Genomic DNA, 144,179 nt, shown 5'->3' with positions numbered 1-144,179 from the left:
GAACCACTCTACAAGTAAATCCAGTTCTACTTACATGCCTGAATAAAAACTAGCTGTATTCAGATCCCAGCCAAAGAACTGAAACATCAAGTTAAGCCAAAGATGTAATGTTTCCTCACCACTCCACTGTTACTATACCAAATTATAGTAAAATTATGTAGACAAACACCAACTCCAATTTATACATCTTTCTCATCAGACTAAAGAAACTGCACACAAAGCAGCTTGTTAAGAAGTAAGTAATATTTTTTAAAGGCATTTAACAATTTGCTCCTGCTGCTACAACTCCTTTCCAGCCACTTTGCACCTGTAAGTCATAATACAACTGCTTTGGAATCCAGAAAACATGAGTTGCATATTTTTATTACACAGGAGATGTATAACAATACCATTAGTGCATATATACATAGTTTTTCTTCACTGCCTTTCATGAACACTTCAGCAAAGACTTCTTACATGTATACCATATAAAATTACTTAGAAATCCAGTATGACAAATGGTAGGCAATTGGCAGTAACAGAAGAAATAATTTTGTTCATCTTCTTTTCATTGCCCTTTGCACGAAAAATGGATTTCTGAAGGTCCTTGTGATGTTTCTGCCTTCAGATAAAAACTTTGCCTAAAGTACTTTTAAAGCAGACTCTACTTACCCAGAGGGAAAAGACCCCAAGACTTGCCACAATCAATAGTTCTTACAGTAAATCCCTTGTCAATGCATACAACACCAAGGCAATCTGTGCCTGGGATTTTCATTTCCCCATGGGCAACACTGAGATGCCCATTTACATCACTTTGTGCTCAGATATTAACATTAAATATTGCTGGCTCTTTCTTCCATAAACAGCCACTGGTATCAGTGGTAGAGACAATTTTTGTCTCATAAATAATCAATCAAAAATCTGTTCAGCCTTTCTGAAGGCATGTATTTGTCAGATGTCACGTGGGTAGTTGGAGAAAAAAACATGGAACAGATCGTAGAATGGGCCTTAAAGATCACCTAGTTCCAACCTCCTGTGCACAGGAACATTTTTTTCCTATATCAGCTTGCTCAGAGCTCCATCCATCCTAGCCTTGAACTCTCTCAGGGATGGAACATCCACAATTTCTCTGAGCAGCCCATGCCAGTGCCTCACACCTCACAGTGAAGATTTTTTTCTTAGTATTTCATCTAAACCTACTTTTTCAGTTTGAAGACATTCCCCCCTTGTCCTGTCTCAACATGTCACTATAAAAACCCCTTTTCTATCTTTCTTGTAGTCTCCCTTCAGGTACCAGAAGGCCACAATTAAGTCACCCTGAAGCCTTCTCTTTTCTAGTCTGAACACACCCAATTTGCTCAGCCTTTCCTCAAAGAAGAGGTGCTCTCTCCCTCCAGTCACCTTGGCGTCCCTTCTCTAGACTCAGTCCAACAGGTCCATGTCCTTCCTGTGCTGGAACCCCAGAGCTGGATGTAGCACTGCAGGTGGGCTCTCACCAGAGCAGAGGGACAGAATCCCCTCCTTCCCCTACTGCTCACGGGGCTCTGAATAACCTCAGGACACATTTGCCTCTCTGGGCTGTGAGTGCTCATGGCCAGGGCATGTCCAGCCACTCCTCCCCCAGCCCCCCCAAGTCCTTCTGGGCAGGGCTGCTCTCCATCTGCTCATCCCCAGCCTGGTACTGGGGGTTGCTCCAACCCAGGTGCAGCAGCAGCATCTGGTCTTGTTAAACCTCCTAAGATTTCCCTGGGCCAGCTTCCTGAGGTTGTCCAGGTCCCACTGGATGACATCCAATCCTTCAGGTATGTCAACTGCACCACTTAGCCTGGTGATATGGGCAAGTGGGCTGACGGTGCACTAGATCCCTCTGCCTGTGTCATTAATGGCACTGGCTCAATACAGACCTGAGGGATGCCACTTGTTACTTGTCTGCTGGGACTCTGAGCCATTGACCACAGCCCTCTGGATGTGACTGTCCAACCACTTTTTTTATCCATGTAACAGATGTAACAGACCATTCACCAGACTATTTAAAGAAAAATTATATTTGGATTATCAGAGCTTGTTGTCATTCACATCTTTTCCAGTATACTTTATGAATTGCCATTCTGAAGCATCAGGTCACTGTTCTTATGTGCTCCCAAGATGGCCTCAGATGACATGAAGACATCAGACATGGTTTCCTACAATGCCTTTGTCATTCCCTGTCACCCAGTATGTGACAGGACAGTTGCTTTCAAAAGTTATGCTGAAGGAACACCAAGATGCATGGTCAGAAGCACAGGTACTGTCTTCCTGGACAGGTGTAATTTATGCTGTATTTCTTGCTTTTGTAACAGAAACAGAGAGGGCACCTAAAATCAAAGGACTCAAAGTACTATGGAAATACATGAGTAAGAATGAACATCAATCCTTTTAATTGAAAATTCAGATCTAATCTATAGGAAAAAAAAGAACAAAAAAACAAAACAAAAAACCAAAAAAAAAAAAAAAAAAAAAAACCCCAAAAAAAAAAAAAAAAAAAAAAACCCCAAAAAAAAAAAAAAAAAAAAAAAGCTTAGGGAATTACAGAATATTTAGGATCACAAAATAATTGTATTTCTGCTCTTCACTGAATTAAGTCATTACTCAGTCTCCCTCAATTTAGGCATGACATGCCTGAAAGGTGCTTCAGGCAGGAATATATCTAGCTCCTAAGGACAGAAACAGATATTCAGCTCTGTTAGTGAATTCAGTCAGGTCAAATTTGGTTTTCTGGAGATGTTGGAGGCATAACTTAATAAATGTAGTTCAGAAATTGAATGGTATATGAGAAAAGGTCTGGAATTTTTACTTTTTGCAAAATACTTTTTCTTCTCTCTGTCTGAAAGATAGTTTATACTTTTTCAATCTTTTGACTTGTCAGTTTAAACACAATTATCCTAATATTAATTAATCCTAATTAGCAACACTCATCCTACTGCAGTGTCTGTTGAATTATAAACATTATTCATCTCACTGCTACCAAGAAAATTTAAATTAAAATGGTTATAGCAGAGGTCTGAGCACCAGAATTTCACTGTTCCTCCCTCAGTCTCTGACAGCTCATTACAAAATCTCACATGGGTCAGTTTTCCCCAGACTCCTTTTTTAAAACAGTTCAAGGAAGAGGATGCAACACTAAGCTCAGATATTTCTGCATAATTTTGGGGCACTCTGCTAGAGTTTCACATCTATCAAATGGTAACCACAGTAAATGCCATTCAGTATCACTAGACATTTGATTTAGAGTAGCAACCAGTCATGCACACAAAAAGTGAATTTCTAAGTAGGCAGAAAGATAAGATTGCAATTCATACATTTTTTTAGTAATAAAATCGCTAACCTAGCTGTCTGTAGTTTAGGATAGGCAATGTCTTCTGGGCCAGCCTACCACGCAAGAAGCTAGAATTTGGAAAGAGTTCCATAGGAGCACAGTTAACATTTTGACCTGTGCTGACACTATTATCAATGAGGAAGAAATGCAGAGAAATAGAAGTAAAAGGAAAGATACAGTGAGTTTGTTAAAAATCTTATAAATCTTTGACATTTATCAATGATACCAGTTAATATTTTTCCAAAGATATTTTATTTCCAATTCATGTGCATACTATAATAATTACTCTTTGTCATCAATATTTTAAGGTTTATGAATAAAACTCAATATTTGATTTCTCAGTTGAAAGCAGAAGCTAAGCTGTACTAGATATGGGTGTGCAAAGAGAATTATTTGACAAGAAGCAATGTAAAACTAAAGGAGACAAACATATCATACAAAAAAAAAGAAAAAAAAACAGGCTGGAGAAAAAGAATGTGCTGCTTTGGCCCCTGGCAAAAAAAAAAAAAAAAAAAAAATTGCCTGGAAATGGCTTTGTGTGTGTGTGTGTGTGTGTGGCTAAGAAGAGAGTGAAAGACCTTCAATCTCAAACAGATACTTCTCTAAGACACAATAAGCTTTTCCAACAAAACTTCTCCACTGGGATTCCTGTTTCAGGTTCCTTTTTCCTGAGTGCATGTCCTATAACATCCACACATATAATTTAAAACTTAAACACTGCGAAGGACTCTCCAACTGTACCTGGAAGCAATACAGATGCCAGTTTTGTTCTTTGAAGATGAAACCTCAATATTGTAATATGCTTGAACAGAATTCTTATAGCTGTCACCTATAACCTCACAGTAGCATCTTCCAAACACTGCCATTTTTCATTGTCCAAAAGAGCCCTATCCTGATACTCCAAAAGATTTTTAAAAAGACAAATGTCATATACAGATTAATTAACACAGTTGCCTGAAGGTCTGCATTAAGCCAAGACATGGACCGTTCAACAGAACACAACTACTTAAGTGATCACTGCTTTTGTTTCAAATCAATACTCAATTAAAAATTTCCTACAGTCTTAGCCGTTAATTGCTTCACAGTAGAACAAATAACATTTTAACTGCCTATAGGCTCGTAACAAGCCCATTTCTTTCTGTTGTAATTGCTTCTCTTCTTGGCACCCTCACATTTCTTCCTTGATCCTGTCGAAAGAAATTGAAAGAATGAATGGATGATAGGAGAATGTACACATAGAGAGATAGACTGTACACATTTTGATTACAAAAAATGTATTGGGATAAATAGGAGAAACTAGAAAAAGCATGTAAAGTGATAATTTTGATGAAAATATGCTTCTGGTGTTTTTTGTTCTTAATTTGTAAAAGCATTACAAAATTTCTGATCAAAAGTCACTTTTATAAATATATCTTATATTCTTTCTTTGATTGTTTAAAAAAAACTTGGAACTTTTTCAAATTTAGAAAGTATTCAGACTTCAAAAGCAGAAGATATTTTAGAATATTAAAGTTTCTTTATATATATAGTTTGCAATTAAACAAGGATCATGTCAGTAATATTACTGCAAAATCTTACAAAGAGAGAGTAGCAAGCATCTATCATTAGCCAGAAAGTATTTTGTATCCAAAGCTTCCAATGCCCAAATCATGAAAGAAGTTGCTTGTTGGCATCTTATTCCTCCAGCTTACAGAAGAGTGGAAGTCAATACACAATGCTGGACTTCATTCTCACCGTAAGATAAGCAGTAAAACATCTCCTCTGCCTAAAAGGAAAGGACCTTATTTTCATTTGCAGACTTCATGCATTCTCTAGGTCATTGCATCACCTGCACAGACCTCTGTTATGACTTCCTTTCTGCAGAAGAATTCATATGGTGCTTTAATTTCCTCTTTTCCAGAGTCGTCAAATACCCTTCTGTATGTTTTCTTCTGTTCCAGGAAGTTGCTCAGACCTCAGAAACACAGGGACTTGAAGGAGTACATCTCTCTCACACAGCTCCACTGCTCCTTATTTGTCAAGATTAGTTTTCTAGCAGGTTGTAAAATCTCAATAGATTTGTTTGCAAGGGTATCTGTTTTTTCCTTGATCGCTTGCCTAGCCATCCCTGTCGCTGAAAATCTGCATTCAGGGGCTTCTGGAATGGGCTTATCTAGAATAGCTTTTCCACAACTTCTTCTCTTGACTTAATTACATCAATAAAAGAATTGCAAAACACCTTTAAAAGTAATGAGCTCTACACCCACACTACTGCTGTTTCTTCTCTTCTGTAGTCCATAAAAGGTACTGATTAGAGCTGATGATTCTACTTTATAAAGAGTAACTAACTCTGGCAATCCAGTGCACTCTGTTTAGATCTTGTTTATTAATAGCAATAATAAACAGTATAACGAATTCATACAACAAATTAGGGACTTTAATCTGATGCTCAAGATCAAGACTTCAACAGGTAAACTGTAACTGATATTCTCAGAGTATCAGTGAAGATTAAGAACACTGAAAACACAGCTTATCTGATTTTATCAATTAAAAATAGACTACACCTTGTCACAATGTTTCTCAAGTACAAGTTGCAACCCATGTGAAATAATTATGTCTTCAAACACTCCTAACAGGAATTTTCAAGATTTCCCTGCAGCTCACATTCTTAGAAATAAAAAGTTCTACATGTCTACAAAACAATCTTCTGTTAGTAACCATCAAGAAATTTTCACACAAACATCTAATGAGAAGACATAAAGATATAATCTCAGTGGGATGAACTAACATAACTTTCGCTAGACTAAACTAACTCGATTTGTTTAAACCCATTTTTATGGAACTATGCACTTGTGTTCTCTGCCCCATTGTGGCCCAATCACATCCACAATAAGAAATGAAAATTTCCGATCAAAAAATCACCTTTATAAATATATTCTATGTTCTTTATTTGATTATTGTTTAAAAAAACCTGAAACTAACAATGAATTATTATATAGCCAGCTGGCTATCCTACTGAAATATTAAAGAGGAAAAAGATCAAGTCACTGTATGCCAATGAGCTTACAGGAATGCTTCTGCCATAGCAAATGCAACTGTCTAACAGTGCTGACGGAAAAACTAAATACTGGGGGGGTTGTTTCCTTTGATTTTTCACATGAAATATAATCTAGGAATCCTGAAATCACTGCTTCTAGAGAGGACACAGGAATCACCAATTTAGTTTAATTGCACTATGAATCTTACCACTGGTGGAAAAACTTAAGTGTCTCAAGTGAGCCATGTTCCTGTTTTCAAAATATTAAAATTCAACCAGAGGAGTTAAAACACAAAATCACTACATTGTTGTTCATTCACACCTCCAAGAAGTCCTGATCAAAAACTTGCAGGAAACCAGTGTTTAGCCTTCAGCTTATCCTTGTGTAATAGATAGGTGTGATTCATGCTGATAAATTGAAACAGAAATCAATATTGATACAGTAATTAATATTCAGAAATAATAAAATTAATATTCAGAAATAATAAAATATTCAGAAATAAAATAATTAATATTCAGAAATAATAAAAAATAATAGTTAAAGGTGTAATGCCAAGAAAGAAGGGGAGAGGAGGGGCTCCCCCCCCCCCACACTTTTCCTGCAGATCTTCAAAGCAGGAAGAAGCAAGAGATAACTACTGCTAAGTTTGGTTGGAAGAGTGGAAAATTTGGTTGGACATCTAGGAAAATGTTAATTATATGAGATTTATTGCTTTAATGTTAGAACATAATATTGGTTTGTATGATATTAGCTTTGGCTTACATTATACCAGCTTGCTGCGCATGTGTAATCCAAAAGGTGAATCAAAGGACACCGAGGAAGAAGAGAGGCCTTCATCAGAGACAACCCCCAAAAAATGGTGCCACCACCTAAAAAATGGTGGAGCATGCGTGGTAAAAGAGATAATGAAGGTGGAGATACAAGTGTGACGAATCGAAAATGGGAGGAGATGGTGATGATGTACAGTATAAAAAGGGGAATTTCGGGCTTGGCAATTTGTACGTGAGGGGACAGGCGTTAAGCCCTGCACTCCGTACCCCGTGCTACCTCGCACGGTTATTTTTGCTTATGCGCTACCATTAGAACCAAATTTTGCCTTATCATAACCAAATTATATTGTCAATATTTTGAGTGTATTCAATTTTATGTACTGTTAAGCTACTTCACTAAAATTGCTGCTACATTTAATTTCGTTTGGATTTCTTTTATGATGGGATATTTGGGCAAATATAACACTTGGAAGGGAGACACAGAGGAAGTGATGCCCCAGACTGCCTTTGCAGTCATTACCTCTTAAAGCTCACAAGTTTCTAAATGTATTATCTCTCCTTTTGGAATGACAGACAAGCACTGGCAGGCTGTTGACACCTTAGTGTTGCCCACAAAGACCCCAGATTATGGCTGTCAGTGGGTTTTTAAAGCTGGCAGTCTTCCTGCAGTTATGTGACTATGATGCTCTTCTAAGTAGTTTTTCACTGGTATGTTCACAATTACTCCTTAAGAAGAAGGACTGACATCTGTTCCTCACAGAAACAAAGGGTACACTGAGCAATGCTGTCAACCCTCAGCAATTTTTTCTTGTCCAGTGGCTAAAACAAAGTTCTACATGAGAATTTAGCACTAAGAGGATCACGAATAACTCTTAAAGTTGTGTGCACAACAACAATTTGGAAATTTTGCCTTTTCTCTATTCTTTCTTACACAACTTTAGCTTGCATTAATTCCACAATGATACAGGAAGTCAAATCAGGAAACATATCCCAGTGTTTTATTCCCACAGTCCCAATGTATTCTACATTCTAGTTCTTGTAAACTGTGTCACCAAAAGTAACTAAAATTGAGAAAAAAGGATAAGAAAAGAGGGGGGAAAGTACAGCTCTTTCTACCCTCACTAAGTATATACTTAAGTGTTTTTAAAATATTTGTACAATGTTTTTCAAAATTCAACTTTTCCACCAATATGGATTACTTATATAATTATATTTTGGGTTACATAAATAAGGATCGTAACATATCATCAGTGGCTTCCTGTTGGCTGGTGAATGCAGCAATTTCTAGACTTCTTTTGTTTTTGAAATATTGATAAACCATACATTCTTTTCACATAATCTGGGAAAATCCATCTTCATTTTATAGGTATGGTGAAGAGAAGTAAGACCTTTTCCTTTCCAGATAATTTGTGTAACAGTAAGAAGCAGCATCCAATTTTTTTTTTTCCATGAAAAATCTACTGAGGATGTTATATAGTTTTTCTTCTAAATGCCCTATTTGTTCTAGCTATTCATCAGAGCAGCACTCGAGGTCCAGCTGTCACTGAACTTTATCCATCCATAAAAGTAGGAGAATAAATCATATATAAATAAATCCAAACTGCATGGTGACAAAGAGCACTCGGTATGCCTTGGTTAATAGGAAGTGTGTCCTGATAAAGGATAATGATCTTTTGTGATTTTTAGGTGATCTTTTCCTTATGAAGGAGCTATAGACAGCAAACAACAAATGCATGTGTTAGGCTAAAATAAAAATGGAAGATGACAGGAAGGAAGGTTTCCTATGTGCAAACTGAGAAAATATAGCATCAATAAATAGTAACATATTTCCATTCTGTAATATTTATTAATATTAATATTCCTCCAGAAAGTTCAGCACAATAAATTAACATTCCTCCTTTCTAGAAAATTCTGAAAGGAATTGGTGAAATCAGATCATCTGAATCCAGTGTCCTGGATTCAAGAGAGTACCTTTTTGAATTAAGATAAAAAACATGCCTAAGTCTTTTATTAGATGGATTAAAACTTTCTTTAGGGGATTATATCACATAAAGGATAATGGCTGAGAAATTTAACCTATACAAAAAGACATTAAAAAAATCTAAAATTATGGTGTTCTACAGTAAAAAGGTTGGTTTAACCAACCCAAAACTCAATTTTTACAATATAATAAAAATATAATAAACAAAACAAAAACAAAAATAAATACCAAACAAACACACAAGACAAAAACAAAACCAAAGTTTTATCATTCTTCATAATGAAAAACAGAAAAAGAGTGTCTCTAGAATAAAATGGGACTCTGACTTGTTTGACCACATATTACTTGGGATAATTACATAGTGCCTTACTCCAGCCCACAGAATCTATCTTTACTTCATGGTCCTTTACTTTTGCATTGAAAAGTTGTCACATTTTACCCTGCAAAAGGTCACATTTCAATAGGGAGGAACAGCACTTGTATATTGCTTGCAAACAATTTCAAGCTTTTGAAGCTTCACAGGGCTACTTGGTAAATTGTTCCTTACAAAAGATACAAGGAACATATATAAAGATGTACCTTTTTTTCTTAGAGGTCATGTGGAAAAGTTCTCCACCACAATGACAATTTCTCTATAATGATAAAATAACTTATTACCCACTCATTCTTATGAAGAGGTGCTGTTAAATCTTCCAGTTAACCTTAAAACCCCCAAATGAGAAAGATTTTGAAACTATCCAATGTTCTTTGGGTTTCTTTAACAATTTCCTCAATAACCTTTCTAATACAGCTCGTGGTCAATTAATACAGATAATATAGCCTTATGACTCCAAGAGTTTCGTAACAGCCACATGGGATCACCTGCAGCAAGAACAAACACATCACCACAGTTTTCTTTTTTTAAATAAGCCCTTACTACTTAACAACAAAAACAGCAATGTTTTGCTATCCTGTATTTTGCAGAAAGACTAGATTCTGATGCTCCGGCTCCTGCCAAGAACTCCTTCCTGCATAAACATTTACTCTGACTTCAACAGGGTTATGCAAGTCCTTGAACCAGGAGGCAAACTTGAACTCTGGCATGTAAAGAAACCCCAAGTTAACTGCATTCTTAAATGTAATCAGAGGCATAAATTCCTTGCTGAATTTTGCTTAAAATGATAGTCAAAACCGAAAAAAAATTAATTAGAATTTTATTTGAAAGACTCTATCTAGAAGGAAAAAAAATTACTACTGTTTAACTGTATTGAAGTTGAGTAATTTGATATCCAAAGAAAATTTCTCCACATCTAGTTCTGACAAAATACCGTAACATAGATCTAAACCTAATTTAACTTCTCTTAATTGTCCTTGGAAAATATTGTCATTCCAAATTTAAGTCTTTTCACAAAATTCTGCAGCCATTCTTCTCCTAAGGATATAACTCTGGAGAGGAAAACAGTAAAATAAAAAATGGGGAGGGATTTCCAAAGACTGTTAGTGTAATCCAAGATGAAGAATGCATAATAAATAATTATGCAAAACTCAGAAAAAGTATATGAAAGTAGACAGCATTCGTGTCAAAGGCTATTGAACAGATGAGATAAAACCCATATAATTTGGTAGTAGCAGGATTTCCTTATGCCCCAAATTTCTCTTACAAATGCAACAGTTGATTAATAACTAGTATTTTCATGGAAAGTGGGATGAAGCAAGTGCATCCTTCCTTTCAGAGAAGTGCAATGAGAGGTTCCCCCACCTTCAGAAGGTGGCTTTGGAGCATGTTCTCTCGATTGACTTCAGGAGAAAGAAGCCAGTCACAAAAAGGGTTCAGAATGGGTCTCTACTTGTAAAAACCAAAACCAATAATGCAACAGACAACACCAGTAGTCAGTATTTTATAAGCCAATGTTCTTTTGGTAATGTGGTATTTTTTTTGAGGAAAACACCTGCCTGTTTGCTACAGAAGAAGAGGTAACAAATCTAGTTACCTCTCAACAAAGCAAGAGCTCGACAAGCCCAGTGGACTATTCTGCTCAGTGTAGGTTAGTCTGTACCTCTGCCAAACGCTGCCACAAGAGATGTTCTAGGGAAATCACAGGCTTGGTGGCCACTTGCAATGTCCCAAGGCACAGACACGAAGCAGGAGGAAATCAGCCCCTGAATCTCTGCACAAGTCCAAAAAGAGGCACTTATAGTTCCTGCAATTTTTAATGAAGCTATCCCAGCTCCTGAAGAAAAAAAACAGTGGTTTTCCCTTCTCTGCAGTAAAAGCATCCTGCTCCTATTCTCCTTATTGACTTAAATGCTCTCCCAGCAGCAGCACATGGAAAATGATCCTTTCATTCCCACAGTGCCTGTGCTGGCAGCAATACCAGAACCAAGAATGACAGCATATGCCTTTCTGAGTCAAACACTGTTTCTTTCTCTGAATTCTGACCTTCAGGCTCCCCATTAAAAATGCTGCTCTTGGCAGAAGCAAAAGCTCTTAACCACAAAATCAGGTGAAGATGGAGGAAGAGGAGGGAACAGTGATGAAATGGAAAAAGCCAAGCATCTGACCAGAAATTACACTATTGTAAGAATAATATTTCCAACCTATTTGTCCCACCAGAAATAAGGGCATGAATTGTTACCATTCCCATTGTTTAGGATCCTGAGGGGATGAAGTGATACCATGAAACAAGTCTGCCAGCTGACTTACTTTCAGGCCTTTCCCTTTCTCTCCTCACTCTGAGTCTCACCACATCCAGTCCTTGTCGTACCCAAGTGAGAACCTGCAGCTGGCAGAGACAGAGCGAGTCCAGGTTGTATGGATTGTGTTTTACCTCACACAGCTCAAATAGGAAGGGGCATCTCATTCAGAGCCTCCTTGCTGTAGAGAGATGTGTTTGTACCTCTCAGAGGAAAAAATCAGGAAAGAGAAAGAAAGAGAGAGAATTTATACCTGATTTAAAAGTATGTCTGGTTTACTGTAAGTCATTAGCCTGTTTTGCTAACCTCTTTCAACTACTGCTGCTAGGAGCCTACAGCCATTTCTCTGCTGATGCCCCACAGTGGGATGAGATGTGTGCAAATGTATATATATTTGTCTGTATGTGTGTATGTGCATATGTTGCTTTGCGCCTTTTGCACCACCGAGGCAAAGCACCGCAGAAGAAATCTATTCTCTCATCTTCAAGGGGTATGGGGCTGGGATACTCAACAAAATTAAAACCCACCAGAAAAACAGCTTTGGAAAGGAACAGGCCATGCACTTTGAGTCTGAAACTGCCTCAAGTTAACAACACACATAAAAAGAATAAACTGGTGGTGCTGTAATTGAATTTTTATGGAAATAAACAGGTGGCAGATTTACTATGGCTGCAGGGATAGCAGAGGGTGAAATGCTGTAGCTACATTAACCTGCTTAATTTAATAGCCTTTCTACTCCAAGAGGAAAAAAAAAAAAAAAAAAAAAAAGAAAAAAAAAGATACCGTGCTGTTAGTTCAGTCAGCTGGATGCCAAATGTAAATAACTGCAATTACCTTACTATGCCCATGTGCTGGCCACGGGGAAGGGCTTTGTGCCAAGTCTCACTTTTGTTATCATGTTTATTAATTAAGCTCCAGGAAGTTTAAAAACACAACTGTTTTCATGAAAAATTAAGGCAAGAGGAGCCTGCATATGGCAGCAAGTGCAGGGTGTACCTGAGTCCTCTCTGTAGCGTCTCCTACATAAACCCAGCACTGCAGCCCCACTGTCAGAGAGATGTGGCCAAGTCACTACCTTCATTGGCAGACTTTTAATGCCTGCTGGGGTATTTAAAACTGGTCAACATTTAAGAGCAACTTTTAATGCTCACAGGGAACCTGCAGCAATTTAGCGCAGGGAATCCAAAATCATTATGTATTTATAATCAAGGAAATTGTATGGGGAGGGATGGAAATATTAGATTTAGCTTTTTTACCTTAACTGCTGATGCAAAACAAAAATAGGTTGAGGCATTAGAAGAAATATATTTGCATCCTGGCATGAGGTAGGTATATGAAAGAAATGCTGCAACACCACTTGAAGAGGGCTCTAGAGCATCCCCATAAAATTACACATTAATGGAGTGGGGAAACTGCACATTTAGGCAGCTGCCAGCCAAAAACGGGTTCCAGGGCTCTGCCCCTTGTCCATATGGATGATGATACAGGTTTTTAAGTATATGAACAGTCTTTAGTGATATAATATAAAAACAACATTTCCTGGCGTACTGCCATTAATAAGCTTATGCAGCCCCCTACACCTGTGGGCAAGTAGACCAGATTAAAATATTCTATACAGATTCTTTTAATTCAAGTAAATGAAGGTTCTTCTCTGGAAAATTACTCTGTTCAAGAAAAGGAATTACATTCTCTGTTAGTGTACACTGGCATGGACTCTGAGGGAGCTACAGTCATTTATATGCATTGTGGGTCTGATCCAAGCAATCATGTAATTAAAGATTGCAATGCAATTGCATTTCATTACTATGGCTGAGATAAAGCTTCTATTTAGTCACTACCTGCCTTATAAGCAAAATATCTGGGGTTTTAACATACTGTCACTGTTAGTTTTTATGTGATTTTCTATCTTAAAAGAGTATGATTGAATAAAAGAAGATCTCATAATTTAAAACACTTTAGAAAGACATGACTGGAAGAATGCATATTGATCCCGGTCTCATTTACTATGTCCTGTGCAATATACTGACTGCACACACAAGAATCCTTCCTTATTCTTCATTAATCTTCAATAAATTTTTGTCTTTACTTGTTTACTCATGGACCAAAAAATCCCTCCATCTTCCTTTTTAAAAGTTTCTGCTCAACTTTCCAAACATCTTCAAAACCCTCATCATTAAAATACTTTGCTATACCTGCCACTCTAACTGACCTAAGAAGGTCAGGAGAACAGTGAAAATGGAAAGGAGAAATTAAAGAAAACTGTCTTTTAAAGCAAAACAGGTAACATTTAGCTTGGGAAACTGAAGTCCATTTTTCTATCATTCTAGATATTCTCTGAATCTCAAGAAGAAAAGCAGGACCTTGTATTCCTGGCTCTGTACTTTCTGTAAGAATACTGATTTTGAATAGTTACAGTAAGAAAAGTATAGAACACATGCAGAACAAGGGCCAGGATTTCTGACCCAAATGATGTGTCTGAAGGAAAGATAAATTTAAACAGCAGTAAGGACTTTATGTTGTAAAATACAACTGCTAAAATATAGCTCATTCTGAGACATTATTAATGACCCTCCTCTTGGCAGCTATCTATGTTAAACACTGCAATGAAAAATTAGAGTATGCAAAAAAGATAATAAATCTGAGGGTAAAAACCCAAAACTGTTAGAGAGATGATTCTTATTTCCTTTACTTCTCTCAACAGTCTTCAGTGTGAGCTGCATGAAGCTACCATGTGCACATCCTTAGTCCTAAGCACAGAATCGTAGTATAGTTTGGCTTAGAATGCACCTTTAAAGGTCACTTACTCCAACCCTCGTGCCATGAGCAGGGACATCTTCAATTAGGTGAGGAGCATCTAATTGATCTATCCAACCTGACCTTGAATGTTTCCAGGGATGGGACATCTACCACCTCCCTGGGCAACGTGTTCCTGTGAATCACAACCATCATAGTAAAAACTTCCTCCTTATATCTAAACTAAATCGAACCTCTTTTACTCTAAACCCTTTCCCTTGTTCTATCACAATGGGCTCTGGTAAGAAGTCTGTCTGCACCCTTATTCTAAGCCCCCATTAAGTATCAAAAGGCAGCAAGAGTACTCTCCAGTCTGAGCAAATCTGTCTCCAGCAGAGGTGCTCCATCCCTCCAAACATCTTTGTGGCCTCCTCTGGACTCACTCCAACAAGTCCATGTCCTTCCTGTGCTGGGACCCCAGGGCTGGATGCAGCACTGCAGATGGATTCTCATGAGAGGAGAGCAGAGAGACAGGATCCCCTGCCTCCTCAGCTGCCCATGGTGCTCTGGATAAGCCCAGGATATATTTGGCTCTCTGGGCTGAGTGCACATTGCTGGGTCACCAGCCTCTCCTCCACCAGCACCTCCAAGTCCTTCTGGGCAGGGCTGCTCTCCATCTGCTCATCCCCAGCCTGGACTGACACCGGGGCTTGCACCGACCCCGTACAATAAACACCGGTGTCACCTTTCGCGCGGAGACACCACCCCAGAAGCAGCACGAAGCACCTCGGAACAGCAAGAAGAGAGAATCCTTCCACAAAAAAAAAAAAAAAAAAAAAAAAAAACCCCCCCAAAAAAAAAAAAAAAAAAAACCCCCCCAAAAAAAAAAAAAAAAAAAACCCCCCCAAAAAAAAAAAAAAAAAAAACCCCCCCAAAAAAAAAAAAAAAAAAAAAAAAAAAGGCAAATCCCCATCACAGCGATATTTTATAGGTGCACCGGGGAATAGCCGGAGGAGCTGCTGGAATTCGGAGCTGGGCTGACACTACCATCTAGTGGGGATCGCTGGGAGAACCAAAGCAGGGAGGCAGCAAAAAGCAGCTGGGGCGAATCCAGCATCTTCCCATATTCCCTGCAACTCGACTGGAACCACAATAAAAGGCTAAAAAGTAACTTTTAACCCTATTAACCCTTCTCCTGTGGCAAACAGGCAGCTGTTTTCCTCAAAAAAATACCACACCACCAAAAGAACACTGGCTTATAAAATACTGACCACTAGTGTTGCCTGTTGCATTATTGGTTTTGATTTTTACAAGTAAGTAGGTTACAAATTAGCAGTCTCACAGTGTCTGCCGCTTTCAGAGAGGTGCCTAACTTATAAGGAAGACTTTCTGGAAAATATTTTATTTGAGGAAAAAAAAAATGTCAGGACTCTTTAAAAGCAGTCAGGAGTCTGTCATGCACAGGGAGCAAAGGGTGATCCATGCACTGTTTCTGGGCTATGAGAAACAGCCCCAGATTCGGAAACAAAACTCAGTATTTCTTATTATTGAGTGTCCCACTGAAATATTATCACTAAAACTGCAAACGAAATCAGGAGAGAATCACTTCATTGGTATTTCTAAATGGGCTTTTTTTTCTTTTTTTTTTTCCCCCCCTTTTTCTTCTGAGTTCAGGGTTTTTGTGGGGATTTTTTGCTTGCTTTTTTTGTTGTGGAGTTTTGGAGTTTTTTTTTTCCAATTGAATTTTTTTAATATAAATAAATAAAACCAGCATTTCTTTTTTTCTTTCTCCTGACGTTCTGTTAAACTTCTGGAGAATTTCTGTTCTAGAAGGAATATCTTCAGGCTTCCTGGTCCCTCCCAGTATTAGGACTTAGCACACAAGGAAAAGACATTTTTACAGACAAAATACACAAAATACTACACTGATGGGGACCTTTTAGTCAGAAGCCTGTGTATCTGTGGCTGCTACAAGCCATAAATGTAGGAAAATTATGTTGTTCCTCATGGTGGTATTGGATAATGAAAGTGTTCAAACTAGAGAAACATGATATAGGTGTATAAGTATCCTTGGAGTCTGAAGACATCATGAATTACTCATGTTTTTCTCTTTTTACTACCAAAACCCCATTATGCCTACATAGTGGTTTCCCATCAGTTTTTCCTCAGCTGGCTTTTTATTTGTAATGGATTAAAAAAAACCTCTCATAGCTATGGCTGTAATATTCATTTATGTAGTACCAATAACCAAGAAAGTCTGATTTTATTTCTTCTTCAGGGAAACTGGTGGGTTTTAATCCTTGTTACTCTTTGGCACGCATAACAAGTTAATATTCTTTTCAACAAATAAAAACATTTAAGGTAAACCAAATAGCTACTAAAATAAATCTTGAAGGATTTCCCCCTGACAGGATGATGAATATTCCAAAGAACCCAGTTCTATATGAGTACAGGAATTCTACAGCCATTCAACACTGTAAGTGTAAAACCACTGCAAAAATGAAGGCCAAAGAAACTTTGTATATATCTGCTCATCAGACTACCAAATATTTTTGCCTTCTTTATGCTGTTGTCTTCTTTTTCTTGTTATTATTTTCTTGTTGTTTCTATATTTGGCTACTGCCACTAAAGCATCTCCTGTTTGTTCTCTAGAACATATTTTTAGTCTGGACTAACATATGCAACTTATATTTAGGTCTTCCAATAATGAGTCTTGCTATGCTTTTGGGGTTTTATTTTCTTACTTCTTCAATGGCTTCTTTACAGCATTATACTTCAAAACATGCCATAATCTGACTTTTACAAATAGATTGTCTTGTTTGCAATTATATGGGTGCATGATACAGTACTCTTCACCTTCCATTCCAGGAGAATTAAAAAGCCTGTGCTTTTGGTTTCATGGAGTTTTGGTTTGCATTCTCAGAGGATTATGTAAAACATTTCTCCAAGTCTAATCTGAATGTCCTGGAATTTTCTTGTTCACAAGCACATAAAAGGTCTGACTATAGCAAAAGTCTATCTGAACTTGAGTTTATTCTGAAGTCACATCACCTCCATGATGTGATTTTTTATTTTCCCAGATACAGAATTTTAAATCAAGTGAAATTGAACTCACATTCAACGTGTTATCAGTGCAGTCACCTGACATGTTTGGGAAGCTTAGAATGGTGGAACAAGCACTTATATGTGTGCGCTTTAAGGTAACTTGAATACCATGCAAAAATAAGTCCCATGGCTCTGGAACATGTCACATTCCAAAAGTCTGAACCACCACAGATGAAGCATGACTTCAATTTACATGCAACCATTTGTCTGCAAACAGATCACACTGCTATTCTGTTAAACCCACTCAGAAGTGGGAATATGGACACATTAAGGGCTTCCAATTCCAGCTTATGAAAATCACCAGATGTCAGTGGAACTGGTTACTTACACTGTTTCAAAATCTGGCCCTCTGGCACTTTCTATCAAATAGAGCTAGAGTAACAGCTGAGTAGCTAAGCATAAACTAACAGATAGTGAGCATATGTAAAACAGTTGTTCGTTTCGTAATTGGGAAAGTAAGAAATACACTTTTCAGATAAGACTTAGTTCTTCATCTTCCACAAAAGTGTATTCATCTGAAATTTAAATGCTGAAAATACTGGACTATAACTTGCCTTAACACACAGACCTCCCCAGCACTTATGCCATGACAAACTCCCTGGAATGTTCACCAGCAAGTGTTTCCCTCATCACTCGGGGGTATGTGGAACTTCTCCTGCTGAAGTGGCTCTGCTTGCAAAAAGGTATTCAATATTAAATCAGTGAGGAACCAGCTCAGGGAGATAACGTCTCTCTCTCTTTCTCAGTAGTAGCAGAAACCAAAATCCCCTCAAGTCCTCAGAAAGCTTGGCCTGACACGGATAACCTCTCCAAGTGAGTCTAGAGGAGGCCCAGGATTACGATCATACACCTGGAAATATCTCTACTGTGAAGAAAGCTGGGGAGAGCTGGGGGTGCTCTCCCTAGAGGAAAAAGGCACAGCAGGGGGACCTTAAATTACCTTCCAGTACCTAAAGTGACCTACAAAAGATCTGGAGAGGGATATTTTACAAGGGTAGGTAGTGATTTGAAAAAGGGGAAAGGCTTCAAACTGAAACAGGGCAGGCTTATATAATGTACTAATATATATTGTGTAATATATAATACATTACAAAGAAATTTTTTGCAAGGATGATTAGGCACTGGAATAGTTTGCCCAGAGAAATTGTGGGTGCCCCAGAGCATGGAGGGATTGGCCAGCTTTAACAGCTGTGCATCCTGAACACACACAGAGACCTTTCCCTCTCATTTCTGAGTAAGGCATCTGAACATTTCTCTTGCTTTCTGCTGGGCAGGCTAAACAGCTTCCTACCCAATATGCTGTTTTTTATAAGCCCCAGTCTTAGCCTTTTAAGAGATATTTCCAAATCCAGGTGGTGCTACTCAAGGCAACACGGGTACCAGAAGAGCTCTGGCTGTGTCAGCAGGGTTCGCTGCTAACTGGGCTGCCTCTGTGTGGCCAGGGAGGCTGTTGATCCAACATAGCCATGCTCCACCCAGTGCTCTACCCAGCCATCTGAGCAACGCAAACTGGCTCTCCTGCATCATCTCCCTGCACTGCAGTACTAAGTCAACTGGAGAATCTAATCTTATTTTTTTTCTATGGCTAGAAAAGTTAATTTGCCTCCTGATGAGGCAGAGAATTAACTGGATTTTTTTTTTTCCTTTTGGGGGGATCTGAATCCAGACATAAAAATCTTTCTCATGCTCTATCACCCCCTAAAATTTGTTCTATGTGTCTTCTGAAGCTGTTTGTCTCTGCTACAATCACCACACCAAAATAATATGGTCATTTCCCAAGTGCCAGCCGCTGCCATCTTCTCAGCAGGAAAAGAGGGATCTTTGATCTGGGCTAATTATTCGTCTTGCCCCACACCTACTGCTACTGTTAAAACATATAACACATCAGAAATAGATTGTGCTATATTTCATGAACATTCACTGCTGGTGCTAAGGGACATACCCATCTGTTATTTGCTCTCAGCTTCGCTTACTGATAAAACAGGAAAGACAGAATGCTGATGGGCTCTTTGAAGCAAAAGTCTTCGCTCATTTACAATTAAAGTATATAAATTATTTTTTTCAGTAGATAGCATGCAGCCTAGCTCAAATTGAAATTACTTCTACTAAATTAAAACTAAGTACCCTGTACTTTTTTTTTTTGGTATCATGTAACTTTGAGTGATGGAAGCTTACATCAGTGTGACTTTCTTCAAATTGTATTGGACTTTCTCCCAGCACAATCTGCCTTTCTGTTATCTGGATTTCAAACATATGCTCTAGTCTGTGTTTCAGCTGTGTCATTGCAGAAAAATCTGTGAGGGGGTTAGTGCATTCTGGCTCAGGGACCCAAGGAGGGAATCAAGGCCAGAAGGCAGAGAGCAGATAGGCAGTGCAACTGTCTGTAGAATGGAGGCTTTGATATAGAGTGTCCTTTCAGGGTTCTCGCTGCTAATTTTTATGGCCATCACAGATCCCAAGAACTTCCCAGTACAGAAGACAGACAGCCTGTAACACACCAGGAGGGAGTCACAACCCACTGGTAGGAGACATGGTGTTTGTTATAAATTTTCACCAGGCTGAACAAAGACACCAGACATGTGTCAGGTCTCTTCTGTTTCCTTGTACATCACACTTCAGTAAGTTTTCAACTCCCACCACAAACTCCTCAAATGTGCTGACTCACAAGCCACAACACACCTCCAGCATCTTAATAGGGATGGTTTTCACCTCCAGGAACATAGAGCATGGGTTTTGTATAGGTGAACTCTGTTTTCGGAGTGTGAGTCGTTCCCTCCTTTTTGTCACACAGGCACCACACTCCCAACCCCCATCCATTAGTGCATCAGCTCAGATTTAATCCTGAAAGTATTAGAAGTCACCCTGGAAGATCTCCAGTTTTTCCAGACATGTAAGCTGGCAGCAGCTCATCTAATAGATGTTACCTCTGTCACCCCTCATGTCCTACCAGTGGATCTCCAGCCAGCACTGGAGTCCTCCTCATTCAGCACGGGAATACTTGGCAGTGACCTCCCTGAAGAACAGACATACTCAATGTCACATCAGTGACAGGTGACATACAGTTTATCTTGATATACATCTCAAAGCAACATTTAAAGCTTTTTGGAGGAAAATTTATTTCCTGGTAACAATTAAAATTTCTGCATGCTGGTATTCTACAGGCACGAAGTACAGGAAGATCCATCCTCTGTGCTTCACAGTCGATCAGTTCTGAGCTTTCAGGATTCAGATGCACTATCCAATAAAGTGCAACAGTTAACAGCATCTTCTGTGTGCTTCTCATGATATCTGGAAAAAAGGTCATTGTTCTGGCAAGGTCATTTCTACTGCTTGAACCAATTAAACTTCTTAAGGATAAAAAAGTAGCCTGCTAAGCACAGAAAATTCAACTCTGGGTTCAAAGTCCCTGAATAGTTCAGAGTAAATAACCTTGTAACTTTGGGATAAATTTGTTAACACAAACATCTCTGCACAACCACTGCCATTTTACTCAATGGGATCAACATATAGAATACCCTTACTCTAGCCTTATGGGTATGCACCCTCCATATGACATACCCAAATAACCAGAACAACAAACTTTTGCTGTTCTTCTTCCCCACATATTGCCCTATTGTTCACAGCAATCTACAACAGGAGCAACATCTGAGGAGGTCTGTTGATGGGTAAATTCTTACTGCTTTGGGAGGTTGGAGGTCTTCAAGAACTCAGTCATTGTGCCAAAGACATAATCCTAAAATATCCTAGGAAAAGACTTCAGAGAAGAACATCAATTCTCCCTGATTATATTATTATTCTATCTTTCCCACACCAATGAGACGTCAGAGAAGGCTGAGTTCTACCTTACTGTTACGACTTAATTCCATCCAGCAAACTAAGTACCATGCAGATGCTCACTCACTCCCTCTTCCCCACCGTGGGATGGGGAGGGGAATCAGAAAAAGAGAAAAAAACTGCATGGATTAAGCGAAGAAGAGGTTAATAATAGAAACAAAATTAAATAATAATAATAAATAATAATAAAATAAAATAATAATAAAATAATAAAATAATAATAACATAAACAACTATAGTAATGAGGGGAGAAATAAAGAGAAAGAAATAAGATCTGTGACAGAAAAATTGCACACAATAAAATCGCTTACCACCCACTGACCAATACACAGGTCATTACCAAACAGTGACTGCCCTTTTTTTGGGTAACCCTCCCCAGTTTATACTGACCATGACATTCTAAGACATGGAATTGTGTTTTGGCCAGTTCAATTCACCTGTCTCAGCCATGGTCCCTCCCAGATTCTTGTGCACCTTCTCACTGCAGAACCTGGGACACGGAAAAGTATAAGATCTGTGACAGAAAAATTGCACACAATAAAATCGCTTGCCACCCACTGACCAATACACAGCTCATTACCAAACAGTGATTGCCCCTTTTTTGGGTAACCCTCCCCAGTTTATACTGACCATGACATTCTAAGACATGGAATTGTGTTTTGGCCAGTTCAATTCACCTGTCTCAGCCATGGTCCCTCCCAGATTCTTGTGCACCTTCTCACTGCAGAACCTGGGACACGGAAAAGTGCTTTATTTAGGTTTATTTAGGGTAAGCACTACTGAGCAACAGCCAAAACATCAGCGTGTTATCATGTTACTCTCCTACTAAATCCAAATCACAGCACTGTACCAGCTGCTAAGATGAACACAAACTCTACCCCAGCCTGAACCAGGACACTTACTAGCACCAGGGGAGTGTTTTGAGATCCTTGAAGAAAAGCATGGCTGAAGCGCAAGCAGCAAGATGTTTGGGCCAGCAGAGGAGCTCAGGAAGCACAGCCCAGGCAGCTGGAGTCTGCCAAGGAGCTTTGCTGTTCTTCTTGCAGGGACAAGACTCATAGCTGCAGTATGCAGCTTCATCTGGTTGATCCCTGAAAAGTTAAATTTAAGTTGGAAAGCAGCTGAAGGCAAACGCCATGCCAAGTGCAAGCAGCTCCTTATGCGCCTGTGGCTGCAGGACTTGGTCTGCCTGAATACACCACTGATGGGTCAGCTGGGCTTATCTGGACTTTGGGGGGGTACATTGATATGTACAAAGTCAGGGTAACCTCACAGAGCAAAAACCTCAACTACATTACTGCTTTTGCTTGCAGCAATCATTGTTATCGCCTCTCTAAGTATATCTGTCATTGGTGCAGCTGGACATAATTACATAGCAATTTGTCTGCACTTCGGAAAACAATGTGTAGTTTGCAATAGCGTGACCTCACTCTCACAGAGTGCTCTGACTCCACTGTTCTCCTCCACAGCATGCTTGTCACAGGTTTGGGTTTTTTCCTTCCTCTTGGGCAGAATAAACAAAAGAACACACAACAAAACCTTTCCTCCCCCAGGCAATGGGTAGCCTCCTCTGGGCACTGTGCTCATGGTGCAGAGTTCCTATCCCTGGAGGCAGAAAGGGCCACTTCTCTCTGCCAGTCCTGCAGCATTTCCAAGCCACTAGAACAGAAAAAGAGATTTGGTAGCATCAGGTCATGAACTTTGTGTCATATGGAAAGGGCAACCTCCTCTGCCCCTTCCCTTGCGTAAGGAAATTAACAAAGGGAAACAAGGGAAGTCACGCACAACAGAAGTAAAAAAATGTTGGTAAAAAGTAGGCAGGAATACCTGTGTTTGTGCATTATTTACAATAGGTTAACAAATGGTTTTCATCTCTGGTCATCTAATACATCCTGCCTTGAAAAACCCCTATATGCGTGTCTGTGTACATATATGTATATAACCTGGTACAATTAGTTATGTTTTTAGCCCGTTTTCATGCCAAAAGCCAGCTGACAGAAATATTAGGGACTTTATGGGTAGTCTGAATTTTTCCTTTCTTTCTTTCAAACAAGGTCTATGGATTATTTATCCATTCCCTTCAAGTGTGAACACATTCTGTCATTCATTATTGTACGAACATCCTTAAGGATAACATCATTCAATTAGAACCTCTTCTGTCACCTTCCTTCTAGGCCTGGACATAATGTACTATCCAAATATCACCTCATACATAACTCATTCATTTAATTCCCTGCAGTACACTCATTCCTCACACTTCTTTGCACTTCCTAAAGCATTTAAATACCATCTTCAAACTACTGTTATGAGACTAGCCCACAAAACAGCACACAGGAATTAGACCAGTTTTTGGAGATGCTGCAAAGACAACTTTTCTTTTGACCCACAACTATGTTTTTCATGGTCTTCTGGCAGCTCAGTCCTTTGAGAAAAGGAGGCTCAACAACAAGCCCTTCCTGAAAGAGAGCTGCAGCTTATTGCTTTCTCTGCTGCATTTCAGTTGTTTTCAGGGCCTTACTGAGCATCCTGGGTCATATGATTTCCTTTTGCTCAAGTGTGTCAACAGCATATCAACTCTGTTCTGGTGGTGTTTCACACAGCATACAAACAGTGCAGGCAATGAATTTCAAAACTGAAATGCTGGGAGCTACAGAGAATATTCTTCGTTTTTGAAGCATTGTCACAATGCTCAAACCTTGAACACCTACAATGAAACATCTGCTTAGAAAATAAAAAGAAAGATTACAATTTTTAACAGGAAGAGTTTCTACTGTAAAACAAACAAAACAAAAAAAAACACCACAAAAAAAATCAAACACCTGTGAGAGCAAAATATCAACAAAATATCAATTCCTCCTCAAGCAATCCTCTGGAGAAATCAGCTATTTCCTTACAAGAAATACCATTTAGGAGGGAAGCATTCTCTACTTTTTTTTCTCGAATGAATTTGTGTTCAATAAAAGCATGAACATGCGATTACATTATGCTTCTTACATTTGTCAGTGCCTAATTATAGTTAGTATGCTTCCCAATCCTGTCAGTTTACCTATTTTCTCTGATGTTAAATAGACTATTTTGCGCAGTTTCTTCCCTCTGCACAATAATGAGTAGACTGGTGTGTGTCACTCCAGTACTGTCATTAACAGCAGGCTGGAATGAGGCCATGCTTTGCTGGAGCAAAGCCAGACCAGCGAAGTGTCTCAATAAATGCCAACACTCTTCTGAAAGAATATCCCAAACAAAGCAAGTCAGGAAAATTCCAGAAGAACATGTTTTCATTGAAACATATGGGATTTTCCAAGTATCAAATATAGGGTTTTATTAATTTTTTAACCAAAAAACAAAATCTTGATTTTGGTGAGAGAGGCTTGGAGAAGTATGACTAGCTTTTTGTCAGATGAAGCAACCCTCAGGAACCTAGGGTCTGTTCTGAAAATGTCATTGCTGTTGAAAGCCCAGCAATTGTTCTATGATTCACAGCCCAGGAGCAGGTCCCACTTGCTGGCTACCACATGCAAGAGGCTATACAAGTTTCTCAAAAAGTTTTTTTCCTCTTACTTTTCCTTAGGAGTTTTATTTTTTTTTTAGTCACAAGTTTATCGCACATACTTTCCCCCCCATTCCCCCAAAAATTAAAAAAAAAAAAAAAACAAAAGAAATATCTCCAAAGCCCCAGGGCTTCTGCATTCCTCAGAACGGCAAAAAGAAATCTCTGTTTTCTGCTCACTCTGTTCTCCAATACTGACTTCTCCAGAGAATTCACAGCAAGTGTGAAATGCAGGTCTACACAATGCAACATCCACAGTGACCATGTGGTTTTAAATGGAATTTCTTTGGTGTCCCTAAAAGCAGAAGAAAACCCCAATAACAATTGTGTAATGTTGTCTGCTCTCATGTATTTCTCTCGTTTGTTTCTCTTTTAGCAGAATACACTATATTTTAAATATTTCAGTGGAGTCATCAGCAGCACTGTACCACTTCATATAAAGTGAGCTAAGCTCCTTAGAGAGTTAGTTTAGATTCAATGCTGGGTTTAATGGTCTAGCTAGCATGGTTCTCTGAATAAGCTGAGTGTCATTTAAACTCACTCTCTGTGAAAAGATATGAAGATCCAAACCAGATGAATCAGTGCTACATCTGCAAAATTCGTGTAGTGTTGAATTCTGGTCCTCAAATAGCACAATGCAGAGCAACTACAGAGATGACTTATGAGACAAATTTTCTGTATCAATTTAAATGACATACTCTACCCCACAAACATAACTCAGGCATTCTTCTGTCCATGTCACAAGTACAATCTGCTGAGACAGCTTTTAGCTGGCTCCTGATTTCAAATCTATAAATTTCAGCAGCTGGTGATAAAATACTTGTTCTTGCTGAGCAGCACCAGAATTCAGTTACACATTTCTCTGAACCTGGAGCCGAGCTTGGTATTACGGTGGTGGCTGGAAGCAAAAGTAATTAATTGCTCCTGACCAAAACTTTTCCATTGGGACAATTCACCTTTCATATTCATAAATTTACATATACCTATGTTGAAGAAAAAAAAAAAAAAAAAAAAAAAAACCAAACTAGGATATTTTAGACAAACTGACAATTCAATAAAAGCTGCCTTATAGCTGAGGTGGGTGAGCTATACTGACAGGCCTATTTAAAAAAACCATGGTTTCTTGTTTTAAATCCCAGTCTTGCCTTAAATGTTCCTTCAGCAGTAGCATCTACATAATACAATCACAGAATCACTTTGGTTGAAGAAGTTCTCTGAAACTTTAAGTCCCACTGCCTACCCAGCACTGCCGTTACAAAACCTTGTCCTTAAGTACCACATCTACTCATCTTTAAATACCTCTAGGGACAGGAGTTTAATGATTTTCCTGGGCAGTCTATTCCAATGCTTGGTAACCATTTCCATTAAGAACTTCTTTCCTAATATCCAATCTGTATCACTGTGTCCTCTTTGGTCCACTTTGACGCTCCCGACCAGATCCACGGCAGATGGCGGGGGACACTCTCCCGTGCCCTGGGGCACAGGAGGGTGGCTAGGGTTGCTAGCCCTAATGCAGAGAAGGCGCTGGCAGACAATGGTGAAGGAGAAAGGAGTCCACTCTTTGCAGGAGTTTAATCCAAGGTTTATTTGGGAACTCCCAGGGCAGCCCAGCACCTCAGGGCGATCAGCTCTGAGGAGCCCAAACTGAGCTCTTATGACAAATTTTAAAGGGGGGTGGAAACAAGGAAGGGATTCATACAACAACCAATGGGGAAAACTGGGAGTGTGGGAACTGGGGAGATAGACAGGAGGAAACACAAATTGGGAAGCACTTTGAGGGAGGGCTCTGACCTCTGGCCAATCACTAGATGTCCCTGATGGAAGGTTCTGGAAAGAGGGGATGGGAGGCCGAGTGACTGACAGAGGCTCAGGGAGGAGACTGGGGAATGAATCAGCAGAAAATTGGGGGTGGTAGCTGGAGGGTAGAGAGGATTGATATGGGGGAGTAGGGAAGTAATTTAGGGTAAACCATTTATGGAAAGGAAATAGGGGTACATAGATGAAACCATTACAGAATGGAACAAAGGTAATAAAAAACAAAATACAACAAATCTAAACCTGCCGTGTTGCAACTTGAAGACATTTCATCTTGTCCTATTTGTTGTTACTTGGGAGAAGGTACTAATGTCACTTATACACGTCAAATTCTAAAAGTAAAATTTTATTTTATTGTTGTCCTCAGTTTAATAGGAGCTTTGGTTGCTCTTTTTGCCATTTTAATGCTTTTATTTGCTGGCACTTTGTGTGCTGTCACGCCATGCCGTGAAAGAAGTTTGCTTTCTCTTTGAGAAACCACAAACACTGCCTAAAGATTCACAGACCTTTAATGGCAATAATATCCAACATCCCCAGTTTCCTCTGTCCGACTCACACACTTAGTATCAGCGTGTAAGCCAGACTCCAGGATGGACTGGAGTACATCCAGTCCGTCCATCCCAAATAATCAGTTGAGATCTTTCCAACCCAGTTTTTCTCATTTGATTGTTGTATGCAAATATAAAAGTCCTACAAAGTAATGAAGCAACATACAAAACAACAGGTAGTGGTATAAAGAAAGAGAAGAAACCAGGGCAGTTTTAATCCTGATATTAATTCCTCTACCGTTTAAGATGGTTAAGTGCTTCACAAATATCACTAGGAAAATGTCCAGTTCCTAAGGCTCAATTATAAAATGCACTGAGAGAGGTCTTCCCGAATGACATTCTTCCTCTCCTCAAAAAATGTGCTCAGATTTTTGATGATTTTTCACAGAGGGACAGCCACCCCTGGAAGAACTGATTAATTGCACTCCCTGTTCAATGGGGGTAGGTGAAAAGTTGGAATGCAGGCATCTGGCCTAGCAATACCAATTAGGATTGCAAGATGCCTAATGAGATGAGTAATGGCTTAAAATTTCACCTTTCCCAGAAATGAAAAGTGGAGGGAGTTAGTGGCATTTATGTGCTGATTCCTCCTGTATAGAGACCAGATGGCTTTTAGAACTTGTTCCATTGATTTTCTCTAATTTTTTCAAGTTTTATTTATTGACATTCCAGCAAGAGAATTCTTTCATAGCAGCCACATAACTTATCTTTGCAGAGTTTTACATGTCTTTCTTCCCTCTCCTTTTTCCTGACCTTTTTTTTCATAACTCGGAAGCCAATTTGGCAAAGTTTAACTGTAACAGCAGTGCAAGACAGAAGCGTTGTTCTTTTCATTAACTTGTTGTGTCACTTATACTAAACAAAACTTTGGCCCTCAGAACAGAGGTTGCATGCAGGAGATAAATGATGGCTCTGTACAGCAAGTTGAAAATTTTGCCTTCTACTAGACTCTTGTTCTGCCCAATATTATATGTCTAAGTCACATCTGAAAAAAGCACTTAAGCACATACCTGTTTATAGAAGGCAAAAGTGGTTTGCTAACTAGGAATGCTCTACTCAGCTGGGGACTGCATTTGCAAATTGCACATTTATCAGTAAATCTGAGTAAGTATTTTCAGAGGAACTGTCTGAATAGCACACATGTGGTGCAGAAATTGCCATAACACCAGAAAGAAAAGATACATCAGGGTGATGATAATCACTATTATTAGTATTTTTGTCAATGGAAATGATGAGTAAGTAGTAATAATGTATCCCAGTGTTTTGATTTTAAAGGGTGTGTTTTTTCTGGAATTGAGTGTTTCACAAAAGTTTGCATTATATTTTAATATATATAAGGCAATACTTCAAGAAGGAAGGCAGGCATAATGCATGTTTCACAGAGCTCTGAACATCAAGATATTTCAATACTTCAGGCTTATACCAGTGAAAATTTGCAGAGTGTTCCAAGGTGGCATTGGTAGATACTGTACACCTCCTGTTTCCTGCTGAATCCATGAGCAATCCTTGCAGCAGTACTGACCATGCTCAGTATGCCACTAGGAGCTTTTCCAGGTGGAATTAGAGTATTGGAAGAGCAAGATATTTTGCGCCCTGCTTTCGATTTGTCATCCATCGTCAGTTGTCGTGATGAATTAATAACTTCCAAAGAATTTAGCATCTCCCTGAAAAGGGAGGTTTCTGTTTTCTGTTTTACAAGCTCTGTAATAAACAAGTTTGTTTCCCTCTGTTGAGGAGACAGCTTGCAAGATTGTGATATCTACTGCATTTAGGAATAGGACAACTATATTAATTCAACCTTACTGCACAGGCAGGATACTTGTACTCGTGGAAACGTGTAATGATGAAGACACAGACTCAGACCAGCAGGGAGTCTGAACCCTTTGTTCAAAAAACAAGTTGGTTTTATACACTTATTGAAGACCCAGTATTTGCTTATATGGTCAGGCTGCCATGTGCTTCTCTGTGCTGCCATGTGCTTCTGCAGGCACATCCCACAACTGTAGCTCAATTCTATCCTGTCTCTTCCCACAGATGAGCTGAGATTGATCATAGGGAGTCACCTCCTGAGTCACTAAGAAACTTTTGAGGTTTTACATATTGGGTCAGGTATTCCATTTCCACCAGTGTTCTTTTGCTGCAGAGGAAAGCATGATGAATGTGATTAGTTGTTAATTCACAGTGAAACAGTGGGTGAAGGGGGCCGGTTGCCTTTACTAAGTGGCTCAGAGTCTTCAGATCTCCAGACAAGAGGTCTGCCTCTCAGTTTGGAAGAGATTTTAATGTTTTCAATTTATTATTCAGAATTATTTTCAGGTGAATGACAGATAGTCATTTAATGACTTGAATTTATAGCCTTCTGTTAATAACTTCATCTGACAATGGAATGCAAATAACAATGGTAAAGACAGAGAGTAAGCTTACAGCAAAATACCTTCAGAAAAATTGAGTTCAGTATATGCTACTATAGCTATAAATAAAAGGAACTAGTCTATGGCATCTTTACAGAGGAAAAATACCACAGCAGAGCTTCTTATTATGGCCTCTCTCACTGTTCTTTTTGTGATTGTTCAATGACTTCATGCGTATCAGAGAAGAAGTGCAGCGATGCCTACTTTCCATGTCAGTACTAAAAAAAAAAATGTTTCAAATTCACCATCAGTGTAGTGCCTTGCCTGTACAATTTTTTTGTCCTGGTACTGTCAGCCACAGAAGGCACACTTCTGATCCATGCATTGCCAATGGGAAATTGGGAGTATTTGCCTCATATGAGAGGAAGATGAGAAAACCTCAGGTAGGATGAGATCCTGTTTCTATTCCACACCTCCAGGGGCTATTTATGTTTTCACTGGTGGAAGGCAGACCAAAAACCACTGGCAGACACATTGGAGAATGGGGGGTTTCTCACAGTCCTTCCCTTCCTATTCCCCTCCACTTATGGGCATTGCCTAACATACCTGAAAAAATCCTAGAATAGTTTCAGTTGAAAGGGAACTTTAAAGGTTATCTAGTCCAACTCCTCTACAATGAACAGGACATCTTTAACTATATCAGATTGCTCAGAGTCCTGTCCATCAGGCCTTGAATGTCTCCAGGGATGGGCATCTACCACCTATCTGGAAACTTGTCCAGTGTTTTCCCACTTTTAGTGTAAAAATGTTATTCCTTATATTTAATCTGAATTGAATCTATTTTAATTTAAAACCATTATTCCTTGTCCTATTGCTATAGGCCCTACTAAAATGTATCATAATATAAATCACATTATTTTGAAAAATAAAAATTTCCTGTGACCATTCAGCTAAATAGTGGCCATAGGTGATGCCCTTCATTATGAATAGAACTAATCAAACATTCTTGAGAGCAACAGTTCTCCTTATTCTGGAGAAAGTCTTCAAAGTCTATCCCATCTTTCTTACAAGTTCCTTGTAAATACTGAAATGCCACAATAAGGTTTCTAAAGAACCGTCTCTTATGCTGAACAACCCAACTTGGCTTATCCTCACAACAGATGTGCTATATCCCTTTGACTATTTTTTTGCAGAGAAGTACAAAGAAACTTCCTCCCTAACAGTGAGTTATTGCAGTTGATATTATCCACGGTCTAGACCTCACACCTCTCTCCTTCAGCGCCCGTGGTCTTCTTTTGCAAACAAAGCCCTTTGCTTGTATGACACTTTCTGACTTGCAGGTGGAACTTTGACTGCAGCTGAACTGAGAAAAGTCTCTGTTACCCACTGAATTGTTCTTCCCATAGGTATACTGCAGTTCAGATGCCGAAGTCTGACGCAAATACAGTATCAGGAACTGAGGAACCAAGAGGGGAATTCCAAAGCATCACACAGGCACCTCTGCTACACAAATATTTGTGTGTCTGTGTGTTTGCATGCACATGTGGGAGAGTGCATGCATCCCCCACCTGCTAAGTTACACTTTTTTCATAACTTCAGTCTGAGACAAATTAAATTGCCCCCCAAAAAATGATTAAAGTCAAAATTATATTCTAAGTGGATCAAAACAAGCTTAACTGAAATAGATAGGGGAGTTTATCAGACCTGATGTAGTGAAACACTAGTAAGATCACTTCCAATTCATACATATAAGACTAAATTTTCAGCACAGACCGGTGGTATTGCTAAGGATTAATGGAAAATTTTAGTAACAGATTAGGGCTGCAAAGTATTCTTTTTCTAGGAAATAGTAGATTTTCCTCTTACTGCTTGCAAGTTTTTAATGCTGCCTTTCTTTTGATCAGAACACTAGATGCCCTCTGAAGTGCTTATTTGTTTCAGAAAATAAATCATCAGTTCATTGGCTGCAGCATTTTGAACTGAATGGGACCAGAGAGAAAGAGTATGGGAGTAAAAATCCCTTCTGGCCGTGAATGTTAAAGTATTCCCCTTGACCCCTTGTTGCTCCCATTGCCTGCATTTATCACATAAGAGTTTGGATGAAGCCGAGCAGCCTCAGGAGAAGGAATGGAGAGACCCCAACACTGCAGGGGTGGGAAGATATGAACTGAAGGCCCCCAGAACTGGAAATGACCACTGTATATTTGACATCTTCTCCTTCAAAATTTGTGTTTGAGGTTTACTAAAACAAAAAAAAAAAAAAAAAAAAAAAAAAAAAAAAAAAACCCAAAACTCTTTTCCCTTAACTCCATGGCTATAAAATCTCCAAAAGGTAGGTCACTCCATCTGCCCCAGTGACAGACACCAACATACTTTTTTGAGAGGGACTGAGGGACTGAAGCACCCTTTTTTCTGCATCCTCCCCAAAAGTTTTCTTCCCTCCCCACACTGTCCTGGCTTCTTATTCAGTCTCCAGTGACTAGAGACCTTCCAGTCTTGCACTAAATACTGAGTTTTCAGATGGTTAGAAGCAAGTGAAATGAGTACACCTTCAAAGATCCAGCATCCAGAGCTCTGAAGTTAGGTCTTAATCTGCTCTTAATTTTTTCTGGAAGGCTGTTCATGCAGATGGAATATAACTTTTTTTTTTTTGCTGCAGCTTATTCCACTTAAGGGAGGGAGAAAAAAGGAGCAAAGGAAAGTATTCTCCTGGCCATTTACATATATATGTGTAAATAAATGTATCCAAAAGGACACAGTCCTTGCAGAGCTTTACCTTTCTCTGTGGGACTCCTAAAATACAAAGAAAACAAAAGGAATTGCCAAGAGAAATCTTGTCCTTTGGACATGAGCAGGAAAAATAAGATTATAAAGTTATTATAACTATAACTTTTTATAAAGGCTAAAAAGAAAACTAAAAGATTTGTAGATTTTTTTAAAAAAAAATGTTTTGACTATGTAAAAATTTGGTAATGTGGGGAGGTACTTTGTGTACCATTACACAAAGGTTACGGAGCTTGTTGTAACCCAGGCTGAAGCTGGTGCATAATCTTTGAAGTGAGACCTATTATTTTGATACAGAGACATTCAGTAAGGAATTTAGTGTGTTCTGGGATTTCAGTTACCAGAACACTTTTGGCACCACAGTGAAGAGAGCTGAATATTCATATTCCAAGCTATAACATTCAGAACAAGAAACAGAAAAACTTGAAATGAAATTATAACACAGCACAATAACAGGTCTTTTTAAAGTGATATTTAACAGGATTGCTTCTGCTTTTTAGTTGCAGAACCAGCCATAAATCATCAAGAAAATGGAATTCCTACGTACTTACATTTATAAAAGTATTTTGCTGAGGTACTCATAGAATCATAGAGTGATTTGGGTTGGAAGGGACCTTAAAGATAATCTAGTTTCAACCCCTCTGCCACAGGCAAGGATACTTCGCCCTAGAAGGGTGCCCAGAACCCCATCCAACCTGGCTTTGAGCACTTTCAGAAATGAGGTGTGAGAAGAGATGGGATGGACTTGAACTGTGGGCTGTGGCAACCATCTGCAGAAGCACATGGCAGCACAGAGGAGCATATGGGGCCACAGAAAAGCGCATGGGGGCACAGAGAGGCAGTGTCCCCCAGACCCTGGCAGGAGGAGGTGTCACGCAGCAGACCCCTGTGGGAGAGGAGCCTGCTGGAAGCTGACAGTGTGTTTGGGAATCCCACAAAAGGATGTTTACAAAGTGTGTTGCTGATGTGGCAAGATGGGATAGGTCACATAGTGAGAATTACAATGTAAGGAAATACTGTGCCTTGAAAAATTGTATAAAACCAGCTCATTTCTTTGAATAAATGATTCAGATTCCCTGCTGGTCTGGGTCCTTGCCTCAGTCCTTCACAATGGGGCAACCCCAGCTTCTCTGGGCAATGTGTGCCAGGGCCTCACCAGCCTCACAGGGAAGAATTTCTAACTAGTATCCATTCTAAACCTACCCCCTTTCAGCTGGAAGCCATTCCCCCTTGTCCTGTCAATAGTCTGTTTTTAAGGAAATCCTATAGTTGTTTCCAAGAACAAACACTGAGTGCCAAGGACAGCAGAATCATACTGAAGGTTTTGGCAGAAAGACAAAAAACTGCAGAGCGAAATGCAGGACTCTGAGCATTACCAATTATTAGAAACAAACTTAATGAAAATCAGAAAGAAATTATGAAAGGTAAGGTTTTCTGGACTAGAACTTCTAAACATAAATTGTTGTCTTTAAAAAAAGCATATTGAATATGTCATATTATGATAGATAGGAAAACTAACTGAAGTGGAGTCACAGTCATTTTTTTTAAGAACAGAAGCATAAATAAAAAAGCAGCAGTATCATGATATTCATCCAACCTGTATTTTGGTAATGAAGAATAAAGAATATGCAAATTTTTGCATAATAGGCTGTTAATGTAAAATCCACAAGTCTGCCTAGACTTCAGATAACTGCTACTGGAATGATAGCTCCTGGTTAGCTCCTAGCATTGCCAAGAATGCAGGAATATGAGCTGTGTAAAAAATAAAAGGAAATCGCTATTTTTTTAAAAGAAAAAAATCTTTTAGGAATGGACGTGGAATGCAAGCAAAAATTTCAAAGTGCTTTTGGAACCCCATGAGCAATATGAACACAGTTAAGAGGAAAAAAAATATATTACCATTCCAAAAAGAGTGTACAACTTCTAAATTATGGCTCTTTAAGTTCTTCTTAAATTTGAATACTTAGTTACTCCATTTAAAATATATCAAATTAGATGCTCCAAAAAGAAACCCAAAATCTGTTGTTGTCTTTTAATTTATTATTTTATTACCTCAAAAGTGTAATTGTAACTGAAGCTCTTTGTGCATGCTCTTCCTATTATTCTTTGAACATAAATGTTTGGAATTGAGTCATAAAATAGTTTGGGTTGGCAAAGACCTTAAGGATCACATTATTTCAATCCCCTTGCCATAAGCAGGGTAACCTTTCATTAGATCAGGTTGCTCAAAACCCCATCAAACCTGGACTTGAACATTTCCAGGTATGAGACATCCACAACATCAACAGGTGCCCTAGGAGAAAAGAAATAACATAATGTGCCTGTCTCAATCAATCAATCAATCAATCACAATTTTTAATAGATATAATTCCTCAATTGTAGACTAAAAATTTCAAAACAATATTTCTCAAATACTGTTGAATATGGGTCCACTGTCAGGAAACCACAGTTTGTTCATTGGTACAATGTCACCCACTCTCAAAAGCATTTCTTGCCTGAATGTAAATATGGGGAAAAACATGGAAGGTAAATCAGATATTTTGAAATGTTTATATGAATATTCATTCTCTGTTTATACAAATGAATGACACAACAGCTTGGACCTCTTTTCAGCTCAGTCCATGTCATTATATCTTGTCCCAGGCAGTTCTTATCTGCCCCCAGGTTTCATACAGCAGCCACTGGTTTCTTCTGGAAGAACACATGGGTCTGTATCTCTGGCATCCCTCTTTAAGGGGACTTTAAGCCTGTAGTTTCCTCTTTAAGACACCAGGGCTTGAAATTCATAGGAAGAAAACTCTGCCCATTCTTTCCTACAGGCGATGACTCTGCTGGCATACTGATCCTCTCAATTCAGCCTGCCTCCCTACTGTTACCTTTCTTCTTTTCTCCAGCCTCCTAAAATAACTGAGCTTTCCCAACTGCCCTCATGAGTTGAGCCTTCTTTTTCTATTTTTTGTTTCCCTGAGATGTGTTTAGCTCTCCAAGGAGCGAAATTACTTATCCCCCGTGGAGACAGGAGCACAATACTGACAGCACCTCTGTGTTCACTTTGGAGCTCAATTTCTTTTATACAGTCTATTGGAGCTTGGTATAAAAGACTTCCTGGTTTTAGAGCTTCCAGAAACTTACTTTGTCGCAAACATGGGCTTCTGGGTAGGTTCTCAAAAGCCACTCATTTTTTCCCAGTCTGTTCTTACTATGTTCCATAGTCCCACTGGGTATGGGGCCACCTCTCCATGGGGGCTGATGACTTTCCCAGGTACATTGCACCTTGTCCACTACCCAGAGAGGGAAAACCACTCCAGCCAAATTTCTTCACAGTGGCAGCACCTGAAAGACTGATGCTGGAGGTGCTCGGGAGAAGAGACAGGAATATCAGAGTCCCAAAATTTTGGCAGCACAACTCCCCTCCTGAAGCACTCACTCCTCCCCAGACTTTCAGGATTAGTACACAGAGCATTGCTCTTATGTGTTCTCCCACCTGAAATGCTTTATTTCTTCTCTCAAATATGCACAGATATTTGTCTGCTTTTATTTGAGAACAAAATATTTTATACAAGTGTGGAGAAATTGTTGGATTTCTGTTTCTTAAATATTTGCAGTAGTACTTCTGAAGTATCCCTATCATCTGACAAAAAATGGGAATTTAATGCAAGCCCATTTTTCTGCTTCCTCTACAGAAATTGTTTTACTGACTCTGATTTTTTTAAAATGAATTTGGTATTCATGAAAGAGCACAGATTGATAGATTAGAAAGTAATGGCCAGATTTCTGCACAGAACTCAGATAAGCAAAACTATCTCAGTTTTAAAAAGGGTTCTGGTGGGATTTTAGTTCTAATCCACAGGGAAACGTTTCACCCCTGTGCACAACATGATGCAAGACAAGTGTCCCCACTTCTTCCCAAGTTAATTTTAAAGGTTTGTTGCCTGTCTGGAGTGCTGTAAGTGCAGGCTCTTACCTGGTGACTTTGGGAAGCAGCTTAATGAGAGACAGTGGCCAATAATGTGGTCAAACAGTGATTTAAATAGCTGATCTAACATTAGAAAGCTGATTTATTGCCTGAGAGATTGAATTTTCTCTTTCATCAGTTTAGTTAGAAAGAAAGGAAATTGCTGCATTTTAAGAGCAACATTGAAAAATATGGATTGGATGAAATACATTTTTAATTTTGAAAGTATCGGTAAAAAATATCCAGTCTTCTAGTAGTGGTTACACCCTCTGAAGGACTTCAAAGTGTGCAGCAGCCTTTCTACCTACCCAGGGGCTATGTTCATATGATCTGGTATGCACAGTCACTTTGATATGAGTAAACACAGGTGCAGATTTGCATCAATCAAAAAAAAAAATCTGTTTCATGTTTTTCCAACAGATGCTTTTTATTATCATTTCCTTTTTTATCTAACTTTGTTCCAAGACCAATATAACAAGCCTTCATCCCATGCACAGTTGTAGTGTTTGGCAAACTAGGGGCTGGTATGATACCTTACCAAAAGTATGTTCCATTCTTAAGGAAAAGAGGGTCTGTGTTTGTCTCATTTTTATTGGAGAAAAATAGAGTGTGAAGTACTATAGGTTTGCTACAAATAGCTTGAAAGAACCTCTTGATTATCATTCACTGTTTTAGAGATCCTTGTTAAAAGTGTTAATTTCAATTATCTAAATGTTTTTCTGTCTTGTGTGTCATTTGCAGTAAAATTACCAGGGCCAGATTTACTGGTGTACAGCATTTGCTGTGTGCAATTCCAGCCTCAGCTTTACGGCTGCTTTGTGTTGCTGGAGTGGTGCACTGAGCTTTTTAATGATTCTGGCTTATTGCCTATTCCCCACACATTCTATATCAATGTATTATTCCATGGTGGATAGCTGTGTATTTGCTGCAATTTACTTTAGAAACAGTATTAAAAAAGAAGTTGGCATGCATTAAATAATGCTTCATTGATTGCCTTAAACTTGCAACAGAGGAGTGCAGCTCTGCATCACTAGCCCTACAGAACACGTACATACATGTATACGTTAATACAGAAAAGCATGTGTAGAATAAAAGAGAAAGCCAAATTAAAGCCGTACAAGCCAAACATAAATGCATCTCAAATAACATCTTGAAAAATTGTGAGAAAATCCAGCACAATGTGCTGCACCACTCTGTAGTTTGTATGCAGGCATATTCATAACATGAATGAATTGTCATTTCTCCATGAGAGCAGCTTCCAGATTAGTTCCATTCTTATGACAGACACACAAACCCCTCTCCAGCAAGGCAACAGTCACAGGCTGCTGCTCCTTGCTCCCTCCTGCCCAGATAAATTTTTGGGTTTCAGGTCCAAATTCAGTGTTCAAAATCAGAACCATGGTGCAGACATCCATCACCAAGAGCCAAATAGCAACCAAACTGAAATTTGTATGACTAGAGAGTTTCTGATACTTGAATAAACAGTGTTTTCTGAAGTAGGAAGAACACGAGTATTTTGGTGACCACCTAAACTTCTGACTAACACGTAACGATTTCATTTCTGAAAACAGCACTCCGTGAGTACGGAGGTGAGCTATTTTATTACCCACGTGTCTCCTTTAGCTAAAGGCTTTATGTTTCCATTTTAGAAAGATTTTTGAACAATTTTTGTTTAAAATATAGGTAAAGGAATAAAAATGGGGAGGATGGATTCAATACAACAGAGAATTATTACCATGAGCTAGAACCTGAAGCATTTTAGCAGACTCATTACACTAAATAAATATGACAGGGTTGCAGCACTGTATGCTGTCTTCTAAGCCAGCCTGCTTTTCATCATCCAGATGCCTCTGTATGATCTAAAGTAGAGCTGCATGAGACTTGCAGTCAAATGCAATGCTGTCAGAAAGGCATGATCAATCATCTCTGCCAACCTGACAGTACAGGATCTGATTTATTCTGCCTCTGACTCCTATATTTATTACAAAATCAAAGGTAGGGTTTAGCATTAGTACAAAGCACTGGAGTTTTGTTCAATAGTGAGCTGTTGCATGTGGAACAAGCATCAAATCCCCTGATGTTTAATGATTCTTTTTAAATATAGCTGGTACATGAATTAGCAAACAGAGATGGGAAATACTAACAGCAGCCACAAGTAATTTATGAATATTGAATTGCACTGTGCAGTACATGTAGAGAAAATACAGTGAGAATTCCCTTAAAAGCTTCCTTGTCTGCCCCAGCTTTCAAGCAGAACACCTGAGGGAGCTATCCTGAATATAATGCTCAAAACCAAAGGAAAGAAAAAAGAAAAAGAAAAAGAAAAAAAAAAAACCACAAAAAAAAAAAAAAAAAAAAAAACACCAAAAAAAAAAAAAAAAAAAACAACACCAAAAAACAAAACAACAACAACAACAACAAAAAAAAAAAAAAACTCTGGAAACCTGAAATGTCCTTCTAGAACAGTATGACAGACATTTTTTAATGAAGCTATTGGTAATTGAAAATATGCAAGTAATTAAGTATACATAGAAGGCTAATAATAAAAATTCATTGCTGTGCACGTAGTCTTTCAGCTTGTCCAAATCTCTCACTATCCCCACAGAGTTTTCATAACCTCGAGTGGGGTTTACCATGTGCCCAAATTTTCTAATGCCAAGTTGGCCAAGTCAGGACTTCTAATCAGGTGTTGGATTGCAAGTGCAAGGATTCTATTAAAACACCACACCCTTGATACCTGAGAGGAGCTGAGTATTTGCTGTGATAAACTTTAAGATCCTCTGGCTGCAATCTGCAAACAAAACTATATGAGTCTGTTAGGAGGGAGCTGATTGGAACTGCTTTAGAGCTTTATGTGACCCTAATTTATGACTGTGTTACTTTTCAAAAGTACTGTTACAGCCTGAAAAATCAGTTTTCTATGACATGACAGTTTTCAGGTGAGGAAAAATAGGAGGTTTTAAAAAATCACAAGCAAATTGACAAGAATAGCACCCAACTTAAAATTAAATACAGATGTTTCAAAGACCTGGCTTGCAGAAGAGACACTGAATAGAAATGCTCTCAGTGAAAATGTATTTGTAGTCTTCAGTCAGGGTGAATGCAGAAGAAAGCACTGAGGAAATCATCTGCCTAGAGGTCATGTTTATACATCTCAGATTTTCCTCATTTTCTCCCAAGAATTTTGCCAAATGTGGAAGAATGCACACATATATAGAATCTAAAACATCTCAGGTTTTGCACTCATGGTGTGCTGGGCTGTGTCATAAGCCCTTCTGAAAGCCTCAATCCAGTTTAAGCCAGAGATCCTGCCTTGATGCTTTTAAACAGCTTGATAGGTAGATAGCATGAAAGCTGAAGTTCCCAAGGAGAGTTATTCATCTGCACCAGTCTGACTGCTTTGCTGTGCATATTCATTGATGGGTATCATTAGAAATCAGCTGGAAGTCATAATTAAGACTAGCCAGCATTGCTAGCAGCAAATTATAGATGTACTTTAGATCCAATTACACTGTAATGACTGAGTGGCAAAGAGATACTGGCAGCTGAAACTGCATCAAATGGCCTTCTTCAGGCAGAGCCAAAGGTACAGGGTAAAATTAGAAGATCCCATAACATTTAACTTCTCATAACTAACAGGGAGGGGGGGGAAAATAAAAAACATACACACACAAACCCCCACTTTTAAAAAATAGCACGAAAATTTCTATCTAACAGTTTTAGAAAACATTTTAAGTACAAATGAGAGAGGTGGTTGCAAAAGCCAGCTTCTTTTTAAAACCCAGGGTTCCAACTTCCCTTGAACAGAACAAGCTCTAGACAGCAAAGGGCCTGTCTAGAGCTAAGGTCACCTGCTAACATCCAGTTCTAGGGGCTGAGGTGCACCACAAAGGAAGGGATGGCATTTCCCTTTCAAAGGAGATGTAGGTGAATTCCTGGATCTGAAAAAGGCCTGTAGGAAAGCTTAGCAGTGGGAACATTTTGTAGTCTGGGTTGGGAGCAGAGAATGAGCTAGAGGAGTATAAAACTGACTTGCCACAGCAATTTTAGAACCATGTTGGATCATCACCAATAGCACATTTAGAAAATTTCAACGTTTTGATATACATCACAACACTATAGACATTCCTGTTACAGGAAAAATGAAGAGGATCCAAACTCTCTTGATAAAGTTAATCCTTAATTGTAAAAGGCGTTGTATCTACTTGGTTCTTTGCACTTCAAGGAAAAATTATTTCAAAAGTTTCTTTGAATAAAAAAAGAAATAAGAAAGCAAATGTAAACAGAAATGGTGTCAATTGTTGACATGTTCCCCAAGAGTTCCTTGGCAAAAATACAATAGAAAACAAATTAAACGTGGACTAACACACAAGAAAATTCTACAGACTTGTGAAGGCAACAAAAAAATTGAGTTTGACAAGTCTCAACAAATCCCCAGAGGTGTTTAAGGCATGGAGACTTTCCTCAGTTACTCCAGACACCACCAGAGAGGAATGGTTCAAAGAATGCAGGGGGAGGTTCAAGGGGTAAAAGAAAAATCACAAGTGATGTCTTCTACAGAAGAGGCACAGGGATATCCCAATCTGCCATCTCCCTTTGACAGTACCAGCCTTCCCTGAGACTTATCCTGCCAGGAGGAGAGCCAGGCTAAAAGGGACTCCACAACGCCTTAGGCAGGACACAAACTGTCATGAGCACAAGTATTAATTTTCAGGATGCTTGTCTAGCAGAAGAGTCTCCAGACTTAGGCAGCTGCCCAATAACCATTAGGGGTCATCACACATTGTCCCACACTTCCCCCTGACCACTCCTGACAGGATTCAAATGCCAGACTTTGTACTTTGCATCCTTGGCAGACATAAATACAATTTTTGTATTGGATTTCAGTATATTTGTTACCTGCTCCATGCTCTGCTTTCCAAGCTTTCTGTGGTCTGCTGGTCACAATATCTGATAGGTACAATGAAAAAAAATTAAATATCTAATTTATTGGATTTCAGTATATTTGTTACCTGCTCCATGCTCTGCTTTCCAAGCTTTCTGTGGTCTGCTGGTCATTAAACACAATATCTGATAGGTACAATAAAAAAAAATTAAATATCTAATCCCTCCTAAGAAAGATCAACACCCATTTCTCGAAGACTTATGCTAATTAAAATCTGTTTGGATTCTGATATATGGCTAATTCTTAAGTCACAATTTCTGGAGGCACTGAACATAATGGGAAATCCTCTTTATCTTGTTACATCAACACAATTATGCACCCGGTGGAAATAGGTAACTACTACTTGCTTCTGTAGAAAAATATTTGAAAACTATTCTTAAATTGAAGCCTGATTTTCCTGTGAAAATCAAAAAATCAGGAGCACATACATTCAGACAAAGAGTTATATTTATATACATATAGTGAAAGGCACATGAACCTTTGGCAAGCAAAGTTTTTTGGGTTTTTTCCATTCAGATTGAAAAATACGGAAGATGTCGTGTGGTAAAAGAATCCTCTATTTCAATTTGAAGTGAAAATAAATAATTCTTATGGGGGAATCATGATGCTCCAGATTAGGAGATGCAAAGGCATGTCAGCCCCTTCAGAGGCTTCAGGTGCTGAACGGTTTGTCTATTCTATACTAAATCTGACCAGTATTTGCTACTCACATAAGTTACTCATTTCTCTGGCCTTCAGTGACACTTTTACCTGTACCCCAGAAAAGTGACAAATTCAAAGAAGACAAAAACCAGCAACAACCACCTAAACAAAAAGGAAGATATCTTTTGGCACATCCAGTTGATATAAAAGTGCAAAAGGCAAGAAAAATAAGAACCACTGAATATCTCCACAGAAATGTTCTCATTGGCTGATTACCTCAGGCCCTAATAAGAAAAAGCACATATAAAGCTTATCCTTTATTCTAGAAGAATCTCCTCTATGACTCTGAAAAGAAATACTTAACAACTTTATAAGAGAACTTGATGCTTTAAGAAAATACGTTTTTCCTCAATTTCTGAAGATATGCCTCACTTTCAAGTGTAATAAAAATTCTTAATAGTGGTTTTCATCATACAGTGGAAACCCAATTATATTATTTTGTACTGCATTTGCATGTGCTAAAGAAGCTAAACCTGAAATTAAAATCCCTGTTCACCTACAAAAACACCAGATTTTTAGTTTTCATGTATTTTTTTTTCCTTTCTTAAGTATACAACTTCACAATCAACAAGTCCTAGGATTTCCCTTGGGATAAATTAACCCTTTACATGAACTAAATCTAGTAAAAATATATTCACTGAATCAGGCTTCAGAAACATTTCTAAACCTCAAAGACCACAGTGGGAAAATAAAGCAACATTCAGTTATATTTATGGAGCCCATTTATTTCTACAAGTTAACATTGCCAAGAATCCAATTTTCAAGTAATGTGGCACAACAGGAGTGAATACATGGGAACAAAACAGTCAGAGTGAAAAAGTCGCATGCACTGTGGCTCTGGAAGTGGTTTGCTGTGGATCCCATGCACTTTGCATTCATAAGGGAAGGAATGGGTGAGGTGCACTCCTGCAGGGAGTGACAGTTTATTTCTGTCAGAGAAGCAGAGTTTGTGTACTTCAGAGATGCTCCATGACGACAGAGGCCAAACCCCAATGACTGGGGATGGCAGGAGATGGCCTCAAAGGCAGAATTGTGACCCAAAGGTAAGTACTTTGTAAATATGTAAATAAACACATCCACTGTCAGCACAAAAAACTCTCTCAAAATGTTTACCTAAAAAAAAAATTCAAATAATACTAAATTACTGTAAACAGAAAACATTTAAAGAAAAACACTATTTGCAAAATGCTTTCTGTGTCTCAAATTACTGCTCTTCCCCATAAGCAGTTACTTGCATTTCCCTACTTTTGTGAAATTCCACCACAGAGATACAAAATCTAAAAACACTTTTAAGACACATTACTGTACACCTTTAAAGCAGTAGATATTCTGGATATATACAACACATATACAATACAGTCTCCCTTTACTGTAGTGGTCTGGCTACTAGTTGTGCTTTTCTCCCAGTTTAGGAAGTTATTGCTTAGTTCCATAAGAATTATCATGAAACGTGACTTGCTGAAAGCAGACAGCTCAAATAATAGTGCATTAAATAGTTACGTGTTATGTTCCTAACAGAGTGATAATAAACCTTAACCTTAAGGTTGGGTAGTCATTAAGAATATAAAATTCAGCTTCTAAGTATTAAAAACTTCTTCAGCTATACAATTATCTTTTAAAAAGGGCAAAATTTCAGCTCATATTTGAGCCAGAGCTCAGCTCAAAAATAGCTCTAGAGATAAATTTCATTTTATTTTATCAGTTTTGAAGCCTTTCTCAATTTCTGCTGAGATAAAACCCATAAGAAGACAGGAAAAGCACATGTTCCTCAGCATTCCAAAGCTCTGTTAACTGGAGTGTGCTTGAGTGAAAGGGCCACAGATCAGGCATACATCCTACTCAAATCAGGAAATCTGCTGTAGCCTGCCTTATACCTTATTCATAAAAAAAGTATTGCATTTATTACCGTGTTCCCACCAAGTGACATTATTTCCGCCCACCAACGTTGATATAAAACTTTAAAATCAGGTTTGACTGATAACCATATTCTCCCAGATAGGAAATACTCATACAGCAGTGGAGGTGATCTTCAAATATTTTGACTCATTTGAAGGTCAGTGCTCAACTTGCTGGATTTTGTGTGTGTAAGTACACAAACCCTGCTAAAACCAGTGATCAATTCCAGCCTGGTAAAAAAGTGAACGTGCATAAAATTAATGCTAAAATTCCCGTGCTAAAATCTTTCTGCCCCCCTGGCAGAAATATTGAGTCTCAGAAGATGTTTCTGTTGGCTATGGTGTATGAACTCGAATGAAGAAGCCTTGAGTTTGCCATTACAATAGTCTGAGGAGTGTTGCTTCTGCATCTGTGCACTGGGGCTTCCAGCAAGTCAAAAGAAATCAAATCAGACTGCCAAACAGAGTGATGGGAAGAATGTAGTATGTGAAACTCAGCAGCTTTATCTCACCCTTGCTCTGGTGAGAGTTGAGATCTCCAGGGATAGAAAGCAAGACCCATTTTTCACAGTACACCCAGCTATTACACATCGCTTAAACCTATCTTCAGTGATAAGGCAAACAAAATCCCAGTATGATGAACTTACAGTTTGTTAAAATAAGACACTGTACCAAAAGAAACAGTAAAGAGTTCCCTTGTAGCACAAGTACTTGCTTTCTACATATAGAGGAACCGTGTTAAAAAAAATGTTGCAACAGCATCATAAAAGACAATTCTGGTAATGGACTTGTTCAGTATCCATTGCAACTGTGACTTGTTCCTCCAGTTTGCAGCAGGTTAGGAAGGCGGATAAATCTCCCTACTCTTTTTATTTCAGGTAGAAATGAAACACCAAGCCAAAAGTTGTGCATGACGATCATGATTTCTGATTTTCCTCTGCTGGTATGACTTCCAAGAGGATTTGCAATGTTGTTGTTACCCTGCCTGCAAAGATAAAAAGCATACACATAGTAAGATTTTGCAGGAGAGATGAAGAAGGAAAAGTAGTCAGGAAAATTATCTTAGCTTCTCTACAGGCTACTTGCACATAGACTTCACACAGGCCATATATATCACATATGCATATATCATTTAAACATGACATTTTCTTATTAACTGTTTTCTGTGCCTTTGATCCAAGGCTATGCATATACAATAATAATAGAAGGGTATGGATGCATAACCTTATTCAATAAGTCTGCATGCTTTTAGAGGCTATCTTAAAAATGACTACTCTGCATAACTGCTTAGCTTTATCAAGGTTTTATGTTGAAATAAAAGTCTGGAAGAATTCAAATAACTTAATTTACCTGTGCCAAGACCTGCCTAAGCAACAAAAAAAAAAAAAAAAAAAAAAAAAAAAAAAAAGTCACCCATCCAAAGTAACTTCATGTTTTCTTTTTTTCACTCTGAACATTTATTTCCTTATGGTGCTTTTGGTGGTGCTCTTTTTAGGGTACTGATGCATAAATGGCACAGTTAATTCACATATAGCACATGCAGAATAGTAAAAGAACATTTTCTTTGATTGCTAAATAATCTTGGCAGAGATATTTTGTTATATAAAGAGATCTCATTTCCAACAAGGGCTCAGCTATGAAAAAAAAAGTAGGATTCAACTTTTTTACCTCTTCACAAGACAACCCCCTGTAAAGGAATAGATATTTTTAAGTGTGAGTCTAAGGTTGGGGTTTCAGATGAGGAAGTGCAGATAGAAGCATTCTCGTGCTGGTGAGGCATCCTTTTACGTGCTGATCTGCTGCTTAAGATTTGCTGGGCTCAACTTTTTTCATTTTCACATTAGTTTTATAAAAAGAAAGAATGCAGAGGTCAAATGAAGCCTGTATGAGCTGAAAATTATTTGTCCCAGCCCATCTAGTGATACAGCAGAATTCCTTTGGAAGAGGAGAGAACGAAATGTTACTCTCATTACGAAATACCATCCCAGAATCTACAAACCTTTTGTTCAATGCAGCAATTTTATAAGGAGAATGGGCAATGTAAATGCCCTAAGTACAGAACAAAGACTTTCAACCTTGGGAAAGGATTCCTTGGGTAATCCATCCAAGGGCTCTGCTAGTGTTATCAGCCTGAAATTCCTTTCAGAAATATATGTATCTTCAGGCTGGCTCTTTTATCCCACTACTCATTCTGGGTGCTCAGTATCCCTTTCCTCTGATCCTTACAAAGACTATTCAGGATATTCCCTCTGACCCTATGTGGGACTGGTCTGTAACCATGGGTATTTGTAGGGTTTATAAGCAACAGACATCTCTCTCTGCTGAAGCACAGCTGGGCAGCTGCACCAGTCAATGCCTCAAGCCCCACACCAGCTGCCCATGTGCTGATCTGGGCACATAAAACAGCTTGGGAAAAGTATTGGTAGCACAGCAGCTTTTTCAGACTAGCAAGCTCCTACTTCCCCTCTGGTACCACACAAAATGCTTTGGTGAAGTCTAAGTCGATTGGATTAATCAGATTCTCCTTTGTAAAAAAAAAAAAAAAAAAAAAAAAAAATCATTTATCTTCTCATAGAAAGTTACCCAGTTACTCTGGCAAAAATCTACCTCTTAAATGACAGTCCCATTTTTTTTATACTGTCCTTTACCTTGTGTCTGGAATTACAGTTTCATGCCTATGTAAGAAAAATTATTTCAAGGTGAGAATATCAAGCTTGCAGCTGCCCAATTTCTTCTCTATATCTCACAGAGGTACCTTAAGTGAATTTATCCTCATTCAATACCTTTTGTAAATGTTCTCAGGCTATACAGTGTGTCTCCCAAAATAATGCCAGCTTAATGACTCCACACAGAAGTTTTATTGCTTCTTCTTAGGGAAAAGAAAAATCTCCACTTTGCTCCAGCTCAAAACTATCAGCATCAGTTTCCTGTCATTACTGTTGTTATTTTGGGGACAATAATTGCAAAGCAAACAAGCTGTTTCCCTCACTGACTGGCTTCTGCTGCATTCCTCTCTGAGCCAGTACACCATGTCCATCCATAGATATGACCCAGGCACAAAGACCTCTTTCTAGGAGGAGAATTTTGTGTTATCTCAAAAGCTGGAAATTATTCACCTTCATTGACACAGCTGGCAGAAAAATCTTCACATCTATCCAGTCTACCTTAAAGAGAATATTCTTTCTCTTGCCCAAGTAATGTAGTTCAACACTGTCATCCCGTGGCCAAAGATTCAAGTAGCTGTATTCCTAAACCTCTGAGACATGACAGAAAATGCCAAAAAAGCCTCCTGGATTTGATAAGGGAAAAATTCCTAGACCCTAAATGTCAAGACTGAGAGATTATAAACAGACTAAACCCCAACCACTTAATAGTCCTTCTGCATACAACTGCTTTAATTTGTACTGAAGATTTCTACCCATTACCGGGAAAATGCAAGTAATTTATAACATTTTGGATATGAAATTAAGATTTTCCTAACCTAAATTAACACCTTCTGCTGTAAATACTTTCTGCCCTATTGCCTATAGACTTCCCAGCATGTATTGAGAGGGAAATTCACATATTCTACAGCAGATAGGATATAACTCTATAACATATTTATACTGAGAAAATATATACATCTGGTTATAGTGTAGTTACATGTAAAAGCACTATTCTTTTCTTGTGAGCAGCTCATTTTAAATCATCAATTAAGACTGAAGCACAGAAGACAATATGCACTTTTAATTCAGCTCCTATAGAAATCAACTACATTTAGTTAAAGATTTCACAGGTTTGAGTTTTAGTTTTGCAGCAAAAGAAATTTTCTTTATGTTTTGTTTAATAAATTATCCATAATTCCTGAAATATCTTGCCAATAGTCTTATTTCATGTTTTGAAATTTCCCTTTATTTTAGAAGCCTATCATCCTAGTAACAAAAAAATGAGAATGAAGAGCTGTAATAAATGATACTGACTTCTAATTGAAATGTTTCAAATAATCCTTCTCTAACACATCAGAACTTCCACCAATCCTTTCAAAACCTTTCAGAAATGTCACAGAAAGTATTTCAGTGTATTTCAGGCATGAAATACTACTAGCCAAGTCACACAGAAGTCATTCTTCATGAAGCACAGAAATAATTTCCATAGAGGCATGTCAGCCATGGTATACGTTGCTATCACTTCATCAGGAGCTACTGCTAAGGACAGTATCCCCATGCCAAACTTGCCTAATCTTCCAGACACTTCTAGTCCCATTCCAAACACTCAGTGGTCCACCGACACATGGTGTCAGTAGGGAACACCAAGCTCATCCTGATATCACTGTTATTTTGCTCAAGATTCCAAACAGATTCTCCAAGGAGTGCAGTACTGTCTTTATCAGCACAGAGGCAGGGTCAGGAGTAGATGATGGTGATTTGAAAGGAATTAGATGTTTGTAAGGGAGGGCAGAGAAGAAACATCAGTCCTTTAAAGTCAATCACTGGCTGAAGAACAGCCTTGCTGTGAATGTACCTCATTAGTTAGGGGACATTGATTGGCACTGGCAAAGCAATGCTAGAGCATGCACCCAAAAGCAACTTGTGTTGTCACCCCCAACTCACAGCAGCTGAAAGTGAAGATCCAAAGGATTTCATAGCACAGGGAGAGCTCTGAGAAACTCCTAGAGTCAGCATGAAGAAGTCCCACAGCAGGACTTACCTAGAAGCTTTCTGAACCACTTTGGCTTATTGTCCCATACAATGAAGAGGTAGTAGGCAGGAATGCCAGTCAGGGTTATTGCAAATCCAATCCCTGTGTTCACTGGGTCAGAGTAAAGTGACAGCGCAACCATGAAGAGGCAAGTGAAGGAAAACAATGCTGGAATAAATAGAGGAACCTGAAAAATAACCACAAAAAGAATCATTAAATAATGAGGTCATTGTAAATTAATGAATAAGACATTTAACTTTCCATGAAATGTAAATTGGATAAGACCCAGCAGTACAGGACAGTTCTGGAGAAATAAGGGTATCTAGAACAGGTACACAAAATGTCAGTCACTGCAGAAGCCAGGCCCTGCCAACTGCTATGCAGTGAGTATCACAGAAGAGTCTTAATTACACTCTAAAACACTCCAGTGTTTTACTTCCTTTCAAATATAAGGACTGTAAATAAGTTACATTGTAAAAGTCCTTCCTCTAATCCCCCAGCATATAAGCAACCAGCTCTAACCACATTAAAGATTTCCGTTTTGATAATTACCCATTAGAAAACATTTTAAAACACAACTAGGAGCTCAAGTCACTTTTGCAACTATTAAGAACATATTGATTTTCTTCCTAAGGTAAAAATCAAAATCTAGCAGGAAGAGAGCAAATTAAACAGCAATTTGACTAGTGATAAAGATATTTGATAGTGTTATGCACCTGATAGCGATTGAAAAAGCACTTTCTGACTGTATGACTGATGGCATTGCCAGTGTCACTGTTGAAAGCACACAAAGTAACCATATCAAATTTATTTGCTCAATTTTCAAAAACACCAATACAGTCACTCTCTTAGCAACTCCCTGAAGGAAATGCCTACAGGCATGGCTTATGAGACATTAAGTGTAATGGAGAATTGAGAAGTACTTGAAGATTATTCTGTTCCTTTCATGCCTCAAAGCATTACTGTTCCTCTTTTGTGTATTGTCAAAACTTTTTTTTTTTTAATCAAAGAAAAATAGGTTTTACTGTTCACCTCCTTATTTGCTAATATACCTACAAGAATGCAACAGTACACATTCTTAGATCTTCACAAAATAGTCTTCTTGGCAGCATCCAAATAGGGATATATTTCTTAATTTTTTGATGATGGATATTATCTTTCTGGATACACAATGGGACAACTTACATTGTATGATGCTACTTAAAAAAACCAAGAAAAATAGCAGAACCAAGGCCAAAATAGCTACTATTCAAGGGGCTGGACTATTAGCATTTTCTTTCAGGGTTCATGATAACTCTGTCTGCCAATCCACTGCAAGTGCCAAATATCACAATAATCACACTAACCACTTATTTGCACAGAAAATTGGCATACTTGACATTGGATATGCAATGACATAAATGCCCTCTCGCATAAATTCTTGTGTTGACATGACCTTTTTGATCGTGTTATTATATATTTGGTCATAAAATTATCCAGGCCTTTATCAAAGAAGACATTGGCTGGCTGAAAATCAAGTTGGCACAGGCAACCCCAATATTTGCAGTCTGGTCTCTCTGTGACTGCAGAGGGCTCAAGGTATTTTCACACAGCTTGCATCACACAGCCTGAAGAAAACGGACAAACAAAACTGAGCAAACGCTTTCATCTCAGCACAGCAGCTTCAGTCTCTGCCCCCCAAGCATAGGGAAGAGGCAAGAATTCTTTTCAAGAATGGAACACAGCTGGGGTAGCACTGGGGACCTTGCAGAAAAACTCTCACTCTTCACTGCAAAGCACTGTTTTCTCTTAAATCGGTTTTTCCTGAGAAAGATGTTAGCTTGTTACATCAGAAGAAGCTCCCTTGCTGTCTGACTGCAGGACAGAGAGGAGGGAGGATTCATGTAAAAGAGTAGAGAGCAGATGTTACCTTGAAAGGACGAGGCATATCAGGACGTTTATATCTCAGATAAATCAACCCAGCAACTACTAGTCCAATAAAAAGCCACCTGGCAAAGCTGAGGAAATTCAAGAGGCTGTAGAGATCCCCGTTGAATAACATTATCATTGTGAGAGGATGCTGCAAAAAAAATTCAGAGCATAAGAGGGATTTAGTAGATCGATCTCTATTATTTTACAGCAGTGATGTCAAAATTTTCCACAGGGACAAGCAGCACAGCCTTATGCACACACCTGAGTGCCACAGAATTCAGGCTTGCCTTTGTCATACAATCAAGTATGTGATCAATGTCTAGCTGTCCCCTGAGACCCTTTTGGATCAATATATGTCTGTCATGGGTGGCCACACATAGTCAATACAAATCTGTCCCCTGTGACCCAGACAAAAGTACACAGGCACACTGCACCACCACAGTGCTGGAGCATCTTGGGCAGCATTCTTACAGGATATTATCTCACTGCAGGTTTACTTGCTCGTTGCCGATGTAAATAATAAGAACAGTTAAATTTTGGTCACATCTACTCATATGAAAGCAGAAGTTCCTAGGTGTTTTGTGGGAGGAAAAAATCTTAGTCCCCCAGGCTTCATAGGGGAAGTGGGCAAAGAGGACATGGCAAGGGGCAGTTCCACACCATGAGATGCCAGCTGGGCACACTGGGTTGCCACTAGCTTGGGTCTGCCTTTGTCCAGACTTCCGGAGTGTAGACTTACTGCACATGGTAAATGCAAATATATATAAGCAGAAGGAAGAATTTAGCTGTCACTCAGGTAGATACTTAAGAGCAAGAAGGAGAGGGGACACCAGAAGAAATACAGTTCCTCATGAAAAAGCTAGTCTGAGATACAAGGCTTCTGTGAAGCAGGCAGAAGGGTTGTGTATAAACTGGAATGTTTTGTTGTGAGTTAGATGGTTAGGGAAGCCTACATGGATCTATTTCAAAGTAGTATCTGGACAAAAAAAAATGTCCTTGCATTTGGGCATGAAGGAGTAAGTCAAAGTCACCATATCCCTCATTCTTCAGCAGGAGGAGGAGGGAAGATCCTGGAAGTGAGAGCCTTCGGGTTTATAACAAGGTAACAGGTGAAATCAACTGCAGATGCAGTAAAACACTGCATTAAACCTTTAGACAGAGAAAACTAACTTGTAATATTTATCTAGATTCAGAGACTCGCTCTCCTTTTTATCAAAGGAGTGCAGACATGGATTTGAATCAGAAGGATCAATATTTCAAATGTGGGTCTCTGGCCTCCAACCTGTAATGACTTATAAAGTACTTGGTTCCTTACATATAGATAGTAAGCAAACTCCTATGTAAATGTCAAGGGAAATTGTACCACTGAATTGTATTGGGCAAGATTTCTTCTATACAGACTCAACCTCTAAAAGCTTAAAATCTCAGTTATAACTGTAATTCAAGCAAGTGAATACAATACAATAATGCAAGTGAAGGAGAGCTATCAAGAAAAAAATACAAGAAAGCAGCATTACAATCAGATTGCATTATTTCTATGAGTTACTACACACTTCTATCAAATTCCTCATGTTGGTGAGGAATACTTTTGTTCCAGGTAGCTCAACTTGCAGACTGAGATGCAGACTGAAATGCAGACTGAGCTCTGTGTAGAAGCCTGAGACAAGAGGCCATGAATAGCCAGTGTTTGAGGTAACAAAGAGTATGAAAGATTGGTGACTCCAGCCAGATACTGGGTGACATGGCAGGAGCTGAGAATTGCTAACCCTTTGGATACCTAAGCAGATGAAGACCAGTGAAGCCAGCAAAGTGGATGGACATGGAGACGGTGCAGGAACCAAAGATTTGGGTGAAAGAGCAAGACTTGTGGGGAGAATGTGGGGCTATAAAAGGCAATGGGATTCCTCTGTCAGGGGTCTCTCCTCGGGGGCACCAGCTCAGCTATTTCTGTGTTCCTGTGCTGGGACTAAATAGCTTTATGGAATGAGACATTTGAGATTCTGTCAGGGGAAACCCGGGTTCAAAGCAGTGGGGAAACCTGGCCTGTGAGTGGGATGTGCAAGAGTCCAGCAGTGACCCATCGAGTCACCAGAGCTGGGAAGGGGCTCTGGTCCCAGCAGGGACATACCTGGCACTGGGTGTGTGCTTGCCAGGAAGTCTTGTGAATAGTCAGACTGGAAAATTTCTCTAGCAACATACACACATAAACAGATTTCTTAATTAAAAAAAAAAATTGTTGGGGTTTTTTTTGTTTTTTTTTTTTTTTTGGTTGTTGTTGTTGTTTGTTTTGCTTTTTTTTTTTTTAATTTAACAAGCCTCAAATATATGCTCGTTTTCTCAGTTTATCCTCAAAAGCTCTTTCCTTTCTTACAGTGTGTAGAACTTGGAAGGAAAATAAAATAGGGAAATGCTAAAATTACTATTGATGTAGAATATATCCTGCCACCGCTCTATTTGCAATAAGGTGAGCTAAAAAATTGCAATCTTTGAAGGAAAGCCATCTTCATACTAGAATCTGACTTTTTCAAAGGAAATCAATGCACTGGTGCAAGAGGACCATATTCAACAGCAGAAAATGTCTGTCAGGGAAAAAAAATAATATATTAATATATTTTGTGCATTTCATTCCACAAAAATCAGTCAATGCAATTTACCCACAGGGTATGACTACATCCAAAGAAAAAAAATGCAAACTAAATGTTTATGGAAAATTAATTTCATTAAAACATTTCACCATAATCACACTGCCCAATTTTCAAAATTTCAAAGCCTGTGGTTATATGGGCACATATAAAATTCAGCAATTCAGCAGTGAGCTTACAGGCATCAAGAGCAAAAGACAATTTAAATTCCATAAGCATTTGCTCTTAGTAGCAGACACATAGGTGCATCTTTTGCTTTGCCTGTAAGTCCCTAAATATGGCAGAGGCCTATCCAGACACACTGCAGTCATTGATCCCAAAAGTGGGGCTGAATACCCATGATTATGAAGACTGCATGTTAAGTGAAAATTTTCCTGGCACTATGAAAACTGAACTTTGAAGTTGGTATTTTGACATTTAGTCCTAACATTTTACCATCAAAAATAGTCTGCAAAGCTAACACATGACCAACATTTACCTTTGCTCCTTATTTTAGAAGTCCATAATAGGATTTCCACTGAAGCGCCAGTGGTATTCCTTAGAAAATTCACAGAGTCTCAGATTTCCCAGGCACATGTTCTCTCATTTTCTAATCACCACTATACTGGACAGCTTGGATTCCCCCTCCATTATCTTGGTTGCAAAACTGCTTGCATTTTTTACTATAAGGTTGTATACTGAGCCTTTAGGGTACTCCCAGATGCTGGTGTTTAGTTCAACTTTCAGTTAACTGAATCCTTTTTTGTTTTTTTAACTGGAATTTGTTTCTCTGAAAGGGATCTACCTCATCACTAGCAGGTCCTTAGAAATTCAGAGCAATAAAATATGAATTAGATTGCAGTGATAGGCAAGAAAGCAAGGAGGAGATGATAGAATAAGAACAACTCACAAATCTCATTCCTCTTTCTCCTGTCCTCCGCCCTGCCCAAAGCCCATGTTCACATTAACAAATGACTCAAGCAGTGCCCAAATTCTGTTTGAATCCTCTAGAGCAAGCCTGTAATATGAATTCTAGTGCAGGAACATTTGTTTGTATGATTTACCAAAACAATGACAGCTGGCAGAGGAGTGTGCTTGCGGACATGAATCATGGAGAGAATTTCTGGAAGGTGACCCTCACGGGATGCAACGAAGAACATCCTGGTGGGAAATAAATGTAGACAGACTTTAAATGTGCTCATTAGTGTGAGTATGCAAAGTGGCTCGTGAAAGTCACAGAGCAGAGCAGAACTTCTTAGTCTTGTTTGAGGTGCTCTAAACGAAAGCATTGGCAGGAGAAACCCACATGCAGAAATCAAAACCATCTCTGAAGGTGTCCCTTGATTGGTGTTGGGAAAGAGTTAATATTTTCCCTCCAATTTTTCTCCTTTACATGAAAAAAAAGCAGCCATTAATTAAGGACTAGCCTCAGAGACATTCATTTCCAAACCATTCAAAGGAATTTTAAAATAGTACCCTAAACTAAAAGTGAGAAAAAGCCCTATACCTGGTAAACGGTGTAGTCATTTATCATATCCTGCTAAAGGAATAAACCCTACTCTCCCTTCCCCTTACTACCATACTTTCAATATGTCTCCCAAGCCCTCACCCCCAGGAGCATCAGCAGTGCTCACCTGGAGACCGCAAAAACACCACCATTCATAGATCCAAAGCAGGAGAGAGCAACAAACACAGGTACGGCTAAAGAGAAGTTTCCCATTAGTCGTTCGGCAAAGGTCTGTTAGAAAAGAGAGAAACACACAATGATTTTTCATAAAATGGGAAAGTAATTTTCCTCTATTAACAAACTATCATAACAGGGTGTTAGTTATTCCCCTTCTCTGCATCCCTCACTGAAAATTGTACAGTGCATTTGTTGCCTTTTTTTGTGAGAGCACAGCTACTACAGCTAAGCTGTCCTACCCATTCCCCAGAGGGCATGTGGAAGATCTCCAGAATGATAAGGAGGTGGAATCAGGCCCAGACTCATGTCAATTTAAACCATTATGGCTCCAAAGAAGACCAAGTCTGAATGGATCAAGGTCTGATGTGCACACCTAATGCCTTTTTTCTACAGCCTTCATTGCACTCAGCTGGTACTACACAGTGGTATAGTCTATCCAATCAGGCTTTAGTGTTTTAGGTTAGCAGAAAAGCCTTAATTGGAGTTTGGGGCACCACAGGCAACATGCATAATTTTCATCATGCTTATAAAATGTTTTGTTTCCAGACCTCCCATTAGCTACAGAATTTGGTCATTTTTCAAAACTCACATCAATTGAAATAGCCACAGGCAGTATCACTACTGAAAAAGAAATGGAATTATTTATTTCCTCATTGTGACTCAGATACCATAAATATAAAAATCAGTGTCATCAGCACAATTCAGCAAGGACAATCAAAGCAGTGTTTCCTAGCCAGGTTGCCTTGCAACTCCTTCCTAAATGAGCTCCAGTATTCACAGCAACCCCCTTCCCAAGTACTCAGGACACACATTGTGCAAAGAGAAAGTTACTGTATTCTGCTACACAAGATAGTTGAGTTCTTTCTTCCGTAAATATCTGTAATTCCCGCTTCCCAGGAGCTGAGCTTACAATTTAGCTCTGAATTTTTCAAGCATGTACTTGGCTATGAAATGTAAGTCCTATTGACTTTCTTATAAGAGGTAAATAAACACAATGTTACAGTATATATGCTACTGATGGCCTGAACTGCAATCTCACTCATCAGTCAAAAATCAAATTTCACTGGGATGCTAATAAGTGCTGCCATACTAAAACCTGACTGGATGTGTCCACCCAATCATTTTCCCTCCTTAAAATAAGAATAATATCAACAAACAAAATTGCAGCAGGAATTCATCTTTGTGTTTTTCTTCTGTAACTTACCACTGCTACAGCTTTTGAAAGCAGCAATTCCCCAGCACTGATTGTAGTGAAATAAGCCACGTTTGTTAACACATAGCCAACTGTGACGATAATCATTGAAATGCATATTGCGAGGGGTATGTTTCTGAAATACACAAGGTAGCTCATTATTTTGCAATCTGGTTGATAATCCCTGAACATGAAAAAAATAACATGGGAAAAAGCCACTAATGATGGTGAATGCACATTTGGTGATCCCAAAATATAATCACTAGAAACTACCAGTAAAAAAAGGAATAAACAAAACCCTGTAGACAAAGGAAACAGGTTTATAATGAAGAGGTGAAAAACCATTTGAGGGAGGAGACCTTTGGGGACACCAAGGGGCTCGTGACTCCCATGCTTCCCATTGTTCCCCCACTTCCCATTTAAGTTGCCCTCTCAGATTGACTTGCAAGCTGAACCCAAACACCTGAAGGTGTTTGACATCTTCCTCTGGATACCAAAATATCCAGCATGCAAAATTCTGCCCTTTCCTCCTGGGTCTATTTCTTCCTTTACACACCTTATCACATTCCAGTGATCTCTCTCACTATTCAGGGGAACATGAGAGCAGAATATGACACAGAAAGGGAAACAATACAAATTTGTAAATTTAGTACAGCACAAATGGTATTGAAAAGCACAACCCCCCTGCTGTCTTAGCTAAAAGAAAGAACAACAACAAACAAATAAATAATAATGCCAAACTTTTATATAGCATGTCCTTCTAGTCAGAAAAGCAGAATTCTTTCTGTTTTTAAAAGGAGGAACAGAGGCACAGAGAATCTGTCTAAAGCCACACTGCAAGCAAATGTTTGAGTCAGGAGAAAAACCCAGGTGCCCCAAGTGTTACACTAGTCTCTTTCCACCTAATATTATTGATATCTACATCACACCAAGAGAAAGTTCAGATCTGAAACCAATCCTTTAGTTCCAAGGCTGGTATGTACAGTCTCTCTGAGGAGAGCTGAGAGCTCCTCTTTCATGGCTGGCTCCCTCCAACTGTCTATATTAAGGCTGCTTTTGGAGGGGTGGCAAGGTTGCCACATTTAAAGAAGGTCACCCCAGCTGGTGGCTAAAGGAAAGACAGAACTAGGAATTCTGGTATTCCAGAAGAGATCATAAGCACATTTCTCAAGGACTATTGTAATCACCTCAAAGAAAAATATATTTTGAAAACCAACACAAAGATCATTCTTTTCTGATATTTTTCTCAAAGAAACAAAGCCAGGTAAGAATTTATGGATATTCTTCACTTTATTTCTCAAAGAGATCCTTCACATCAGTATGGCTGTATAGAGCTGAAAACAAGCTCTAACCTGAGACTGAATAAATAAATGTATTATGAGTACAAAATTTGTCCATTTTTTTTAAAGTTGCAGAGTTAACAAGTTAAACCAATTGCTGCTAAGTTGGAGTTTTAACTATTTGTTGTTAATAATTTCATGTTGTAATCACCTGTTGTTAATAGCTTTTCTTTAATTACCTGTTGTTGGTGGTTAGAAATCCCTCTTCATAGGGTATCACCCTGCTTCTTCCTGGAAAATGGCACCTGGGACTGTGAGGAGGAGGTGACATCGGGGCTGGTATGCAAATGTAGAAACACCTCACCAAATCTAGCAGGAAAAACCCCTAAAACAATGAGCCACCATGGAATTAAAAGATCTAAGCGAAGTCTAGAGGTGAGGAACTGAATCCAGTGTCTGCTAAGATCCTTTTTACTTTTCACCCTACCCTAAAGGATGTCGGCTAGAAAGAGGATCTTGAATGTCAAACTGAAAAACTGGAATCTCCTGGTGCTCTCGTGAGGATGGCAGCCCCAGCTCTGCCTGCATACCAGTGGACACAACTGCACTCATCCTCCTCCAGGCCACTCCTGGGAGCAGCAACAGCCTGAGCGCGACCTGTTGGTTCTCCCCACCTGAGCTGATTTTTAATAACAGCATTAAAAAAGGAGAAAGATCTCTTGCCCTATTTATTTCATGCATTTATAAATAAGTAAAACAGGACAGTATCATTGTTGCACATCTTGCCCACCTCAGAAACCATGGTGTCAAATGCCCCCATTAACCCAGACAGGTGTGTAAGAGGATCATGCTGGTAATGTAATACCAAATCTGGGTAGACATCATGATACTGTATTAAGCCACGGCTACCTCATGGCACACACCTCAGGTGAAGAAACTGGAAGAAGGGAAGCCAGTCAACTTGTAGGATGTGTTTGTTGATGGAGAAGATGACAGCAAGGACTAGAGCAAAGAGCCCAGAATACAGGTGCTGTATTGCTGGAAAACCCACAGTTATGGATACAAGAAAATACTCTTGTATGTGTGGTGTGGCTCTGTGTGGTGATAATTTATGCCAAAATGGGGTTTGTAAGTCAGATAGATAATATAAGTCAAAATGGGGTCTGTAAGTTGCCAGATGTATTGCAATCAGTTGGGTTAAGCTTCTTACCTGACCTGGGTGTAAATTGAATTCAATCCTCTTAGCATCTGATTCAAGGTAGGGATACATGGATTTAAAGCCTCTCAGAGCAGATATTTTATCTATATTTTTTGTATCGCAGATGAATGTTTCAACCACTAAGCTTTTGGAAAAATCAACCCTGACTCCAACCCTAAAAAGAGTGTTTTCAGCCAAATTTGGACTTTTTTCACAAATACCATTTAAATGACAGAAAGCATAGTGCTAAACTTAACAGATTGTCTTTGTTCTAACTCTTACTAAACACCTTATATCCGCATCTAATTTAAATCCCAGTTTAACTTCTGATTGGCGGGGTTGGGGGTGGTGGGGCTGAGAAGAATCATGCATCCAAAGGTGACCATTATTTGAGTGAGTCCTGCTTTGTCATGCTGAAGAGTGCTAACGCCCTTGGATAGTAATACCAACAAAGAAACACGCTCAGAAGAATAAAACGCCTAAACAAGCAAGAACTAGTCAGGAAGCACTATTCATTAAAAAGCCTGCAAATCATAGCCCAGCGCCTGGAGCAGCACGAGGGATGCTGTGATTTCTAAGCTCCCAAGTCCCTGTTCTTGAAGGAAACCGAGTGCTCAGGCTGCACCGCCTTTTGTCTCCTGGCAGGAGTGAGCTTTCAGGGGGCTGTGGTACACCTGCACAACCCTTCCAAGTGCTGCTTATTACCCACTGCTTCCAGTGACAGATTCAGACAGAAATAAAAGGCCAATTTCAAGATTTCAGGGATATGCAATACAGATGGTTCACTTCTCACTGCCACCTCCATTCAGATTCATGTTGGTGCTCAAAACACCTGAAAACACAGGTAGACAGGTAGGAACCATATGCAAAACCACTGAGGGAGAGCTTAAATTGTGTCTTTTCTATCCATCCAATTTAAGAGACAGTTCCCAATTTGCAGCAGGATCCCATTATCAGTTTCTCTGCTGTAATCTACTGTCTCCATGCTAGAATAACAGCTGTAATGCCATCAGCAATAAAGACTACCTCCTTTCCTTAGAGGATCGCTGTACCAATTTTCTTGGAATATTTCAGATATTCTTCAGACTTCCAAATCTTCTCTCTAAATAAGAAAAATCATACCTACTATGATTTTTCTATTCTCTACTAAGATTTTTCTATTCTGTATTTTCTATTCTATTCTCTATTTTCTATTCTCTATAAAACTGCCTCTGTTGATGCAGTTTCCACCTTTTCACTTCTGCATTCTATGAATCACACACAACACAGCGTGTCCACAATACTGATAAGCCATGTTTCTGATGTAAAACAAATTCACAGCTGCCTCACAGCTAGCTGAGACTTTTGGACTACAGAGAGAAAATTCAAGAATTGGTTAGAAGGGGAAGCTGCTGCCAGGAAAGTCTTTTTGTAATACTCATGTCTTCTCCCAAAACTTCGAAGAAAATCAGTATCAAAGGGAATCTGAGGATATCTGAATGAGGACAATGTTGACCCTATAATTAAAGAGTCTTTTAAAAAGTGGGTTAGAGACAATTAGGATAGCTTCTATGTAGAAGAATGTTGACTAAAATTGAATTGAATCTCCATACTGTTATATGTATTATGGTAATTCGTGCTGGTAGAGAGTATATATATAGATGTATGAAATATGTCTAAGATATAAAATCCTAAAACACACTAGCAGGGGAAAGGGAGTTGCTTCACTGGGTGAGGAAACCTCAGCTGGCAGCTAAGGAGGTATGCAATTAGCATATGAAGAGAACTTAGCCCAGCACAGGAGATGGTCTTCCTCACCCATGAAGATGTTCATCTTAGATAAACAGAGCCATCAAGATCATACATTTGAATACTAAATTCCAGTAACCGAAGAATGAACACACATCACATCGGTTCCTGGACAAGAATTTTGTCCAGCTCAGGACAAAGAACAGAAGCAACATACATATAGAAAACCCTGAAAAGAGACAAAGAAACTCCACCACGGGCTAGAAAAAGGGTATAAGAACGAACTCTGCTAAGCTGCATTTGTGAACTCTGGGGGATTCAGTGTGATAGAGGCCGAGTCTGTGTTCACCCAGCTCCGATCCCAGGGTTGGTGCTGTTCCTTGATTATTGGCTGTCAAGGTTGTATATTAGTTGCAGAATAAATTCTATTTTTATTTTTATTAAAATGGCTAGATTGATTTCTACCTATAACAATGCCTTTTAAGACTTACCAATCCCTAGCTGCTATTCAAAGCTAAATCTTCCCCTTCTGCCCTATATACAGAGCAACTGTATTGAAGAATCACACTTGAACAAAAAATACATTTACCTTGTGATTCCCAGAGGAAGAGTCACCAAGGAGCCTATCATCACAGAGTAGTTCAGCTTTGGGAATACAGCTAGCCCATCCTGTGCTATTCAGGGCTGAAATGGTTGCCAAGTAATGCTGTATATTGCTTGGAAGCAAATTTCCTTCCTCTAGAGCCTGTAAAAGGCACCAGAGCTAGGGCATATGGTTCGGTTAATCAGGATAACCACTGGGTTTTGGATTTAACCTTCAGTGTTGCAGAATCATATTCTTCTGATAATCTGCTCTAGTATATCTCTACTCCTACAAATATTTTTGCAAGAAAAAAAAAAAAAAAAATGAAAGCAAAGCAAGAAAAAGAAGGGGAGAAAAAAAAAAAAAAAAAAAGGAAAAAGAGAGAGAAAGCCAGAGTAAGAGCCTGAGGATGAGAAAAAACATGTCAATAAATCAGCTGAGGAACATTCCTGGAAATGTACAGCACATATTCCAGGTTAATGGCAACTTTTATAACAGCAAACAGTGAGCACTAAGAACCACGCCCACTGAGGGCTGCTTTACCTATGAAATGACAACCACAGAGTCAAAGACACCCCTCCAAGCCAGCTGAGTTCACAATGGTGAAGCACCTTCTTGCCACATTCTTTGTCACTTAGAGGTCATACCAAAACCTTTTCCTTGTATCCATATGAAAGCCAGGTTTTACAAATACTCATCATAGTCAACTGTCCTGGACAAAGTTGCACTAGCAGGATCCAGCCAGGAAACATAAATAAAAAGGTCCAAATAAATAATTACTGATAAAGTTACATGAAATTACATCTTTACTGTAGTAAGAAAATTGTGGAAGATAATTTTGCATATAAATTTAAAATTACAATAGTAAAGAAGGAGAGAAATCCTAATTCCCTTAAATGATTTATGGGCAAGGATTTACTTAATTTTCATGGGCATGCTGCTGTATATTCTATATTTCCTCAGCTCAAAATTTACCACCAGAGGAGTTTCAAAAATTCCCTTGTGCAATAATATAGTCACCATTTGCAATCTGCTAAGCAATTTTCCAAATGAACTCTTTCCAGATTTTGGCACTCTTAAAAAAAAAATCTAATAATCCACTGCACTGCCCATAGCACCAAAGCTTGGCAGAAAAAGAGCAAATTTATCACAATAGTAAATTTATCCAAATAACTTGACACTGGAAAAAAAATACAGAAAGTGGCAAGATAAATTTAATATTCTCAGGACTTCAGTGCAAAGCCAGAAGACATACAGGCTTGCCTTAGTAAGCACTGTGTTCCAGAGTCCAAACTATGTCTCTCACCATTCCCAGGTGGTCATTCCATGAGCTGTGGCAATCCCAAATCCTGGACAGCAAGCAGCACATTTCGATATAAACTCACTAATCCCTGACATGTTTTTCATGTAAAAGGCAGCCTATAAGACAAGACATTACACTGAAGGGATCAAATCATTCTCATCATGTCAACGGGTGAAAAAACTACAATCTCATCCATCTGCTAGGAGAAAAGGCAAATGTAAAGAGACCACCTCCCAGGAATGAATCAAAGCCAGGAACAGAGAGACAAAAGGGATAGGCATCATCACAGCACCTCTCAGATCCACATATTTCTACATGCTAACCAGTGTCTCAGCAGCTGTTGAATTTGGTGACAAGCTATTATTATTTTGTTTATTGAAGATTCCCATCAGCACATCATCTCTTCCCTTCACTGTCTTCCAATATTTTCCATCCTTATGTTCCAGATCAGAGGAACTTGCAGTCTGTGGGCTTGCAACTTAGACAATATTCAATTACATAACTGCCCTTCATCATCCTGTGATTTTTTATTTTTTTTTTTTTTTATTTTGAGAGGAGGAATAAAAGAAAGGAAAGCCCAGTCATTAAGCTGCACTCTCGTTTACATCACCACATGCTCCATGGATGCTACTGCTGGAGTGAAGTTTTAAAGGGCTCCCCTTATTCATTTCCATGCTTTGGTTCCATAGCTGTTACTTCAGAGACACAGCAGCATGGCATTGGGATAAAAGAGTGAAGAATCAGGCTACAGTTTGTGTTTAAAAGCCTTCTTGCCTTCTACCACCTAGCAAGAGAAGAAAAGAGCTTCTGTTGTGCTAATTACTTATTGTCTTCTCAGTGTTTGCTTTTAGTGGTTCAGATTATAATTGCTTACAGTTTGTAAATAGGATCTTCCATGACCAACTGAATTTAAAGGGTCATACTCTGTTATCAGTGTTCTGCAAAAGGCAGGAAATTTTATTAACTTCTCAGATGTTTTGAGCACTTTTTCCAACAGGTTTTCATCAAAAATTAATCAGCATAAATCCTGCCTTGTCTTAATTGCACAGGGAAACACTCTTTTCCATAAAATATCTCCTTTCAGGCAAACCCTCCCAGCTCAAGTCTCAGGATGCAAATATGTCCACAGCCTTTGAGAAACTGAGAATAGCTGTTATGCTCACAAGGGGATTTGCTTTATTTTAATAGACGTTTAAAATTGGCTGTGATGTCTTTGTGTACACTCAGGTTGCCAAGCCAGATCTGACCAGAGTGCTCATTTATGTCAAGCCCGACTCTGTCAAGTCAATACCTTTTATGAACATCTTTCTTGGAAGAGCAGAATGAACTTTGAAACTTGAACTACCAGCCAGAGACACTCTTCATGGTCAAGCAGGATCCTGAATCATTTTGCATGGAGTGGATAGCAGTACTGGCATTCCCAAAGAAAACTATGCCAACACAGCAGATATCAAAGATGACAGCTAAATACACAAAGGACTTTTGAGATTACAGCACTCAATATTGGTCTCTCTGTCTCTGCTTAGCCATTTCTTGTATAGCAGGCATGTGAGCACTCTTAGGAGCCAGAAATTCAGCACAAGAGGCAGCACACAGAGCTGCTGTGGGGGCTAACTTTTAAAAACTCTTTAAAAGAAGAAATGGAATACAGACTTGGAACATAAAATATCAATCACCTCCTGTGATTTCTCAGTCTATTTCCATAAGTTCATCAAGTGCCAGTGTTCAATATCTTCATGTTACCTCAGTTGCAAATTTATTGTACAAAGTTTACGACTGTTTCCAAAAGATGTGTGAATAACCAAATGTAGCTTTTATTGTGCACTGTAATTTGACCCCAAGTTACATCCCTTCTGACAACCTGAAAGTCCCAAGAAGCTTGGTTTTCTTTCCTGTTGCTATAGTCATACCTGCAGGGAACTAGGCCTACCCTAGGAACACAAGTGTGCTTATTGTTAAGAGTCTGGAAGTATTAAACAGAGAACAGCCAGATGCCTAGAAAATGCAAGATCTCTAGCAAAGGATCTGCATTTTGCATTTCAGAACCTGAAATGGTAGTGAAGATGGCCAGAAGACAATGGTTATCTATCTAGTGTATTGCAAGAAAAGTGAGGTTGAGGTTCGACCTAGTTCAAAGGTTGTCTGCCACTCTCACAAAAGCTTGTCATTTAAAAGGCAGCAGTGTCTCAGTTCAGAAGATTCAAATACAAATATACTGTCACTCCTGAGTTTGATGAATGACTTCTATGTTTCTATCCTACATCATCATTTAACATCACCCTCCTTTTATTTCATTTGTGGCCAACCTTAATGTCCTCGAGGAAGTTTGTGACCTTTTCCATCAGAGAGACAAAACCTCAGATTTTACCTTTATTGCCCAGCTCTCTCCCAGCCAGAAGGTGAAAGGAGCACCTCTTCTGTCTCAAAGGAAGTTCCAGCATTTTATTTTCTTCTGAGGTCTAATCGTGGAAGTGCTCCCAGTACTGCCAGTAGTGTAGGTCATGGTGAGAAGCACTAGTAAATCATGGTGCTTGCTTGGAAGCAAGGAAGCCATAACAACAAACCTGACATAGGGCTGTAAAAACAAAACATCTGCCTGCACCCAGCTCCTTCATGGAAATGAAGGGGAAAGGGGCAAAGGCACAATTCAAAGCACTTCCTCCATGCTGCTTTATTTAATGGGTCTAGTGGTTCTAACTTCCTCTTAACTGCTCCATACCATCACATACCTCATTGCCAGACTTAAATAAATATAAAAGGGAGGAAGTGAAGTAATTGTTTATCAGAAGTAGTTCAATGTATTACAGCAGTCTCTCCTGGGAATTTTAAATTATTAATTCCCTGAGCACCTGATTTATGAACAGTGTCTACTTTCTCCAGACAGGATCACTTTTCTTAGGCAAGATGGTCCACTGGCAGTAGTTGGCAGTGGGGGAGTGAGGGATATTTAGAATTATAAACAAGGGAACCTGATCTGAGAAATGTGCCGATCAGGCCACATAGCTGAGAAACCTAACCCATCTCCTGCATAACAATGTCATGGCCAGGGAAAGAGATCACAGTGGTTGTGAAAAGAATCCCACCAAAACCAGTGCTGCCTGTCACAGTACCCTCCCCGCACTCCCACAGGTACCTCAGCACTGGCTGAGGTGCAAGCAGAACCCTGCCTTGATCTGTGAGTATTTCTATTGCCTACACCAACGATATATGTTTGTAATTTAGGTCAGGGCAAATGACAGAGCAACTCTTTGAGGAATGCAAGGGAGCAGGCTGGCAAGGCTGCTATCATTCCCAAAATGATCTACTCATGCTCACAGCCTGGCAACAAGTAGCCTAACAGAAAACCCCTTGCTCAGTTCCAGTGGAAGGTACAGGAAGGAATGCTAACCCTTTAACCCCCTCTAAAAGCTGGACTTTTTGGGAAGCATCACTGGTAGCATATTAATGACTCCTTACAGGAATAAAGGAAGGTAAATGCTTAGATGCACAGAGCACAGAGGGAAGAGCATAAGTCTCTGTGTGTATATAAATAAAAGGAGCTGGATTTTTCATACTTGCTAAATTCCTTGACATTTAATTTTGAGCAGGAGAGTTTCCACAACGCCAAGGATCATAAAGGAATGATTTGCTGCTGTACATTACCATTGATATTTCAGCATGAATGAAAATTGCACCATTTGGTGATGAAAAGAGCAGCTATTTGTAATAAGGAGCACCATGGAAACTGAAATATCATTTACCAAGACAGACTCTTCTTCTGAAGGAATTCAAAATGAGAAAAATGGTAAATGCAGGTGCCTTAAAGCATTAGCATTTTCAAAGATACAAAAAAGGTGTAAATGAAATTAAAAGGAGATGTCTTAACAATACTGCACTGCCATGAAGGCAGCTGTCTGGCAGATCAAGTATTTTCTCTGCAGAAAGGGAAATTCTAGTCCTGCTAAGGACAGCCCAGCAGACACCTACACATGTGGGACAGCCCATACAGCACACTGATATAACTCCGTAGGAGCTCTGATATAGAACAGAAATCCAGAAAACTTTGAATGTGAGCTTAAATATGCCTTTGCAGCACACAGTAACTGGAAGCACTTGAATGGAGTTCAAATGGGAATATCAACTGTTTCTATTTTATTACCTTCTGTGCTTTAAGTAGGGAAATAATAAGCTGAAATCCTCTCTCACTAAACCTTCATAATGCTGAAACTACAATTACAGGCATAGGAGAAAATCTTATCCTTGTATTTTTTGATGAAGTGATATCATGAATCAAAATATGCACAATTTTCAAAATGGCCAATAAGGCTGAGGTTTCCTTTTTCTGTGTTCAAACTGAGAAATCTTAAACATAACTTTAAACATAACCTTAGAGAGTTAATCCTGAAACTCTGCTGCAAATCAAGTTCCCTGCAGTTGGTAGTGACATGAAACAGCCAGATTTAGTAGCCTATTTCAATTGTCTTGGACGGTATAATCAATGAGACTCAGGATTTTAAGGCTGACTCATCTTTGAAATTGCACATTGTTCAGTGTACCCTCTGCAAAAATGCCCTACTCTTCTATGCTAAAATTTTAAAATGAAAGTGATAATGAGGGTTTATACATAACTTGCCACACTATCTCTTATCCTGACCCATAGCATCAACTTAAGAGGACCATATACTGGTGCCATCAAAAATCCCTACATCCTGGCACTCCACAGCAGCCTGTCCAGCATCAGCTTCCCTGACTTCTGCATTTGAAAGTAAACCTACATAATCATAGAAAGATTTAGGTTGAAAGGGACCATTAAATGTCCCAGTGTAGACCTACTTCCCTGGGAAGAGCATGGACACCTTCCACTGGATCAGACTGCTCAGAACCCCACTCAACCTGGCCTTGAATGTTCCCGGGGATGGGGCATCTACCACTGCCCCGGGCAACCCATCCCACTGCTTTACAATCCTCATTGTAAACCACGTCTTCCACATAGCTAATCTAAACCTATTCTCCTTTGGTTTAAAATCATTACCTCTTTCTCTATAGATCGCAAAAGATCCTGCTAAAAATTCTGTCTTCATTTTTCTTGCAGGACCCCATTTAAAAACACCAGCTCTGGGGAACAGGACAAATTTATGTGTTAGTTTGGCAATAGCGCTTGCAAGACATTTTATTAGTAACCAAAATAAGCACAAAGCAAATGGCAGCTTTTGGGCCTCTGTGGGCAAAATTATGTTCTCAAAAGCAGAGAAAATACATATTTCATTGTACCCCAGGGTCATTCCAGTACAGCATCGTGACTCTGCCAACACTTAACACCAAGCTGAGGTGGCCTACAGCTTGGATGTGTTCATGTCTGGGATAGCCTGCAACTAAGAAAAAGCCTCTCCTCATGACTTTTACAATCATCAAGCAAGAATCTTAAAGCATTTCTGCTTTTTTTTTCACATCCATTGAAATATTTCTTCCTTAGACTCACAAGCAGCTTATTCTCTAATGCAAGTTTTGCCCAAGGAAAATTAATTTCATGGTCTTCTACATTCCTTGTGGATAAATCTTTACTTTTATCTGGTTCTGCTTAGCAACTGTTTTTCTCCTATAATAAACAGATATGATAAACTAGCAGTGCCTGTCATTCCTTTACAGTGTTGGATGAATGTAAATTTTCTTTCCTTTAAAATACCCCCACACAGAAGTTAAACCTCTTGCCATATCAGAGTGCTCCTATTCATTATCCATTTTCATTATCTATGGAGGAGGTCTCAAAATTGCTATTAGATCTTTCCAAATGATGGTGTCAAAGCTGTTCTTGTAAGGGATTTTCCATCCCATCATGCTTCAAAAAATTAAATACTGTTATTATATAGTCCACTTTTTGACAATAAACAAAACATAATGACAAGGTGAAGATGCAAATAACAGCACTTGTTCAACAGCAAGTGCTGCAAGTGAATGAGGATTGACATAATAAACCATAGTACCGCAACTTGTGAAATGCAGATTATTCACTTCACAGCACCCCTGGAGCGTTAACGATCTTATATAAATCCTCTTCGTTTACCTTTCATGGATATAGGCTGCACTGTAATTTAAATGAGTAAAAACCTTAATGGTCACTTAGTTAACAATAGCCGTTCCATAAATAAAATATCACTGTCACTATGTGTTTAAAATTCCAAGATATTCACAGCCAAATATCAACACGTGAGCTACACTGTAAGTGACCAGAACCTGCTCCCAGAACATCTGCACACCCATAAGCACTGACATAAAACAGCCACCATGCTGTGAAGGGGTGTGCAGGGGAATAACACTCTTAACACTCACTAGGTAAGATCAATGCCCCCTGATGGAAATTCTTCTGTAACACAGGAAATTATGTACTCATCTACAGGAAAGATGTACAAAGCCAAATTGTCTCATTTTTATATGACTATTACATGTCTTAAATACAAGCCAGCAATCTCACTACCTATTAAAGATGAACAATCAGATAAGAGAACCCCATTTAATGTCTCATACGAAAAGACTGTGTCAAAGTTATTATGCTGGCTGAACTAAGTAGAACATATTCCTCCTCTTGTGTGCGTAATAGCATTGCTATTGGAATTTTGACCATGCCAACTACTCATGGTGGCATGGCATGTGTTAATGATTCTTTGTGCATTATAAAACTCCAATCTGATGTGCACAACTGCAATAAAGAGCGTATGGCCCTTGCAATTTTTGCTGTCCATTTCTTTGTTTGTATTTTATTCTCCAATTTTGTATCTTACCCCAGTACAAAATGCTATCTTCCTTTCTCTGGCAGTCATCTCACCACCTCTGTCAGATGGTGCCAGCCAGCATCAGCCTAATGGCATACTCCAATAAAAGATTTACTGTTAATGACAAGCAAGATGCTGCTACATGTGCTGGTATAACACCCTGCTTACCTAACACTGCCTTAGCACTCTGCTCTTCCTCATTTTTGAGGCTCAGGATTAAAGAGAAAAGGACATAAAAAGCTGCAGAAGAGGGTCATCCCCTTCTGGCTCCAGAAGAGGATGCATCACATACAGGCCACAACATTGCACTATGAATTAAAGTAGCTGTTGCAGCCCTATATAACTAACCATAGGTAGTGGGGGTCACTTGCTTTCACAAATTTCAGGATAAATGGCTATGAGACCTCTTTTTCTATAGCCAGGCTATAAACCAACACTGACAGTACCCATGAGAAAAGGCTGATCTACAATTTCATAAGGAATTTCATGGCTTTGACTGGGGTTTACAGTGAGGTTTCAGTGCTATTTGAAACACAGATTTAAATCTCAGACCAAAACATTAGGGCGAGTGCTCTGAGTCACCTCCACAAGAGCTAATGCCATTGGTAAGCACAGAAATAAGAGCTCAAACATCAGACAAAACCAGGCTCCAGTTTTAAAGTGGGAAGGAGAAAATCTGGGAGAGGTTTACCTACATCACAGAGCAGCACCCACACTAGAAGTTCTATAAAACACACTTGCTTTCACAAAGAGTGCAACAACCCTAGGACCCAGGACAGGAGATGTGAGGCGCAGCTTCAGTGACTGTTCTGAACCACCTCAGTTGGACTTGTCACCCTAGTGAATTTACTCATTTTTCTATCTACCCCTAATACTGTTGCCCATCTCTTTTCCAGTAATTTCAGCCAGACCTCCTGCTTACGAACCACCAAAAGAGACCTAAAATGACTAATGGAACCCTCAATGTAGCCAAGAGAAGAGCTGCTCAGCCCTGAGAAACCCATCTCTCCAGTAAAATACACTCTGTTCTACAGTAGAGCATCAGTCTTGCAAGGGATTTTTATTCCCACCATGAATATTTTGCTGAGCAACTCAGGTTCCCCATAAAGAGGAATCTGTTACCCTTCTCTACAGGTACTACTATGTCCCTCAGTGAAACAGAAATAGATGGTAGAACAGTTTTACATGTGTTTCAGCTGGTGAAAATGAAGGAAAATCCAGGGCAATGGAAACTTTGAAGGTTACAATATTTTGTATTACATTAACCTGCTCGTAAAGCAGATTACAATTTTTCCAGCTACTCAGAGAGACTGTGGATAAACATTTGTTTTACTTCCTTAGGAGAGCTGATTCATAGTAACCATGATTCACATAAACAAACAGAAGTGATTTAAAAAAACAAAAAAGTAAAACCAGCAACAGGAAAGAAAACAAACTTTACACTCAGCAGGTTATCACGTTGGCAAACAAAATGAGCCACGAGGGCTAGAAAGGAGCAATATGTTGTGCAGTGTTGTGCATGCACCACACACTGAATAGACACTGCGGTGACAGACAGGGCCAGTACGTGAACTTGTCACATCCTCACACCTTGGAGACACCAAAGCTCCATGAAACGGAGTGGCTGCAGGACCATCTGCAGCAGCCAGCCACAGTCTTGGCACTCGGGACACACCTTCTCCACTCCCTCAGGAGGGAAGGCAGGAAACTCCACCTGAGCTCCCTGGACTTTGCTTCCTCAAAAGAGGTGCCACAGGCTTGGCAGAGGAAAACCTGTTTGAGAGCTTGTATCCTAAGTGTCCACTTCCATGTAAATGTTTGACCCTTCTGTGTACACTGCATACCTTCCATTGTGACCAATGAATTAATGAAAGCAGTCACTTGTAAAAATCAAAATATTGAAATCATGCATTAATTTTGGTTGAAAGGGACCTTAAAGACCATCTAGTTCCACCCTCTGCCATGGACAGGGACACTTTCCCCTTGACCAGTCTGCTCAATCCTCATCCCCTCAGAAGACATTAGTCCAGACCCCCTTTCTCCACTGGCTCTGGATAAAAAAAGAAATAAGAACATGCATACAGCAGCCCAGGCATGTCCATTCATCTGGTGGGTTTGCAGAAACCTCTCACACCCTCCCAGGATCCTGCCCCAAAAATGCATTTTTAGAACCATCAAATAGTTCTAACAAATAATCTTCAAAAAGTTTCAGTTATCTCCAGGATTGTGAAGGAATTCATCCAGTCATTTTCATTCCAAGTTGGTTCTTTTTTCTTAAGCCACAGAGTCTTCATAAACAGAAACAAACATATCAAAGCAATGGCTTCTGAAGTATTGCCTTAATGTAGATCTGCCTTAGAGGAGGACAATCCCAAAAGCACTCCCACCCTGCTTTACTATCCTCCCTCCCAACAGCACACACAGAACAGAACCACTACTGTCCCTGTGTCCTGGGATACAGCAGTATGGTATTACACTCTCTGACCTTGCAATTTATCTTTTTCCTTCCATCTTCCACCTATGTTTGCCGCATAGATTTGATTTTTCAGGTAGCTGACTACCTTCCTGATTTCTGACTAGTGTCTTGATGGTATCCCTATTACATTTTTCAGACATAAAAGGAGTTAGAATCAGATTCTCTATCAGACAATTAGGGGGGAAAGAGCAGAGGTAGCACTATTAATTTCAACACACATATCCAAGATAAAACCCAGTACAGCAATACTGTATCTAACCATGCATCTATAGCACTCATTTTTATTCTGCCATTTTCCCACTCACTTTTCTCCGTCATCCATGCCTGGTGTGTGCTGTAAGTTAACTCTGTATGAAATAATAATTAGGTATACAAAAATAAAAAAAAAATACATAGAAAAAGACAACTACTGTGTTTCTTAAGTGTGCCCACCAAGTTTAGATGTGAAAACTGCATTGCCTAATCCTGAATATTTTCATGGCCTTCGGCTTGACTTTTAAGTGAGTAGGAGTATTTTATACAAGGAATATAAATTAGAACAGGCAATTATACAAGTGACCTTGCCTTGCTTCATTCAATAGTGAATTATTAGTCTTCTCAATTGTGGTTTTATAAGACATCCTAATTGTCTTAATTAATGATCAAGGTACATCTTTGAAATCTTTACAGACACTATAGATTACATCAGCCTCTTTTCTAATTTACACATATTGACTGGCATATCAGTTTAAACCCTGCCACAGGTAGGTCTTCACTGCAGTCAATTTCTAAACAGAACGTCACTTTTCTTTTTTTTTCTTTTTTCTTTTTTTTAATAAAACAAAAGATAATAAAGTTATGTTCTTTATAAAGGAAGTAGGAGTTAGAAAGACAGCTGAACGAATTCAAATGCTAAACTGGAATTTAGAAAGCAGCTGCCAATGACGGAAGACACAGCACCTGAGGGTCATCTCTCTCATGGTGTAGAATTTCACCACAGCCCTTTTGTTATCCCTGCTGCTGAAACCTTTGCTCTCTGTGATCACCCAGATGACAGGTGAATTCAAGCAGTGAGTCATCTTCCCAGACCCTCTGTTGCCCGCATCTCTTGCTCTGGTGAATTGAGAGCACTGCTCAGACACAAGGTGCATCTGTCAAAGACAAAGAAGGGGATTTGCAGTATTTTCTGCATACATCTGGATCCATCCAGACTCAGACTGCACAGCACACTGTGCTCTCCAGCTGTGCTCTCTATTCCCTCACTCTTGTGACACAGCACTTCTGTTAAGTAGGACATAATGCATCTGTGGGGCAGGGGACACTCAGATGTGGCAGGAGAAATTTGTGTTCAATGGCAAAGAATAAGGAAAATAAGAACAAAAGGACCAAATCTGCATCCTCAGTTAATTATATTATATATGGTAGCTACTATGTTGAAACTCTCAAAAATTACAGGGCCAAAGAAATGTCTTCACTACAAGACTACAGGATAATCCATATTATCAAATCCAAAAATCCAGTCCAATGTAATTGAAGTTAACAAAAAAAAACCAAAAAAAAAGAAAGAAACCAATTATTTGGATTTTAGTTCAGGTTACCATTTCCAATTCCATTCTGACCCTTTCCCCATTTTTACTTCAAGCTGCTAAAACAGTTAAAATCACAGTCTCACTTCTTCCTCTGGTTGGAAATATTTTGTGAATTCAGTGACCCCTAACAAATCCTATCACAGACAGAACCCAATTAGGGCTCACAAGAAAGTTGCAACCCTTGATTCATTTGCATGTATCACATGTGACTCAATCACATTTTTTTGTCATCAGAACCAACAGATTGTCAAGGTTAGGGCATTTATGGCACATCTCCTGGGGAGTGGGATGGAGAGTAGTCTTAGTTTATGGGTGTAAGATGTAACCAAAAGTAAGTATTCTGTGACCAGCTGTTAAAACCAGGTGGGGCAGTGTTATTTATCTGTTCAACAAAACACTCCTAACTCCAGGAAGATATCTTCTGTTAATGGGCCATTGAGTCTCACTGCATGACTGATAAAATTACATCATCCATTGTGAGATGCTGTGCCCAAGGGGAGGAGCCAAGCATCCCTGGACATAATCTGAGATTTGGAACATCACAAGCAGCCTTACCCACTGAATTCCTAGAGGACAAGAGCTACATAACCACCACTGGACCTTCAGAGGAAGACCAGATCCTTCAACAGAACCACATCTGTCACTCCAGGAGGACTGCAGCCACCATTTAATTGGACTGCTACCAATATCCTGGACAACAGGGTCTCAGGTTATACTCTGACTCTGTCAGGTTAAGCCCGTGGTTTTTGCATTTATTTTAACTTTCCTATTAAATTGTAGATCTGACATGGAGTTTCTTACTGATTTGCTTTCGAACTAGTGCAAGAGTGAAGAGAGGAAAGGTTGGAGCCAGAACTCAGGAATATTCAAGGCCAAGTTGGATGGGGCCTTGAGAAGCCTGGTCTAAAATCTGCCAAACTAAGAGTGAAGAAAGAATATAAATAAAGGCAAAGCAGCTCAGGATATTTAAGTCCCACTCGTAAGAGAATTTCCAACTTCCAGCAAGAGCAGCATCCTCCAACTAAAAAGAATAAAATAAATTTATGAAGGGAGAAAAGTTTGTTACCATACTGAGATGTTAGAAATCTGACATTAAAACATGCATCCAAGACTGAAATACTTAGTTTCAGAAATTAATTATTAGCAATTTCTAAAAGAAACAATAATTAATGAGCTGAAGATGTGAGTCATAGTGAGGAGCTAGTAAGATTAGTGGGAAAGCAAAAGTAAAGGAAAGATCATTTTATTAAGAACAGCTGGTAAGTCAACTCCCCTGAGAGCTATTTGTCTATTTGTCCCTCTCAAATACACACAAGTACTACTGAATTACATTCTTACTTGAATGTTTTTCATACATTTTACAAATAGCAAAACCCATGCTTGCTTTTGTGAAAGTAGATTTGAGCTAGTAAATTAATTTGTTTTTTTTATTTGGCAGATTCAGCTCCCCATTAAAGGATTTCTTAGATCTGAAAACATGATTTTATCACTCACAGAGGTCACAAATAAACTCTAGAACTTGTTGTTGAATTCACCAGGTTTGGACACCTCATCTGAGATGCCTCCCAGATAACTGAAAAAATTTAAGCAGACTGCAATTGTGCTAGATACAGTCAAATTTAGAAAGTATAAAACTTTATTAAGGAGACATCAAAATAGCTGGGGGGAGGCTAATTAGAACATCCTCACTCTATGATGAAGAATAAGTATTCAAGTGTAAAAAAACTACCAAGACACAAACAATATATAGAGGAAAAAATGCAAATTCTCGCTTAACTGACCTGGTTTTCCCTTTAAAGTAATCCGATGGATTTACATGAGCAAATGGGCTTTACAAAATACTGGAAAGATTAGCATTTGTCTCTTTTGATTATCTTCAGGTCAAATATCACAATGTAATCCTATAACTTCTGCACTGAATATTTGGCACTGTAACCTGACATGAAGAAAATGAATTGGAGTCAAATGTATATTTTAGAAATAAGCAGAATATAATGACACAAGAAAGATTTCAAACTCCAAGCAGATAAACCTTTCTAGTGTCTAAGAGTACTGATATTAATATTCCTCTTCAGAGTAAATCTTGTCATTAAATTATAAAATAACAACTAAAAAAGGTAAGAAGCAAAGAGGCAGAAATATCAAACGTTTGCATACTCTCAATTAACACTGAAAAGATTTTTTACTCTCTTGCTTACTGGGAATCTAATCCCTAATCAGTGGCTAGATTGACAATAAGCAACAGTGAAAATTCAAATTTCTGACTGACTTTGGTAGGGGGCTGCATTTTAATGAGAAGTGCAAAAAATCAGACAGCTACAAATAAAACGGGAGCTGCATGAGTTGTAGCATCTCAGTCACCATTCCCCTCCCATCCATCTGCATCTCTATAATGCTCAGGCAGATTGAAGAAAGCACCCTTAATACTTTATTTCTCTCACTCAGTCCTCATAGATGCAAAGTTGACTCTATAATTAGAATGAATGGGTGGCACACGTTAGCTAGACATGACATTCACGTTATTTTAAAGCAGTATAAAAATAGATTTTATCAAACATTTTGATATCCTGATTTTATAAAATGTCTGATGATATCAAGCTCTGGTGACTTGCTGTACAGCTACTGTTCCTTGGTGTTTTGGAAAAGAAGGAATAAATGAAGTGAGAAGAACACTGGAAAAATCTAATAGACAAACTGACTGATCTCAGACACCAAGGTCAGAGCAAAGCAATTCATTTCTTGGTTTTTCAACAGCACAAGACATGATTTATCAATCTGAGACCACACTTATAAACACTATACATCTCAATAATATGTTCTTTGCACTGTGTAATTTTTTAAACAATGATAGATTGCCTGAGCTGACCAAAGTTATTTTACAAACAGAAATGAAATATTTGCAAATGAAATGGTTCAATAATGGAGGGGGGGGGAAGAAATGGAAAAAAAAAAAAAAGGAATAAATAAAAAGAGATTGAGAGAGAAGAAAATAAAGGATTATGCCAAATAGCAGCTGTACTTAACTGCAACTGCAAAGTAATCTATGCTGTAAAATGCTTTCAGAATCCACATCTTTTGAAATTCTGCTATTTTTATCTCCTAAATCAAAAATATTTCCTAAGTTCAACAACACCAACAAAAACATACACTGCCAAAGAAATAAAATTATTTAGTAAAACAAGGACTATAAATTAACATCTATTTCAAGTTGCCCACTTGATGACAAGACTGCCTTGAAGCCAGTAAGGAATTTGAGTCTAATGCCTCCCCCTAATGTGAAATAATATTTTCTCTCTCTTCCAACACAAGCCTAATCTTCACAACTTGAAGCATTCAGGCCAATCATCTACTCGTAGTGAGGATGGAGCACAATTTTGTAAAGTGGGATTTTCTTTGGCCAGCATCTGACACCAACTTGGTTCTGATTTTGACAAGGCTCTGAAGATGTTGCTGTGATGTGAAAACACTTCTGTGTTAATCTTCTCATCTGAAGGCTGCCAAAATTCTTGATGAACTGTAGGACCCTGCTCAGCCTAGGAAGGGAAGAGGGAATTGCTCTTCAGGCATGAGCTGCTTTGAGGGTCTTGATTGAAAAACCTCAGCCTGTTTCTTGAGAGTACATAGTGGGTGCTCGAGAATACAGATGAGATCAAAGACTATGCACAAGAAATGAGTCTGGAAGTTCAACATGCATGATTTCTAGTCCTCTAAATGTCCTGCTACAGACAATATGGGTCCTGTCACTTTTCAGGTGACAAACTCTCTCAGAGACCTGGCTGTTCCTTCATTCACTTATTATTTAACAATAAGACCTCCATTTGAGACTGATCCTTACAGTGTAAGAAAATCAAAAAGATCACAGCTGCAGGTGATGTGGCTGCACAAGTTTGTTTGATGATGTTCTGCTTAAAGGATTATTTAGGTATTTTATTTGAAACAACAATTGCTATTGACCCAGCCTGTATATGCAAAGCATAATTTTCAAAAAAAGGAAAAGAAATTTGTTGCCACACCTTAATATTGTTCCATATATTCTTGATTATAAAATTATTTCAGGCTATTTTTAAAAATTGTACATTAAGACTGCAACCACAGCTCCTTCTAAAATAAACATTAACTTCCTGTTTCTTCAGGTCCTACTGCATATAGCAGTACAGCAGTTTCTTCAGGTCCTACTGCATGAGAGAAGCACTTGAACAAAAAGGAATAAAGAAATGAGCTCAGGCTTAAAAATGAGACATCAAAAGGGGATTTAGCAAGAGACAGAAACAGCTACCTTTACATCTTATGGTAATTGGGTTTATAATAACGTCCTTACACAAAAGAAGGAACAGTGGCATTTCCAAAGTGAGAATTCAACACTACTTCCAAAATTCTGTTCAAAAAGTAATGACATTCACTTTGAGATTTTTTTTTAAGTCTTTCTCTTCTCCCTTCTGTACTGTAAAGGGTGCTTGCTCCCCTTGCTCCTGCTTGGCTCATTCCCACTGTCTCTATTTCTGCTCTCCCTCTCTAGGGTTCCATATAGCCTCAGCACCTCAGTGTCTAAGACCCAGAGTATTAATCCTACTTATAGACCTAAGCATGGAATTTATTGCACCTGGGCAGGCATCTGCATGTCAACAGATTCCCACAGCCTCCAAAACCCTTTCTGCCTCTACAAACAGCTGCTTGGAGCACAAAGGGGACTGGGCAAGGGCACAAGCGTCCCCCTTTCCCTGCCTCTCTCCTGCATTCCCAGTGACACATGCTATATTCCAAAAGGTCTTCCTGGTGCCATACACCACAGAAAGAAATGCAATCCCTATCAGGGAAACTTAATATCTAATAGCAGGTTCTTCTGCCTCCTACGCATCTCAGGATATATTCTAGGGCCCACCTCCACAGAATGTTTTGGGTTGGAAGGAACCTTCAAGATAATCTTCTTCCAGTCTTGTTGCCATAGGCGGGGACATCTTCCACCGGACCAGGATGCTCAAAGCCCCATCCCCACTGTCTACTAGAGCATTCCTGCCATCCCTCTGCTGTAAATCTGGCACATCCCCTTGGTACATTCACTGGGGGTTTGCAGTCTGCTGGTTCACATGGGGATGGAGCAGATCATTCACCTCAGTTATTTCCAAAGCTGTTGCACATCTGGAAATGCACAACTGTGGCAGATTCTCAGGCAAATATTTACTGTGACAGGTGCAGGGCAGAAGACCTCGCTGTGATCACTTTTTCTGCTGTAAGTAATTTGCATCCATCCTAACCATTGAAAAACATTACAAATTGCACATCTGGAGCTGTTACAAGCTCTAAGTGGTTCAAGCATGTACTTTCCTCTTCCTTTTTAAAATCAGCAGCATCATACCAACACAGAAGTACAATACAGTAGAATCACAGAATACTTTGGGTTGGGAGGGACCTTAAAGTTGTAGCTCCAAACCCATGGACAGGGACATCTTCCACTAGACCAGGTTGCTCAGTGTAACCTTTAACTTAAGGCTCACAGCAAGAATGAAAAACAGCATTTTAAGTTAAAAAAAAAAAAAAAAAAAAAAACCCAGCAGTTTAGTCTTAATAAATGCCTACAACATCAGGACAATTAGTGGTTCATCTAACATTTGCATTGGGTTTAGTGGGAGCTGAGACAGTTGCCACTGAGATTACTCCACACTATTCCCTTGCCCTGTAGCTTTGGGAACAATGGTGGAACAGCCCTTGCTTCAGGACATCTTTCAAGCAGAGCTATTCACAGGTGACAACCAGATAAAAAATATGTTCCAAATGTTTCATTTAATTCCTTATTTCAGCTCAAGGGAGTCCAGAATCCCCATTTACAGGTGATGCAGAGGTCTCTGTCAGCACAGACAGTAACAATCCATTTGCCCCACCATCACCTTCCACTTATTTAGCAATTTTTAATATCCCACTCTATTCTAGTCTATATTATACCTTAGCATGGAGATTGTAAAATCTGGGCATCTACTCATCCTCTCAAAGTGCAACCTCAAGATGAAGGGAAGTTTTAAGAGTCTTGTGATAATATTGCACACGTAATATTGAGCTGGATTTTTTTTCCAGTATCACCCTGGAATACACTAAACCAGCCACGTTACATGGTTTTCCCTCCAGTCCTACATCCTCGCTAGCAGCACACATAACTTCAGCAGTTCTCCAAGGATAACCTGGAGTACAGAGAAGTTTTCCCAAGATGGGAAAAGACAGTCTTCTTCCCTCACATCCTAGCTGCAATAGAAAAAACCATCAGAATTGAACCAGAACCACTTCTCTTAGCTGAGATATATCATGCTTCAAGGGGTGCTTAGCTTTTAAAAGAGAGAGGAACAATGCTTTTCTGTCCTATGCAGCAGAGAGCAAAATGTTCAAAAATAGGCACTCCTCTGACTTATGTCACAAAAAACTCAACATATATAAAAATAGCTGTAATGAAAATTACCAAGAATTCCAGTTAAAAGAATTGCAGAGACACAGAAGTGCATGAAAATTCACAAAGGGTGTAGACATCTGCACATTTAAAAAGATCACACAGTATTGGTGGTAACCACATGATAATTTACTAATTATATTGCTTCTAGATGAATTTAATCTTACCACCAAGATTCTGGCTACTAACCTATCTCCCCAGAATTTCCTGAAGTATTAGATGTCCTGGACCAGAATCCCTTTACAGCTACACTTAGTTTCACATTTAAAATCAGTCTGTCACACAACAATTCTTCAAAAGTAAAAACAATCTGTAGGTTGTCTTTTGGTTTTAGTGTCTGCCTCTCATGATTTTATAAAGAGCACAGATCCTTGTTAGTTATACCCCGGATCACCCAGCTTGAGTTCATGTGTGTCCCAGGCCTGGGAATCAACTGCTCTCCACTGACAAAAATGACTTAAAAGCACAGAAGACTTCAGGTTTGAAAAGACCTCTAAGAACACCATTAAACCAGCACTGCCAAGTCCACCACTTAACCATGTCCCCAAGTGCCACATCTACACATTTTAAATACATCCAGAGTCATGTTTTACTAAACCACAGCTCCTAAAATGGCGTTTTATCAGAACTGAAGATTACCAGTGAAAAACCCATTTGTACATAGGTATCTGTCATAATGATTATTCACAAATATTAATGCAGTATTTTCTACTTGCATTTATCTGGTCTCAGATTCCGGTCACACACTCACTCTACATATCCAAATCACATCAAAGAGTCTGCTAACACACAACACATCCCAAAGTCACTGAAACAATGGAAATCTGCCAGTGCTTCTACCAGTCTCATGTTTTATCATCCATTTCCTTATAATGATTTCCAGGCCTCTGAAATAGCACCAGGTTTGGTTCAGACTTTGAAGAAACCAACAAAAATCTTCTGGATGTTCCCAGTCAATGGCTTGGGGTTTTCTTTCCCTGTATGTCTCAGATTCATATTATCTGAGTGTACAGTGCTGGGGGTCCTTTTAAAATACTAAGTAATTTGGTACCCAGCCAGCTGTCCTATTTTGAAAACCTAAGAAAATTTGGCCATTAATTTCTTTATCAACTAAATAGTTTCTTTTCCGCAAAGAAAACAAATTGATCTGCCAAGGCACATTTTCTCTAACTTTTAGAAAAAGTTAGTAGCTATTTGTTACTGGCCCCATGTATCAAAACGCATCTACCAAAATAGATGGGACAAATCAAACTCTCCCTAACAGGACAACTTTCCATGTTTTACAGGCAGGTGATGTGGGAGTATTCAGCTCTGACTGGAAACAGTCTCTGATCCATATCCCCTATTCAGTTTAATTAGATTGGATGCTTTGTGATGTGTATTCAAGATCCTGCATTTCTGAGACATCTAAAACAAGCAGAACTAAGTATTTGATTAATATTTAAACACAGCAAAACTGACAAATATTGCAGCAGATCAGTTTCTTGGGCAAGATTTCCCTGGCAGGATATCAGTAGCTTCCACTGAAAGGAGCCATTGATAGTTACTTGTATCCTGAGGGTGAGAACCAGAGCCCTAGAGATCTACTTAATTTTCCACTTTCATGCAGATAAAAGCAGCATACATAATAAGGTCACAGCAGACCAAAAATAGCAAATTTTCGAGCAGTTGCAATTCAAATAGATACCAGATCTGCTGAAAGGCAAGCAGCTTGACTAGCATACAGAACTTATGAAGATCACTAATTTTATAACATTTTAAATTTCACTACCATTTCTCAAAAGTAAAGCAAAACATTAAGTACGTACTTTTCAGGGTTTTCCACTTCTTCGGTAACAAAATTGAGGTAAAACCTAGAAAATAGTTATAAAATGTATTATAAGATTTATTCTTATATTTTTATACTGTATTTCTTTCACCAAGAAACAAGAAAATGCTTTTAGTTAAGCACTGCTGTTAATTACAGCAGGCTTTGCAGGGCCATGTTTGGATTAGGGAGAGTGATATTCAACCTTCCTTTATCTTCACACTCAGGAAGGGAATTCTCAGAAAAGACAGCAAAGTGAGAAAAGAAAAAGACAATAACTACGTAAAGTCAGTGTGTAATTAAGTTATTTTTTTATCCCTGACATACTAAACAGTTAATGGTTTACCCTAATTCCATACATACACACACACATGCACACTTCAAACGTTATATTCCATTTGTGCTTGCTGCCTTGTACAGTTTCAGGTTATACTGGCAATAAGTCTCATCAGAGTATTCAGCAAGGGCTCCTTAACAATACAAATAACTGAAGCCTTAGAAAAAACCCTCCTAAACCAAGAACTTTCACACCAGTTTGTTGTATAGAATCTCAAACACAGGCTGCTAGACCTGCATGCTCTTGCACAGCCTCCAGTACAGGATGCACTCTGATCATATTCCAGCAGCATTCAAGAGAGAGCTCTGTATGGGAATTCATAGGAACTGCTCACCAGGCACAGCCCTGCATACAAAGCAAACATAAGCCTCAAGGCTACTGAACCCTCTGTTCTACATTTATTAGCACTCGGTCTGTGCCTGGCTGGGTCACAAGTGTGCCTGGCTGGGAGACAGGCTCAGAGTCAGGTCTTCTCTAATGAAACAGAACAGTCAATACAGTACCTATGCTGGCCTTCTGCTTTTGTGCAGAAAGACAAATGGCACCTGAGCCAGCAGTGCTGATCTGAATAAACCACTGGTAACTAATCTGGCAGAAAGTCTAGGGGCTTTGCCCCGTCACAAGTCTTGGAGCAGAACTGGGTTAGCAGAATAAGTTAACGCTGGCTTGTGGCTTTTTAAAAATGGTGATTTTGTGACTGCGCATGAAATTCTTTGTCACCTTATGCAAAAATATCAGAACTTGGTTTTAAACTTTCTAGTGCGTAGAGCACAGAAGAAGATTTAGGTTAGATATATGGAGGAAAGTCTTTACAGTGAGGGTGGTGGAGCACTGGAACCGGTTGCCCAAGGAAGCTGTGGATGCCCCATCCCTGGAAGTGTTCAATGTCTGGTTGAACGGGGCTTTTAGCAACCTGGTCTAGTGGGAAGTATCCCTATACTTGGTAGGGGGATTGGAACAAAATGATCTTTAAGGTCCCTTTCAACCCAAACCGTTATATGATAGCCTAGCATAAGTCCTTTTATTGATGCAAAGGCATGTTTCATTGCATTCTTTTCTCCACTTGTCCTTTTTCAGCCAACATTTCACATACCCCATAGTCTACACTTGCTCTTGACAGGATGAACTCACACACAGAAGAGATACTGCTTTTCTTTTCTTCAAAGCAGTATCTTTAAAAGTTAACAATTAAAAGTTAACAGACTAGTGAGCTATGCATAAAATTCTGCCTGCATCCCAGGACATATCACCAGCACTTCCAACACTCCTTCATATTCAGCTAATTGCATTGATTTAGCCCCATGAAACTGATGGTGCAAGAATATTGCCACTGCACTTTGGTCTGCTCCTCCATGATGAGGTGCTGAATTGCAGCTGATGACAAAGAAAAATAGATATCTGGGAAGAACCACTAGCCGAATTAGGTGTTTTTCCTGCTAATTTCCTTTGCAAGTAGCAAATAGGGACCTTGAAATAAAAGTGAGAAGGTGTAAAGGGGGAAAAAAAAAGGTAATTTTTATTGCAAGGCTTTGAACCATTATGCGAAAAATGGGAAAGAAGCAACAGAATAACAGAATATTTTTGATGAAGCATTTTGCAGAAAAGAAACTGAATAATATTTAAAAGCTTTTAAAATTGCTTTCATACAAAAATTTAGGTTAATATTTAAAAAATGAGAAACCATCACATGCATGGATATGAGAGACAGAGTCACTTATAGGAGAGAGGGGGAATAAAGTAGAGATTCTCCACATAATCAATTCCATTTCTTTGAGGCTTCAAAATGCCAGGCTCTTTTCTTACATATCTATCTCAGATAAAGGCTTTGGACTCACTTGGGTTTCTCCCCCCGCTGCCATTTAGTATATAAAGTTCTGTTCATACTTCAGTGTGCACATTTATAATGCTCCTGCAACCAGGGAGTTACAGACAGGCAGAGAACTCCAATGCTCAGCCCATTGTCCTTTCATATTAAATAAATAACCGCCTTATCTTGCAGCCTTGCCTTTTGTGCAAGGTAAAGAACTTAGCTGCCTGTGAGGCTAAGGAGAGCAAAGGGAAGACCTGCAGACAAAGCTATCTCAAAATAAGACCACTCTGTGCACTGTAGTCTGCTTTCTTCCCCCCAGGCTGCTGCTGCAAAAGCCTTTGGCACTGCACAATGCAGAGCCCTCAGGAGCATGAATAAATTGTAAAGGCAGATTTGAGAAGCGGCAGCACTTTTCAAACCAGCTGCTGTGTACTTTGGAGGGGAAAGAGAGAAAGGACTTGAAAGTTCTAAGCAGGATACCTGAATGTAGGTTCTCATACCTTTGCTCACAGTCAATCCCACCTGACTTTTTTGGAAGCCAGTTGCACTTCTTTTAAGTATGGTCCAAGAAGTGTAAAAAATCTAGAGATTTTTATTCTCTTTATTTCTGTTTTGTGGTCCAAACCAATCTCATTGATTCTTATTTGTCAAATACTGCTTTTACAAAGCAACGCTAAAGGCCACTTTGTAACAGCATCATAGATTTGATTTTTATATAATTACTGACTTTTTCAAAAAGTTAAAGCTTCATTAGTACTTTTATCCTTTTATTAAAATACTTAATGAAAAAATGAAGAATATTCCTTTCTTGTGGTGTGATTATTGTGGTGGTCAGTGCATGTTTATTTATTGTACACTGAAAAAGAAAAATCTTTTTTTTTCAGAGCTGCTTACACAATGACAGTGCATTTTTTTTTATTGTACACTGAAAAAAAAAATTTTTTTTTTTTTTTTTTTTTTTTCAGAGCTGCTTGCACAATGACCACTGAGAATATGGAACAGTGGTAACAACTACCCTAGCTGTATGATGTAGCTTGGCAAAAGATGTAGAATGTGCTACTCATTGCTTCATATAAATAAATCACTTTGTTAAAGCATATTAGTGTTTGTTTTCAGGACAAATACGTGTAAATTACTTCCACTTACCAGCCTGAATATGCATACATTCCTGAATAGAAAGCAAGTGGTAATCCCATAACACTGGCATCATTCCCTGCAAAGGCATTTTTAAAGTGCTGTGTTTCTCCTGCAAGATCAACAAAAAATGTTGAATAACAAGCTCTTTGGTCATAACTACTAAAAAAAAAATAAATATAACACATCATGGAACATTTAATCACCCAACAGTTCACTGACATCAAGTTCTGCCCCTTGACCTTAAATTCTGACCTACCCTTGCAGCCATAATCTGCCAGCAATTGTAAAAGGCTTTGTGGCATCTGTATTCATGCAATAGGAGAATTTGACCTATTAGTTTCTTTCAAAGTGTGCTGAGCTTGATGACGCTCACAGCTCTGTCATTTCCAGCAGTGACTTACTTCAACATGAAAGAGCAGAATGAGCTCAGTAGTTTTTGATGTGGAAAATTTCACTTGTTCAACATTTTAATCAGAAGGAACTTTGCTGTTATTTCATTGAGAAGCAACATTTACAAGATAAATAAACCTGAAATTCTAAACGTTTCTACCACTGAAAATTTAGTTTAGTAACTCCCTACCATGATAATCAATACTGTATTAATATTACATCGAGTGAGAATTATCTACAAACCTATAAATGCAAATATGCCACACTTTTGTTATGCCCTTATTCATTTACAAAGTGCTTTATGGTTTGTAAAATATCCCTACAATATCCTAAATTTCCTGAAAAGCAATGATCCTCCACAGATATGGAGCAGGAAGAAACTTAATTCATTCAGAGTTACATTGGAAATGAGTCAAATCCTCTACCTTTTACTCTGTTTTACTAAGCCCTCAGTCAAAATCCACACTGAAGCAGAGGCTTTTTGCTTAAGGGAGAAACCATGGCCAGAAGAAGGTCCCAGTGGAGAATCAGGGACACTAGTTGCGCAACTTCAGGGCAGCAACCCCCAAGCAAACCTGGGTCTGACCTGCTCCAAAGGTCTAGGAAAAATGGGGCAGATGGGAACAGAGAGAAATTTTGCACATTTCATATGTCATGTGCAACAGGAAATGGCATTGCAACTGCCAGAAAGAAAGTGACAAACAAGAAAACAAAAATAGTGAATCAGCAGCGTGCTACACAGGAAAACTTTTCTTTCGGAGTCTACATTAACCACAGAGATCCACCTGTCCCTAAGAAACTGATCTCACTGCACAGACTAACACTGTGCTCTTCACTTGGGTGGGAGGGTTTGCAAACATCAGAAAAGAGCATCCCCTGGGACACAGCCAAAAACTGTGATCGTTTTTGTTACATAAAATCTGCCACCAATACACTCAAGAGGATTCCTTCCTCTGCCCCTGTGTGTGAAAGGCTGAATGGCTGCTTGTGCTCTGTGTAGTTGTTGTAGGGAGGGTGACCTGGGGCTTGTCACCATCTCACGCCTGCTGCTCAGAGGGCTGGAATGGTAAAGTCTCTACAGGTAGCTGAGCACCTGTCAGTGGAAAGAGGGCATTTACAAAGGTATGTAGTGACAGGGCAAGAGGAAATGGCTATAAAATGACAGAGGGCATGTTTAGATTTGGGCATGTTAGGAAAAATTCTTCCCCATGACAGTGATGAGGCACTGGAACAGATTGTCCAGAGAAGCTGCCCAGGATGCTCTGAAATTGTTCAAGGTTTTGGATGGGCTTTTGAGAAACATGGCCTAGTGGAAGACATCTCTGCCCATGGCAGATTGTTTGAACTAGAGGATCTTTAAGGTCCCTTCCAACCCAAACCACCATTTAATTTTGCGGTTCTGTGAATTGGGAGCCCCCTCTAGCACCACACGCATGTACCACGCCTAGGGACTAGAACAGTCAGAGCAGCCATCCTGCCTGGACAAGGCATGTGCTCTGAGGAGGTGCATGTGCATCTGCCTTGAAATCCCATCCTGCCCCTTTCACAAAGTTCAGACCAAAAACAGATTACAGAGAAGAGCAGCCCATTTGCTCCTTTGAAAAGCAAGTCTGATTGGACTAGTCTCATTGGCATGCTGAAGGAAATGCCAGTTCATGCCGGTGTAGTTCCACTTATCAATGACATGACAGTACAGAGCCACTATCAATGACAGACAGTTAAGCAAGCCCAGACTAATTAAGAGATTTTGCTGCTATAAGCATTATGTGGTGGAGTCAAGTGGGGTAATGCTTACCCTTACTGCTGAAGGTAAAGATAAAAGCTCTTTAAAAGCATTTACTTTTCATTGCATACCTTTAATTAGCTGGATAACGCCAGGGACTATAATTATCAGAATTGCTACAAGCTTACAAAAGGTAAGGAACATCTGAATGCGGGCACTCCAGCTGACACTTGTGCTATTCAGGACCATCACCAGTGCTGTGAGGGGGAAAAAGAAAAGTCAGAAAGAAATAATTGTCACAAAATTCTTTGCCAGCAGAGAGGTCACACAAACAACAGATCCTGATGCATTAAAGGAAATATACCCCTTCAAGGTACCACACCAAATGCTTGAGCTGAGCCCCTATGCCTCATCCACTGCACTGACCATCCATCTGCCCCTTCTCTGCCTGCCATCCTTCACATCAAATTACACCTTCATTGACTCAGAATTGTCAGCTGCTGGTAGACAACTGGCTGGCAGGATGCTTCTTCAGGTGAAAGAAATTAATCAACTCTTGTCACTCCAGATTTCTTTGTCAGTGCTGCTTTGAGTAGAGATTTGTATTTTTCATAAAACAATAACAATTAATAACCATATTGAACTTTCTCACCCTCATTTAGGCCACACATAAATTTGTAACTGCTTTACCTCTGGTCCTCTTTTCCATGTTCTCCCCTCTTTTTGCTGTACCACCAGAGATGCGGGAGGGCCAGAGTGCAAGTACTACGCCCACCATCAGTGAAAAAACAGAGACCTTTTACTTCTTGAAAACAAAGCCCAGGTCTGCAGCTCACCAGCAAGTGGAGAGATCAGTGAGAAGGGTATTTACATCAGCTTGCATCTCCTTCTGGGCCAGGGATAGCATCTTCTAGCATTTTCTACAGCACTGACTGACAGGAGAAGGGCAAGTCCTGTAATTTTAGTGCCACTTATTCTAGTTTATTTAAACAGAAGGAGTTTAGCTAATAAAAACAAAATTTCCCTAAAGAATGGAAGATGGGAGCCATTTTACTAGACAAAAAAATCTCTTTCCCCTGCTGCTCCAGGTAAACATGGTCAAGCATGTTCCTCTCTTTCTTGCCATCATACGGAGCTAATGCAGTAGCTCCTCATCTCAATCCTACCGCAATTCAAGCTCTCTCAAGAGAGCCAGTTTGTGTAAATCATCAGCCACATCACACATCTCAGAACACACAAAAGAATAATTTGCTGGTTTGTAGAAGCTAGCATTATAAATCTGACATGGTACAAGCTTTCTGGGAGAAAAAAAAAAAAAAAAAAACACTGATTTATCTCATCTTTTGTAGAGTTTCTCTTCACCAGTGAGATTAAAAAATACTTTTAAAATCTTCTCATTTCAAGTGAAAGTAATTTGAGTTTAATGGAACAGGGAGAAAATTCCAAGTAATCTGGATCCCAATGTATTTTTCATATGTTTTTAATAAAATAAAAATTCCATGGAGGGGATAAAAGTATTTTTCTAGAATTTTTATTTGGGAGAGAGACAGTTCCACTCTCAAATGAGCAATTTACAAGTCAATATATACTCACAACACCACCTATCACAATTTTTTCACCAGAAAAGGATCTTTGAGATCAAAATCTTTACTCAGTTCTGTATCTCACCATATTTCAGAGCTGAAGTGTTCTGAAGTCACAAAAATATCACTTGGACTTCTCCAACGTTTCACTTGAGATCCAAACACCTTTTTTTTTTTTTTTCTTTTTTACTTCCTTGTACACCTGTATTTGACGAGCAGCAGAAAATCCCAGAGCCCTGATTCATTACTCTGTTGTTCCAATATTACACTGACATATCTTGACTCATTTATATTTTGAAAGATCCCTTTAGATTGCTGGCTAATATTAGTGCTCTTTGAGTTTCCCCTTCTTTCCCTGAGGCTTGATTACCAACAAGACTAACAACTGTTATTTAAGGAAAATATATTTAAAATATTCATTTGACCAAAAGTGCTTAAGTTATAAAAAAATCTAGTGCCATAGTCAAGCACTAGCTTATTTTAATTTTCCTAGAAGACTCAGGATATAATACTTTTCTTCTGCCGAAAGTGAAGCCCAGGCATGGACCAGAGCATAAGAAAATGTCAAGGAGGCGTTTTTTTTGTGTAAGAGAATATGCAATTGGATATCCAGCTTACTCAGAGTTCAAGTTGACTGCAGCAATCAGTCTGTCAACCTTACACAGGTCAGAGTAGGTAACATGAGTGGGGAGAGCTCCTCCAGGTTTTCTAATGCATTGGTTTCACCTTCCTGATACACATATGAGAATGTTACTGGATGGTATGGCCTCAAACACTTCAGGAATGGGTCAGCCATGACTTCTCTGGACAACCTGTGCCAATCTTACCACTCACATGAGAAAAATTTCTTCCACATATCTAATCTAAACCAGCCCTTTTCCAGTATGAAGCCACTTCCCCTCATCCTGTTGTCATGGTTTAAGGCCAAATGGAAATTAATCCTGGCAGCTGCTTGCTCAACTTCCCCCTTTGTCCCTCCAATCACCACTGGAATAAGGAGGAGAATCAAAGTAAAACTTGTGGGTTGAGATAAGAACAGTCTAATAATTGAAAACAAGTAAAATACAGTAATAAAGGATAATAATAATAATCATGATAACAAAAAGGAAAAAAGCAGGTGCTGCACAATACAATTGCTCACCACCCACTGAACAGAGCCAGACCCGCCCATTCCCAAACCCAGATCAGATGCCCTTTCATTTAAATCCTCCCAGTTTATATATCGGCCCTTTCATTTAAATCCTCCCAGTTTATATACCGGGCATGATGCTCTATGGTGTGGATTATCCCTTTGGTCAAGTTTGGATCACCTGTCCTGACTGTGCTCCCTCCCAGTTTCTTTTGTGACCCTCCTCACTGGCAGAGCATGGAGGCAAGGGAAAAATGTCTTTGACTACGGGTGAACTGGACTGAGCAAAAAACTAAAACATCAGTATGTTACCAACACCATTCTCATTCCAAAACACAGTCCTGTAATAGCTACTGAGAAGAAATTAACACTAACCTGGCTGAAACCAGAACACCTGTCACTGTGTCTTTATTTGTAAATACATCCCTTGTAAAAGTCCCTTGATAAAAATGTCCTTTGATAGTCCTTCACAAGAGTAAGTACAGAGTTGGAGGACTGCAATAGTAGTAATTCAGGTTGCAGAGTTGAGACTTAAGTGCTTACAAGTGCTTAGAAAATTTGAGACCAGTTTTATATTTTGTAAATTTTATTTTTTTGTACTTATTAGGCTATAAGAGTTTACAGTCTTCTTTATAATATAGTATAATATTACATAACATAAATGCATTATTGCTTATTGTATACTAATAATGTAGTGGTATTTTATAATAAAATATTCAGTGTTAGTGGTTCTATGTGCATGAGACTTGTCTAGAAATGTGGGGGTTACACCAGTACCATGTACCAGCACCATAGTACTGGTTGTGTTAGCAACGGGGTAGTGAGAGGCAGTGGGGTAGTGGAGTCATGAAGAAAGCTGCTAAAAGCAAGAAAAGATGATGACAGCTGTGCCAGGGTTCAGGAAGGACATTATATTCTGGGACTATGGCCATCAGTCAACACCTCTCTTCAGAACAGGGCCTATTGGAGATATTCAGAGAAACTGATTGCAGACACTTTGATACAGGATCAAAGCAAATATCAGAAGGAGCAGCAGTTTCTCAGAAAAGAGGAAGTGAAAGGAGGACTCAGGTCTAACTTTTCTCACTAAAAGTCAGGCATTAACTGTGGCTGCATTCTCAGTGAAGAGAGAGTTAGTTCCAGAGGATGAATAACAATACCTCCGTGAGATTCCTATCCCAGATGAGATAGTTTACCTTCAGGAAGCTCTTTCCTCTTTGTCCACTGTATGGGGAGCACAGAAGATTACCTAAACTAAATACGTTGCTAAAAACAAGATGAATCCTAACCAAGAGTAGTGTGAAGGAGAACAAAATAGGGTTCATGAACAATCAAACACAATGGAAACACCAAGCATGTTTTTCACAATCTCTTTCCTTCCACAGACACAGCTATAGACAGATAACAAAATTGAATGGGAGAAGCAGCAGTGAGCATTACATCCTGGCCTACTTTTCAGAATATATGTACCATTGCCTCAGCAGGAGACCAAGAAAACTGCTCTCCCATAACTTGTCAGGCTTTTAGGGTCAAGGCATTCAAGAAACGCAAAAAAATACCCTCAATTTGCAGACTCTAATGAGCCAATTAAAAGTCACAGGAAGCACAAAAGCACCTATCAGAGCATATTTGCAAGAGCATATCAGAGAAGGTCCCTGCAAGCCAAGAGATATTTTAATGTAAACTGCTTGTCCGAAGACTGTCAGCAGTAGAAAGTGGCATCTGCCACACCTGCCATGATGAGGGAAAAAAGGCATCTGATTATAGACTCATCTAGACACCAATAAAACTTGGGGTTGGAGCATTTGGCAGCAAGCACTGATAGACCTGTACAGCTAACCACAGTTTACAAGCATAACTTTACCTCTAACAGCCAAAGTTTGGCGTATTTGAGTTTTAAGACAGATTTCTCAAAAAAAAAAAAAGGCGGGGACGGGGGGGGTGGAAATTATATATTATTGCAGTGTAAAATGCCCAAAATACACATATGAATTAGTGCAAGAACTCGTGTGAGTTGGTAAGTGGTTCTCAGTCTCACAGTTTTTAATGGCTGAAACCTGTTTATCTGCTTTCTGATACAGAGGCCATGTGAGAAGTTTGGAAAATGTTCAGTTCCTATTCAGGCTACACACTGATAGAAGAGTTTGATACCTTTTCACAGTCCAATTTATCCCTTCCTGTTACCATTATATTTAAGTAGCAATATATGAATATCGGGCCTTTTTGCAATGATAGCATGGCAACAGGATGTTTCTTCATGTCAAGAAACAATAAATATGGAGGAGTCTATCAACTGTCACTTCAAGAGAAAAATTAGTTTTAAACTCTTTCTCCTAAAAAGACTACCTGCAGCATCAGAACAAAGGTTGGCAACATCCCTTTGCTTTGTCCTGGAGCTATTTTGTCCTGCTGGAACAAAGTGGGGAGTTAGAAGGGCTAGTCTCCTGCTTGCATTTTCTTCAGCTGTCCTTCCCTGTGCTGGAGCACACCCAGCTTCTCTCTCCTCTACCTGGCCATTTATTTTCATAAAATTGTAGTAATTAGATATCCTATCTCTGGAAGAATTCAAGGCCAGGTTGTATGGGGCTTTGAGGAACCTGATCTAGTAGAAAATGTCCCTGCCCATGACAGGGTGATCTTTAACATCCTTTCCAACCTAAACCATTTTATGATTCTATGAGTCCAGGAAATGTATAGTGTAATAAAAATCTTTGAGATATCTGCTCCTCTTTCATGTACAGTTAATTAACTGAGTTGAGAAAAAGTTTATGGTAGACTGACAAATTGAGATCTGCATATCCAGTATTTGATCTTGTTTTTTCTCCTTGTGAAGATTTGCTTAAGAAACACCAAGTGAATTTAAGTGATTTCTAAGTTTAAAAAGAACAGGAAGGTTTTGCTTCAGAGGTTCAGAAAGCTGTGGCCTCTGAATAGAGACTCCACACAAGCAATCTTCTTTCTATGGAGACATTGAAATGTTTGGGCATTTTGGTTGGTTGGTCATAGTAAAAAGAGAAAAACCATAATAAAGGGAACTAAAAATGAAAGCAGCATATTGTAGAACAGAAAATTTGTTTTTACAGATTGTTCAAGGTTACTCTGAACAGGTGATTTCAAGGGGAATTTTATGCCCAGCATATGTCTTTTTCCTATAAATAATAAAGCAAGAACAAGGGATTTTTTTAAATGTCATCATGTCCAGTAGTTGCATTTTTATGCTCATCTGATCTACATCTCCTCTGCACTATCATTCCTTTTTCACTGAAGAGGGACAGAGGGGAAATGGTGGGGAGCAGAATGGCAGTAGCCCCTCTATGAGAAATAGTTTCTGGCAGCTGGTAGAGAAGCAATAGTATTTGCCACTCCCCAGCATAATCCTGATTGCATCCATCTCAGTCAGCCTTTTAGTAATAGACTTAAGATGAATCAGTAGAGATACAGGTGGGGAGAAAAACAAAAAAGGAAAGAGAAAAGCTGTATTGTGACAAGGACAGAAAAAAATGGGCTACAATACCAGTGGGGGTTTAAACAACTCCCATGCTGATTTTAAGGCCAGTTTAGACAAACATCTGTGAGAAACTGTTTAGATAACACTAATTGTGTTTGGGATCAGGGGATCACCTGAAGATTTTTCAAAATTTCTCCCTCTCCTTTCTAGTACAATGAGAAATGGCAAGGTAAAACTCTCAGCCAAGGACAGAGTTCAGTGGTGCATCCCACTGCCCTTCCTTGTGCAATAAAGACATATACATAACCAGTGCTCTCTCATCAGGCAAGGAAGGAAAAGGCACCAGGCATGGATAAGAAAAAAGGCATGTAATTTCACTTTCTGATTAACTTAAACTTTGAAGTGGAAACAAACACGACTTTTTGCACCATTATATTGAATTACAAGATCTCCAGGGCTCCAAAGTGTCTGTTCAACTCAGCACCTTAATCTTACCTATCACTCTGCTTACACGCCCAATACCAAACATTTGTAACAATTACCACCACCGCAGCTGATTCTTACCACACAAGGATAACTCTTGGATCCCTGAGCTTAAGTGCAGCAGAAATTCTAAGAACTACTACAAATGAAACTCCACTGTAGAGCATACTGCAAAGAATGAAGCCTCAGTCTGACATATCATCGTTTTTTCTCGTCATCATCCCGTTCAGTACTACAAGTTTTTTACAAGAATCCCTTCTTTCAGTGAAATGCCAGTTCACCCTAACTGTGTTGTACAGACCCACTCTGAACAGGAACATCTGACCTCCCATCTCCCTTTATTATTTCAGCCTAACTCCACCTCCCCTGCAACACTACTTATTTGTTCAATTACTTTGCCAAGCCTTGGCTTATCACACAGATTTTCCCTTAAATTAAAAGTAATAAAACATATTTCAAATTGTTCACCTATTGTGCTTGAATCCCGTGCAATTAACAAAATGCTTACTTAATATTCCTTTTGTCTCAGTGGCCTTAATGCTACTGAACATCTGTTTCACTCTTATGTTGCACTGGAATGTTTTAGACAGATGTAGCTGAAAAAAGTAATGATTTCAAAATTCAAACCCCTAATTCAATTATTCCTATGAAACCTATAGTTTGTGCATAACTAAGTTAGAAAGGAATGCAGTCACATACTAATTTTTTAACACTCCCATCAGAAAGGAAATCTTACAGAGAGAGCTCCTACAAAAAGCCACAGTAACCTGGAGACTGAAAATTTAAATGTCAATTGAACTCTTTGCCCCGAAGAAAAAAAGTCATCTGAACCTATTATTGTGCAAAACTGAAGGGGTCTTCTGCGGGCCTTTGATCATTCTGCATGTCTTAATTCCTTTTTCCAGTCTTTTTGTTTCTGATATGTGCACTGAGCAAATTTAAAGGAACAATCTGTTACTAATTACTCAGGTCTACTCTGCACTCCCTCCCAGCACAGCTGAATTCCAATGTGTGCCCACAAGGAGCCTTCTCACCTGTGATCAGGCAGACCTGGAAACAAGCCTCTAATGCTACAAGCTCCAGAGTCCCATTCCCATCATATTTTGTGTCTTCCCATTCATGCATGCTCCTCACCAGCCCAGGTACACTGTAAAGCCTCTGCTTTCAGGGTAGTGTCCCTCTTTCCACTGCAAATACTGGCTTTCTGTAACCCTAAATGATCCCTTTTATACTAACTACAAAGTTAGCAAGTGTAGGACAACAAGTCAGCAACAGCCATGCACCAGGCTGTATGTTCTGCTCCCAAAATTCGGTTCCTGCTTTCTGAACCATAAATGTCTCAATAAGAATTATTTCCAGGATGGAAAGAGTGGGACTGAGGAAGATGATCTCATGTTGCTGTCTGCACTCAAGAGAACTACATTTTTTCATGACATCATATTTGGCATTCAACTGCCTCCTAAAACCAAGGTAGAGCAAAGCACTTAAAGAAGGTAATCATTCTTCCATATCTCTGGCACTGCCTCTCCATCCCTTAGGGACTGAAATTGCTTCTACAAAAATAATGAAAATTTGGCCATAAATCCAAGTGGCAACAGAATCAGCCTTGATAATAGATTTTCCCTGCCATTGATAAAGTCTGCTGTTCTTTTTGCTCCTGTGTTTGTTCACAAACACACACACCCAGGCAAAATGTCACACAGGTGTCCCTGGCACTGGATGCACAGTAATTAATGATTTACACCAAGCAACAACCTGCCCAGTGTGCTATATGTTTGTTTTTTTTTTTTTTAATTTATATAATCCTTACCCTCCCCTGAAATCTAAAATTGGACACTTACTGATGCCAACAGCTGTAATAAGTTTAATCGCAAGTTCTGGGATTTCACACTGCATAAAGAAAGGCTCCAAGATGTAGCGTCCAAATGCCAATGATATCACTGCTGTGGCAGCAGGGCTGGAGTGAAAAAAAACAAAGTCACAAAATTAATCTGTAATAGTACATAGTTATTATTCTTATTGGATCATGCTGTAACTTCACTATCAGAGAACAGTGAACCTTAATTTTTGTGCTTTCTTGTAGCTTTGCTGACATGCACCACAGTTCCTGAATGTAGCACTACTCAGTGATTCTGATCTTGACAGCAAAAATTCTTACCAAGGTGGCTCTTACAGCTTCCATCTTGCAAAGCAGTTATAATCAAAAGGGAAAGGTATCAATAGAAATCTTCATTCACTCACTTGAAGTGAACATAGCCAGAATCAGATTACATGGGCAACACTGCACAAAAGTCAGTGAATTTTAGTGGCCAGATATATCTCACCCCTCAGAGACACAAGCAAATGAAAACAATTTAAGTTGAGAATTCTGGTTTACTAAAATAAGCATCCAAAATCTACCCAGGTCTTTTATTAAATTCTGAGACAGTCCACATGGGATTTTCTAAAACACCAACAGAAGTTTTTCCTTTTATTGACTAACAATTTCCTAGCACTGCAGGCAAGAGAAAAAATCCCTATAATATACCATAGAATGCCATAAAACAAAGGAATATGGAGAAAGAAACATTATGTCTTTCTTTGGTCAGTTAGGGCTTTTCATAGTAAGAGTTAAGTTCTCCAATACCCTACAAAGTTGTTGCATTTACAAATTTGAAATGCTCATAATATTCATATTATGAGAAGCTAATTGTTTGACAGAAGCCTTAGCACTGACACACATTAGTAGCAAATTAGCCTGTGCCTGCATATTACTGTTCATGTTCCATTTGGGAGGACATTTTCACTCTTTTTAGGACAGCTGGTGGCATCTGTGGTTTATCACATACACACTGTAGGACAAAAGGGCACATGATTCTCAAAGAATTTCTCAGCTGAACAAGAGTCCATGCAAATTTCTTGTGAAAAAATCTGCAACACCTCACTTCACATAATTTTGATAAAAATTCTGCAGAGACATTGTTTTTCTCCATCAAACAATAAAATAATTTTCCACAAGGGAGTTGCACCCTGGAAACAAAACCCACTTTCTTTGTGTTATGATCAACCCAGAAGTCACACACTGTGATGGACCAAGCTGCAAAGCAGCACAGAACAGAACAATCTGCCTCAGTAAGTTTCTGCATGGATGAGCAAGGGCTGCTGCATGCGCATCTGCCACGCATGGGGATGTTCCTCTCACTGGCCAGAAAATGGCTTTGCAAATTTTGTCTGTACTTTCACAGACATGTATTGACTTTACCTCAGTGGAATATTTCTAATTCACATCAGAAGATCACCAGGCTCCTGTCTTTCAAGTACTGCAGGCAGTCTGCCATAAGTGGTTTTGGAGTACCCTAGATCAGATGAAAGATCAGATCTTTGGATCTGATCCTAGACTTTTTTCCTCAGTCCTAGCTCCTTTCCTCAGACCTTGGATTTTGCCCTCCCATTTCAAGGAAAAGCCTTTTTTAAAAAGCAGTCACTGCTTCTTTTCTAAATACATAGGTCCTAAATTACATCTCTAATAAATAGCTCTGACATTGCCATGTCTTGGGGGAGGGAGATGTTCCTGGCAGTGCAGTCAATCAGTGGAGGTGGAAGTTCAAAGAATAGAGCAGTATTAAAAAAACACACAGATGGGTGTTTAGGGACACAACTTAGTGGTGGACTCAGCAGTGTCAAGTTAATGGTTGGACTCAATGACCTTGGAGGTCTTTTCCAACCTTACTGATTCTATGCTTTTCCTTTTGCTACAGTGCTCAGTAACTGTGTGTTCAGGAGCAGGTAGAAGGTGCATGACCCTTCAGCTTTCACTGAAGGGCAAGGACAGAGGAAGACATCAGATAAGGAGCAGGACAGGGTCCCAGCACATACCACAGCTAAGTCAGGCACCTGGCAGCACACTCTCATCCAGCCTTTGTTTAGCAACCACCACAGTGAAGCTCTATAGACAATACATTCACACTGCTGTCTTCACTTGATTGAAAAGTAGTTGTTGGGGTTTTTTTAATGGTACATAAATATGTATAAAATACACAGAACCTGGCATTGGGAGAGAAAGGTTCACACTGAGTGCACTGAATGAGAAGCAGTGCAGTGTAAGGCAGAACTAATCAGTATATGTGCAGAGTAGTTAAGTGTGTCCTCCACTGTCAAGTAGCAGCTTTAAAGAGATATATGAGAGCAGGAAATGTCTATTTTGGTTGCTACTCCTCCGCCAGCCTATGAGTATGATAATCCTGCAATTTTTCAGAAGAAAAACCAGTCTAGCTGAGGTGTGTGTGTGCAATTTCATCTGCTAAAAATATAAAATAAACATATATGAGGTCTTAAGTTCTTTGATGGTAGCAGTCAATTAGCTTCCTGATGCAGGAGTCAGATATAAAACTCTACACAAAGTTTCAGCAGTGCTGCTCTGGTCATTGCAAGTTACAACACGTATGGCTTCCTCTCAGCCTCTCAGATTGGGTGATTAAGGAATCCATTGATGCTCTCTCCCATGGAACACGATTATTTTCTGGGTGTGGGGCAGATCACGATGACTAAGACCACTTATACAACACTCCTGGGACACTGTTGTACATAAAAAAGTAATTGTTTTGTGAGGAAAGGAATTTATGACGCCTGGATTCTTGTGGGTGTAGTGCCTAGGTTAATGAATTGCCTCTGCTGAACAAGGTGCAGATTAAGAGGGAGACTTCTAATACTGTTCCCTTTTGTTGGTTCTCTGATGTGAAATGATATAGCTGTTCACAGAGACCTGTGAAAACACAGTTCTCATTCCACTGCCTGATTTTCCTTCTTGGCAAAAGGTTCATACAGTTGAGACATCTGCCCTTTCATCACATTTGATGGAAATTTTGCAGTTAATTCAAAGGTTACATTTTGGTGGGAGGTTGTGTTGGACCATCTGACATACAAAATTATTTCCTCTGGAAACAACACAAGGATTTAGCAATTCATAATGACTCAGCACCGTCAGCACTTTTAAACTCAACAGTCTATGCTAGGACTTGTCAGTGTTATGTAAACATAGCTGTGATTTGAAATCATGCTTGTGCCTCATTTATGACTAATCTGCTGGTTGCGGAAGAGGGGAAAGAAGCGCTAACCAGCCTGAGGCAGGGGGGTGGATGGAGCATTCCCAAAGTCATTTTGTGTGAGTTGCCCTATTCTACATGTATCAAGATCTCCAAACTCAGCAAAACTGTAAAAATAAAAAAAAAAAAAAAAAAGAGGCTACATGTGAGTTTGATATGTTGATCCATTTACATTATGAAAGTTTGTTTCATACAATTCAACATCTTCATATTGTAATTATTCTGTACAATGTCAAAGCCTGCATAAGTCACAAGCTTACACACCAAGGCAACATATTGGACATTTTAGGTATATGAAGACAGCGTTTCTTTATTTGGTCAGTTAGTGTTTTCCAATGTAACAGTCAAGTTCTCCAACACCTCACAAAACCAAAAAAAACAGGGCCCAATCTGACATATAAAGCATACATGGTGCCCCTAACTCTGAAAACTACTGGACAATAGTTTCCCCAGGAGTTATTCCTGTATCCATAGACAACAGTAATTGCTCCAGAAGGTATTGCCAAGACTGAGAAAAGGTAAAGGCGACTTCTCTCTTTCACGGTACTGTATCTAGGTATGGCTAACAACATCACTAGTGACATCAATGGACATAGTAAGCTTACCAAAATTAAGGCAATTAATTGAATTGTTGTGGCAGGGAAAATACATGCATATATGCACACCTGTCTCCTTGAACAAAGCTGATAAGCAGAATAGCATTTTTAAACTCTCTGAAGCAATCATAGTGAAAGAACACAGTTAACTGACCAAAATAGATTTGATTTTTTTTTTCCCCCAACATCAGAGACTGCACAAGTGCAGTGCAATCAGAAAAGAAACAGAGTCATGATACACTCACCGAATGATGAGGAGTTCAACCCAGACCCTTACAAATGCAGGTAATGGGCCAAAGGCCTCCAGGATATAGGTGTAGTGACCGCCAGATTTCTTAATGCATGTTCCTAGTTCAGCATAGCAGAGGGCACCTGTGAGAATTCAACAGTGCCAACATGAGAGATATCCAGAAATACCTATCAAAACATTAATAGCCTAAACAACAGAGCTTCCATGGTGTCACAACTACTTTTCATATATTTTTTTTTCCAATTAATTTTGTAAGTTTTAATTTACTCAGCTAGACATGCAGTATGCCAAACCATTTATCCAGTTATATTTAAAGCCACTCGACAAGCTATTTACAATTACTACTTTGCTACTTAATATCTTGTGAAGAGGGACAACAAATTGGGGTGTCACACCAGCCACCCTCCTTCCCAGGCAGCCAGATTGCATTACTAAATGAAAGATTTCTGACCCATTTGCTTGTTATCAAAAGCTGATCCAATCCTTTCAGCGTTAGAGATGCCTGGCTCCAACTCTGAAGGTCTGAAAACTGTATTACCTCTCCTCAGCTATGGGCAAAAGCAACCAAATGGTCAAAATTTGGAAGAAGGATCTGCAGAATAAGAATTTTCCTCAACACTGCTCCTAACATCTTCCATGCAAAACTCAGGAGATGGCTTAGTCACAGCTTTTCAACACTGGTGGAGTGTTTCTGTGTGCTGCAAATACAGTGAAAGGTCAGGAACCATCAGCCGTTTACAAAGCTGGGGATTCATGGCTCCACAAAAGGACCACATCAATAGTGTTCCATAACCAATAAACACAGCCAGAGTCCTTCTCAGACTCTGAGAAGCCAGTAATAAATAGTTAAAAAATTTGTTAGCACTGCATCACACAGAGTTAAGCTCAACAACATACAGGAACTCAATTCAGCTCCCTTCCCTGCAGGCCTTTACGTCACAACACTTTTAGATAAGAACTAAAGTTGTCAAAACCACATCACAAGTATAGGCCCATCAAAGCTATACCACATGATGACAAATTCTCCCGCCTTGTTCATTTGTTTTGTTTGGGACTTTGCAAAAATGTGGCGACTTATATCTGCTATTCTTTACCTTACCTGAAGATGTGTTTAAAGGAATCCTTACAGCCACATTAAAAAAAGTGTTTCTGAATTTTCTTTTGCCAGCCTCTTCTGTTGAGGTTCAGGGTGAAATGGTGTTTTAATATACATTATAAACACAGTCTCAGCAAGACCTTATATGGCCTCTACATGTGATTTAACTATAACTGAGTCATGCAGGGAACTAAAAACCAAAATATTCAATTTTTAAAAAAAGCAAGAACAACTAAAAAACAAACAAACAAACAAACTGTAACAGGTCCATTCTGAGAACAAGATGCTATCTTTTGCTCTGCCAATTTTCATATCTAGAGGTCTGGAAAATGACCTAAAAAATCTGTGTGATAAAAGTTTGGTACAGACTTTATCTCACAGACAGAAGATTACTACTACTAAGGTTACAGCCATAAATGCAGTGCTTAAACAAATTCTGGGTTAAGTAACTCAAAAGACCAAGGTCTTTTGACAGAGTTACAAATAGGATCTGAGGTTTTTCTTGACAGGGGAATTTTGTTGCAGGCAGATCTTCCACATTTGTACAAGAGATTATGCTGCACATTGTACTCATACATTTATCATTTGACCCAAATGGGTCCTAACTTACTTGACTGTTTGTTTGGCTAGGGTGGGTTTAGCCTGTAAAGAATATTTCTTTTAAGTTCAGAGTCAATTTACAAGGTGACATTTGCATGTTCCGCCTATTAAGTAGACACTTACTGCCTTTTTATCCTCTTCACCTCCTGCCAGTAAACAAGCAGTTTCCCTTTTAAATAAAGCCAATATTCATGTTAGTTCTTCAGTTTCTTTGAGATTAACTCATTAAATTAAGTCAATGAACCCTCTGTCCCACAGAGGCCAGGGTGGGGTTTTCCACTCTGAATGAGGGTTTTGTGTACAGAACAACTTAACTGGACTTCTTCACAATTCAACACTCTTCAAGAATACAAAGAATTAACAAAAACTCCCACAATAAGCAGGCCAGCAATAAAACTCCTAGGGCAGATTTGCTTCTATCACACTGTTTTTTGTAGCCCAATCTTTCAAAGCAACATCATGAGTGAGGAAGGAAGAGCTGGGAAGCGTGGTTATTAGCATTATTGTTTCGGTCCCCTTCATGCCAATACAGCTTACCTACAGTAGGAATTATTCCTCTCAGACCTTGCTCTAGCCTCTGGGGAACTAGGTTGAGCTGTCTAAAACATTTCAGTGGTGTTCAAGCAGCATGCTCATCCAGCTGCAGGGCTTTACAAGCAAACCATAAATACATCTTAGAGACAGGAGAAAAACATACAGCACATTTTATAGGGAAAAATGCTCATTTGGTTTTCTTGTTCGTTTAGGGACCCATTAAAAAAAAAAAAAATATATATATATATGTTTCCAGCTTTCACCAGCTGGTGCTATAAGTGGGGGGACAGGGATTGCAAATCTCTGCACCCTCCACACACCCATCATGAAGCACAGACCTTCTGTAGTCCCATTGGTGCTCTAGCTCTGCACTCTGACTTCCTATCCAATAGTAAAATCAGAGAAATAATCACAATAATTCACCAGCTGCCCCTCTAGACCAATTAGAAACTTTTCAGGGACTTACCAAAAAGTGAGAGGATACCACACACTGTCCATACAGTCAAGGACATGCCCACGCTGCCTGTGTTCTTCAGGATGCCTTTGGGAGAGATGAAGATGCCAGCTCCAATGATAGTGCCAATTATGATGGATATCCCCCTCAAAAGCGTCACTTTCTTCTTCAGCACAACTTTTCCCTCCTGAGCTGGCTGTCCACTGTCCAGAGAGGACAACTTGCCATTAGCTTGTCCCTGCAAGTAGCTTCCATTAGAGACCGCAGGCACAGCAGTTTTCCTAAACATGCTACAGTGCCACCAGCACTCTGCTGGCAAGCACAGGCAGAAAAGTTTTCAGCAGAAACTGAAGGGGATTTTTTCCCTCTCTAGGTAGCCAACTACTTTGTCTCTTCCTCTGTTTTCTCTTGTCTTTCCAGCTGCTCCTACACACAGGTAACAAGCTCTTAAAGAGTATGTGAGCCCTTCCTGTGATCCAAGCCCAGCTCAGGAACACCTGCGTTTTTACACTGTGGTACTGCCCTATCATTGGAAACCAGCTCAGCTTCCGCATGGACTTGTATTTAAGCCCTTGTCATACCAAGTTACTCTAGCTGAATGATGATGTAAATTCTCCAGGTTTGCATCAGCCATTTGAGAAACCGCTGGCATTACTCAGCATTTCTTTTTTTTTTTTTTTTTTTTCCTTTTTTTTTTTTTTTTGGTTTTTTTTTTTTTTTTCCTTCCTTCTTTTTTTTTTTTTTTTTTTTCCTTCTTGTTCTTTTTTTGGTTGTTGTTTTTCTTTTCCTTCCATCTTTTTCTTTTGGTTGTTTTTTTTTTTTTCCTTCCCTTTTTTTTTTTTTTTTTTTTTTTTTTTTCCCTTTTTAAACTGTAGGGGCATGTTGTGCAACTGACCTGGGGGTGGTGAGAAGAACAAAGCACTCGCAAGAAACTCGAGCCAAACCTCACCAATCAGTGCAAGCCTATCACCCAAGACACCCGGAGACACACTCCCAATTTTTCAAAGCAGCTCAGAGCCAGAAACAAAAGCCTGCCTAAACATAAAGCTGGTCAGAGCACAAGGGGAAAAGAAATCAAACAGGATACGTCATCCCTGGGTCTAATCCAATTTCATTCTCAAAAAACTCTCAACAAAAGTTCAGTTTGCGGGGCTGAACTGCTAGTGTTGCAGTTGATCTGCCTCTCTCACATCCGTGTTACTAATTTGGAAATCCCTGCAGGGACCAGGACCCACCATAAAGGACCCATAGAGCCCCGGTGTTACCCCGAGTTACTTAGCAACACGCCCCAGTCAGCCTAAGGAGCACACAGGCGTTATTTCCACAGAACAGGCATTTTTGTAGGTGCAGCTGTTTTCCGGGATGTCAGGAACTAGCACCGTAACACCGCTTTGTTAAAATGCACTGCAAAGGTTCACAGCCACCTTGCATGTGTGACCAGGCAGGAGCAGGGCAACACCGCAGAGCACAGGATCTCCAACAGCTCAGGAATCAGAAAGGCATTTCTGTGTTATCCCTGATAACACAAAAATCCGCAGAGCTCCCCCGAGCAGATAAACAGGTAATCAGATGCATAAATACATTTGCTTCACCTGATCATTTAAATTCAAACTGAGCAATTAAATTGTTAAAAAGAGGTGTTTTCTCCTAAAAACCGAGCAAAAATCAATAGCCTTCAAGAATTTTTTACATAATCAAGGGACAGCCTTTATAACACATGCCAAAGGGGAAAAATTCTTCGTGGTATAACAATTGCTGCTGCGAATAGCTTCAGATTAGATCAGTGTAGTGAGAGGTTATTGCTACAGTTACTGCTCTTACAGGTATTGCTTAATTAGTACCTTGATTTGGGAGTAAAAAGATCAGTTAAACCATTTTATCCTTCAAAAAGCAGGCACTGAGCTCAGAGCACAACTGTGCTTTCAAATTTATGTGAGAAAGAAGAAATACTGGACTACCAACATGCTGCAACTGTAAAACTTGAGTGTTTTTAAAGCCTCATATTTTCAGTTATAACTCACCTGTAATAGCTGGTGCTGAGATAAAAGAAGGCATAAAAAAGGCTTATCTGGTTTAAATGCACACAGGTAAAAAGCAAAGTGAATGTAGCTTTTGACTACATAGCAGTCAAGTAGTGCTTGTCCGGTTTTCTGAACATATCCTACTTCTGCCTCCATCTACTGATGTGCTCAGAAGCTGATCCCTCACTTGATGTGCTCACAGCTGATCCCTGTACAGCAGCCACATGTGATTGCACAGACTGATTGTGGACAGGACCTTCCCTGTCACCCCACAGTCTAAACCAAGCCAATTTCCATGGCACTGGTTACAAGTAAAAGCCAGGATTGGGTGGCATGCTGTGCCAAGATGTTTCCTCTTGATGCACGTTCCACAGGCTGCCCCCCAATTAGATCAGGCAACTGGATCAAATCAAACCAGCAAAAAGCATTAACCAGAAAACTGAGTTGGGCTGGTGACCTTTATTTTAATTTTCAAAGGCTTTTTAATGAAGAAGCACATGACATCTTCAAACAACTGATACTTTAACGTAGACATTCTTAACTAATGTTTACCCTTTATTTACACAGGAAGTTGGTTCCAAGATCAAACCAAAAGCTCAATAACCAGACGACCCTGAGGCAGCTCCCAGCAAGCCAGTTGTCTGCAATAACCATCCAGTACAAAGCTTGGGCAGTATAATGGTTTTCAAATAACATTTGATTACTAGCCAGGAGAATACATGTTTCCCCTTTGGGCATAGTAATTAACACTCTCCCATGCAGGGAAAAGGGTGCTTGCTCCTTCAGTGGTATGGGGATATCATGCATGCAAATCTTAGGACTTAGTGAAATTCCCAGGGAAATTTATAAGGTAGGACCAGAGGAAAGCTGGATGCAGAAAACTCCTTTTCCTAACTCCTGGCAGCTTGCTAGTGATCTCATTATTTGTAGTCTTCCCAGGGAGTATGTTTGTGTACTTCTTCATAGCTTCTCAATGCTATCCACTAAAAATAAGAAAAATAGGAGCTTTTCTCCTTTGAGTTCCAGCCTTACTTCCAATTATTTGTTTCACTCAGGGTAAGGAATATTTATTTGGTGTTGGGGGATTATTTGTTATATTCTGGGAAATTCATGAGAACTATCCATCAAATGAGCCCAGTCTTGAGGAGGTCACAAAGCTGGAAGAGGGTCATAACTGGCTGCTGACCCCACTTACAGTATACTCACAAAATCTCTTCTGATTATTTGTATCTCACTGGCCACTTTTACTTCAATTATTCATCACAGAGGAAGGACCACTATGCAAACACAACAAACAATGCTCAGTGCCTTTTCAAAAAGCTTTTCTGAAAGCACGGGGCTTAACCTGTCCAACACTCAGAACAGCCCCATTCTTCCATAAAAAAAAGTCACTCTAAAAGCAGAACAAAAAGGTATAAGGTGCAATTTTCTTTAGACTGATGAAATTTTTTGAAGCAGTGTTTCTAAAAAATATGTTCTGAAAATAAACCTTCAGCCTCTAATAGCATCTGGCATTGTGCATAGCCTTTTTATTGTTTCTCTCCATTTTTTTTTTCCCCAATTCATAGACATTTTCTCCTGAACAAACATTTTAAAGCATAACAGATCATCACTGTGAAACAGTTTCCTTTTGAATCTCAATGCCAGCCCTGGTCAATCTATCCACTGTCTGTTCCAAACAAAAATCCTCTATAATTTCTAGATGTAGAGAGCATACCTTGACAATGTTTCCAGGCATTTGTCTATCAGCTTATTGAATCAAACAAATCCAAAGAGTCACAAGTCAAGCCTCCAGCCACACATTGCCGTGCTGACTGGAGACACAGGAATAAAAGAGGAAGTTCAGCAAGACTGAAAAGACGAGGAAAGCCCCAAACTATTACACGTGGGTGGTATGGCATGAAAAATGTTGTTTAGAAAACTGATCTGAGTCTCCTGTGTATAATGCCATGTTGTTTGTGAGTTTCAGAAAGCAGCCCTGCAGAAAGGCAGCCGTCTGGTTTCAAATGTCAAAGGATGGCAAAATACCTAAAAGTATTTGTTTCATGAAGATCATATAGCACTGAGAAGTTTTGACTGGGGATTTCAGCTCCTATTGTAGTGTTGAGAAGGAGTTTAACTAGTACTGGGGGGAGAAAATCTATAAGCATTTAAAAACTAAGATGTCATTGAGAATAAATGATTATGAAGTAACAAATATCTCAGCAGACTGGGAGAGATTTTTAAAGCTTTAATGCAAACATAGAATTGTGAGAATATCAAAATATTTTGTTATCTCTACTACAGGTCAAATCTTTAGTTAAAAATGGAACTACTGAGAATGTTGGGGGTGTTGTTATTTTGTAGTCAGAGTCTTGCAATTTACTCAATTATTTTTCATTCCACTTTGTGCTGGACACAAACATATTTAGCAGCGAAAGGAAAAATGAAAAGGAATGAAATACACATCCAGCTCACAGATTTTAAAAACAAGATAAAACACTATAAGAAATAAAAAAGCAAATTCAAAAGCAATTCAAATATTTTTTTTGTATTCTCAGTCAAAAGCTTCCTAAAAAATGCAGGAAGAAAATAAAAATCTGATATCAAGAAGACTGCAGGCAACAGCAGTTTAGAAGGCAAATGCTTCTGCAAGTTTCCCTGTGTTCAATTTGCTGATAGCTGCCAGTCAATTTTCAGCTCGAAAAGAAGGAAAGAAAAGGGATTTCAGAAATCCCTCCTATTTTTCTCACTATTAAAGCTCTATTTAAAAAGATATGATGAATTTGGCTGAATGGTTTGACAGTTTAATGGGTCTTTTTTAAGCAGACAGGAATCATTAGCACCTTGTATCAAGCATGAAAGCTCCACAGGAGAGAAAGCCAATTCTCACTGAAACCCTGTGGATATGAAAATATGAGGGTGTTTTATACCATCCAATTTTTCATATACGGGATATACGTCATCATAACCTAAGCAATGCTGTACATAAATATTATTCTTGAGTTTTCTGTGTTTGCATTTCTCTTTAGCAGAATGAAACAACAATTTTCAGAGTTCCCATGTTATTTTTCCTCAGTTTTTGGATGCAAATACTGAGATACCTCATGGCACTCAAGAAATCAAGACCTCAGGGTAAATTTCCATTAAAATTGCATGTGCCAGATACCTGGCATGATGGCAAGATTGCTGGCAGCTTCAGGGAGTCAGGATTTTATTTCAGATTACACAGGCTAGGCTGGGCATGTGAAGAGAATTAATTGGCACTTTAGAAAAAAAAATCTTTGAAAAACTCAGAGACAAAATTAGCAGTGAGAATGTTTTGTAACCCATTTCCCCATTTTTCGTGGGAGAATTCTTCACAGGAGATAAAAATTTGTAATGTGAAGAAAACATAAAACAACTGCATAGATTGTCAGATTTAACCTTGGCTCTTTAGCAACTCCATATTCACTTTTATGGTATTTTTCATACAATTCATACAGTATCATTTTCCATTTGCATTACTCTTCTATTTGATCTGGTACTGGACTTTCTGTGAATTATGATTTTCCACTATAAATCATATTTTTCTTTTTTTTTTTTTTAAAGGGTTAATTATATTTATCCCAGTTCACAGGTGTGACAGGTAGATTCAGCTGCTGAATTCTGTTATGAAAAGAATCTATACAAAATCTTGGGAGAAGACAATTCAAGAACTTAAAGTTTTAATTTACTGGACACTAAGTGGGGAAATCTTTCAGATCCCTCGTCGTAATCTGAAGCCCAGTTCCTTACCTCCACCCTTAACAGAAGGTCACCTGTCTATCCCACCAGATTAGCTGAGCTCCTTCCCCTTCTGCTGCATACAATTTAGACTAGATAGAGGATATATACAAAGTTATTTGATTTCTCTTAAGCAGAAAACTACACTCTTACCCGACAAAAATTGTGATGGGAATTGTAAGTCCCATTTTGTTCTCATTCCTGTCTCAATTGCCATATGCAGCAATACTCACACTTTTTCCCTTTTAATGTAGATTTTTCCCCCTGTACAGCAGATGTAGTGGGGGGGTTTTTTTGGGTTTTTTTTTTTTTTGGTTTTTTTTTTTTTTTTTTTTTTTTTTTGGGTGTGTTTTGTTTTTTGTCTGGAGACCAAACAAATCTTGGTTGGAGCATTGTGCAGGTCATGAATGCAGCAAGGTCAGGTTTCAGTCAATGAGCTCTGGGGTGGTCAGGGCTTCTTTAGCAGTAATGACACAACATCTCCATCAATAGAGATGGACAGAAGCATCTCATTTGAGGGTTGAAGCAGGGACAGAGTTTACCACAAGAAGGGATATAACCTGCAGATAAGCAAAAGCACATGCATGCCCAGAAATGACTGGCAGTCAGTCATGCACACAGTCATAGCAGTTTAGCATTGAAATGCAGCCTGTGGATCATACAGGGAATCATCTTATTGGCATCTAAATACACATACTTTGTCTTCTTGAAGTGTTAAAAACTCCATCAGCAAAAGCACTTGCTTGGAACACCGCCAAGGTGCTTCAGCAGTTTGTACTAGTGCAGCTCCATATATTATTCCCACATTTCCAAAGAGAGCAGCATTTAAGTGCTGAGGTCAGCCTCTGTTTTTACTTTGAAAGTGAAGTTCCTATTTTCCACATTAACAATCTATTCTTCAGAGATACTGTCTACTCAGGCACAGTAATTTTACCATGTTTTGTGACATTTAATAAGAAGATTAAGAAGCCAGATGGACACAGAGTGTGGGCTTGATTAAGGTATTTCTAACTTGCCACTTCTAGACTTTAGAATTTTGTGCAAAACAGCTACCATGCCTGAAATATGCCCTCTTCCCCCTTCCCACATTTGTGAGGAGGTACAATTTACCCAGATCATGAGAAATTCAGTCTCCGGGACAACAAAAAGTACAACATGGATTTCTAAGCACATTTCAAAATCATGCTTCACATAGAAACAGCCAACAGCTCAACCCTCTCTGTGTATAATGTACCACTTCCAGCATTTTTCCATCCCTCCCACCTTTAATCTAGTGCAAAAAATAAGAGAGGAGGCTTTCCTATCAAATGTTCCTACTCTTATCATAGGCTCTTTTATAACAAAATGGACACTAACCTCAGAGTTTTATTCTTCTTTGTTGCACTTCAAAGAGGAGAGTTGAGAGGACTCTGTAAGAGAGCACAATTCGAGGGCTCTTGCCTTAAAATAAATGAATATAATCAGTATTGTTCACACTTTTCTAGAGGCTTCAGGGCCCTAACAGTCTCCTCACAGGAGATGGTGGCAGAGAGGGATTCAACAGGATAAAAGACTGTCATTCCTCTTTTACACACACACACACACACACACACACACACACACACACACAGAGTGCTGAAATTTTGAGCTAATATACAGGGTAGAAAATGTATCTAGTCACTGTCTCTATAGCTAAAGCAAAGCCTTCCCTCTGCATAAGCTGCCACACACTGAGGTGGCCCTCCCCTTGAGTATGCAACACTGATTATACAGATATCTCCTTTACTGAGTATCCATCTGCTGAATCAAAAACCAAATTGTACTTGAGTTAAAACAGCACACAAAGTTAACTGTGGTCATTTTCAAGCAGCACAACACCTCCCTGTAAAAGATATTCTGTGGTAGACAGAAGGGTTGCAGAGAGGGAGTACAGAAAGATGGTGCACTGTAAATCATGTGAACACTTCCTGCAGAATAGGTCAAAATGCCACAGAAATTTAGGTTGGGGAAAATTTGAGCTGCTCATGTATCAATTTCTCTTCAGGTTACACAATGTAGGCTTTTATTTATTCTTAATTTAAACAATAAATAAATGGACAGGAGTATAGGTTAAGCAGAGACTTTACGTTAATCAACTGCATACACCTTTTGTTAATAATTATCTTCAATTTATAAAACCCTTTAGAGAAACTAAGGAAAATAGCCCACTTCAGCTTTCTGAAAACAACATATATTTAAAGGCCTCTCCTCAGGCATGACAGCAATGAATATGCTACACAACAAGTATCTTGCCATTAACTGTTGCTTTATTTTAGTTTTTGATATTTATTTCTCTTTTTTTTTTTTTTTCCACCTGAAGACATATACTCAGTAAAGTCTGAACTAAAATAGGAGCCATTCCCATTTGAATTTCTTCTTACTTTCCAGATTTTTCATGCCCCTTTCCAGGGGGCAGTGAATGCCCAAGTCTTAGTGAATCTTCTTGAATAATGCAGAATTCACTCTTTGATCCAGATACCCATCATTATCCGAGATGGCTTAACAAAGCAAAGCAGCTTAATCCAGAGCTTTTCACTGTCCTGCCTGCCCCCCAGACTATGCCAGTTCTGCACATTGGAGGAGGAGGACACAACCAGCCAGCTGAGACAGTTTTGTGTGTCCACACAAGTGCACAGCCAAGCAGAAATCTTGGTGAGGAGACAGCAGTTCCCAGATTGCCGTTCAGCATTGGTGCCGTTCCTGCTTCCCATCAGAGCAGAGTCGAGTCCAAAGACAGGAATTCCTATTTTTCTCAAAGCAGAGCAAAAGTGAGCAATATCATTAAAACAGGGACTACTCTATTAGAGGTAATTAGGGAGTACATTCTCCGATTCTCCTCTTCCACTGGTCCTCGCTTTCCAAACGGGAAAGGCTTCATTACTTCTTTATCATGAAGGGAGAACAGAAGAGGCACTAATCCAAAAGTTCCAACAAATCCCACAACCAGAGTAGGAAGCTTTTTGAAGTGCTCTCCTCTTTGTATGAACAGTCTTGCTATTCTTCACAAAATGGAGGATATCACCACAGAGCACAATGTAAAGGACTGAAAGGTCAAAGTAGTAAAGAATTTTATTTTCTATAATGTGTTTCTCATTATATTTCTAATACTGCTTCTCCTGACAAGAGCTATTCTGAACACATTGGGCAACAAAATAGAAATTCTACCTCCTGACAATTGTTCTGTCAAAAAACTGGAAATGAGAAACAATGCTCTGAGTCACAGTCCATCTTCCTAACTCTCCCTTCACCTCCCCATGAAGGGTAAAAAAACCAGTTTTTCTGTAAGTGTTCCCTTTCCTCTTGGCATCTGCATGGCAGCCATGTATTTGGGAACCTATGCAAATTTCAGAGATTCTTCTTACATATACTGTTTTATTTTTATCTTCTGAGCTTATTCTACCTTATCTATCCAGATATGCAAACCCCACTGCTATAAACTTCAGGATCTCCTAATAAGTGAATTCATCTTGTTGTAAAAGACTCATACATTTTTATTTCTACTTGCATGATCTTGCATTTAATTTCTCTTCTTCCCTTCTGATAATTAATTACTTGGGAGTGTGGAGGGCAGAGGGAAAACTGAGGAGAAAAGCCAGGAATTGTGCCAACCTCAGGTTTGAAAAAGTAGTTTTCTTTATTTTGGCAGAAAAGTTTTGCATTAGTTTTTTGCATTCCTTAACTGTAGCTGTTACTACATTTTGTTTAGAAGGTGAAATTGTCTGAGTATGCAAAAGTAATTCCAAAGATAAAAAGCAGGAATGGTTTAGCCCCTATGTTCTGGATTTTCATGTCTGTTGGCAGTTTCTGTAATCGAAGCAGCAGATTCATAGCTCAGAACCACAAAATACATAATGAGCTGCAACTACTAAAGTTTGCTGGGTTAAAAGGAAATCTGCCACTGCTTTGTGGCAAATAAGTCCCAAAAGTAACGGAAAAAAAGTCTGTGAACAAAACCAAACATGCATTGGTTTGTTTCTCCCCCAAAAACAAATGTCCAGGTACTCAACTATGACCCAGAGAGAGAAATTTTGGCACACCAGGGATTGTGCAAGTGTAAATTAAGGAAATTCTTCTTTCTTCCTCTTGCAACTTGCTGACAGGCCACTCTGTATATTTTAACAGAGTATGGATGATGTGCCGTTGTCCCTTTTCAGGAATGGAAAAATCCAGCCGGATCTATATGGCAAAATCCATGACATTGAGAAAAGGATTTTTATTTTTGCTCAGGACAAGACAGATGTGCAGTTTAAACCTCTCAGTTACTACAATATCCTTCTTACCTAGGTGCCAGCTGAACCAGTCAGATTTTACTGTATCCTGACAACATGAAGTGCAACACATTTCTGGTATTTGAAATTAAGTCGTGTCTTTACAGTCATGCACAGTACTTAACTTTCCCTGCACGGCTTTTCTGAGTCCATGCTGCCCTTCTGATCTCAAATTACAGAAATTTATTTGCATTCACGGCTTCTCAATATACTCTTGGTTCTTTTTTCTGTTCATCAGAAGGACAATTTCCTCTTCTAGAGTCTGTTGCCATCCTGGAGAATAAACATTAGACATAGATTACATGTAGTGTGTGTTCAAATAAATTATATGTTTAAATGTGTCAGTTAAACTATAATGCTCAATTAGACAGCTAATTATGTTGAAAATGCAGTTGTGTGCATAAATTGGTGGCCACGCCCCCAGCCTGCCTGGCTGCTTCCATTCACACATTGTCCCTTTGTAAGTTTTATCTTTCATATATCACCCACTTCTAGATTTATCTAAGTGCAGTCAGACACTGCTTTACTGTTATTTCATTTTAAAATATAACTTCAAATGCAATTAAATCTTTGCACTGAGTTTTACTACTTGCCATCAAAAATTTAGTGGCAGTAGGATTTGTGGACTAGGTCCCCAGACTTTTCAAGGTCATATTCTCAAAATGCTTTTTCTTTGTTTATGATTACTCACTTTCCAGGATGCTTTTTAATCATTCTCACTGCAGCATTTTACAAGGAAAAACTAAATTTCTTTTACATCTTCATACACATGTGAACTTTAGAGATGACCTGATAGAGAAGCAGTACATGAAACTAGAGATGACACACTTACACTTAAGAAACACAGTCTTAAAATTGTCACTGAATTCATTAATACTCGTTACAACCTGGAAATCTATTAGGAAGAACGAAAGAGTCTGTCAGCATGAACTAAAAGGTTTAATTTTAGAGTGATATCTTGGTATGACAAAATACATCCTTGTACTTAATTCCTGACATATCATCTCACAATCATCAGATAAAATAGATCCTTTCGTATATATTTTCTCTGTTTTACCACTCATTCAGTTTCTATAGGTTTACCAGTTTTATTGGCAACCAATCTGACTGAAGCATTTATACACAGAAAAACCCAAGATCTCATAACTGATGAGATCTGAGAAAAGATAAATTATTTGTTTGGTATTTCCAGACAGCTACATATTTCATTTCTCACAATATGAAAGGAATCATACAACATCAAATTTCATCACTATAACTGTGTTAAAAATTTAGGCAAAATAAAGACAATATGATAGCACTGAAAGGATAAAAATAAGCTTCACTTGAGCTCAGCATAACACACCAGTTCAAGCAGATGGCTGTTCTCTTGAGTTCTTATGAGGAGATAATGCAGAAAAATTTATGGTGAAATAAAAACTCCGAACCTGACCATTTCCTTTCTTTTTCAGGTTGTTCTTTCCTCTGAATTATGAAAGATGTAAGTTTCATTTTGAGGCCTAAAACCATTGTCATACAGTTAATCCATACAGTTAGACCATATGAGCCACATTATTAGTGTTCTCAGTCAGCCCACATTTCCTGGTAGTATATTTAAGATCCCACACAGTAAAGAAAAACTGAAATAACCCCTGTCAGTAGTTCTGGGTGTATATATGGTAGTAAAATTCAGCTCCTTGAGGCAACCAAAATTAATCTGGATAAGTACTGAAAATAACAATGTAGGAATCTACTCCAACTTTGACAATGTAAGAGACAAAATGCTCTAATGTATTACACCTTCTTTCATTTTTTAAAATTTGTTACCTCTACAGTCATTGAAGAGGGAAAGCTTTCAACACTATGTTCTGCTTTGTCCTTTCAGGACTTTTAGTAACTCCTCTGAACTACCTTAACAGCCAAAATCCAGGGCATGTTTTTTTTTGGCATACACTACAAATTATTAAATTCCACTTCAAAACTAAAAATTCTGTTCAGGTCTCTTTTCAAAAATGGCATTAAAATTCACACATCCATTTCTGACATGTCATTTTGAACCAGTAGTCCTGGAACAGACTGATATATATAGAAGCAGGCTTAGTATTTATCATTTGGTCCAAGTCACTGAGCAGTGCTAGTATGCCAACCTAGAAAGTCAGAGAGTGACACTGAGAGGGGCCAGAAACTGCTCAGAGATTTTTAAAGGTTCTTATGACTGTCACTAAGCTCACTGCTTCACAACCGATTGAAAAATGTGAGAGGTTTTCCAGCTGAGGTCACATGTGTCTTAAAGAGGATTAACATGAACAGCCAACTAACAAATGCCAGGTTTTTTTCTCTCCATTTTTTAAATCCTCCTTTCTTTTCTATCCTGTAATAAAACTTTTTTTTCAACTTTTTTTTTTTTTTTTGCCTTCTATTCTATATATTTCTTCCCTTTTGGCATAGCACATAAGGAAACTGCAAGTCATTTAATAGATGCATCAAGCACAACAAAACTTTGTGCTACAGACTCTGTGAATATGGAGTGCAAAGTGAATCTCACTCAAAGCAGGGAGTATTAAATCACATAACCAGTAAAAGAGTTCAGGTTCTCAGCTGCTATTTTACACATTTCAGTTGCGGCATGCTTATCTCTCCATTCTCTATTATCCCTGCTCTGTATATCAATAAAACCTGTTCAGGCTTAAAAACACCTTTGGCTTAGCATCCAAAGTCTTTGCAGAAATAAAACAGAAATGCTTTGTACGAACCACACTAAAAGGCAGCCTTCAAAGTGACACCTCCATCAAGGTAGAACGCAGCACCCTGGTGCAACCTCATCCCATCAGCTGGACAGGTTTCATCTACATCTCCAAAACATTAAAGCCATCACAGTTTGGCCCAGTACTACAATTACTGTTCACACACAGTAAGCTGCCTGAGTACAGCAAAAAACTCAGAGAAACAAACATTGTAACTAGCAGATGTCACCATTTTTGCAGACCTGAGTAGTTTAATCAATAGTGTCATACTTATTCACGTTGAAGTCTTTCCAGGGTAACCTGATGTTCTCTTGGTGCACTCTCAACTGAAAGCTAAGAGAAAGAAAAAATACCAAGCTTTACTTTTTTGGTGGAGAAAAGTGAGACAAGAGGCTAATACTGAGCTGGTATTGTTCACCTTTCTCTTCTAGGATCATCTCTTTTCAAAACAAAGAAGTAATTTCTTGTTCCCTTATTAACTGCTGTACACTACCTTAATGTCATTACAGCATTTTATAATAGCATTTCTTCAAAGCCTGGCAAGTTGGATTCCCCAGCAAACACCATCCACCTATAGGACATAGGCTTGACTCCAGCTGCAGTCCCAAGAGCTCGTGACATAAAAATTGCATCTGAGTTACTCCTATTTTAATTGCCAGAACACTACTTCACCATGGATTTGCACAAGTCCTTCTGAGACACATTTAACTCTGGAGACAACAAAAACAAAAAATAATGTTTTCCATATTTCTGCTTAAAATATATTTTATTTTAGAGCATCCACTCATATTAAAACTCCACACTATCCTGTTCTTTAATTTCTTTCCTTTCAGTTTAGAGGGAAGATTTCTTAGATGTATTTTTCAACCACTTTAAGGAAACATAAGAGGAACAAAACCCCAAATCTTGATCTTGACCAATATCTCTCATAGGACTTCCTCCCCTCATTAACACTTTTGGATATCATTCACAAAGCAATTTGACATCTGTAAGCACTTAAACTATGAACATCTCAACATTTCCTTTTTAAATTCCTCAGGAAGTAATGGTCAGGCTTAAATGCTAAAGAAGAGAAAGATAAATTTCTGAATGGGACCTCTGAGAGACAGGTTATAGCACATTTCACATTTCACATTTCACATTTCACGATTACATTAAGTTTTCTCCTGGCAATAAAAAAAAAAAAAAAAAAACATGCCAAAGGTAAAGGAATCTCTCACACTGTCCATTTAGGTCATAAAACTTTGTAGTGCTTAAATATTTCAAATTAATTCTTCCAGAAAAACCTCGAACAAGTAATATTTCTCTTTTTTTGGCAGAACTCTCTCAAAGTTTGCATGAGCCAATCTGAGCTGTAGACAGGAAGAAGTGGTACATTAGTACAGCTCCATATTCAGGTAGTGTTTTCTATACACAAGAAGCACCATTTCATCAGATTATCAGCCATGAACTTTTTCGATATATGTCCAATAGCAGATTAAGTAACAACAACAAAAATTCAGATTTTTATGGATGAAAGTAAGTTTAGCAGTTCCTCAATTTGAAGTAAGTTTAGCAGTTCCTCATTTTGAAGCTAACGATGTTTGTACATTTAAGTAGCTACATCTACTATTACTCCTAATATGTGGGTAAGAAAAATTCAGCTTTATGTTCTCTTGGAAGGAGGCAGGCATAAAGGTCCATAAGCAGCTTCTTTCATCCAGTTGTTCATAGGAATGTGCACTGGCTACATGACAATTTCTGTCAGGAACTATGAAGAAAATGCTGAACCTGGTGATATAAGCTACCTCTTCTGCAAAAATGACTCCACCAGCTGGCAGCAGTAACCAGGAACACCACGCATTTATTTATCATACCACCAAGGAAAGGGAAGTAATCACTATGTTTACATTCAGCACAGCAGTGCAGAAAGATATACTGGTACAACTCTGTGTGATTTAACTAAGCTTACTCCGAAAGCTCATCCAGTGAAATAATCATTGACTAATCTCAGCACATAGCTGCAGAGACACTGATGGCACTGGTCATTGATTTTACATGACTATCACATAATTGATTTTGGTTTGAATAGAAAGCCGTCCACCCCCCTTTGTCTGTTGGCTTTGGTTATGCCCATTACCAGTAAGTAAGTTGCTTATATTGCTTTTCTCATAAATTTCATCATAATCTTGTGCTGGTGACATCATTTTTGTTGTGAACATCATTACATCCTTGTGAATTATAAATGGCAAAAGAGGCTTCTTTTAGAATACATGTCAGGTCTTCTAATGCAAAATTGTTGTCATTTTCTCAAAACCTCCTGAATGTGAGTAACAAGCAAAAGAGAATTTTTCACTCTGCTTTTAAAATGAGGAAAACACTTATTAGCCTCCAAATGATGGTGGACCATAGGAGGAGAATCCTTCAACAACTTCTCTTTCCACCACCTGCCACATCATCTTTCTTGTATTTACAGCCAACATCTGCAGTCCCACTGCCTGCCCAGTGACTCTTTACTTTATTCCACTAGGTATTTTTAGGTATTCCACTAGGTATATTTCAGTAGTATTAAGAATAATCAAATTATTTAGGTTGGAAAAGGCCTCTCAGGTCACCAGTCCAATAATCCAGCACTGCCATCTTCACCTTTAAACCATATCACTAAGTGCCACACCTAGATGTTTGTTGACTGCTTCCAGGGAGGGTGATTTCACAGTTTCATTGGGCAGCCTGTTCCAATTCTTGACAATACTTCCTGTGAAGAAATGTCTTTTAATATCCAATCTAAACCTCCCTGGTGCAATTTGAGGCCATTTCTTGTTGTCCCATCACTTGTTACCCAGGAGAAATGACCAACTTCCAAATGGCTACAACTTTCTATCCATCTCCCCCAAGCCTCCTTTTCTTCAGAATGAACACTCCACCTCCCTCAGCCACTCCTCATCTATCATGAGATCTGACCCTTCCCCAGCTCCATTGCCATTCCCTGGGCACACTCTAGCACCTCAATGTCTTTCTTGAGGCAAAGGGCGCAGAACTCCACACAGAATTTAAATGCAGGGACTGGGCCTTCAATTTACAAATATTAATCAATCAACACAACAGAAATTCCTCAGACTGCTCTGCACACAAGCACACACAGGCATTTTCTCATCCTGGTGTACACATTCCTGTGGCTGGTCCAGTGCAAGTGTTCATCCCAACTGTTCATTGATTTGGCAGACATCTTTCCCATCTATCACATAAACACACCAACAAGACTCAGTCAGTTCTCAAAACCCAGCTGGACCCAAGGCTATGGAAAACAAAGCCACAAAGTTTCTTGTCCAGCTCTACTGATGGACCCTAACCAAAGACTTCTTCATGACTTGGGAAGCTGAGCAAGACCACCGCTTCTTCACTAAACTCGGTGCAATATGCTACGTACAGATTGGTGACCACTAAAAGCTACACCACCTTCTGTCTCTTCCCTCAAATATTTTGCAAAAGGGGCCCTTTAGGCCACTGTAATTCCTGTACTTTTGAGAGGAATTAGTGTTCTTTTGAGAGGATGCTGTCCATACAACTAAGTTTTCAATTACAACCACATCCATTGGCAGTGGATAGAACAAATCAGCCCAAGTATGGATGGCAAAATCCTCAGTGTAGAAAGAGATTCACTAAGAGCCAAGTACTTTTGCAGGCTTAGGGCATGTCATTTGTCATTTTTTGTCCTATGGAAATACTCTGCACCTCTGCTAGAACACATCTCCACCTCCACCATGTTAACATCATGACATCTTCCAGCGTATGGTACCTCAGCCATTCCAGCACTGGCAAGATCAGCAGCTCAGCAACTCTGGCTTTTTGTTTTCTCATTTGCATCGTTTTTTTACAAGAAATAGGAACCCTGCCTGGAGAAAGTTGATTCATATACAATATTTCTCCTTTTCTTCTTTCATGTATGGGTCATTGGAGGCAGACAGAGGTTAGACTGGGTTTATAAAAAGATTCAGATTATGTAGAGTATGCTCTAAGAACTGTCTTGTTTTCAACTTTTACCCTGTTCTGAATTAATATGAAAACTGTGAGTAATTTTTTAAAACTCAGAAAAGATGGTGTCTAAGGCATCTCTAATCAACTCACTGGTGAGGCACAGATAATTCTGCTGAGACCTACATGGAAAATAAGTTATGTTGAATTTTAATACAGCAGTTACCATCTGCCAATTCAAGACAATGATTAGTTAATGACCCATTTAAGATGCATGTGTAAGGCTTTACCTATATGCAACAAGGAACTTGAAAACATGTAATCGTTTTCCTTTCTTCTACTTGTCTTTCTGACCTGTCCCTTAGCTCCTCAGGTTTTAAGGCATATCCCTATAATCCTGGACCATAAAAGGCTCTCATAACAAAAGGTGATGTAGTTCCTCTGCTTATCTTGCATTACACAACCCAGCTTTAAACCAGAGTCAGAAGTCACTGGCTGTCTTTAAGCTCCATGTCTCCAGGAAAAGCAATTGTGTGTACTCTAGTGTAGGTCAAGACATTGTTATGCTAGATCAAATCTATGGCAAGCTACACAAAAATACCATTACGTTTTATTATGACAAAGAGACGGACTTTTTTAAGGAATTAAAATGCAAGAAGCTACCCTTGATGGCGAAGGAAACCCAAAACAAAATTACCCATAAAAGCATGGCAAGGCATAATTTGCTCATACTTGGTACTAGTGGACAATGGGAACACAAAAGGAATCACAGAAGAAACAAAGGCTGCATGCCTTTGCCCCAGCCCAAGGGAGCAACTTTGCAAAACAGTCCAGCTTTCTAATGAGTTTCACAACAGCACACAGATGTATTCAGAAAAAACAAGAGGTGGCAGTGAAAAACATTGTGATGTATCAGAAAACAGCAGGGTTTTCACCTAGGGGTAGATGCTGCAATTAATTTGTTGCCATGAATCCTCTCTGTTTTCGTCTTAGAGTATGAACCAAATATGTCTACAAAATTCTATCTAAACTTTCAATGTATTTTACATAGGATATATAAGTATATATAAAAACACAACTCCACACTACTTACAATTAGTAGGATGACAACCACTGAACTTGTAGACAGCATGACAATTTCTACATAAGAATTTTCACTAGAAATTTCTGAACAATTAGTGGTTAAGTGAGAAATGGTATAAAACAGGAAAACTGAACAGGAGCACAAATTATAAGAAAAATTCCAAAGTCAAAGTAGTATGAGGCAATCACCCACTAACAGAAGCTGAGACAAGTTAGCACCTTACTCCTCAGGTTTTTGCCAAATGACTTTGCAGAACAGATCTTCTCCTTAAAGCTTGGTTTGTCCTGTGTTTAAGATCTACTTTAAAACCAACAAATAAAACAGGCCAGCGGTGGAACTCTACAATCCAGTGCATACCTTATGTACTGCTCCTCTGCTGAAAACTATATGAGTAAGCATGAGAGATGGACATTTTAGAAGGTGGGAGCATAACATGATCCATTCCTCACTTTCCCATGACAAATGACTCATAGTTGGGTCCTTTTTCTGGAAATTGCTTATCACTGCATGTCATGTCCAGAAGATTTGTGGTCCAGGATGAAGCCCTTCTACCTATTCCAGATTTGCTGTTAGCAGTTCTTTCTCCATCACACATTTAAGCATACTTACAATGAAAATGAAGGTGCTACAGGAGTACACCTCATATTTATGGATAACTAAATAATATTGTACACACATTTCTTTAGTTTCACCTCCACATCATCTAAAGATTAGTATTTTCATTTTCTCATAAATGTCTTTGCTAATTTAAAGAATAACTTAAGAAAAAACTAAAGCACTGTCACATTCCCATTTCTGGATATGCTGGTACTTAAAATTCTCTCCCCAAGGCCATTAGTATTCCAAAAGAAGAGTAAATATTACCAGAATAAAATGTAAAGAAAGAGGATCAGCTTAGGCTGCAACTGAGGTCAAAACATTCAGCAATTTCTAGAAATGTAATAATTACAGTAAGAAAAGATACAGAAAAATCTATTGTACAAGGGAATCTTTAGCTCCATGTGAATGACCAGAGCCAAAGGCTAAGCTGACCAGTAACTTTGCTGCTCTGGCAGGGGATCCCAGGGCTTGGTTTTTGTGGAACAAAAAACTGTTAAAGCACAGTAATAAGGACTTGTAATCTTGTCTCCTGGGGATAGCTTTTGATAGTGAAGTCTCTAAGACACTTGGCCTATTTTTCTTTTTATAATTATTTTTATTTTTGATATGTCAGGCAGTAATTTTTTGTGCTAAGGGTAATATCAGGCAATAATGGCATCACTATTTCAAGCCATAGAAAAAGGAAAAACTGTAAAGCTATCTGCATTCTGCTTCAATGCAGTGTTAAGATTAGTGCTAGGCAGTTGACACCAGCAGCAGTTTTATCAAAGCCAAATAATTATACATTGAGCTTTCCTTCAAAACACACTTCATAGCTGCTGTAACCTGCTAATAAGCTTTTGCAATACGTGGAGATTCTCTGGAAGTCACACACTAGGCAAAATAGGTTTGGTCTCCCTTCAACCCCACTGATAAGTTTCCAAAATTATGTTATAGTTCAAATACATTATTCTTCTGGTAATTTACTAGGACATGAGAATGGATGGGAAATCATTACTCAAACTTGCAGTTACACGTCAGGTATAACTTATTTTTCATCACTGATTCAAGGAAAAGATGGCATCACTTTTCGAACCCAAGAAAGAAGGATGGAAAATTTCCACCCTGTACAGCTAGCTGCTTTGGGACGATATGACTCACCAGATAGCCAGCTCTAAGTGTACCTCTTGGGTTCAGGGCTCTGGCAACAGCTGCCAGCCCTCAACCTGTCTGCTGTTCTACCTCCCTCACCTAGGCAAGGCACTTCTTTGGAAGAGACCAGTACAGCCCTGTCTGCTATACAGACATCTAGATTCCGGTTGAACAGCTACTGGGACATCTTGCCCTTTTCCAGTCTTCAGAGGAACATACTAGATATCCTGCTTTGCTCTGTATCATTCATCCGTAAGTAAAAAAGTAAGAGAAGTAGTGGTGGGTTGCATCCCTCTGCACACAGACATCTCCTGATAAGTTTGTTTCTCTTCCTGACCTACCTTCCTCTCTAGCTACTTCCCATGTCATCCCAGCTGCCATTTTGCTGCAGAAGCTGAGCTGAAACTGTCCTGAAGTCATAGAATCACAGAATGGGTCAGGAAGGGACCACAGTTGGTCATCTGGTCCCACCTCTCTGCTCAAACAGGGTCATCTCAGAGCACACGGCACAGGAATGTGTCCAGACAGTTCTTAAATATCTCCAGTGATGGAGACTCCACACCCTCTCTGAACAATCTGTTACAGTGCTTGGTCACCACATGGTGAAGAAGTTGTCCCTCATGTTCAGGTGGAACTTCTTGCACATCAGTTTCTGCCCATTGCTTCTTGTCCAGTTGCTCAGCACCAATGACCAGAGCCTGGTCTGTCCTCTGACATCTCCCTGCAGACACGGACAGACATTGATGAGGGTCCTGCTCAGCCATCTCTTCTAAAGGCTGAACAGAACCAACTCAAAACCTTTCCTCATAAGGGAGATGCTCCAGTGCCTTCATCATCTTCATAGTCCTCTGCTGGACATGCTCCAAGAGCTCCATGGCCCTCTTGCACTGGAGGAGCCCAGAACTGTACACAGCACTCCGGATGTGCCTCACTGGGGTTTAGGAGAGGGGGAGGATCACATTCCTCAACCTGCTGGCATTGCTCATTTTAATGTACTCCAGGACACCATTGGCCTTCTTGGTCACAAGGGCACACTGCTGGCTCATGGACAGCTTTTTGTCCACCAGGTCCCTGAGGACCTTCTCTGCAGACCTGCTTTCCAGCAGATCACACTCAGCCTGTGCTGGTGCAGGGGGTTGTTCTTCCCCAGGTGCAGGACCCTGTACTTGCCTTTGTTGAAGTTCAGATGGTTCTTCTCTCTCCCTCTCTCCAGTCTATCATGGTCCTTCTGAAGGTCTAACAGCCCTCTGGAGTATTGCTCACTCCTCACAGATTTGTGCCATCAGTGAGCTTACTGAGGAGGCATCTGCCCCTTCATCCAAGTAATTTGATTATGAAAACCACTACAGATGAGTAAATTAATACAGAGCCCAGGATCTGTTCTCTACTGCTCTCCTTCCTCCTTCTTCTCAGGATATTGAACCCCACTGTTTTGTGGACCCCACTGTAGAGGTGTGGGGGATGGCAAATTGTCGCTACCTTCCCAAAAGCATCTCCAGGTGAGGGCATTCGGGCAGGTCCTCTGACAATCATGCAGTCACACACATTCCCGCCACAGATAGCTGTCAACAAATGAAAATGGAAAGGGTCTTTTATATGGAGTTCTGACAGAGGTTTATTGAATCCACACACCGAAGAGTCCAGAGATAGAAGCCAGGGAACAAAGGAGAGTCCTGGTTTAAGTATAGGTGGAACAGAGCATCAGGGATCAATGATCTGAGGGCACAGGGGTGGTATATAGATGGGGAAAACAGTTACAGCCAATGGGGAATGCCAGGGTGGACAGGTGGAGATACAAGGGCCAACGGGGAAAGAGAACAAAGAACTTTCTAGAACTGGGGTACAAACATAGTAAAAGGGGTAGGTAAGGCCAATGGGGAGAACAGAACTGGGGATAACTAACATTGTGCTGCAGAGCACCATGGGGGAAACCCCTTTCCTCACCATAACTTGTGGGGAATGCCCAGAACCTACGGTATACCCTTCCAGAGCAGTACCATTGACTTCTCCCTGGAAGGCTCATGGGTCTCCATACCCCACAGCCATTGTCCAGAGAAACTGTGCATGCCTCATTGCTGGAAGTGTTCAAGATCAGGTTGTATGGGGTTTCAAGCAACCTGGTCTAATGAAGTGTCCCTGCCCACAGTAGGGATATTAGAACAATATGATCTTCAAGGTCCCTTTGATTCCAAACCTGACTGTTTACCACATCCCAAAGCCATGTCTTCCAGGTTAACAGAGAGCAGACCTATCTGTGCATCACCCTAGCTGCTCATTCCAGTGCTTGAAGCAAGAAGTTATTCCTCATGCCCTCCAGGAATCTCCTTGACTGTTTGTGTCCGGCCATCAGGAAAGGTCTCAGGGTGGGTTATTAAGCTTGCTGGTAAAACTGTGTGGTTTAATAGTGAAGATAACAGTGTTAGGTTAATGGTTGAACTCTATGATCCTAAAGTCCTTTCCAACCTAAATGATTCCATGATTCTTCACAAGAAACAATAAATTCAGAGTCCAGTTAGGATCAATAAAAATCAGGTAGCAACTTTATAAAATTAACTGTGTAAGTGACAGTGCCATAATTAAATTTCTATTCAAATAATGATCAGCAGCTCCTGCAGGCTCCCTGCTCCCCTACCTCCTTGCCTCCCTCCTTTCCTGCCTTGCTCCCTCCTGTCTCCATTTCCTCTGTGAAATTTGTCAATGTAGTCACACACTCCTAAGAGGAGTGGCCAAAGTTGACAGCTCAGTCTTTCCATGTGCTGTGGAGACTCTGTAAGTTACAAAAAGGACACCAATAGGACAAGTTTCTCTCTGAAGGCACCACAAACAATTGAAGGAATTACTTTACTATTTTCAGACTGTCATGTGCACAACTGTTCTCTTTCTACATTTAAAGTTTTCAATATAAGGAGCAGAATTCCCAATAAGACAGCTTACATAAATTTTTAAGGTATATTTTTCCTCTTATTGCCTGATTTATACTACAAGTAGCCTTTCTTGGGCTCCAGACAGAAGAGCTTGTGAGCTCCTAACACATCCCAGATCCAGTGGGCTTCACTAATTATTCATATCTACACACTTCCTCCTATCTACCAACTAAACATCACCACATACATGCTAAAGAAAGACACGTTAAAGTGCAAAAGTTTAACTGTAGCACATGAAATCCAGGTTCACTGATACTCTGTCGTCCCACAGCTGCTTTCTTCTACTGCTGGTTTCTTTGTGTTATATCTATTTTGGTCCACACAAGAAACAAAAGTCCTTTCCTACTTCTGAATAAATCCATAGAAATCTGTGTGGACATAGCACCTCCCATTCTGCAATCAGACTTAGGCAAGAAGTCAGGATTTATAAAACTGCTGGCAAAATTTATGGCAGCATTTAAAAATAATAGAGTTTAATTAAAATGAGATATGCTAGGGTAGATTTTCTTTTCCCCTTATTATAGTTTCATGGTCAAGCTGCTGTGGTAATTGAGGATTCATCTTCTTCTTATGACCTTCATCATAATTATTTTTCTTTGTTTATTGTTCAAACTGAGTTTTGTTTCCATCCCCTAGTTCATTTTACAGATTTTGATCTTATTAGCAGCCTGGACAGCATTGTTTAATTCTTCTGCATGTTAGGACCAAAGAAGAGAACTACTTAAAAATTAAAACTGGGAGTACAAAGAAGGTTCAGGATGGAAGGGTTAGGAGGGGTGGAAGGACCACAACAACAATAATCTCCATTAAACACAAACTTCATCAGCAAGCAGTTACTGAGGTATTACTCCCAGGAGGATTCTCTTATCCCAGTAGTTCTGCCTTTCCTTATTCAGTCTGGAAGAGAGTTTCTAATTGTATTTTCAGGAGACACTTGCAGATTTAAATTTCCTGTGTAATAACTTTAGGCCACATTGTGCCCCACAGGAATCCTCACATAACAAATTTGCCTAAAACCAGAAATTATTTATGCCACAGACTCCACTCTTTCCCCCATTTTCACTGCAACATTTCACCCAGTTTACAGAGTGTTATGAGAGTAAATGCTTATGTGCAAAGACAGAAAGTTATGTTGCAACCAGGGAAGCAATAGATTTGCAGGTTTTATTTGACTATGATACAATTAATTTGAAAACCAGCATAAAGTTACACATGATTTCTCTGAAAATTAAATGAAGATGTTTGCTTTGACTGCAAAAAGGCACAAATGATCACGATGGCCATGCACTTAAACTCAGTGGCAAACAGTTCTTGGCCAGTACTTAACTATTATAGGTATAAAGGTATAACTATTATACAGGTATAACTATTGTATAGGTATAGATATTGTATAGGTATAAGGTAACTTATTTCCTTTTTTCTGTACCATAGCTTTTACATTTTTATCAGCTGTAACAGCTGTCATTTTTATGAAAATACAGGTTACAAGACCTCACATTTAAAGACTTTAGTGAAGAATAAAAAAAAATCTACCAAAAACAGTACAGCTCCAAACTTTCCTGCTATAAAGGTCCCTATAAACAAATATTGAAAAGTAACAAATCACCCTCTGACAATATGTAATTAAAATCTTTCAAATGAAAAAAGGTTACTTAGAGAACTTTTTTGAGAAAGGAACTGCTGTTATATTTGGTTGTGATTTCAAAGGAAAATATTTGCAATTTATTACTTGTACAGAAAACATTTTGCTGGTGTTCTCTCTCTGACATTTATGAGATTCATTTCTATCTCCTTTAGGTACTAATGCATGTAGGATCAATAGTTATTAAGAAAGACTTACTTGAGGATTGTTATTGAAGATCTATTTTTTTCTTTTTTCAAAATGTACCTGACTTCTGAATTTAAAATTTAATTGGTGAACAAAAACCAGTACACTGCATTTGTTCCCACTGCTTAAAGATGTATCCATTCTCCAAGAATATATTTTGGATGTAACTTCATGTGAAATCAAACAGGGGGTGTTTCCAACTGTAACAAATTCATTGGCAGTTAAAATCCCTTTAGAAGTTCATGATCCTTGCAGTTATGTAGAGACTTTCCTCAGAAAATTAACTTCATGTCAGTAGTTTCCAAAGAAAGTCTTGATCACTCTGCAAAAAGCACTGCATCTATAGCAACTGTCAGTCCTGCAAACTCATCCTTGGGCATCAGAACTCAAACACAAAAGTCATGTATTTTGTTCCCAGAACATCACCAAAAAGACAAGGGTTGAACATGCTTGTTGTGTCCTGAGGAAGGACACAGTCATCCCTCATCAGGGTCTGACATCACACATCAAAGAATGCCTGATCCTTCAGACATCCACTAGGATTGACTACTCCTATGTGTAAGGATTAAAGAAGTAAAGAGAAATGGGGGAGAATAATGGGAGTAATTGGAGAACAGGAAAATGCATTAAACTTCCTGCCTATGGCCCACATGCTCAGGTGGGACAGGCTGACATCTTCACTTTGCTTAGTTCATTCTGCTCTCACAGAGGAGCTGGGCGTGACCACACTTACAGACTTGCACGGTCCCTTCTGGAAGCTTCCCTCCTTCAGCTATTAAATACCATAGCTAAGTATAACATTTGTTCTGGAAAAAATCCTCACCTGGCAGGAGCAGTAATTTTCTTTATAGATCTCATTACCTTATAATTACCAGAGTTATAGCAAACTAACTCCCACCCCACAACACAAGGCACCCAACATGTCAGTGCTTAGCAAAACACTCTGGGTTAGGAACATTGTAAACAAATAAATGCATAGTCCTATAACAGCTTTATCTCACCTACTTTAGAATTAATCAGATATTAATCATTTGGTTTGCTTATGCAAGCATCACAGGGGAGGAATTTAAAGAATGTCTTCCATAAAAAATTAAGGTCATTAAAAACCTGGAAATTCTTTTAGACAAGAAATTTCATTTTATTGCAACTGTTTCATACTTGGGATTTTCTTTCTTACATTAACAATACATGATAGTATAGTTTTCTTAAAAGTAAGTAAATCAGTTACTTGTATCCACATTCATGTGCTCTTCTCCATTTCCTTAAAATATGGATGATCAGACTATGATGTAGTTCAATATGTGCAACTTTTGGACCCTATTTTATAAAAGGATCCATTCAAACCCAGGAAACTTATATTTATCTCTTTCAGTTACTTCTATCTTAATTTCCTCAGCTTACCCCATCTATAAAAGGTGAGCAGCTAGAAAACACAGCAGGTGACAATTGGAAATGTTTTATAATTACAATAGGAAATATGCCATAGCAAGTCAAGCATTAAGCACTTTATGGATTTTTCTTTTTCTTTAGGTAATTCCCTTGCTCTGGAGTACACAGAGGATTTCAGTTTTATTGAGAGTAATTTATTTTGCCATTTGAATCACTGATGACATATTATCAAATTTGATGATTCTTTTATTATTTATGTTTCTTTTATTGCTCACCAATACCTTCAAGCAAACAGAGTTCAAATAATTTAACATTTTATTTTAGTAGAGAGGAACAAAGTCATTGTATCTAGGTAGTCCTGATTAGGCAAACATCTGAGTGAAAAATTTCCAAACTTCCAAAACACAGTTAGTTTAATTCAAGGATGATCAGAGTTTTGACATACTTCTCCTTTTACCAATGTGTCCCTAATAAGGCACATATCAAGACTGCCACCTGGCCCACACATTTTTGAGTTGGGCATGATACTTACATGCAGAGAAAGCTCCCAGTCACTGAGTGCCAGGAGATATTGCAGGCACTCATCCTTAAAGAAAACACATTTTCAGTTAATACTCACAAGTGCTCTGCTAACAGGAATTTCCAAAATCTGTATTATAATGACTTCAACATGCTTTATTGATCTATTTTATTTCTTCATTGGGACATGGCTAGAAGAAGCTGATATGTTTTATATAATGCCTTGATGTTCCCCTAAGCTTGGCAAAATCTCAGGCACAGCTGAAAGTCTGGAGATCATGTTAAAATAGAGTTTGAAAAGGCTTTTGAAAAATCATTCTCTGGCTAAAGGTCACTGAATACTGTTTAGATTAGATAAAGGGACTGGGATATCTATCTTAATAGATTATTCACCTTTGGGTGTTTTCCTGCTTCACAGAATGTGAGGGCAATTAATAATGCCAAGAGCTTATAGTATTTATTGATGCAAAGTGTTTAGCAGAAAGAAATGCATACCCATTTTATTTCCAAGACACCACAGCAGACTGAACAGGTTTGCTGTTCTGCCTGCATGGGATATCATCTTGTTCCTTCATGATTTTTGAAAGTACTACATTCACAAATTTCCTGAAGAAAACAAACACAATCCAAGTTCCTCCCGCTTAATTATATTGGAATCATAGAAGAGTTTGGGTTAGAAAGGAGTTTTAAAGGTGACCTAGTCCAACTTTTCAGCAACGAGCTAGGACACCTTTCACTAGACCAGGTTGCTCAATGCCCCATCCAACCTGGCTTTGAACACTTCCAGGAATGGGTCATCCACAATTTCCCTGGGCAACTCTGTGCCAGTGTTTTATGACCCTCACCATAAAAACGTTTTCCAAATATCTAATCTAAACCAGTCCTCATTCAGTTTAAAGCCCAAAGTTGGATGGCTCCATGCACACTGCATGGGTCTCACCCTCATGTATGTGCTTGTTGGAGAAAGAGAGGCAGGATCTGCAGAATTCAGTGGTATTGCAATGCTTCCCTGAGGCACACAGAATAAGAGATCAGAATGAGAAAAAGGATGGAGAACAAGAAATAACAAAGCTTCAAAGGTGATAATGAAAGCACTTGGTTGGCAAATTCACTTACAGTCTCTCGGTAACAATTCTTAGGGAGGAAGCTGAAAAGCTATAAAGCTGAATGTGTGAAAACAGTAGCTGGGGAACACTGGCTAGAAGAAAAGAGGTCAGAATAGCCAGCCACTTCAGGATTTCAGAATAGCAATGCCTTCCCTGTTCCCCATTCTCCTTCCAAGGTAAATCATTGTTGTGGATTTTAATCCCTTGGTGTGGTGTAATTAGACACATTGGGACATGCTGTGTAGCAAAGGTTATATGGAAAAGAGTCTTGTAGCCGTCTGCTCGGAGTCCAGTCCAACTCTGTCTGAGGCTGTGTTCCTTTTCCATCCTAGACTCCATGCAAGCCACAGGAGACACCAGATGTTTTCTATCTTCATCAAATAATCTGAAACTGAACAATTTAATTGGAAGGACGCAGGTAAGGAAAGCAGTGGAAGAAGTTAAGAACATGCCCAGCACCACACCTGACTAATTTACTGTCTAGCACTCACTTCAGAGAGATAGAAACAGACTGAATATCTGATGAGCTTTATTCACAACTTTTGTACTAAATAAAAAACCAGAACAGAAAAATAAAATTTGGCACAAACCAAAAAACTAAATGGACATTTTCCTGTGCTGCATTAACCTCATCAAATCTTTCTTACACTAGAAGCCAAGTGATTCAATAAATTTGGGATAAAGAAATAATCTAGTTGATAGTTTTAATTAACTGACAACAAACAATCCCTTGTTCATTTAGGGGTTCTGCAAAAGAAAGTGAGCAAATGAAATAAGAAGTAGAACATTTATTTCAGAGAACTAGCAAAAATTTTTCCTATCATGCAAATGTACTTAGTATACAACTAATCTGAATCTAGTCCTGAACTTCAGCTTGTCTCATCCTAAACAGATTAAAAATGAGTGAAGGTATAAATCAGGTATACCTCGGCCAAAGTATATATTTGATTTGGCATCTTAAAAGAATAATAATCTTGTAACTTTAAAATACCAGGATATGAATTAGCTGTAAGGAAAGCATGGGGCTTTTGACAGAATAAGGTTTTACAGTATAAGGATGTTCTTCACTGGGACTATTGCTATTTGCCATACACCCTTCTTGCCTCCACATTCTGGCCATCTGCATCTTCATGCTCAGACTGTGCTCAGAATGACTGGGAATTGAGAGGAGGTCCTCTCCAGATTTTACACTCTGGCAGGGGTTGAGCACCAGCAGTATTTCTTCGGTGTTTGTCACTAACTAATAAAATATTAAGAGAAACGAGAAGAAAAATTTCAGTTTCTGATGAAACATTTCACAATATGGCTTGTCCCATTTACCATATCACCTCTATTTTCTGATGTTCTTCCTCATTATTCCTGTTTGCTGAGCATGTACTTCCACAACATCTTACAGCTCGATTCTTTCAGGTCCACTTCCAATACAAGTAGCTTCTTCAGCATAAAAGAAAAGAACAAGTGTCTGTCTTTTTAATGGATTTCATACCAGGAGGAAAAGCAATACTATTTACTATTTATTTTGTCATCATAAGCAGAAACAGAAGAAGTCTGAGGTGCATCTCTATTACTGGGCTTGGTAGGAGTGCATACCCTCTCCCAGTTCTGTGTTCTTCATCCCAAGTGATCCTTTACTCCTGACATCCCATTTCTATACATAAAACACCTGCATACACAATAGTTGAACACAGTATGTAGTCTAGATGTATCTTAGATAAAATCCTGAAGTCTGCAAACAGATAAATTTCATCAGGTAAATAAATTTCTATCTTACTTGAATTTGGGAAGTTGATCAAGAAAAATGCAAGCATAATTAACAAATGCTAGCAACTTCTTCTTTACCAATGAAGACCTTAGCTGTGACTGACATTTCTCAGATGCTGGCAAGACTTTTCAGATTATCAGGATTCCTCAGCCTGTAATCTGCAAGACATCAGGAAATCATTAATTTATCATTTTTAGTAAAGCAACATAGAGACTCCTACAGATAAAAACAAGCCACCAAACAAACGCAAATTACAGCTAAATTTTCAAAGTTAACTGTTTTGCATACAGTGTTCAGGACAGACTGCAAATTTTTGTCCATGACAGCTGATCCTTAGCTGGAGAACAAGTGGGATACCCTAAAACTAAGTGACAAGTTTTAGGGTCACTCAGTTTTAGTGACCAGGCCAACGTTTTAGCATTTGGATGGCTCACTGGTGCCTGCAGCTGAATGAGCACTGTCTTTAAGATATGAACAGGGAAAAGATTTCCTGAAACACATTAGAAAACTGCAGTGCCAACCCAGTAGGGTGGGGAAGGTAACTGAAAAACAGAAAAAGCAGGAGGGAACGGAGTTTCAAACTGCAGCACTCCCCTCTCCATATGCTGAGGGCTGGAGAAAGCATTGCACAGCTCAGGCTCATCTGGTAGGCAGAGTTCTCTTTTACAGTAAGCAAATATAGCCAGTGGCCATATGCCAAACAAAGCTAGAACCTTGATCCTGTAAAGCTCAGTCTCACTGAGAACAACGAGCAGCAAGTCCGGGTCCAGGAAAGACATTTTAATGAGGGTAACCTGTGACCACAGGACTTTGGCAGACATGCAGGAGCAGAGGAAAATCAGGCAGCTGAAGCTGCTGCCACTCCCTCCCTTCCTCCCGCACCTGCCTAACAGATGTTGCCGCCCCCAAGGCAGGGATGTCTGATCCACTCATAAATCATCTCCTAACTCGCCCTACTTTAGCATATTAAGGTAACCTGACATCAAAGTTAGTTGACAAAGTTGGTATGGAGCACATATGGGCAGTAACAGCCGTGTGATGCTAATTCACCTCTACATTCCTTACAAAGCCTGGGCTGACAGCTGAAAGAGCAGAATGGCAGTGGTTCATCCTGGAAGCAAGCCCCAGCAGAGGGGGTGATTTAGCTCTCTCTGTCTACCTGCAGATTTCCTCCAGGCTTCAAATAGGTCAGCAGCTTGGGGGAGAATTCACTAGTGCAGGGAGATTTAAGATCCAGAAAGATATTGAGTCCTTCCTTTAAGCACAAACTCAGCCCTAAACATGTGTCCTTTTATGCTATAATTCAGTGTTTTGGTGGGCTTCTAAGGCTAATCAGAAATAATAAATGTAATGCTTACTAATTGATATCCACATATTGCCTAGAGGTCCAATAAGCATCTTCTAGATAAGCTATTTTTACATAATATTTCAACTATAAATTCACAGATTGTTGCGGTGTGTTGTCATGGTGTGCCTCAGTTTCCCTGGTCCCTCCCCTGAGGTTTCCTTCCCCAGCTGGGTTGACACTCACCTCTCTTTTCCCCCACCCTTGAGCCCTGCTGGGCACTGTCTATCAACCCAGAAATTCCAGGGGAGCACCGAGTGATTGGCAGGTTAAAAGGATGCTCTACACCCCCCGGGGGGCCATAGGCCCCCCCCGGAAACCACCTCCCCCACCCCCTGGGGGCCATTGGCCCACCCAGGTATCCCTCTCACCTGAGACCCCCTCTCCCTGTACCTGGTTGGTGCTCCCTGTGTTCCCTCCCCTGCCCCTCTCACCCGGGTTAAAAGGGCAAGCACACCATGCACTGGGAGGTTTTGTGGAGCTGTTACTGGATTCAGAAGAAATGCGGCCCAGAATAAAAACCCTGGATTAACCTCCATGAGGACTGACTCCTTCTACAGATTATTTAAATTATTATGAGACTATTTAAAATACCTGCTTCAGTAAGGGGTTTGTTTTTCAATTTGCATTTGTGAGTATGCACATGAGGTCTTTTTCATGCATTCAAGAACTTGGGCAAAATTTGCATGATAATATGCAAAGTTTCCTCTGCCTGTATTGACTACTAACTCCTCCTTCAGCACAAACCCTTTTTTTAGTCTTTCCTTTCTAATCATTGCCCTCGGGACTATAGTTTTATAAGTAGCTCCCTTCAGAAGCCAACCTGGACAATTAGAGACAGGATACTGCCAGAAAACTAGTCAATAATACAATGTAATTAAATTGGCACTCAGGGTGTTTTATATTTAAATCTAATGACAAACTAAAAACACAAAGGTTAGGGGATATGGATCTAACAGTGTCCGTATAAATCCTAAATAGATCCAACATTGATGTGAAAATATATTAAATTAAGAGTAATGTATAGAAAACAGCAAAAAAGCTGTGCTTCTACTCTGGAAAAGTTTTCCTGAGTTTTGAAACTTCTTCTCTGAGCCCCCGCGTTGGGTTTGCATGGCCAGGTTTTGGAAGCAGGGAGACTACAGGGGTGGCTTTCTGTGAGAAGCTACAGAGGCTTTCCCTATGTCTGACAGAACTAGTGCCAGCTGACTCCAGGATGAACCCACCACTGGACAAAGCAAAGCCCATCAGAGATGGTGGTAGTGTCTCTGGAATAACATTTGTAAGAAACAGGTAAAAAAATTATTGCACAGAGAAGAGAGGAGTAAGAAGATATGAGAGGAAGAGCTCTGCAGGCACCAAGATCAGTGCAGAAGGAGGGTCAGGAGGTTCTTGAGGTACCAGAGCTGAGATTCCCCCCTGTGGTACAGCCATGGTGAAGCAGCTGTGTCCCGCAGCCTATGGAGGTCCATGGGGATGCAGAGATCCACCTGCAGCTTGTGGAGGAGTCCAGGCTGAAGCAGGCGGATGACCAAAGGATGTTGGTGACCCCATGGGAAGCCTGTGTTGGAGTATGTTTCTGGCAGGGACCTATGGGCCCATGGAGACAGAAGCCCACATTAAAGCAGATTTCCTGGTGGCAGGCACCAAGATCAGTGCAGAAGGAGGGTCAGGAGGTTCTTGAGGTACCAGAGCTGAGATTCCCCCCTGTGGTGCAGCCATGGTGAAGCAGTTGTGCCCCGCAGCCTATGGAGGTCCATGGGGATACAGAGATCCACCTGCAGCTTGTAGAGGAGTCCAGGCTGAAGCAGGTGGATGACCCCATGGGAAGCCACATTGGAGCAGTTAGTGAAGAGCTACAGCCCATGGGAAGAACTCACTTTGGAGAAGTTCATGGAGAACACTTATTGATGGGAAGGACCAGGGCAAGGACTCCACTCCCTGAGCAGCAGCAGGAAGAATGTGTGATGGACAGACCATAACCCCCACTCCTTGCCTCCCTCCCCAGCTTGTAGGGGAGAAGGTAGAGCATAAGCAGAAAAGAGAGTTGGGTGGAGGATGTTTTTAAGAATTTATTTCTTATTATTCTTCTCTAATTTGATTGGTAATAAATGCAACTAATTTCCCAAAGTCAAATCTGTGCTGTCTGTCACAGTAATCAGTGATTGATTTCTCCTTGTCCTTATCTCAGCTCATTAATCCTTTGTTATATTTTCTCTCCTCTCTCGAGTCATGGAGGGGACCTGTTGTCCAGCCATAGTCAACCCACTACAGTCCTTTGACACTGGTAGCTCTTGGGAAACCATACTGAGTTAGACTGACCACTGCCTTGTAAAACATTTCAACACCTGAAACAGGTTGATGTGGAACAAACAACAACTTCTTCACTTCCATCCCGCCTGAAAACTCCCTGTGCTTTCAAATGGGTGAGCTGGAAACGTTTACCCAGAATTTCTACTCCCAGGCACAAGGAGGTGGCAAGAGTTCTGGTCTTGGTGGCTATAAAAAAACTCAACACCCACCTCTGTCTCAGTATGAATCAAAATGAAAAAATAGTTTTGTAGCTATCCCAGGCACTGTATACCTGCTGATCTCTAAAAGGAATGTTCTGAAGGCAAGATGCTGTTCGTTACTTGTATCTGTCTGAACAACAGCCAAAAAAGTAACCCTAGTAAAGACAGCCATCTCCCCCAAAAAAGGAGGTAAATTGTTTTAGTGGGGAAAAACCAAACACCATTAGAACATGGAAGTATGTGGAACAGATAACAAAAACCTGAGCACACTGAACTCAAATTCTGCTCCTTAAAGAGTTCCTGTTCTGTTTATATGTGGGCCCAATACTAAGGGGCCCACATTTTATCATAACATATAATAAAAGCACAAGTCAGGTTCTTCTAAAATGTTGGTGATACTGTCTATACAAGCCAGTATCTGTTGTTTTCCTACAATATTATTCTTTTCCTTCTCTATCACATCTACTATCAAATAACTCAGTTCCTCTTTTAATTCTCACTTTCCAAACATTCTCGGCATTTCAGTTACACTAAGATAATCAGATTCATTGGAAAGATGAGCAGACATCAAAAGTCTGAGTGCACTTACTAGAGTCAACAAGAAACACTGTCTTCCTTTAGACTGGCTCAATATTAAGATCCAAATATTTATTTCCACTTCTAGTGATCACATGCCAGAACTTTCAATAAGTCATTATAATGAAGTGTTTACTGGAAAGTGCCAAGAGTAAATGAGTGAAAATATGTCTAAAGAGAATATTCAATATCCGTGACCCTTCTTCTATCTAGGGATTTCTAGAAGAGCAAAACAAGTATTTCTTTCCCTTTTTCCATCTAAGAAAAAGACTCACAAAAGGCTTCAAACAAAGCTCAGGAGAAGCATTAGGAAAGGAACATCATCCAGCAGAGCTAGGATAATCCTGCAATTATTATTCTGATCTGGAATTCCCAGCAGGTTAACAGCTATCTTTCAAGAAATGCTGTTGAATCAGGTAGCCAGAAAATAAAAGCAAACCTCAACAAGCTATGCTTAGATGCAATGGCACAAGAAAATTTCTGGCTGTCATCCCCAAACATTTCTCCAGAGAAAGCTTTTGTGTTTACATTTCATTGATCCCTTCTTGGACCAAGCAGGGGTTTGTGCTGGTTAGTTGATTGGTTATGGGATCCTGCTCCCACTGTTTCTCTTATATCATGGACTAGCCTTGTTTGTAATTCTGATGCAAACCACACCACCATGCTAAAGCTTAACATTTCAGGGATCTGCCTTTAGCCATAATTATATGCTCACCTTTGTGCTCCCCACTTTCAAGGGCAGCAGCTGCTATAAATTACCACAGATAGGAAAAAAACAAGTCACAAAACAACAGCATTCTTGAAGGGGCACCAAACAAGATACAAGTTTGCCCACTGACATTTTCTTCCTGTATAACCCAGACCAGGAGGTAAAAACAATGGCTGGCTAACAAGATACCATACAGGGAAAATGTTTCCATGAATAATGCAAGAGAAGAGCAGTGAGTGCACAAGTAATGTAGGAAAAACACACCAAGATGACCAGCAGGTTACAGGGGTCACACAAGAAATGACCAGATGATAGAGAAATTATTTTCTAAAAAAAATAATTTTAAAATAAAAAAAAAAAAGCATCCTTCCAAGTGGTCAGTAGCTTCTGCTCCCTATGTATTTCCTTCAGAGGTAGAAAATACAAATCTACTGATGTTCTTACTTTGTTATTAACATAAGTAAGTGCTTTGATGATCTTGCCAGGTGACTTTCCTTAAGGGCCCCCAACTTGTGCAATCAAAACAGATTGCACAAGAGAAAAAGGAAAAGAGAAAATAAAGAAGAGCACCTGATCCATGTTGCTCAGGCAGATCTGGAGTAGAGGATTCCCTGTCTGTGGCAACAGCAGAAGCAGTGGCAGGTCAGCATATGGTGCCACCCATTTCATGCAGTATTCCCAAGCAGTTTTTCCAGCCTGATTCAGTCTTTGGTCTAACAGATAGACACTGCATGAGATGCATGCATATTTACTACCAGAAATATTCATGCAGGATTTCTGAAGGAAGCTCATGTCCACTGACAAGATCAACTTCAGTGGTAGCTGAGAAATGACTACATCCCACCATTTCCAGACCTACAAAGAATTGCGTCCTGTTTTGATTCCTTGACCAATTAGATCCATGTGTGTCATGACTGTCTGGAGACAGTCACGGGGTTTTCTTCAGTATTCTTTAGTATAGTATCTCTTTAGTATGTAATTTAGTATAGTATTAGTGTAATATAGTATAGCTTAATAAAGCAATTGTTCCACTTTCTGAAATCATGGGAGTCAATGCACATTATTCCCCATCTGGGGGATTGCCTGTTTCTACAATGTTGGGATTTGATATGTTTTGTTTTGTGCCCAGATGTGGCAGCTGTCCCCACTCCACTCCCCATCCTCCCTGGCTCTGGGGCTATCACAATGAATGGGTGTTGGAGATACAGGGATCCCGTGGGGGGAGCCTTTGATGGGCCATGACATCCCCTCTGCTGTAGATAAGCTTTTCCCCAGGTGAAGGGCTCCAGAGCTGAGCTGGTGAGCAGAGGATGGGCGTTCACTGCACCTCTGACCAGAGGCTCTTCCAACACACACCCAAAGCCTCTCACTTCCCCCAGCCACCCTTTGGTATGAGGGTCTGTGCAAGCCTGGCAGCTGATAGCCTTGGGGATGTGGTCTCTACCCTGAAGATGCTAAGCATGGTCCCTATGTAAATGCATTCTTTTCTCCTCAGACCTGGGTTTACTTTATCTTTTCTCCATCAGCAAGCAGTTTAGCGCCTCAGTTAGAAAGCCTGTTCAGGGTGTGGTGGTGTTCTCTGCAGCTTTTCTAATACAGTTTTTGCTAGGCAAAAGTCCTTCATGAAAATGTTCAAATCATAAACTATAATATTTCAGTCTCTGACACATGTCAATTTAATTATGGACTGGCATGCATTTTTGATTGCTTATTTAATGAATTAGTGAATTCAGGCAGGTGTTAAAGGACACTGTTTGTGTCTTGAATGTTCTGTTACACTGCCAGATTTTATTCACACCACTTGAATAATAAAACTGACAGAAATCCAAGTTTAGCTGAGCACAAACAAGAAACTGATACAGTGCCAATTTATGCAGTGATTCTAATGGGGCCAGTTGTCCATTTTCTCTTCTCATACAAGCTGATACCCATAAAAAAGCAAAAAAAAAAAAAAAAAGGGATGCAGAAAGGACAGGCCAGTGAATGAATAATGATTGGCCTACTTTTAAAGCACCTAAGCCAGCAAAGAGGGTGAGAGGGTACAAAGGAGGCCTGCACTCCTTCACAAGCCCATATCTGTGCAAGTCAGTGTCAGCAGCTGTTCTGCACTGGGGACCAGGGAGTAGCGAGGGCAGCTGGGGAAGGGTATGTCAGCAGCCCTTCAGGGTCTTTGCAAAGGAGACAGAGGCCAAAAACAGCCTCATCTACCACCCCAGCACACATCTGTTAGTATTAAGCCAACATCTGGACTACAGTGAAACACACCACACAATCCTAGAATAGTTCAAGTTGGAAGAGGACCTTTAAGACCATCTCTTTCCAACACCTTCAACTAGACCAGGTTGCTCAGAGCCCCATCCAACCCAGCCTTAAATATCCAGATCCCATCTCTCCCAGTCTCATGTACACCTGCCCAAGATTTACACACTGATATAAAAGATAAAAGAATCAGAAGAGGCCATGGTTTTGCTTGAGACTGTTTTACACAATAGCCACCCTGAATCAGCTGGGACTCCTGCCAACCTCACATCCTGAATTTTCTTTGAAAAGCAAATAAAGAAACTTTGCATAAGTGAGTGATTAAAGAGGAACACCAGATTATTGTCTGTATGACATCTTCTTTTGTTAAGGGGATCTCCAAATGAAAGGTGGACTCATAACTGAGTGATCAGAAGAGCACACTGCTGAGCACCAAATTATTCAGAACCTAAATGCATCTATTTAATATCTGAAAGATATCTCAATTTATAACACACAAACAGTGGGAAGATGAGAGTAATTGTCTCACAAGCACAGGAGCTATCAGTTCCTGTAATCCACTGACCAAGAAAAGCATCTGACCTACACAGCAAACAGAGAAGATTAAATTGTTAGCTGACAGAAGCAAGATAAAAGGGAGCAGTCATTTCTCTGCCTCCAGTTGCACAAGTTCAATTCTATCACAAAGACAGTCCTGTCAATTCCTGGCCTTATAAATTCATTAGTCAGCCTTTACTTCTCCTGAAACAATTCCTTTTCTCAAATGCCTTTTAAAAAATTTTTTTTCTTCTGATAGATCCCTTTTTATTGTATTGTCTAAGCACTAGGGAGGAAGATATTTTCAGGCTTTTCCATGCAAAAGAGATGAACCAAAAGATCTAAAACACATTCCCCTATTTTTCTAATAAAAAATTAGGGTCTTCCCTCCAGAAGTCAGGGCTTCCAGTAAACAGCAAAAGTTTCTGATGAAATGTTGGCACTAGTTAACAGCTCATACTATTCTGTGACGTTATGGAGAGAAACCACTGGTGGAAGCTACTTTTGACAAGATATCATTATGAATGACATTCACAATAAGCATTAATTAACTGATAGTTTTTTAAAGTTCTTACATGAATCTATGTTTAAATTAGAATAAGAAAAATTAAATAAGAAATTGCTTATTCTGTGTGACAGAGAAAATGTGGAGAACTGAAGAGAATTGCATCCTTAAGAGAGTTTGGCATAAGCAAGTCAGAACCAGCCACAACAAATTTTAGTACCATTCAAAACCTCTCAAGTCAAGCATGAACTGTTGGGCTCATTGCTGGCACAAAGAGTAAATCTCCATGGCCTGAAATACTTGTTTTATAAATACAAAAATACTGATTAATAGTCATCATTTAGATTAGTTCAGGAAGTTTCAGTGTTGAGACAGTATTTCTTCAGTGTTGTCTGATTTACCAGACAACACTGGTAAATTTAAAAATTTTTAAAACTTTCTTAAATAAAAAAAAAGGCAATTCTATTGCTCACAAATTAACAGGCAAAGAAGCTTTGATTGTGTTTAACTGAAACTAAAAAGTACAGAGCAGCCCTGTCATCTGCACTCACTAGAAGACTTCAGCTATCCCAACCTAATTCCGTTTTTTGGCTACAGTTCATATCTCTAGGGTACACTGAACTTCTGAAATTCTCAGAACCTGTACTTTGTAGCTGAGAAAATGCAAAATAATTAAGAAAATCTGGCCAACAGAAACACATAAAAATTGAACTTGATGGATTTTACTTTTTATGCTACTTTTGAATGCATTAATATGTTTGCACATGTGCCCAGAAGCAGCACTTCATCAAGAAACAGCATAAGCCAAGGTAGTTGTGTTTGAAAACTTTGATTTCAAATTAAATTCTAAGGGAAATTTTTGTTTTATCTATGTATTTAGATTATCTCATTTCCTCTAACATCAGTGTTATAAGTTCACTCCTCTACTCTGCTTTCCTGTATTAGTGAGAGAAAGCAGTTTGTGAAATATGCAAGGACAACAGTCTTTAAAAATGTCAATTACTATACAGCAATGCGTCATTCCTCTGACAAGATGGATATACCTATAGCTGATATCCAATATTCTCCTGGACTTTAAAGTTAGAATCAATGGACAGAAACAGAACAGAAAATTGAAGGGGCTGTAAAATAGATCAGGAGAATCACATATTTGTATCAGAGAAGTCCCAGATTCCAGCAATCATAAAGGTATACACAGAGAAGATAAAGCAAAAAAAAAATCAAATAACTAGATGGAATACTGTTGCTGAGAGCTCCTAGCTTTCTCAGCTGTCATTTGACTTACAAGATCAATAATTTATTTTTTTACAAATGCTGTATTATATTTACAATATATTCAGATTTTAGAGGGACAGACTCCCTCCAAAATTTAATCAAGTTTGTTTCACTCATTCTCCTGCAGGAAAGATGTCTTTCTTCCATAATTCTGTTTATTATTTTCCTCCATTTTTCAATTCAAAGTCATCTAAGCATGTCATTGAAATTCCATACCCTTTTTTTAAAATGAAGGATGTGTACTATAATTTTTAAGATTTGTACTATACTGTGTCCTATAGAATAATTTTATATGACTAGATATCTCACTGGCAATCTAAAAGATATCTTAAATTGCCTCTCCAAAAATGCACTTCAAACAGAGAAAGGTATACAGTTCATAAATTTTGAGTAGCTACTAAACTGCTATGCAAATGTCTTTGCAAAATGGGGACTTTCAACTATAAAGAAAGAGAGCATTTATTTTATTCTCCTAGGAATTTGTTTTAAAAAAACCCCAGCACATAATTAGATAATATTCAAGAACTGCATGTTATTCTAAGCTATTCAGAACCCAGGTTTCTCAGGGAATACAGAAAACTTCACATTTGTTTTAATCTCCACTACAGATTCTACTTCCTAATAATTTGCCATGTAGAAATGGAAATTAATTAAAGACAACTTTTAGTACTGGGAGAGAAGAGAAGAAAATTTAACAAAAGGTAAGCATTCTGAAAGAACACTGAAAAGAGAAGAACAGACTTTTCAATTTTAATTAAAAAGTTCTTTGCTTTTTCCTTAAAAAAATTTAAAAGTGGAAAAAATATTTTGAAAAATTGTAATATATCTAATTATAACTAAACAGCCATCCAAAACCCCAAGGTATTACTTAGTGAATTGCATTTCAGATAGTGACTGTTTATCTGGGGATTTATCATACCTTCCATTAACTCACCTAAAATTAACAGTAGAACATATTTTACTGGTTTGCCTAGAGTGAAAGCTTATTTCCAGAGCAGTCTTTGCTGTTATCTCATAATAATTCCTTAAAAAAAATATATCTATAACCTCTTTCTTTCTATAAAGGTGTTCTACCCTGTCTTAGGACATCCCTCTCCCATTGCTGGTACTGGTGTTCCCTACTGGAATGTTTTGCTCACAGGTGGTGACTATATCACCACGCACAGATCTGGCAGCAGTTTTCAATGTAGGGTAAGTGTTTCTTATACCTTTCCTTCATTATGAAAGATCTGTAATAAGATTTGCCCCATACTGTAAATTATATGATCCAGAAAGCCAAGAAGCTTGAATGTAGGTTTGGCATGAAGTAATAACCCGCCCTAAATCACTCTTTAAAAGAAAATATCTATTTTAAAAAGCTACTTGTGGGGCTGTCCAGCTTACTGTTTCAGCCTCGTGAAATTCTCATTTCAATATCAGGCTCCAGTCTGTAGCTGCTCATTGCAACACATCCCCCCAGTTCCTCTCTCCTGAAATGGAAGGACATACAAACCCAATTTTAGCATATGAAACAGTCCAGCTCTTTTATCTTTACCAGGAGCTGAGTCTATTTTCCTCCTTTCAAAGCCCATCCAATGAAGACCCACCCCTCTGGGAAATAAGGCCCAAATGTGCCCATCACAGCTGTCATTCACCCAGGTACTCAGCAGTACCATCCCCCAGGACAGGTCCAGGTCGTGAAGGAATAGTACAGAGATCAGCCTACAAGTGCCAATTAATGTTCAGATTCAGGTTGCTTTAGTGTCAGCAAAGGTGCATAATCCTAATTTTCTGTGTACTAGCAATTTTCTGCTTTCTTGTGCCTAACCTGTGGCTATTACCATGCTTCATAATTAAGACTTTTTGTTTTCCCCCAGCTGCAAAAGTGGCTACCTTAGCAATTTCTCTGTACATTTCAAAAGAAGAAAGAATTGATACATTAGAAATGAAAGGCTCAAATCCCAACATAGCTGTAATCCTACTTATAACTCACATATATATTTCATCCACAATATTAAAATGCATAACAAAATTTCTGCAGTATTTATTTTTCATTTCCCTTCCAGTATCAGTTACTTTCATTCCAAAGCCTATGAGTTTTTCTCTTTTTCAGATCAAACATTCAAAGAATCCTGAAAAGTTTAATACTGCCATAATGCTGCATTTAAAAATAAAAGAAAAGGAGAAAAAACATGATTGAATCCACTGATATTTTTTCCACCTTGTAAGAATTCTTCATGTATGCCAATACAAAAAAGGAAATCACAACCCCAGACAGCTGGCTAGGTTACCAGTTTCAGATGAGTTCAGCTGTGTGACACAGGGGCTACACAGATTATAAATTTCAGAACATAAACTTTCCAAAAGCTAAAGCGACTCTACTGATGAGATTCTCTCTGGACAGAGTTTTTAGTGAAGTTAGACATTAAAGGTGTAAATGTATTATGCACAGCATATTCATTTATGCCTAATATTTATTTATCAAGATAGGCAGAAAAAAACCCCACAAAATAACTGGTAAGACCTTAAGACAACCTGAAACCTTTAATAGCAAATTTTAAAAATCCTAAAATAATTTTCATGTTAGAAAAATAGAGAACTTCAAACATATGACTTTAAATTTCCTTTCATATGACAGTTAATTGCTAACAAGAGTATCTTCATCTGTCAGCAATTAACAGTAAGTGAATGTAACTTTCCACAAACTTGATTACAAGATGCTTCATCTCTAACCTAATGACCTAATCAAAAGATGACAGAGAACCACTTGCATTGCTTCCACTAGCCACTTTGTCCTTTAATTCATCAGCAAGACAAATGATCACTGAATAGCCATCTTTATACGCCTGCATTCCTAGTAGCATATAGCACTTTCCCAATCAAAGGAAATGCCCTGTAATCATGCTTCATGATCAGTCTGAATCATGGACTTAAGACTTTTCCACAGTACCTACTGTGAGGGAAACGAGTGAAAAATAAGCACTTTCTTAGGAAATGCCTTTCTCACATACTTAGACTCACATTTTCCAAGCGGCAAAGAATAAAACCAGATAACATTAGTATTTCATACATTACCTATTAAACTCAGAAAAGCACTTCCTATTCTCTTAGAAACTCCAAATTTGCTATAGCTACTAGGGGATTACAGAATCAGAGGTACCAATGAAAAATATGTTCCTTGTCCATCTCCTCATGCTCCCTTAATTTAGGTTTTCGAGGGGCTTTTAAAGGATTTCTTTCCTCCACACAAGCATTCTAGTCCCTGTTCTACAGTTTTTGTGGACTGCCCCTTTAGAGCACATTTTCTTTAAAGAGGGAAAGAGCTTGAAGATACAGTTCTTCCAAACAGAGGTACTGTGCAAAGGCAATGGATAATAATTATCTTAAAAATTGATTCCACTCCAGAGTCAGTGAATGAGATAAAATTCCACTAAGAGTTAAGTGATTCCAATAGGAATTCGAGTTTGGGCAGAGCATCAGGTAATCAGCAAAGGCAGGAGGTCATCATGCTCTGCCCTTATATTTCTGTAACAAGTTTTCAAGTCTCATCACATCTTCCCTTTGAGCCA

At 39.1% G+C, this 144,179-nt stretch overlaps 1 protein-coding gene across 2 annotated transcripts; it reads right to left on the bottom strand.

The window, feature by feature from the left end:
• Positions 1 to 44,699: 44,699 nt before the first annotated feature.
• Positions 44,700 to 102,133, bottom strand: SLC7A11 (solute carrier family 7 member 11). Of its 2 annotated transcripts, none has more exons than XM_041412075.1 (12): positions 101,857 to 102,133; positions 99,156 to 99,282; positions 95,075 to 95,190; positions 86,722 to 86,847; positions 84,487 to 84,586; positions 81,195 to 81,239; positions 56,087 to 56,210; positions 54,833 to 54,936; positions 54,263 to 54,359; positions 50,576 to 50,725; positions 48,672 to 48,853; positions 44,700 to 44,970 (listed from the first exon to the last, which is right to left on the bottom strand). In XM_041412075.1, the coding sequence occupies exons 1-12, from the start codon at positions 102,131 to 102,133 to the stop codon at positions 44,907 to 44,909; spliced, it is 1,512 nt and encodes a 503-aa protein (XP_041268009.1). In that variant the 3' UTR covers positions 44,700 to 44,906. The 2 variants fall into 2 exon arrangements, with proteins under 2 accessions (XP_041268009.1, XP_041268008.1); XM_041412074.1 differs by having other exon boundaries at positions 44,700 to 44,974; positions 48,676 to 48,853.
• Between the last annotated feature and the right edge of the window lie 42,046 nt (positions 102,134 to 144,179).

This window comes from Onychostruthus taczanowskii, unplaced genomic scaffold (genome assembly GCF_017590055.1).
Source record: "Onychostruthus taczanowskii isolate IOZ18803 unplaced genomic scaffold, ASM1759005v1 scaffold38, whole genome shotgun sequence".
NCBI lineage: Eukaryota > Metazoa > Chordata > Aves > Passeriformes > Passeridae > Onychostruthus > Onychostruthus taczanowskii.
Note: the sequence above shows the minus strand (reverse complement) of the source record. Positions and strands in the feature narration are given on the sequence as shown.

What these genes read in the sequence shown, in the direction of transcription:
- SLC7A11 (XM_041412075.1), bottom strand. Translation starts at nt 102,133, where the DNA reads ATGTTTAGGAAAACTGCTGTGCCTGCGGTCTCTAATGGAAGCTACTTG. An exon ending in GTTGAACTCCTCATCATTCG is followed by an intron (nt 95,191 to 99,155) that starts GTGAGTGTATCA and finishes TTTTCACTCCAG; the next exon opens with CCCTGCTGCCACAGCAGTGA. An exon ending in ATATGCCTCGTCCTTTCAAG is followed by an intron (nt 48,854 to 50,575) that starts GTAACATCTGCT and finishes GTTATTTTTCAG; the next exon opens with GTTCCTCTATTTATTCCAGC.